Source organism: Clavelina lepadiformis, chromosome 4 (genome assembly GCF_947623445.1).
Source record: "Clavelina lepadiformis chromosome 4, kaClaLepa1.1, whole genome shotgun sequence".
Classification (NCBI taxonomy): domain Eukaryota; kingdom Metazoa; phylum Chordata; class Ascidiacea; order Aplousobranchia; family Clavelinidae; genus Clavelina; species Clavelina lepadiformis.
The window spans coordinates 5,533,816-5,642,030 of record NC_135243.1 but is presented as its reverse complement, the minus strand read 5'-3'; the positions used below and the strand labels follow the sequence as shown (position 1 = coordinate 5,642,030).

The 108,215-nt window shown below is 36.9% G+C and overlaps 9 protein-coding genes and 1 long non-coding RNA gene across 14 annotated transcripts; 3 read left to right on the top strand and 7 right to left on the bottom strand.

The window, feature by feature from the left end:
- Nucleotides 1–1,816: 1,816 nt before the first annotated feature.
- LOC143452129 (uncharacterized) lies at nucleotides 1,817–3,610 on the bottom strand. The gene is made up of 2 exons (XR_013114948.1): nucleotides 3,096–3,610; nucleotides 1,817–2,971 (listed from the first exon to the last, which is right to left on the bottom strand). It is a non-coding gene; the product is annotated as an uncharacterized LOC143452129 (long non-coding RNA).
- Nucleotides 3,611–10,707: 7,097 nt separating this feature from the next.
- LOC143452716 (gonadotropin-releasing hormone receptor-like) lies at nucleotides 10,708–28,199 on the top strand. Of its 2 annotated transcripts, XM_076953771.1 has the most exons (9): nucleotides 10,708–11,187; nucleotides 15,316–15,508; nucleotides 19,956–20,062; nucleotides 22,019–22,144; nucleotides 23,284–23,494; nucleotides 23,797–23,972; nucleotides 24,245–24,390; nucleotides 25,670–25,851; nucleotides 26,724–26,864. In XM_076953771.1, the coding sequence occupies exons 1-8, from the start codon at nucleotides 11,071–11,073 to the stop codon at nucleotides 25,815–25,817; spliced, it is 1,224 nt and encodes a 407-aa protein (XP_076809886.1). In that variant the 5' UTR covers nucleotides 10,708–11,070; the 3' UTR covers nucleotides 25,818–25,851; nucleotides 26,724–26,864. The 2 variants fall into 2 exon arrangements, with proteins under 2 accessions (XP_076809886.1, XP_076809884.1); XM_076953769.1 differs by lacking the exon at nucleotides 25,670–25,851 and having other exon boundaries at nucleotides 10,713–11,187; nucleotides 26,724–28,199.
- Nucleotides 28,200–28,900: 701 nt separating this feature from the next.
- On the bottom strand, nucleotides 28,901–37,126 carry LOC143452795 (allene oxide synthase-lipoxygenase protein-like). Of its 2 annotated transcripts, XM_076953896.1 has the most exons (15): nucleotides 37,002–37,126; nucleotides 36,529–36,718; nucleotides 36,197–36,328; nucleotides 35,806–36,057; nucleotides 35,298–35,388; nucleotides 34,900–35,056; nucleotides 34,306–34,563; nucleotides 33,915–34,107; nucleotides 33,530–33,610; nucleotides 33,281–33,399; nucleotides 32,965–33,084; nucleotides 32,584–32,718; nucleotides 32,347–32,448; nucleotides 32,213–32,262; nucleotides 28,901–29,045 (listed from the first exon to the last, which is right to left on the bottom strand). In XM_076953896.1, exons 1-15 carry the CDS (start codon nucleotides 37,035–37,037, stop codon nucleotides 28,916–28,918), a joined length of 2,046 nt encoding a protein of 681 aa, XP_076810011.1. In that variant the 5' UTR covers nucleotides 37,038–37,126; the 3' UTR covers nucleotides 28,901–28,915. The 2 variants fall into 2 exon arrangements, with proteins under 2 accessions (XP_076810011.1, XP_076810010.1); XM_076953895.1 differs by lacking the exon at nucleotides 28,901–29,045 and having other exon boundaries at nucleotides 31,473–32,262.
- Nucleotides 37,127–39,537: 2,411 nt separating this feature from the next.
- On the bottom strand, nucleotides 39,538–44,989 carry LOC143453200 (allene oxide synthase-lipoxygenase protein-like). Its single transcript, XM_076954387.1, has 14 exons — nucleotides 44,891–44,989; nucleotides 44,414–44,603; nucleotides 43,728–43,859; nucleotides 43,216–43,467; nucleotides 42,724–42,814; nucleotides 42,403–42,559; nucleotides 41,978–42,235; nucleotides 41,640–41,832; nucleotides 41,422–41,502; nucleotides 41,151–41,266; nucleotides 40,779–40,898; nucleotides 40,454–40,588; nucleotides 40,230–40,328; nucleotides 39,538–40,129 (listed from the first exon to the last, which is right to left on the bottom strand). Exons 1-14 carry the CDS (start codon nucleotides 44,924–44,926, stop codon nucleotides 39,950–39,952), a joined length of 2,040 nt encoding a protein of 679 aa, XP_076810502.1. The 5' UTR covers nucleotides 44,927–44,989; the 3' UTR covers nucleotides 39,538–39,949.
- Nucleotides 44,990–46,091: 1,102 nt separating this feature from the next.
- On the bottom strand, nucleotides 46,092–52,692 carry LOC143452781 (allene oxide synthase-lipoxygenase protein-like). 2 transcript variants are annotated; one of them, XM_076953877.1, is made up of 15 exons: nucleotides 52,543–52,692; nucleotides 52,392–52,470; nucleotides 51,999–52,188; nucleotides 51,418–51,549; nucleotides 51,013–51,264; nucleotides 49,857–49,947; nucleotides 49,555–49,711; nucleotides 49,004–49,261; nucleotides 48,725–48,917; nucleotides 48,524–48,604; nucleotides 48,252–48,370; nucleotides 48,055–48,174; nucleotides 47,799–47,933; nucleotides 47,080–47,178; nucleotides 46,092–46,775 (listed from the first exon to the last, which is right to left on the bottom strand). In XM_076953877.1, exons 2-15 carry the CDS (start codon nucleotides 52,422–52,424, stop codon nucleotides 46,596–46,598), a joined length of 2,040 nt encoding a protein of 679 aa, XP_076809992.1. In that variant the 5' UTR covers nucleotides 52,425–52,470; nucleotides 52,543–52,692; the 3' UTR covers nucleotides 46,092–46,595. The 2 variants fall into 2 exon arrangements, with proteins under 2 accessions (XP_076809992.1, XP_076809991.1); XM_076953876.1 differs by lacking the exon at nucleotides 52,543–52,692 and having other exon boundaries at nucleotides 46,093–46,775; nucleotides 52,392–52,528.
- A 1,894-nt stretch (nucleotides 52,693–54,586) lies between these two features.
- Nucleotides 54,587–60,472, top strand: LOC143452764 (allene oxide synthase-lipoxygenase protein-like). The gene is made up of 14 exons (XM_076953851.1): nucleotides 54,587–54,823; nucleotides 55,027–55,216; nucleotides 55,996–56,127; nucleotides 56,281–56,532; nucleotides 57,097–57,187; nucleotides 57,321–57,477; nucleotides 57,886–58,143; nucleotides 58,228–58,420; nucleotides 58,541–58,621; nucleotides 58,781–58,899; nucleotides 58,977–59,096; nucleotides 59,218–59,352; nucleotides 59,504–59,602; nucleotides 59,893–60,472. The coding sequence occupies exons 1-14, from the start codon at nucleotides 54,791–54,793 to the stop codon at nucleotides 60,070–60,072; spliced, it is 2,040 nt and encodes a 679-aa protein (XP_076809966.1). The 5' UTR covers nucleotides 54,587–54,790; the 3' UTR covers nucleotides 60,073–60,472.
- A 136-nt stretch (nucleotides 60,473–60,608) lies between these two features.
- Nucleotides 60,609–66,327, bottom strand: LOC143452765 (allene oxide synthase-lipoxygenase protein-like). The gene is made up of 14 exons (XM_076953852.1): nucleotides 66,167–66,327; nucleotides 65,749–65,938; nucleotides 65,386–65,517; nucleotides 64,971–65,222; nucleotides 64,765–64,855; nucleotides 64,431–64,587; nucleotides 63,963–64,220; nucleotides 63,669–63,861; nucleotides 63,358–63,438; nucleotides 63,071–63,189; nucleotides 62,672–62,791; nucleotides 62,374–62,508; nucleotides 62,066–62,164; nucleotides 60,609–61,762 (listed from the first exon to the last, which is right to left on the bottom strand). Exons 1-14 carry the CDS (start codon nucleotides 66,197–66,199, stop codon nucleotides 61,583–61,585), a joined length of 2,040 nt encoding a protein of 679 aa, XP_076809967.1. The 5' UTR covers nucleotides 66,200–66,327; the 3' UTR covers nucleotides 60,609–61,582.
- Nucleotides 66,328–69,361: 3,034 nt separating this feature from the next.
- LOC143452955 (allene oxide synthase-lipoxygenase protein-like) lies at nucleotides 69,362–75,618 on the bottom strand. The gene is made up of 14 exons (XM_076954111.1): nucleotides 75,506–75,618; nucleotides 75,067–75,256; nucleotides 74,704–74,835; nucleotides 74,288–74,539; nucleotides 74,108–74,198; nucleotides 73,762–73,918; nucleotides 72,891–73,148; nucleotides 72,608–72,800; nucleotides 72,094–72,174; nucleotides 71,782–71,900; nucleotides 71,137–71,256; nucleotides 70,847–70,981; nucleotides 70,626–70,724; nucleotides 69,362–70,259 (listed from the first exon to the last, which is right to left on the bottom strand). Exons 1-14 carry the CDS (start codon nucleotides 75,536–75,538, stop codon nucleotides 70,080–70,082), a joined length of 2,040 nt encoding a protein of 679 aa, XP_076810226.1. The 5' UTR covers nucleotides 75,539–75,618; the 3' UTR covers nucleotides 69,362–70,079.
- Nucleotides 75,619–85,153: 9,535 nt separating this feature from the next.
- LOC143452224 (gonadotropin-releasing hormone receptor-like) lies at nucleotides 85,154–96,177 on the top strand. 2 transcript variants are annotated; one of them, XM_076953113.1, is made up of 9 exons: nucleotides 85,154–86,731; nucleotides 88,295–88,487; nucleotides 88,970–89,076; nucleotides 89,638–89,763; nucleotides 93,447–93,669; nucleotides 93,971–94,146; nucleotides 94,341–94,480; nucleotides 94,687–94,792; nucleotides 95,096–95,316. In XM_076953113.1, the coding sequence occupies exons 1-9, from the start codon at nucleotides 86,594–86,596 to the stop codon at nucleotides 95,171–95,173; spliced, it is 1,287 nt and encodes a 428-aa protein (XP_076809228.1). In that variant the 5' UTR covers nucleotides 85,154–86,593; the 3' UTR covers nucleotides 95,174–95,316. The 2 variants fall into 2 exon arrangements, with proteins under 2 accessions (XP_076809228.1, XP_076809227.1); XM_076953112.1 differs by lacking the exon at nucleotides 94,687–94,792 and having other exon boundaries at nucleotides 85,912–86,731; nucleotides 95,096–96,177.
- A 31-nt stretch (nucleotides 96,178–96,208) lies between these two features.
- Nucleotides 96,209–104,261, bottom strand: LOC143452225 (gonadotropin-releasing hormone receptor-like). Its single transcript, XM_076953114.1, has 8 exons — nucleotides 104,130–104,261; nucleotides 103,355–103,541; nucleotides 103,167–103,273; nucleotides 102,907–103,029; nucleotides 98,783–98,990; nucleotides 98,121–98,296; nucleotides 97,843–97,976; nucleotides 96,209–97,146 (listed from the first exon to the last, which is right to left on the bottom strand). Exons 1-8 carry the CDS (start codon nucleotides 104,223–104,225, stop codon nucleotides 97,056–97,058), a joined length of 1,122 nt encoding a protein of 373 aa, XP_076809229.1. The 5' UTR covers nucleotides 104,226–104,261; the 3' UTR covers nucleotides 96,209–97,055.
- Between the last annotated feature and the right edge of the window lie 3,954 nt (nucleotides 104,262–108,215).

The window sequence follows — 108,215 nt, the reverse complement described above, 5'->3', positions numbered from 1 at the left end:
AATTTGTAAATCGATGACCTTATGCTATGGGAAATAATATCGGTTTATAAAACATTAAAATTCACATGTTTACGTCTTAATCCCGTAAGATCACCCTCGCATACCTCAAAACCCCACACGGGAATGAATTTTACTGATTCTTGGTTTAGTAAACCGTCGTGTTTACGCGATACGTTTGTGTTTCGTGACGTTTATATCGAGGTTATGGGATCGTCAAGCACCTCGTTAAAGGGTACTTTAGTGGTGTTTTTGAACCCCAAGTACATGCTTCTATCAGATTGTGTACATCCGATTTGAAACAACATCCTCTTAAATGGAAAAGGTCGTTCTTGTCCTACGGTCGGTTGTAAAATCGTCTCCCCTTGAACCTCGTAATCTTTCAAATAACAATATGCGCACTAAGATTACAAAACGGGGTATCTAACATCGTCGTTTTCATTGGCTTGTACTGCGGGCTTAATTACCTATAGTCAATACAATTTAACCATGATTACCAATTGACATTGTGTGTTGAAAAAATCACCTGTTACATGAAGTGGATATTTGATTTCAACGACAAAGAAGAACATAAGTTAAAGTTAACCGCATAGGCGAGTTGTAAAACCCGTGGTTTCAGGGTGGCCAGTGACAGAGTAGAAGGTAGCCTATATATCAAGGTCGCGTTTTAACCTAGAGCCACTAAGTTGTTCATTTTATTGTGAAGACTATAAGCAAGGGTACATGTAGTGTCGGTCTTATCATGTTTTATTTGTAGCGCTTTGTATAAGATGCCAGAGTCGTATCATTTGTGCAGGTTTGCAGTGGTTGAAAATTTGCTGACATTTAACTTATTGTTTACCAAGTCTACGGACAATGAAGTGACGAAAGCCTTTCCTTTTGTGCATCCTTAAAATACAGTACACATTAAGCAAGTTTTTCTATGGTATAAGCCTATTTGCTATTTCTCAAAACGAAAATAAAATGATAGTCTATATCTTGTTTGCAAAGTAATTATTTTTAATTTCTAAACATAACGTATCATTTTCTGCAAATTGATGTTGTGTGTCATTCGATATCTTGTATTTTTCTAGTCGAACCATTATATTAGTTCTACTTCAATGCGCTGTTCTGTAGTTATTGATTTTTTAATCTAACAATTTGTCACGGAACTAAAACAAAATCTCATGCAGTTAATTTAATCAAGTATGGCAAGTACGTCAGAGTTTTTGAAATCAATTCTTGTATTTGGCTCTTGCCGGTCGGTCGTCACTTTTGATTTCTCGACCAGGTTGCTTGTTGTGGCGTGGCTCCGATTATAAACTTACGAGAATTCGTTTGTTTTTGTTTTTTTAATCAACTTTTGCCATGTTTCTGTTAGTTTCTTAATGATAATTAATATTGTTGTAAGGCATGAGTAAATACAAATTTTATAACGTTTAACTTCAATTAACAGGAAGCTGATGAAAAATAGCATCGAACGTAGGATGTTTGCAGTGAAATAGTGATATTCGCTTACGAGGGTTTGATTTGTTTTATCTTAAAATTGATCTTTGTCTCTCTGCAATACTTAGTTTGTTAATAATTGATAAAGGTCATACAAGTCTATTGATGTGGTAAGACAATAACGTAGTTAAGCAAACGCTAATTTAAATCTGATTTAATTGGCTATTAAAACGTCCATGCGCTTTCTGGACCACGAATTACGAGACAATTCTTAAAAAACTACACAAAAGCCGTACATATTCGTGAAACAACCTTTCGTTTAGCATGGGCTTCACATATACTGCATGACTATGGTAAAGTCATGTAACACTAAGTCATGCTTAAACCGTTCAAGTCTTGCATATGCCATCATATGTAGTTGTATTGATTTAAAAAGTCAGTAATACCAACAGTATAAGCCATACGCAATAAAAACAAATTTCATATTAACAATGAAGATAATTGAAATATTAAAGCAGCGGTTTTACAATAGACACACGCTAATTAACTTTTAATTAAATTATTGCAGCTTATTAGCGGTGTAAAAACGAGTTCCTTGGATGTCAAATAGATGTAATCCATAATACGCAGGGGTGTCAATCTACGGTGATAAAATAAAAGCCTTATAATGCAGTAAACCTGTATCACTATGCTGTTGTATTCAATCATATCTAATAGGTCCCTATACGAATATACGTGTGAACGAACACCACGGGTTTAGGCTGCATTACACAACAACTGTCGCACAGAGAAGGTTCTGGGATCAGTTCAAATCTTCCCGTGGTTTTCAATTTGTATATAGTCGGAGACAACGTTTGCATTAATTACAGCTGCATGCCGCAGGACCAGCTGCCTCGGCATTATAAGTTACGCGCTTGCAGAAATTCCCATGAAGGTGCATGCATTGAAAAATGGTGAACTAACTTGAGCTAAGAAAGCAGCATGTTTTCAATCTTGTTTCTTTGGTTAATAGTGAGTACAGCCTTCCTTTGCATTCATTGACCTCGGTTATGGAGTGTCAACTTTCCTGCGTTTTAAATCAGTTCCACTTACAGTGTTGGCTTTGCACTTAGGACTACCTACAGACGGTTTCTGCTTGTAATAGCGATAGGTCTACATGCTGCTTTTAAGGACTAGTTTTATGTTCCGTCCAACCAAAAAGAGTTGCAAGTAAAGCAAGTTTTAAAACACAAGTAAGTTCTTAAAAGATTTAAACAGGCTTTCAAAATTAAGCGAGGTAAGGCTTGTACATGTTTTCAAAGCGAACTTTAACGATACGCCATGTATTATATTGTGTACAACGAAGTGTTTACCTTGTATTTATCCGTTTTCTGTATCTGCTTCCTCTTTGATTTGTCTAAGTTTATTTTAGGACTAGGTCATGTTCACTCTGGTTGACAAGGCCTAATAATTTATAGCGATAGTTTGAAGAGTTATGTAGATGTACTGTATGTCCGCGGGATGACAGTATGCATAAGGATCTGACATTCTTATCACAAAGCATCCCAATCTGTTAATACAACATACAACTTTGTCGTAAGTCCGTAATCGCATAAGAGGTAAGCTGTAGATAAAAAAAAATTGATTACAGCAAAAAGATAAATTTGCGATCTCTATATATCCGAATCACTGACTTGAGTCAAGAAGCGTTCAGATTTCTGCATTTAATGTTCCATACAAGCACATGTATACCTGCGTGAATCGCTGCTATCCAAAGTCTGCTACTGCACTGTAACAGATGCGCTATGCGTGTTCTTAGAAACCTTGACCACATCAAGTTATGTCGTCATAAAACCATACGTCAAATGTAGAGTACGTTACAGCGCACGTAAATGCCGTGATTCAACTAACTATTTCTGCAATCGCGCCAAAAATTTCAAACAACTCACAATAGCCTTCTTTGTCTGGCTGGCTACCTTAAAGATAATATTTGCTGAAAATGTCATCAGATTAAGGCTTACTACGCTACAATAAAAATCATCTACGTGCCTGTTTATTTACGGTCTTCAGGTACATTTTTCGGAGATTTTATGTAAGCTTTGCATGGTTCCAGTAAAATTGCGCGTGGATCGTTGTACTTCAGTGTTCTGACATGCTACATAGCGACTCATTGTCAGTTTGTTAGCTGGCCATTGTTATTGTACGAACAGCTTCACGAGCACTTCTGGAAACTAAACGACATATTTTTGCTAATCTATTAGAATCAATTGTCCAAGTACCCTAATCTAATCAATGTCTGAAGTTTCATATGAAGCGACTGAAGCAATTGGCCAAACTTAATGGGCGGGTCCCACTACACGCGCATTGCATTAGTCTAACAAAATAGGGTCTTGAATATGTGTGTAGTCTACAGTCAGCTATTTTTGATTTTTCTAACGGTTTTGTTTTGTCATCTGAGCGAAGTTCATCGAACCTGTTTGACCCGGTTGCTGAGTTGTCTCCCAATCAAGAACGTCAGATGCTTGGCAGTTATTTGCAGAGTGTAATTAGGCTACGAGACTGTGTGGTAATTTATACCATTAGACTGGAGCGAATGGAAACGAAGTTAGCTTTTCATGCATTAGATTTGTAATAACCGTCCTAGCTTCTACCGGCAGAATAACTGGAAATATGCTTTCAGGCGAGGTTTGATTGAGTTGAAGTAGTTATTGTAGCTGTCGCATTATTATTTGCGCGGTTTTACAGGAATTACCAACACTCACATTTTAACAGTGAATAGAAGCACTAAGCGTACGTGGTAAATGAGTCAGAGCCTAGGCAGCATGTAGTTTGAAACTTAGGCAAGTTCAACAGAGAAAAACGCTTTTCTGCGTCGCAAGTGTTGGTAATAAGGGTGTTGTTAAATTACATATAATCGTACAATAGAAGATTTCGAATGTAAATTTGCTTTAGCGGTTTGCTCTTAAGTTAAAAGCAGTGTCACAAAGCGAGATAGATAATAATCAGCAAAGCTCTAGATTAGAATCTAAACTATATGTTTAATTAATGTCATGCATATTTACATAAGTCATGTCGCGTTAAGCTTGTAAGTGGTGTTAGTCAGACGACGAAAAATCCCCAGGAATTGGACTCGTCAGAACACCGTAGTTTACGAACATTATTTACAAACAGTCGTTTTCGACGCAGCAAAATAAATGATGATTCGCTTTGTTTTTGGCGGATTTATACCCTTGTGGCTTTTTTCCCAGCTTGCACAGATATGATTAAGTTCATGAACGTTTCTTTGCTATAGATAGTTTACTTTTTGTAAAATGTGAATCGTATAGTATTTCGGTACAATAATCTATTGTGTAATGGAATTCGAAAGAAACAAAATTTCGAATGCCGATAAATGGTCTTAGGTCATTTAAAGAAGTCGGACCGTTGAGAAATTGTCGCCGAAGTTAAAAAGTTTTTGTACTCACATGAAACCTTTGGAAACACGGCATCCATCGCAGAACGACACTATATGGCATTTTAAATGTCGCATTAGCAGTCCGTACTTCGCTTAATGGCGAAACAAACGAAAAGGTTAATTTAGTCTGGAAATTTCCCGACTAATTACTATATGCAAGACGTAAGAAACTCTCCGTTTACTATTGAATTATTTATGAATCTGTAGAGCTTACCTGTCACAAGCTTTGTCGTAACCTAATGTGATCACCGACTGAGTTTTGGTTCAAATCTTAACTAATAATAAGCCTAAGTTTTCTGCATGATATCGCCTCTTAAACTATTTTACAAACTGTATATCTTCTTCATAATAATCATAATCTTCATAATATCTTCTGTAAATGGCGTGTAGAACCCGTTAGTAGAATCCTTGGTGCATATATATGTACAACACATGTCTGCACAATTTATGCTGTAGTTTCATACTTTCATACCGTCGGTTATGGGAAGTAAACCGTGAGATCCAAATCAAGCTCTGATTGTAGGCAGTTGGGGACCTTACGTGAAGTACATGCAACTTTTATTTAATGAACTACAAAGCATTGAAGGATTCCATCAAGGTCTTTGTGCTTTGTTGAGGATAGAATAGGAATAGTTCGTGTTTATTTACTGCAATTTCATGATTAACAGTCTATCGATTTAAAATTCACTCTGAACCGCATTTTTAATCAGAGAAAGTGCCCTCTCCACCGAGACCGTAACGTTTAAAAACGTAAGGTAATTGATTTGGCATGTTTCTTCCTGATTGTTGAGCTATTGACTGGCATTTTATAAAAGCTTCGGCAAACGCATTGACCTGTGCCTTTAGATGTTGAAAGCTTTAAAGAGCATAATTGTTTACATTTTTTTTATCAACGCTGGAACACCCAAGGTTGACGAGAGAAAAGGTTTTTAACGGCAGGTGATTGAATAAGTGCGACAGTGAATTAGGTTTTTGTTGCAAAGAATTTATGGTCAAAGTCACGTCACCGTTTCTTATAAAATAGAACTAAAATTTCCCAGCCGTAACCCTCGCGCAATATGCCAAGCAACAACTTAACCAAGGTTAGTGGAACGTAACCAGGCAATACGAAATTAGACAAATGCCAACACGTTTTAAATGAGAACACACTGTGGTAAGTGGTATAGGGAGCTGTTGGTATTGCTGTTATTATCGGTCTGTTTGCAGACGACAGGTGGGTTTTTATTCACTAACCTTTTTACCCTTTTAACCTTTAACCAAGCAAAAACCGCTTTTCCATTCTAAAAATTTTTTACGCATCCGTTTGGTTGTTATCGTTTTTTCATAAATACGTCAGTGACTTTGGCTCGTCTGTAGACCACAACAGGTACGTTAGGAATTCCTTCCAAACAAAACAGACTTACCAGCTGCCAGATTTCTAAAACTCATTTTCTTTGCCCATGTTACGTCTGCGTTAGCGTGAAGTTGGTAACCTATATCTGGGGTTATTCGCATTTGAATGTAATAATGTGCTACATATCTATATGCTACATATTCTATAAGCTACACATATATATGCTACATATGCTATATGCTACATATGCTATATGCTACATATTCTATAACGAAATAGCTGCAAATAGCTTCAGTTGGTGCCACTGTGAGTGCTGATGAACACATTAAGTATGCCAGCGTTTCACAAATGAAAAGTTAAACCGTGTTGTTACTAAACGCTCTTCATTTTCAAACCAACCCTGAACTTATTGTTTCTTACAAGCTGTGGGCGTAGTCAAATGGAAGTGAAATGTCAAGAAGTATCCTAATAGATGCAGGATAAACCGCACAGGACACTGTATGTTTTAATAGAGCTATAACATCGGCTGTGGAGCGCGTATGGGCACTAGTCACATGGTCTATTGACTTCACAAAGGCCAGTCTTGTATAACTAACCACAGCTTATGTAGTTGTCATGAGTGCAATGTAAGCTGACGGAAGGAGATATGGCACGCAACGTTTTGTAAGAAAGAACATGGCTTTTAAACTCCTGCGCCCGCAACCTAATCTCGGGTCACTGAGTAATTTTATAAGTCACGTTTCATGAATGAAATCATGTAGAAGAGGAATTGTTACGTATAGTCCGAAAGGCCAAGCGCAAAAAAGATATAAAAAGTGGTATTGTTATGCTGCGTGCATATGATGTAATAATGATTCGTTCCACACACTGCATATTTTCTGCTACGAAACTGCAACACCTTGTCAATGCTATTGGCTTCTCTATTGGGAAATAAATTAACAAAACATGTAATAGACGTAAGTACAGCGTATACCAAGTTATATTCGTCATTAACATGTTTCAGTGTGTAAATTTAGCGGTAATAATTGTTCCAACTAGCCAAACAAGTTGTTAACAACAGCTACACGGGATGGGGTTTTATCAGTAACAGAAATTTCGACCTCTGGAGTTAGTTTAACATGATCCGAATAATTTCATTCAAATAATAACTTCACGTATCTCTTCTATGGTTAACACAATAATGTGTTGTTTTAATTCCATTCTCAGAAAATTTTGTTTCAGTGTTTTCAGCTTTTATTCCGGCCACAGGTTTTGCAGTTAGAGGCTTCTAAATTTACAATACAAGCAAAACCAAAACACGGTGTTTCATAATTGATGTCCAGGTAATCTATCTCATGGTACATTTCACTTTAAAAAAATGCTTTGTACTTTTAAACGCTCTGCTTTTGCAATCGGGTTCGCCTGGTTCACTAGGTAATATCCAAAGAGATGCGGCTGACTCGCACCTCAGTAGTTGTTACCAATGGTCGAGTGTGTACACCAGGCATGCACAACTCAAAACAGTACACGGGCCGTTTTAGCGAAAGAATATTTTTCGCGGGCCGCGTGCTAACGTTGTTGTAACTAACGTGTAGCCTACTTTATATAATGTGACCGATTAACCGTTGAATAAGAGATATCGTTGAGAAGATGGTTACTGTCAACTTGTCAAGAGACGGTTGCCTCTCGCACTACAGTATCTAGTTGTTTTTAACGCTTAGCGGCGGTAAAGCATCGGATTTGTTGATTATGTAACTGTAACCGTGGAGAAAATTCCTGAATGAGCGAAATCACGGAATATCTCGCGGGCCGCACGAAAAGGTTTCGCGGGCCGCATGCGGCCCGCGGGCCGTATGTTGTGCATGCCTGGTGTACACTAACAAGCTGCTTAGACTTTGCGTTTGCGTATGTCTTCTGGAAGCAGTAAGCGAGACGCTATACTGCAGTAGACTTGAAACATGCAGAACTGAGTAAGTATAATGTGCTTATTGATTTTCGAACTTGTTTGAAAATTGGTGCAGTGCGATAGGCCGCCAATGGATTTCACCGTTAAAATGGAGGTTGTTGCTGAAAAGGGTCGAAAACCGCTTGAACTACTTAGACCAGCAAATATGACTCGGAGTCCCATGTGATACTTCATACTTCAAGTCGACTCATTAAAAATGGGCAATATATTTTTGCATGCTCTATTAACCTGAAAACTATACGTAGGAAGCTCCATATTTATAACATGTAACATTTTACAACATCCTATGGCTGCAATAACTCCAAGTCAACTCTATTCGAGAGGGCATTTGCAAACAAAGAAAAACATTCGCAACATGCATGTAGAATTGTAGATGCGTACCTGTGTTTTTCATAAGCATACAACCCAGAGACGTGGACTCAAACCGCAGAGAAAGAACGAGGTGCGTGTTCGTTCGATTACGTGAGTTCTTTATACGTGCTTCGTAGCAAATACAGCTGATAAACACGAACAGTATCTTGTTACCGCCAGCAAACTAACCGCAATCGTTTTCAATAACTTAAGAAATATAAGCGCTCGCTTGACCGCAAAGTAGATGAAAGCAGGAAAAGGATGAATTATTATTTTTTCTCAATCGAAAGCTATACTTAGAAATCATACTGAAAAGAAATTAACATAAAACGTAGGCTAACAAGATTGCATCGTCAGCCTACAGTTATACGTGCAAACAACAATGTATTCGATTTAGATACAGTAGAGTAGATGAATATTGCATGTTTTATACTTTTGTTTGAACATCCATGCAATCGAAGAATCGATTTAATAAACCTATGCAGTTGTGATAAGTCTAGCAAAACAGTTTTCAATCATCATAACCATGACAGCCAGAACTAATTTATAGGTTCTGCCACAGTAAGTGTTTTGCTAACACCATGCGCGCTGTAAAACTTCTGGGTCATACTGTGTACTCAAGTGGTGTCGTTTACGGCCCATACACTCAAACAAAGGGTGTTGATTAACTGTGCCAACAACTGTTATAAATAGAACGCAGGTAATGCTAGATTCGTTGTTTATTGACTCTCTCAAACAGTTTCAAATCATAGTGGGTTTTCCAAGGATTGAGTTTAGGATTTGGTCCCCAATATATCTCATAAATATTTGCTTTAAGCGAATTTGTTGTCCACTTTATAATACTATATACAGAGGCGGCCAAATCAAACAACAGTCGCTTTTGATACAGCTTGGATTACGATACAATAAGCATACAGGTAGAAGTAACCTCGTAACTGGATTGAGAAAACGGCAAACAAACGCAACCATTTACCAGTATGCGACCAACATTACTGTTAATTATTAATTATCGGTTACATATGACCCAAATTCTAAAAACCACGAGTTGAAAAGTCTAAAAATGACTCGATTATAGCATGTAGTGCCATTGGAGCATCAAGCGTTTGAAAGCTACAATCATTTTGAAGCAGACATCTGTGTTATATTGTTAGTCACTTCTTATAGTTCCATTTCCTATCTTGTGAGGTTCATTCCGCCCAAGACACCATGACAGAAATGTTACATTTTTCTGATCCCACAAATCTGTTGAGGTCACTAGCTTTGCGCGTTCTTCGCATTACTATGAGCTGTTGATAAAATGAATATTAAAATTTACTCTGTTTAATTGGTTCTGATATTAGCATATTCGGTTTGTGGGAACATAGTATTAGTGACCTACCAGTGGAATTCGTTATCTGCTGCATTAAACCAAATAACCTGTGAACGCGTTCAGCTGCTAGTGTGTAATTTTTCGCTTGGCCTGACGTACGGTATTAAAAATATGATAAACCTTCAAAACAATAGATAACGTGGCACAATGGGTTGAATTCGTTGGATGTTTTTAACATTCAAATGATAATGGTGGTATGGTAAAACGATGGTAAATGGTAAAACCATTCAAATGATTTGTGCTCCGTAGCTATACGGCTCAATTGCATTAAGAAAAAGAATCATAGCCCATCATTGGATTAAAATCCCGCAAAGCCTTAATAAAAACCGCGGCATAGCAAGCATTTTTCTTCACGAACGCGCACTCGGTACTGTATATACACCGCTCGACCTTAATAGATCTAATGCCGCTGCGTTAGTTTTACTTGAACCATACAGGGCCGGGCGAACTGACACGGGGTGGTTATGCAGAGTGTGACGGAAGCAATTGTTAGCCGAGTAGCACATAAAACGCGCGTCTTCGAGGCCTTAAGGGTTTGTTTATAGTGAAGCCATCACGCTTGAAAAGAAAGACGTCCAAGAAACGCTGACAGGCACCTCGAAGTGCAAATCGCGCGGGAATTAGTTTCGTACAGGTCGGCTAAGCGCAAGCTACCAGGCCGAGTATTGGCGAACTGGCATCTATTTGTTGAAGTATTTTTTTAGCGGAAAACTTGTTCCTGAATTACCTTGTGAGGTTAAAGTGTGAGGTTGAAAGGTTGCGTTGGTCAAATAACGGTTAGCTTAAATATGGTATTGATATTCTGCACTACTGTCGTTTAATATGGTTTAGTCATGAGACTCATGATGTAGTCTGAAGGCGTTTTAGACATTTGTAGTTAAAGAGAAATTTGTGGGTGGTGTTTTCCGGCCAGAGCCAAACAAAATTTAGCACCAGAGTGACACATGATGATACATAATGTGATAATATCCTTGTCGCAGGACATGCACAATCTACACTAGCGTAGTGCGTGTCATTTCTGGTGGAAATCTGCAAAGTAAAATTGCGCGCTCTAAACTACAGTCGGTCCTAACTTTGTATACGAACAGTAATTTCTTTTGCAGAAAGCAGGTGGAAAATGCTAAAATAATTGTTATAGCAAGCTACCTGATTACTTGACAGTATAGAGATCTGTGTCGATTCCGATTTGGATACGAAACACTAAAACAACGAGAGACATGGCGTCCAGTTTCTTGGATGAGGATTATACTGGTCGTGAGATCTACTCAACAACACCTATGCCTTCAATTAACACCACAGCGTTTGATTACAACGAATCATGCCAATATTATAAGGTCAGTTCTTATGGTTTTCTTCGAACTAATCCTATAAGTTATTTTAAATTTGTTAAAAGCTGTTGTCGCTGCTCAAGCCAGTTGTTTTCGTTAACTTAAAAGTCAAAACAGACTTTATAAATGTAGAAGTACTTTTCAATTGGCGTTCTTGGAAGGTCAGTGGTTTTACACAGACCTGGATATAGATGTTTTAATTTTGCTTTTATAGATGTGAAAGTATTATAATAGCTGAAATGGTAAGAAAAATAAACAAATAACGCAAACTTATATTCGTAAAAGTTTTAATTCAGTATGACGTCTTCGGACTTGAATAAAACTTTCAACTGCGTAAAACGTCTCCCCAAAACTGGTTGTTTACGTTTCTTAGTAGTGGTTGATAAATCATTAACTCACTGTAGCATGAGTCGTAATATGTTGTCATTTGTTGATCGTTCCTGTTCATTTCACCACATCCTGATGCATTATTGCAACTGTTTGTTTTCGACCAGGGCACGTGGCTTTGTTTAGCTGTTGGAATGGTTTGTTTGCTGATTAGTCAATAATTAACCATTTCACCGTCGTTGTTATGAACGGAGTGTATCATTTTATTTGAAATCAAAAAACCTTTAAAATGGACGAAACGAAACTTTCATTTTGAGAAAATGTGGAACTTAAAAGTGATGAAACCTTTGTTTTCCAATCTTAGTGTCATTTGAGACGCAGGTTACCGAATTGTCCATTTCGGAAGATATTTTAAAGTTATTGGGTTTTAAAGCGTTGTTGTTGTTGTTGTGTAACTTAAGCCAATCTCGTACGCAACTGAAATTCCTTCAGGGAATTTATAGATCGTGAGCTTTGTCAATTTCCAGATACCATGTTTATACGAATACTCACAGTCCAACTCGCCAGGTAACCTCAATGCGAGACGGAAACGTACCAACAATAGGAAGATACAAAAGGCCTAGAACGGTCACTTCAAAGAAAACCTTGTCGTAAGCAAAATACAGTGCTATCTTTTGACATTTCATGATCTCGTTGGTGTGGCAAGCGCTGCACCGCTGCCATGTTAAACGCAGCCTAATACTTGCTCGTTTCGGACTTGTGTTCTTGGTTGGCGTAAGAAGCGAGTGGGGGTCCCGCCGACCTGGCAGTCGTATTACGACCGCTAAAAGAATTTCCTCACACGACCTTACGCGTCATACTAGCCGTTTAGATGACCGGTATAACCACACTTGACATTACGATAATATAATGTCTCGAATGTTATCTTTTGAGCTATGTGTCATCACCTTTTTGGATGAGTTGTTTCATCACTCCGCTTTGGTGTCATCCATCGAGTCCGATTTGTTGCAATACGATTACTACAGTTATTTTTAACCTTTTCACTCCAAGTCTTTCGCGCTTTCGGCCGCTTTCTCTTTGTTGCTGAAAATTGTTTGGGGGTAAAAATGGAATGTTTTCTTAGAAGACCGTGGACGGGGGTAATTGAGTGAAGGCATGCAACAGATGACTAAACTTTTTCGCGTGTTAACCCTAACTGCTGAATCATTTGTATATATACAGTATGTATAAAAGAACTTTGGTCGTTTAGGGTGTTTTGCCGGTGCTTTTTCTGCTGAACTTGCATTGTATATAATACATGCGCACTTTTTGTATCTACGCCATAGCTTTCACTAAAATTCCTGAAGAAGTCTCCTTACTGGCCTATGGAGAAGCGTTACTCAGCGCAATTAAAGTGGTTCTCTCCCAACGCCACAGTTGTAATCACGCTATAAAAATAACCCTGCCAGCAATTTATTTCTTGTTATTGGATTTGAAGGTCCTTTCTGAGTCAAAAAGAAGACACCGTTTTATCTGGTTATTTGGGTTTTGTTATAGTGTGACGTCAGAAGGGTCACAGCCATGGCAATTTGGAGCCATTCTTAGCAAAATTGTCATGTTTTTTTAAGAATGCTCGATCGGTAATTTGACCATAATATTACGGTTCACCACCCGGTTAACTTTCATTGGCACTGGTCTTGTTCTTTAACGAATTTTACCCGACATTTTACCAGATTTCAGGCCCAATTAAAGTTTGCTTGTCACGCCATGGTGCTTGGACTAGAACTAGCCTTGAACTACTGTACATACAGAATTACCGTTTACGATTCTTTTAAGGCTGTCCTAGTACTGCAATAGTTGTTCTCCTGGGATTAAATTGCGATATGCAAGCTCGGTACGCCGTATGCTCAAGGGGTTTTAAAGTTTTGAGTGATGGAGTTACAAATCTGTTGTCAGTATAATTGAACTTTGAATTTAAACTGAAAGTCTCTGACGCGTATAAGATATGACATCAAATGTATTAAATCATAGGAGTTTAGATAGATGACCTAATTTCAATTTTCAATATCGAAAGTGCAAAGGTTATGGATAACCGCCAAAGATAGTCATTCTTGCATTAATTTTGACCGCTGACTGCGACCTTTATAAACCACATAACTCAAACGTTTGCCATGCTTCAAACGGTTACCTTGCTTTATAGATAACGTAAAATGCTTATACATAAAACTTTTCACGAGCGTGTTTTCGCCGATTCTTCAACGAATTCTTTTCCGCCCTTTAGCTTTTTTTGCTTGACATATTTCTTTTGTTTTGTTAAAATTTAGAGCTATATCCACCCATCTTCGTTGCAAATGATAAGACGTTTTAGTCAGATCAGCAATCTTGTGTTTGTTGTAAGTTAATTTCTCCCCACCCTTCAGTTATGTTGTTTTCCGCGCATTTTTTCAACCATGGCACTTTTTTTTAAGAAAACAAATTGAGAAAATGCAATCAGATTCTGTCCCGTCAAAACTTCCTTGAAAGTTTTCAGAAGGGAAATGTGACGTGTTCAGTTATTTTTGTCGCTTTTATGTTTCTATTATTAATTTAAAATTATTACTGTAAATTTTTCTTAGTATAGGCTCCGTTTTTTTTCTTTTTTCAACTTTCAGCAGGGTTTGTGTTAATTTGGTTGAACAACATTTTTCAGTCGCTTAGGTAACTAATTGACTCACAGCGAAGTGGTCACAATCAAACGTAAGATTCTCGGAAAAAATCCCCGTTTCACCAATGTCGTTACTGTGGGCAGTTCTTGGTAAAATCTTACCAAAATCTTCGACCACGAAAACACAGGGTTAAGCCGTGTTAGTTGGCTTAGTGGTCAGCAAATGCGGTCACTTACCATATATGGAGTTCCTAATGATCACTCAAGGCCGTGATAGGAATTTTATGAACACGATCTTTCAACGGCAACTATGCTGTCGCGTTTAGCGAGCCACTTTTTCTTTATTATGACCAAACAAGCTATTGACGTCAAAGTTTAATTCAATAACAACACAAGCGATTTGGTCCGAGCTTTAGACGGCAGTCTAGACTTAATTCGGAAACGAATGCTAAGCAAGTGATGCGTGATGCACGGGGAAAGCCAGAAATGAGTTGAAGGACATAACATAATCGCCCGCCAATATTTTGCTTGAATGTCACTTGATCTAGCGTAATCATAGAAAAACTGTAAAAATCACCTTAAGTTATCAACGATAACCGCAATTGACAAGTATGTGTACGAATGTGACGTCATAATCAATAAGATTTTGATCTCATAAGCGGGTGCGACTGCATCAGGTGTATAGCATTATGCCGTCATTGTTAAGCGCTGCGTCATGGACTCGATAACAATTTTGCAAAATTACATAACCTTCCATTTAAGGTGGAAGATTTCTCGTTAAGTCGCGTTTGGTTTATAGCAGTCAAGTCGAGTGTTACGAGGTTTTCTTCGTAAATCCCCGACTCGCATCAACCAATTACAAGTATAGATCAAAAATTGAAAAACTGACCACTAAATGGGAGAGAGAAGTGAATGAAACGGGAGCTTTGGACCGTGCGATCTTTGCGTAACTACGCCCAAAACAAAAGAAATGATAAAGCTTACACGGTTTTAAACTTTGTTGATCTCTGTTGTAATCGCTTAGTGTAGTATTTTGCCATTAAATTTACAGGTTTCATGAAGATTTTATCACAACTTAGCATAAAGGTTATTCCTTTACGTGATAGTTAATAGGTAATGTCATTTGGTTGATGAGAAAGTTTTTGGTCAAATTATACTCATAAAAATCTCCATTTCTTCTTCAGGAGAATTTAACCTTCACCCAGACCTACCTTGCCCGGGTGGTCGCGTCTTGCGTCCTCTTCCTGCTCAGCTCCTGCGGCAACATCTTCGTGCTCTGGTGCTTGCTCTCCAGAAGGAGACGATCTCACGTCCACGTCATCACTCTGCACTTGACCCTGGCTGACCTCGCATATACGTTCTTCTCTATCCCGACTGGTGAGTTAAAAATAGTGCATCCTTTCTCATACGGTTCGGTGCTTATAGGGTGAGGCCGGCGAACGACAGCAATAAAGGTGACATTCTTTTGTGACCAGTCAGCAGAATTTTAGGGATTAGGGTTAAATCATCGTCCGAAAAGAGAAAACAATTTTTTCTGCTCGTTATTGTTGTTTAGTTGTCCTGTACACATGTAAAATAAGCCTAACACATATAAGTTGCCAAATCCAACCACTTATATACGAGATTAATTGCATTAAATGACTGTCTAATAATCTAATCAATAGAATGCAAGTAACCTACAACCGACAAGTTGCGTGTTGCTCTGTTCTTTGTCTGCGTTTATTGGTTTTAGAACGTAAACAACGTGGTCTAACCATCTTGCGGAAAAATTGTGTTTAATTGACCATACGTCGCCATAATATTTTGAAATGTCGCGTGTGAAACAGCTGACGCTTTTATTCCGGTTTGCTAAAATAAGTTGGTTTTGTAGTGGACTCTCAGGCACAAAAGTGTTTTCAACTGAAAGTGTTTTGACAGGCGCCATTGCTAAGGGCGTTTCATCCCAACCGAAGCTTTTTTCACGTCAAGGATTTATCCAGGCTTTGCTCGGCTTCGGTTCACTGGATTACTATTCGGTGAACAACCTGTTTTCTTGTTTGCCAAATTGCGGGGTAGAGGATATTTTTAACACAACCTTTAATTCAGTTAACGCCTAAACCAATGCGCCGGAAACCCAAGCGTAAATCTTTCAGCCCAAACCATACAATTTAGCATCGGTGTCCATGTTTCCTAAGATGCCATATCGAGTATAGAGTTCATAAAGCGGTAGGTTTCAATCGAAGGATTTTCAGTGAGTTTGGTGCCGTTTATTTCATATTAGTTATTTATAAAGCATCCGGCTTCGTTTCGATTTTCGTTTCTGAGCTGTTGTAACGTGTGACGCGGCAGAAGGATTTATATTTTCGAATTTATTCCTGGACCTTTTACGTTGTTCTTTTAACAGCGCGGTACTTGCGGCATTTCGATGTTTCCAGGAATTTTTGAATGAAGCGATTGAAGCTCGATTTGTTACAATTTTACGAATACGTTAAAAAAAGAATCAATATCTTTTTATAAAAACACTACATAGTCATTGCCCTAGGCGTTTTTTAATAAAATGCGAGGTCTTGTTCACTGTGATCAAATTTAATCAAAATAATGTTGTAGTTTTCCCAAAATAGTAACTGCCACGGACAAGCGCGCAGAAATGTCCGTTTTAATTGATAACGTACAAGTTTTGCCTGTGTCCTGCAAGGCAATCCCAAAGCTACTTCGTTTATCAATTTGTCCGAAACGCACTTATGTAACGGGCCCAGTGGGTTATGCAACTCGGTTATGAAAGCAGGCATTAGGGCCAGGTTAAGTCAATGAGTCAATGCTAGGGAACTTGATAGTGATCTTTGTCGTATTTGTGTCTAGTGCGCCGGGCATTTGTCCTTTCCACGGTACAACTCTGCCCTTGGGCTGGTCGAAATTCATGTCACGATATGACTGCCTTCATTTACACAACTTGAAAGAGTAGTAACCTCGCTTGTTGAGCTTCGCGCTGGTAAACAAAGCTGCGTGACGTTGGTCTCGGCGTTAATGAACTAGGTGGACATTGTTTACAAAGTTTTCTGGAAATTATCGCTAAACATTTTAGTGGCGTTACAAAATCCGTTCTTTTTTGATATTTCGGATATATGTCTGCATAAAACCGGCAATAACTTTGAAATCATTCATAAAATCGGTTGTGAAAAAATTATTTAACCCATCGATTTAAAGTATAACTCAAAAATTTGCTTGGAAAGCCGTGTGTGTCAATTTGCATTTTCTCTCATTGCCATTTGGTACCTGGGAAATTATGCGAATTATTTGACATGTTTCTTCGTTTGTCACCGAACTTGGGGTAAACCCGCGCATACAGTCAAATGTTCACACTCCTATACGATTCGTGTCGTAAACGATTTGCTTTTATTAAATTGACATGCGTGAAAATTACGCTAAACCAAAAGCAACAAATCAATTATTCATTAAATAATAATTCTTTCCTCTTTTCAATATACAAATCGCAAAAACACAATGTTGAGCTTTGGCAAAACGATGTATAAACCACAACCAAGCAAACAGCGCGATGTCGTCAAACTATCAAATGCGCTTATACACGAGTTTGACATAGACACTTATTTTGTCAAAATTTTCAAGTTCTTTACCGTAACCTGTTGTTGCTTCAAAGCAGGTCCAACTCGTATGTACATGGACACTTTGCGACTGTTGGCTTTTCTTAGGTTTTTCAATTCTCTGAATACCTGTAGACATACTTTTTTGTTAACTTACTGTGCAATGACGTTTTGGTTATTAAAATAACACGCTTATGACCTAGCACTACGTTTCCGTTCTCAGCCAGTCGAGAAGTCTCAGGCAAATAAAAACACACCAATTTGCCGTTACAATATCATGTTTTTTTGTACTTTTTTGTGTTTTTCCAGTTGTTGGTGGGAGCAACCCGTTCAAAACAGCAACAATCTTTGTAAGTCAAGTTTATTTTGGTGATCGCTGTCATTAAGCGATTGTCGCTTAAACTATTGCGAGAAAAATAAACATTTTAACATTCTTAGTATACCCTGGTCTCGCGATGTTGGCGTGTAGCATTACTTCCGTTGAGACTGAAAAAGCTGGCCTTTTCAAAAGTCTGTTGACAATTTCAGCTTATCACAACAGAAACAAGCATTATTAATAGTTACGTCTTCACTTTAAGGTCTGTTATGATAACACTATGTCAATACGGCGATTCATGACGATACATAATACCAATAAAAGCGTATTATGACGTCACAATATGACCAACGCGTAATGTGTTTTGGTCATGCTTTATAAATCAGTCGTTGTAGGACAATGAGAACGGACAGATTTTTTTTATCAATAACTCAATGATATTAAAACCGCGATAAGTTTGAAAATGACCTCAATAATTCTATTATAATAGGGCCAGCCTACTTTATATCTTTTGTATTGTTAACTGAATACACCCTTGCTTTTGTACCGGTACAGCATTCACGTCGTGATGATGGGCGTATGACTTTGGAATTGGTAAGACGCCCAATCAGAAAAAGGTTGTGTTGGGTAAAGAACGTTTTCATATGTTTGCTACAGTGTTTTATTAGAGGTTGCTACTTGCTACGATGTTGATTAAATTCTGGTACTTAAGTGTTACCTATTCTTGCGTGACGTAACAGTTACGTAATAGTTTCGCTTAGGTCATCCGTGTATACGTATTGAAAAAACGATACATCGCTCAATTAGGTTTCCTAGCTTGCATAAATATTTGAAGTTGATTGCAACAAAATTAATGCCAACCCCGTTGCAAGGTCGATCAATATTTTGCAATTGACCTCTCGAATTCACGATTGACTTTGTATGTGAAGTGAACCATCGTTGACCTATAACCTATATGATAATCCCTTGAGAGTTCCGCTTGTTTTAAAAACAGCGCTTCCTTTCAACACACAAAAAACAACAAACAAACATAGCCAATGAACCGGAAGCAAAGATGAATTAGCAGTACCGGAAGGAAGTTAACAAACCGCATGAACATAGAAACCATGACACGATATAAGTGATCACATTCATTTCGTGGAAGACCTGTCGTTCGCATAAGTCACGATACTTTTTCGTTACGGCTGGGTGGTTCTTGACACCTTATTGGCTTATTAGCAAGACAATACTTCTTTCTTTGGGCTTCGATTGCATGATTGTCTGTTGAGTTTGACCTTTTCGAAACGTTCCTCGTTTTAAAACGACGACCGACAGTGGCATTCATTGTGTGGGAAAGTACTTCTTAAAAAAGCCTCAAGTGTAATTAATTTATTGGTACATATAAACAAACTTTGCTGCATGGTGTAGAAATATACATGACGCCTTATATGACCGTATGTTTGAAACTATTTTTGTATTTAACGGCGCTGAAGTGAAACTACATTTAACTTAAGGCAGTAATCGCTTTAGCGCTTGTAAATCTTTAAAATTTAACTCGAAGCGGATTTATTTATATCTTTCCCTTCCTATATGAGGAACACGTCTGCCTTATTGAAGTAAAATAAATTCCCGATTGAGAACAGCCAAAAACTGCTTCTTTCTTTCGGAATTTTTTGCAGGAAGTTCACAAAAGTCTAAGTAAAACTTTTTAAGGTCGAGTCCGCTTGTGCACGCCTACGTCAGAATCGAGTTTGGCCCCTACCCGCATTCAGGCCTTTATATGGGCATAAGTGAACTCGACTCGATATTTGACCTCGTTTCTGTGCCCGCATATCTTCATTGCAAGTTGAGCCACGTTAGGCCTCTATATGCCAAATGAAATTGTGTCAGAAATAATCTAACGGCCAATGTGCTTTATATTAGTTGAACATATTCTTGTGTTATTTTGCAGACACTATTTGGACAATAACTGTTGCATGGGTGGCCGGAGATGTCATGTGTAAGATCTGCCAAATACTGAAGCAGTTTGGAATGTATATCAGTTCTTTCATGGTCGTGGTAAGCACTTATTTGACGAATTTTACAAATATCTTATACAATGACTTCCGCCCTTTACTCCACAGAAATACATACTGCCAATACCTGAATTGTCACGTTTTTCGCCTAAAGTTGTTCTTAAGAAATTCACTTTTATCCTAACCGTCACAAAAAACGCAGTATTTTGCCAGCATATAGATAGCGTGTTTCTTATCAACATTCTATGCAGGGTATTTTTAAGAGTTTGCATTTGATCTTATCACGTTATGGGGTCTTCAACGAATTTGTCTCTTTGCGGTAGATAGTGAAAAACTTTGTGTAAGGTGCGTATATCATCGTTCGAGTTCGTGGAAAAGTTAAAAGATTTTAGCGTCGATTTATTGATATGAGTCCAGATAACATGCCATCGTTAATTCCTCAAACTCTGAACTTGTCGGATTTGCAGATTTTCGCTCCCATGAAACCGCAGTTAAACCTGTAAAATTGCATTAGAATTAGAAAGACGTTTTTGTTCGCAATTTATTTTCTTAAAATCACCAAATCACGCGTAAACTATAATTAGACTAAAAATCCAAGGTGATGTCGTGAAACATCGATTAATAGGCAATTCTCCATAGAAAAAATAAGCCTTCTCAAGTGCAAGTGTTGTTGTGATAACATACCCACGCACAAGCGTCGTTTAATCTCTTCAATTTCGACCCATTTCACTGAAGTCTCGGCTATGCTTTAAATGTACAAAGAAGCGTTTATTTTTGCAATTTTCAACGCAAGCCCACTTGCTGGTACTTTGTTGTGGGCGCCTGTTTTTGCCTTATAATAAGCTCATGAAACCTATTAGCTTCAGCTTTGTAGTTGGTGATTCTGAATTCATGGGCCATGTAGCGTCAAAATAGGTGAGAGTGGGTAACGAAATTGCCGCCGTCATGTAATTATACCTCGAAATAAGACCGTGTTTGTGGTTTCTTAGCACAAGAGCTAAGCTGTGGCCGTACTAAAGCCTATTTTGCTTGACACGACCACAAACACAACCAATTAAATTTTCCTCGTCATATATATAGCTACTGTACCAAACAATCCAAATACGTGTGATTAATGATTATCCGCCATGCAGCAACATTCATCAAATTGTTTTGATTTTGCAAGTTAGCATATAGTTGCAAGAATCGGTTTCTGATTTCACAATTGACAGCGGTTCCGATTAATTATCGATGAGGGGAAGAAGCGGCGGGCGATTTAACCTGTATTTTGTTGTTGATATGACGCTATAAGCTATATTCGCATGCATATTTCGTTTCGGCAGAATTGCACAAAAACAAATCGATAAAAGAACTTTGCATCGTCTGCGGCCGCACTTAAATGAAATTTGGACGTTGGACAGTGATCGCATTTTTTGCGTGATATAGCGCGCGTTTGACGTCAGAGAATTGCAAAGTTTTTAGCGGCAATGTCATGGCGTCTTGAAAACTGAGAATTTGCAACTATTTCTGCACTTTTTTCACGGTATAACCTTGTTATCTTGGCGTGATATTATTAGCACTTGACAAGTTGATGCTTTTCCAAGACAAGAAGGATTTTGCAAGCTCGTGTAATTCGATAAGTAAGACGCAGTCGGTTTTCCTACAGTATGGGCAAAAAAATTGCTTCCTTTTTTTGTTACGGTTAACTTCAGCCAACCCAACGTACCGTCATGTTTCAAAATATTACTGATTTTTAACCATTTTTGTTGGTCTTACCCATTTATTTCGTAGGAGTATTTTTGTATCCCTGTATATACTGTATAATAATAAATCCTTGACAAGACAAACAAGTCAAGATAAACTCACCTTTGCACCCCTCTCGGTTTGAAACCCATGATCTAATTTTAAAGAAATACATTTTTTTGCTTGGGTATTACATAGTTAAGGTAAAACCTTGCCACTTATGAAGCGCCTCATTTAAAATAAGTCTAAATTCATCTTTTGTTTGTATCTTGTGCAGGTGATAGCATTTGACCGTATGTTCAGCCTACTCTTTCCGATGGCCCCGCTCTCACAACAAAGGACCAGAACCAAAATTTTGCTCGGAGTAGCTTGGACCTTAAGCTTTTCATGCGCCGTACCCGCGGTTAGTAGCTGTATAGCAGATTTACTTGATTGTGCTTGACATAAGTTTATTTTCCCAATTAAATATACAAACGTTTTTCGACATTTTACCTTTGAAATCATAGCGGTGTGATGGTCTGGACTAAAGCATTTACGGGCCGGGTTGAACGCACAGGGTGAAATCAGTTTGTAAATTCGTCCAATCGATTTTGAAATTTTAATTACCAAAACCACTTGTATTTTTTGAGCTTTGTTTTGAATTCTTTTCTCAACCAATTTCTTAACGTGCCTTTTCTATCCGTTAAAATCGTTGCAAAAAATCAATCAGCGTCCACTTGGTGTCATCACAACAATTCGATTTTCTAGAAAGGTTCTAACCTGGGACCAGCGCAATTGAATGTACCCCATGCGCTTGTTTTAACGTAATTAAGATGCTTGCAGACGCCAGGTTCTTTTATGTTGGTGCGCCCCAAGGCTTGTGTCATGCGATAGCGTTAAGATATAGAGGTAGATAAAATGTTTCAGTTATCGCGCAATTTGCGCCTGTCACCGACAGAAATGCTTCTTCCCTAAATTTTGAGATTGATGACGTTTGATTAGTCATCCGTGACCTTTTATGATAGTCAATGAGGGAATAATTGTGTCTCTAAATTTCCGATAACCATAAACCAGTTGTGTCCATTAATTCAGGTTCAGCTTTTTTAAGCAATTTTATGCTTTGGCAGTCCATAGCTATTCCCGACAGGCCTTAAAACGTTAAATTAGCTGAAATGTCTTGCCCGGTCCGACCTAATGCAGCAAGCAGCAATAACTCGCTCTTCATATGTTACGTAATGAAAACCCGACTTGTAAACGTATCAAAAATTCTTAAGCGTGGTTATACTGCATTGGACAGTTGTGTCGTTTTGAACTCCACTATGCAAGAGGTTCATAATTTTGAGCATGTTGGATGATTATATACTGTAGATAAATGCCCAGATCATATCTGCAACACGTTATGCGAACACCACCGCTATTTTAATGCAAGTTTTAGTTTTAATGCAAGCGGTCTCGAAGGATTGAAGAATTGGCTGCTGTTGCTGAAGCTTAAGCTTATATTTTCGCTGCGTGTAAAACAAAATCTTTATCGATGCGCTCAACGAAATCTATTGTTACTCGTAGGGCGTGCTGTTCGCGGTTACGGAAAAAGTCTTTTGCCTGGACGAGCCGATCTTCAAGCAATGCATTGACTACGCCTACGTTCATCAGGATAAGCTGAAACCTTACTACTTCTTCACCATGTGCATTAGCTTTATTATCCCGATGATCTTTGCCTTTGTGTCCTATTCCCTTATTCTGTGTGAGATTTCCAACATGCAGAGGCGCGACCGACGTTAGTACCGGTTATATGAATTAGTGTTATCTATTTGTCTCGCATGGGTTATGTCACAATATGCGTTTTCGTTTGAAGTTTTCAGAAAACATTTTACTGCGATATTAATACATTACGTTTAATGAAATAAGTTAATACCACTTATACCACTCGAATTTAAAACTAATGGTGTATATGAACTCGAATATATGTATGTTCGTGTTTAAAATGACCATTTCTCTTATTTGCTTCGGTTGTAAGTGTTAGTTGTCACCAGTGTCCTTCCTTAAAGTAGGAAATAACGTCATGACGATTTTTGAAAGGCGTCATGGGTCGCAGTCAACCGCCAAAGAGCAACAACATTTCCCGCGCTCGAAAAAAGACGCTCATCTTGACATCCCTGGTCACTCTCACCTTCCTCATCTTTTGGGGAGGATACTACGGCGTCTCCATTTACCTCTGGTTCACTTCCGACCAAGGGGAAACAGTCCCGGCTGAGGTGATTCCCCGATTTCGATATAGCAATGTGTTGCCGTTTATAGTAATTGCAGGAAAATTAGGTTTATCTTTAAAAAAGTTCTTAGAAGCGATGTTGAGGTACAACTTCTTAAAACTTTAAATCATCTGACTGATTAACTAATCACTGATTAACTGATACATAATAACTGGTGCACATAATGGCTCCCAATGTTAATGTTTAAATTAAGCTGTATGGTCAATATTTTGGTTTTAAGAGCGTTTATCATAAGCGAATTATTTTGCCACCCATAGGTATCTTCCGGCTTATTCACCCTTATGTACGTCCATCCAGCAGTCCATCCGCTCATCTATGGGCTTTTCATGAAAGATGTGAGGAGGAATTTTGGACTGATGGTTGGCAAGTTGCTCTCTTGCGTCAGCTGTGGACGAATTTCCAGGTAAATAATTGTGTCTGACATAAGTTACGAAATTGGGAGGAAGTGTTTGATTTGAAAGAGTCGTTGGCGGCAAATTTTATTTTGTCTTATAACCGGACGGAGTTTGGTTGGAAACGTTTTATCGGTTTGTTTTGTCTATGTGCATTTTCGTGATAAAATAATTCGTGCTCAAAATACGTATATCAGAAATTTTTGATGAATTTTACTTGTACAGACCAGTCACTACGGTCAAGTCGCGCTGCTTTGTGACTACTTGCTAAACTGCGCCGTTTTCGTTCACAAAGCACGCCCAAGTCGTCAGTTGTCATAAGACGCGATGAATATGTTAAGCGGAAGCACATCAGCGCTAAAATCCTGTTTTTCTGCGTGGCTTTGTTACAAACATCCCCAGAATTTAAAGCGTCACCATACGTAGAATCTAGAGTATTACGTCATTGCCTGGCACTTGGTTCTATTTATGTTCTTGCAAGAATTTTAGACAAAACTTTACCGTGTTTCCTCGAATAGAACCCGCGACTTCCGTTGTTTTTTTTTAGAGCGTTTCTAATCAAAGGCGCCTTCCATTTTCTTCTCGCCGTAATTGACTTAGTTCACCAGCGCCGTACGCACTACAATTACTGTGCTGCTTGTCTGTGGATCATCAGTAGTTACAAACGTACTGTATTTACGCTCGCTTCTAAGAGCTTATTTTGTTGAAACGACAACGTTTTCATACCTCCAAGAGACGCTTTTACTACGTTTTGGCATCATTGCATGTGCCTTCTAATAACCTTTTAATTAAGTAAATACGGTATTGCTAATTTTGTTACAAGTTCATGAAACTTTTACAATTTCCTGCCTTTAACTTAATTTACCTCCGGATATTCGGGAATGGATTCGCGTTGCTATTTTCTTGACGAGTTGTGGGTTGTTTAAATGCCAGGTTGTCGTTGGGATGATATCTTTGTTGGTCTGCATTATTTCAGTCTGTTTTATTTACTTAGCTATACTTTTTCCAGGTTGATTTTTGGGATAAGGTGTATATGTCGTCTCGCTTTACACAAGAAGTGTGGTAGCGTTTTACTTTTGTTGTTGTTCACCAGAACGTACTCAAATCTGCAACTGTAGCATTTATGCCGCCGTGCTGGTAACGTGCTGATACTGAGATATTTTTGTACACTTCTATCAGAGTATCATCATCTTAATGCACAGCTGCCGTCCAATAGCATATTTGCACAAAGACAACTCAGCGAAACTCTCTGAATATAATCGCAATTAATCCGTACAGTTTTTATGGAAGGGTTGATAAGAACGTGTCCCCACGAAAAACCAATTCAGCAACCGGATCGGCCAACACAGCCTCCACTGGCGTGACGTTGCATAACACGTCACGCAATAATGACGTCATTAGCAACAGGGGAGAGAGAGGGATTTTGTTAAAATTGTGAATACGTCGATTTGGTGTTGGATTACATGTCATCGGTGAGCAGCCAGGCGTAACGGCGCGCATTTTAAATCAAACTGTTACTGTTTTTCCCTGCATGAGACTAATTGCATTGTAGTGTGACCGTCATTCATGAATGCGCACAGGCTGTGTATGAAATTCGTCTGTTGATGCATGTGTTGCTGTGTGCCGGTAAATGCCTCTCGCAACTAAAACCCAAATTGAAAAACAAAGCAAAACCACGTTGTGAATATCGGTATAAAATGACAAATAGTTGATACTGGTCAATTACTTAACAATTTACAGTAAAGGCCCAGTACTAACTGACCTACTATTACCAATCCTACAGAATGTAACGTTTGAAGCAAAAGTTGTTAGTTTGTAAACAAGTCTTGTTTTGCTAACCGTGGCAATAATGTTTTGCGCCAGGGGCTGCTGACATAAGTCGCTGTAATAACATCACGTCGTTAGTTGAAGCTAGCTAGTGTCTTTGAACTTTTCTTATCTGTATATTAACAGTGTTTCGGTACATTTTTGTAAACTCTTTTCTCTTTAGCTGCAATAAATGCAACTTAGGTCAGTTATCAATTATCCTCTTTGTGGTTAAAGGCAGTACTTTTGCATCCTTCTTTGGTGTAACAATGATGAAATTAAACAAAATGAATGCATTTTAGTTGTTCTATGATTTGCTGTCGTTATCTTATTGGCGTGTTGGGTTGCGAAGGCTTCACCGGCCTGGTTATGCTGTTGATATAATCACATCTATGCTGCTGAAAGCTTACTAGTTTTCAACATGATAAAACTTTATAAAGATAATTTCATAGCTAAAGTTCATAATTATAACCCCAGTAGTTTTCTTTTTCTGTTTTAAGAATTTCTTGTTTTCAAGTACATTTTTTCTTTTTTACAGTAGTCACACGGAATCTTCGACCAAAATGGGCAGGACTGATTTTTGTCCCTGCGTCAGGCAACAGTTCAACAATCGGTCAGACCCATCGACTTACGGAAGACACCTACGCGCCATGAGCAACCCCGTCTTATCCACGGGCAAAATCTCAAAACTCTCCGAATTTTCTGTCGTTCATTCCGAACCAATACCAAAAGACAATGCAAAAAATGTTTTCACTGAAAACTTATTGAATGTCTCGAAGGACGACGCCGAAATAAAACGTTCAAATGGTGACGTCATTAAAAACAGTGACGTCAAAACGTACAAAAACAGTTACGTAACATCTGCTTTTCCGATTAATGGTGGCTCGGAAACGAAATTGCTGAATAACAACGGAGTGTTATAATACTGTACTATAAAAAGTATTACTTCAATTTTTAATTTGGATTGATGCACGAAATCTCCTTTTAATCGATCGAGAGACGCTTCACGTAAAGTGCTCCGATGATTTCTCTTCAGTAAAGCTCCTTACGTTAAGTGTCACAGTCACCAAGAGTGGAAAGGTAACAAACGGTCCGCCGTAGAACATCGATTGTTTGCTGGGAAACTCGGCCAAAATCCTTCTGCCATATCAGTCGGTTCACAGTTAAGGGCAGACTGATTTTTTTTTCATTATACAGTGATATGGCCTTGTCTGGAAATCGTCGGCAGTACGTCTATTCTGCCGCTGTTACTAATCTTGTTGCGTTACATTGCATTTCATTCAGTTATTGACCGAGGCAAAAATGTCTTTTCTCGTAAACTCGTTTCCTTGTGGTTGCACAGGGTTGAATCTGATTTGTACTTCAGTTTGTAAATCGGGTTTTCGTGAAACATACACTCAACTTCACTCATGATTGCATAACGCGTGACCTTTTTCCTCAGTACGGTTATTACTTGTATCGACCATTGCATATACTGTACTTAAAGCTAACAATCTTTCAGATGAATTAAGATGAATATAGAAACCTTGAAAGTGCAGTTAAACTTACTGTTTGCAAACATATAGAGTAGTAGTTAATAGCATTTTGTAGTTTTTGTTTTTCAACTAAATGGATGTTGCCGATTGGCGCTAAGCAACGTCACGTGATCGATCGATCGATCTAACCGGAAGGTGTAGCTAAATTTCTTCTGCCCATTTGATTACACGTTTTACAATTCTTTTCAATCTACTTTGACTCGTCATCATCTACCGCGTTTTTGATCTAAATCAGCGCGTATGAACGTCGGTTATTTTCTCGGGCTATATTTTTAATGCTTGTTAGAACAAGCAACATAATTAATCTGAATTAACAATACTTTTTTTCATTATGAATAATGCGATATGTGACGAACCGTTTACTAACTTATTATCTCAATTGCTATGTTTTTAAAATCTTTATGTTTTGTTTTTGATGTGTGCGTTGTTGTAATTGCTGTTTTTACGAAATATGCCAAATAAAGTCATATGAAGTATTATTGCCCTGTGTGATTTTGACTTTAAACTGTTATTGGCTTCACCAAGCTTTAAAAATACTTTTGCGTGTTTATTGTAGCAAGTATTAGTAGTTTATGGAAATAAACAACAATTGGTAAGATTGAAGCAGACGAACCTTCTGTACAAGATGCCCTTTGACGCCCTAAATTGTTGTCGGTTAACTTGATTCTGTTGAGTTGTCTTTATTAGTGATTGTGTTTAGATCACTTGCGTCATCTACCGGAAGATTAAATTATTTTTTGTGTATTCGTGGTGAAGTCGTTGCTTTTTGGTTGTCAGTTACCTATTTCTTTCAGAAGAGGAAGAAAAAGTGACGCTGGTCGAGCAGCAATTCCTTCCTGCAATCATCCAAAACCAGCAGGCCATGCATTTCTTAGAGGACGTGGTAGAAAGTACAGTCGGGTAAAATGATGTCTACGGTGTGCTCCTATGTGTCACGCTTACAACACGCAGATTAATTATGCCACTGTTTATTTAACTTTATTTTAGAAACGTTACAAAAAGATCAAAAGTGGACCTCCTGCGCCTTCACGTGATATTTATAATCTGTAGAAGTCAATACACCCATATGTTTGAATAAAGTAAATCAGCACTCACGACATATGTATGCATTTACAAACTACATATAAGTATATGCCCATTACATTTTTCTTGATTGAATTAGGACTTAAATCACTTATTACAGATCCAGTTAGTTCTAAATAGATATGTAGTTGGGCACTCGATCAGGATAGAGCCAGGTGTAGGGATGTTCAAGACCCTCGTTGCGTTTCCTGATCTTCTCTCCTGCTTCTCTCAACTCGCTCCTGTACTCTTCACGGATTTTAGCGACCCTTCTCTCGGCAAAACAGCAGTCTGTGTATTCCCCAAGATAAACTTGATCGTGAAAAACGAACGGATGGTTAACAAATGTCAACTTGTGGATGTCCATTTGAAATTTCAATTACATCGTCATCTGTGTGTGAAGATAAAGTGTAAGATAGACCAACTGCGATCAAGGTAGTTTTTGCGTCTGGAAGAGATTGCATGGTTCTCTCCATCGTAGCCTGTTACGCAGATAAACAAGGAAAGTTGAGTTTCTGGCTACCAACAAGATTTCAGATGAATTGTTTCTTTCATGGGTATTTCAATAACAAATCCACAATGATAATGACTGTACATTGAGTGTTGATCTTATTTTATTTACCGACAGCAACAACCTCTTTAACGTTTACCTCGCCTTTCCTATGAGGTGGCAGTCTCATGGAAAGTGGACAGTTAGGGACTAATCTGTAAGTCTCGTACTGACCAAAGTTGACCGCTGCGTGTTGTGCCGAGCTAGAGAACATCACAGAGAGACAGATATCAATCTTGAACAAAATATATAAACTTATTTAAATTTTATTTGTGACGTATTTTATTATCTACGACCCAAAGCCTGGTGAGTAACTATAGAAAGCTGATTTGATAAAATAAAACCAGCTGCTTTACAGTTTTAATCTTCTTCGGCATTCCATGTCTGTTTCCATCCGTCCAGCCCAGACCATTATAAGCAACGTCAGCAACAGAATCTTGGAGCTCATGGTCGTTGCGAACATCCTGACCAAGGATTCCTGAGATGTGTAAAATAATTTTAGTTAGACCAATTGCAAATAAGACAAAGTTGCTTTAGTGTCAGAAATTTTATATAGCGTAAATTTAGTGCTCGTAATAATATTAACAACGTTTAACTTAAAGCAAGCCTATCAGGACCGCATACCCTGGTAGATTTGTAATAGAGTCGTATCATCTTTCTGACGTATGTTTTCATTATTCGCCAAAGCGCGGTTGCGTCATCACGGTAATAAAAGTTCAAAAGCAACTTTGGATAATCGAGCCCACAAAAAACAAACTATCTTTAATTTACGTTGAGATGAATTGGATGACATTTCCCAAACATTTTCTTATCTCCACAGTAATTTTGTAGACCACTTCAGTAGACATGGTTTTAGGATAGGATACTTTAGGATACTTTAGGATACTTTAGGATACTTTAGGCAGGCCGTTGCAGATTTCAGATTTGGTACGAGACAAATGCAGTGACTTATAGTCCTTCACAAATTGTAGAACTCACCTGTGCGGTCACTATACCTTTTGTTAATATTACAGTTAGCGCACTACATCTAACGTTTAATAAATTTAACTAGTCAGAACACGTTTGAAATAATGTGGTTGAAGGTACCTGTTAAGTAGCTTATTGGCATGTAACGTGCGAATTTTTCTTACCGTGATAGCTGTAATAACGCTTCCTGGTCGTAGCTGAAGAATGGTTCCATCATGGCCTATTACTGCTACTAATATTTCATAAGTATATCGTACGTTTGCTTCAGAAGTAAATAATATTTTCCTTATATTAACACGCCGTCCTGTTTACGAAAAGCAAGTTCATCAACGCCTTCCTCGGTACACTCAACGGGGTCATTTCCAGGTTCTGAAACTGGCTTCAGCACGATATGTCTGGTTATCTTAAGCAACACGCTATCAGCTAAAACAGCAGTAGCTTTGCACTTTAATGTCAGTAAAGTATGACTATGGGACAATGTTGTGGTTTAGGGTCCTTGATAATAATATTACGTGCATACACGCTTCCAAATCGGTTCGCCACGAAGCATGCCGAAATGATTTAGTGTATATGGAAAAGAGATAACTGAGCTGGAAAGTGCGGTCATTGTTGAAGTGGACTCTTTTGTAAACGTATTTGTTGTTTAATTGTTTTCATAGCGTTATTATTCGTATTATGTGACTAAAACGTTGTCTGTAAAATTAAGATTTCTGAACTTTTGTTCTTAAATAAAAAATAAATCAACAAAAGAGACTATGGTTATGGCAAAAACTAAGGCAACATTATCGCACAAAAACGATTAAACATACTATTATTTTACCAACCACCTTTCTAGAAAGATTTTAAACTCGAAATATTCGTCAATCACCATTGAATGCAATTCTTATGTTTATAACTTTAAGCCGGGCATGTCATAAAGCAATTAGTTGACCTAAAATCAACAAAGAGTGGCCAATAAGTATAATGGAGAAAGAAGTTTTTTACTTTATGCAGTGGTTAGGCAACGATAGCCCAAAATGTATCATAAGTTTCTTACGAATTATAATGGAAGTGGCTGCGATGATGACGTCATAATGTTATATCAACATGCTAAATGGCTTGTGTATGAATCAAGTATAATAGTAAAGGTAGGCTCGCTAGCACTAGCTGCATGTGACGTCAACATTACAGGCGGCTAGTTGTATGTGACGTTTATTTTCAGTAAAGAAACGTTACAAATGATTGTACACGTGTTAGTGTAACAGTCGTTAGAATTTTCTTGACTCTATATTTGCTGGTACCGGACTAGGCAACACCAACAGCCAAGACTGGGCTCGGTGAGCTGTTACTTAGCCTATACCGTCATCTCTATACAGTTGTACAGTAGTAGTAGTAGTAGTAGTAGTAGTAGTAGTAGTAGTAGTAGTAGTAGTAGTAGTAGTAGTAGTAGTAATAGTTGTAGTTGTAGTTGTAGTACAGTACAAAAAGTACAGTAGTACTTTACAACAATGCAATACAATACAGTACAAAAATACTACAACAATACTACAATACTAATACAACAACAATACTACAATACAGTAGTAATGCAGTATTGCAAAACGAGCGCAAAGCAATAAACAGCTCAATAGCAATATATGTGAATGTTTCTGATTAAGTAAATGAATGAATACGTGAATTGTTTCTGATTAAGTAATAAATAAATACAAACGTTTTCGTTGACATGCCAAGAATAATAATCTAGTTGGATTATATTCTTGCTAAATTATCGTTTACAAGACTCATAACAGTTACATATTGCAATTCTAAATGGCTATATAGTTAGGCACTCGGTCAGGATAGAGCCAGGTGTAGGGATGTTCAAGACCCTCGTTGCGTTTCCTCATCTTCTCTCCTGCTTCCCTCAACTCGCTTCTGTACTCCTCCCGGATTTTTAAAATTTCTGGCTCGTTGAAATGACGGTCCGGGTATTCCCCGAGATAAGCCTGAAATCAATCAATGAAGACCATGTTTGTAAAAAGGTCAAGAACATCAATTTGTTAGGGTGCATATGCTTTACGTTTAGTTACCTCTTCCCCTTCCAAAAATGCAGACAAAGTGTAAGCCAGACCAATCCCGATCAAGGCGATTGTCGCATCAGGAAGAGACTGCAAGATTCTCTGCATCGTAGCCTGTTTTATAATGAGAGAGATATTTCATGCCGAAAAGGACCTTTGGCTATGAATAATAATATCTTATGCGACAAGTCAAATGTTTTGTGATGCTATATTTTTTCTGCAAACGGCTCTGGTTATGCTACGCCTTACCTCGCCTTTCCTATGAGGTGGCAGTCTCATGGAAAGTGGACAGTTAGGGACGAATCTGTAAGTTTCATACTGACCAAAGTTGACCGCTGCGTGTTGTGCCGAGCTAGTGAACATCAAACTGTGACAGATTTCGATCTAAAAATGTAATAAAGAACTAACAGAAGCTTTAACCTGAACTGTATCGTGGACATGCGACATGTCTCATCAAAATCAAATATCCATCAGCATTTTCGAATGCTATAAAATATTAAGTAAATGTAAGTTAACAATTTTATTTTCACTTAACTCATATAAGTTATACTTTAGTTAACAAAATAAATTATAGTTAACAGTCAATGTAAGAAAAGAGTAGCTGTCACAGCCTGAAAAATAGCAAAGTACCAGTTTCTCGACTGTTGTAATTTCGTCAGGCATCCCATGACTGTTGCCATCCTGCCAGCCAAGTCCATTGTGTACAACGTCTTTGGCGAAATCCTGAAGTTCATTGTCGTTGCAAACGTCCTGTGTACAAAAATAAATTTATTGTCTTGACATAGAATAATGAAAACAAAGTGAATAATGACAGAATATCTCTCCTCAGAATATTATAGGATACGAGCGTTGCTAATTGTTACGCTAAGATCTGCTTGTATCAGATAAGCATACGATGCCGGAAACTATATAGCCTGCAATGCAAGTGCAGTAAAACTGAAAATACCTCATCTGTTTTGTAATAATGACATATCATGTTCCTGACGTATGTTTCCATTATTCGCCAAAGCGCGATTGCATCATCGCGATAATGAAAGTTTGGAAGCAACTTTGGGTCATCGATTCCTAATAAAACAAAATACTATTTATGATTATGCATCTTTCAGAAGTTTTATTGGACGGTAATAATGACATAATGACAGGCAGTAAAATGAACGTCATGAGTATCAAGCTGAAAAGTGATTAAAATCTTCACCTTGCTTTTTAAGTCTCTTTTCAATGTCTAAGTCGTCCATTGTGATATTTTTGAAAAGATATCTCTGGGAGGGTGCTGAAGCTAGAATTTAAGTTGAGGTTAAAAATGATCAACGTTTATTAATGTCATGCTTTTAGTTGCGTTGTATTATCAACGAGGGGAATGGCCACGTTAAATTGTTGGTAGTTGGAAGCAGTGGCGATATTCAATGGTTTTAGCAACAGGTTCTTTCAAACTTTTATAGCAGCAACTATGGCCATCGAGCAAATAAAACTTTTTTACGAGCAACATTTCAACAACTTATTCCGTTAAACCAGTGCAAAACCAGTTGAATCCCACCCCTGGGTGAAAGCTATAGGTTAGATTGATAAACTAAACAATTTACCGATAGCCACTGTTCCGTTTGTTGCACTGCCTGGAGCGATTAATCCCACTCGGCCATCAGTGTTAATCGCCACCACAGTTTGAAGATGAGGTCTCAACATTTTGTAAAGTGGGTGACATCGGGGGAAACACCGAAATAGGGCGATGGAAAACGGCTCCATGATGACGTGTGTGCTAAAGAGATGGGAATCCCACTGAAAGTATAAATTCGAAATTGATTAAATTAATAATTTGAAACTTATCACAGCGTAACTGAATAATCACTATGAGCATAAAAGGATTTTAACCTTTCGATCTATTATTCTAACTTTCATCAGATCTGCAACATGAGCGACACAAAAAGTGTACAGACATTACGAATTTGTTTACACAGCACAGCCTATGCTACTAACCTCGTGTAAGCTGCTTTCGGCGGTTCTAAAATACATTTTTGCCAGGAGCCAATCGTCTTTTGAGTCGGCAGGAGTGAAAAGATAATCCCGATCTCCTGGTACGAGCTGAATTGCAATGGGAAGGAAATCTCCTTTCGCGTTGACGTGAAACAAGCCAACAGCGTTGGGGCAATGGAGCGGCTCTTTGGTGGCCAAGTGAACATTTCTCGGAAGCGTTTTAAACTTTTCATTAAAGTCAACGATGTAGCATTTCCCAGCCTGGAAAATGTAACAGGTAAAATAGACTAAAGATTTCATGACGATAATCTTTAAGGTAGTATGATATAGCACAATATTAAATATCCCAGTTATATGTTTATATCTACGATTGGAACTCGTGTATATAGTAGGTGGAGCTCTTAAGAATTTAAAAAATATTTCACGCATTTATGTTTGAATAAAGAAGTAAGAAACGGAAACGCATCCATATAAGTTTAACATGGGACCAATATTTACGTTTCCGGTTCCGGCCAGATGATCAAAGCTAAATTTGTCCATGGAAATAAGACACTGAATGACAAAGTGAGCAAACCAAAAAGAAATTTTATTGCATACCTTCATCTGCTCTTCTAGGGTTGTGTTTTCGCCCAGCAAAGCAATGACATCTGAATTTTTGACATTAAAATAATCAGGAAGCTCACGGCACTGAGAAACCTGAAGCGGGCTTATACCGGTTAGAACTTGTTGGCCCATTCTTTTGTCCGTGTCCCAACTAAACAAAGATAATTACCATTGTCATTGATTTTGAGAAACATTTTCAGATGACACTTTCACTATAGCGCACACAATAATCTGCAACCGTTTTGATAACATACAAACATGAATAGACTACAATTGCATCGCACTATCAATAACCGAATCTAACCAAACCAGATAGATGAGTAGTCCTTATTTTTACAAAGTTTATCTGTAGCTGTAATTGTACATTGTAAATTACTGTGACTTGATTTTACTTGTCTATATAGTTGGTCGCTTGACGGTCTGTGAACTGTCTTCTGTACAAGTTGTGATAATCACTCAACTCATCTATGGGATCAGTGCTCACTAAAAACAAATTTGTTAATAAACATTTTGTAATTGAACTCACAGTGAAAGATTTAATGCTTGTTTTATACCAGTAATAATCAAACTATCCTTCACGTAATTGATATATTGCGCCATATGAAAACAAATCAAAGAAGGTAGTAACTTGTTCTAACTTACTGCAAATCGTCAAACATTAGGGTTAATTCTGACTTTGTTGCGATTGGTATGGATACTAATGAAAAGTGAGAAGTAATTTATTAGAACTGCGAGGACAAAATTTGAGGGCTTTTTCGGGTCCGGTAAAAAAACATATAAATTTCAACAAAGAAAACATTTGCAGTATATAGCCTAACCTATACAACTTAACACAAGAGAATTATTTGTCTCAAATGCAGTCGTTTTAGGCATATACGTTGAGCTGATGCAATGACATACCGTTCTGTAGAACACCCAGAGTATCCAGTTGGATATCCATGTCGTTTTTATCTCTATCCACTTCACGAGCCTCTATTCGTTTGAAAAAGAGCGGTAAGTTAACGTATCTTGCCGCGTTGAGGTAGCGCGGCAAACCCCAAGCAAGGTCGTTCTGGGTGGGCGTCGGTAACCACGCGTAGTCGTGTTTATTCCTTTCCACTTCTGCTCGCCGCATGTGCCGGATGTAATTTGAAGAATTTTGCGGAAGGATTGCTGAAATGTTTTTCGTGTGAGATATTATGATGAATCTTATCCGAAAAATGCACCATTCCGCCTAATTTGGTGTTAGGTACAAACACAAATTTAACTCAAATTTACCAAAGCATTTAACACGTGTCTCTTGCTGTTTTACCTTCTGCCTTGGTAACGTGCAGTTCGTCTTCAATCCAGTCATAGACAGGATAAAAGGCTTTTTTGCCATCAAAATCAATTTCAACATAATCGCAATACCAAGTATCCTTTCTAACCCATTGGTGGACAATTTCTACATCGAAAACAAAAGCCAGATCAAAGGAACCTTACAGGTGAGCTTCGTCTGTGTTCGCGTCATTGCAGAGGAAACGTTACAAAGTATAGATATGTATTCAATTGTAAAAACTGTTTCCTTTGAAGAGACTACCCTAACTATGATTGCCGCATACCGGCGTGAAGACACATCTGATAACTCGATAAATTTCGACTTACTTATACCAACAACCAATGGCAGGCCAACATTCTTTGTTTTCAGCTGGAACTTGTCAATCTCTCCTCTTTCAAAGTCGTTTTTCCAGAAATTGTCAATCTCGAGATAACCAGTAGAGTCAGCGCCATCATTACTTACCAGGTTTAAAAAGACACTAGCATTCGTTTCTGCATCCTTGTATGCGGCTGAGGTCTGCAAATGTTGGGTTAATTAGACCCTTAATAACCCTTAATTAACTCTTGGGTCTGTAACTGTTTAAAATTAACTCTTTTTTGTTATAATAATTGTACATAATTAATTTACAGTGAAAATCTCGCATTATTAATAAGCTACCAGTAAAAATTGAAAGTTAAGTAAATTAATAGTATATACTGTAATTAGTTATCTATGACACAGTCTGCCATTTTTTATGTTTGCAAAATAAGTTAAAAAGTTTTTTTGCATTTATTTTGAAATTTTTTCCGAATTTTCTTACCTTTATTGCAATGTTATAGCTCACTTCAACAGACATCTTTGATCGCTGCCGGTTTTTTTCAAACGTTCTACAGAAAATTTTACTGAGTTTATACAAAGCCAAGAAATCTGAAAAATCATTAAACAATATCGTTCATCCAAAAGTATATCTCAAAGTATGACTTAAATTTTTGAGTCTAGCGTAATGTGATAAGGTTTCCGGTGACAAAAACCCAAGAACTAGATGTTTTAAAAAGAATGTTTGTCAAACCATAAAACGGGCAGGCAAAACCACATAATCGATAAACTCGGTAGTAACATTTGTCTAACAAATTCAGAGCCACTTTTGCAGGTCTATAAACCTATTCTATTGACTTGCTGGTCTATTGACCGAAAGGTGGTAACAAACAATGCTTTCATCATAAAGCATGCGTTTGCATATGCATCCATGTCCTGTGCGTGATGCCTGGCGTTAACTGACTGCATTGAGCTAAAAACACGTTTGGTCTGAGCCTATCACACGTTTTTGAAACGTGTGACACGTAACGCATAGACATGCTAAGATCCGTGAGCTAAACACAGGAAGACATCGATTAACATATACCAGTATAGACCGTTATACACTGGTATGCACCGGTATAACTCATAATATCAACACACAAGAGATTGTATTTTCTAAAAATTGAAACTGTCAATAATTCCAAAGTGTCGGATAATGCTGAAAGCATGGGTTCGTTTGATAAAAAATAGTATTGAATAAAATTGAACAAATCGCCAAATTAGGATTCTCTTTAATGAATTACGACTATTCAGGCTTTACGATTACGATCTGCAACGCCCAGGGGTCTGATTCAGTTCTGACAACCGTTGTCTTATTGCTGCTATAAACAAGAGAGCTATTTGTGTCTAGCTAGAGAGAAGTTTACGACAGCTTTTTAAAAGGCATTGTTAAACTTTGAATTTACTCAGACCATCTTCATTATTTCCCACTAGGCTGACTGTTTGATGTTGTTCCATTTAATTATGTTGCCAAAATCTGACATACTGTATATTGTAAACAAAATCATGTATACGCCCAATGCGTACAGTTTTTTCTAACCAACCTTTCGGATGTCCGGATGAAATCAGTCATTTCCTTGTTTCCCAACGCGGTGTGACGGAAAATAGTTATTTTTATTTGTTTTTTTTTGTGTTTTCTATTTTGAATTGCTTTTGCAGTTTTTTAATCTATGACGGGTTTTAAAATTATTTTTGATGAATAATATCTCGCTCGTTATCTCGCAGGGCAGCCTTTTCCTCAATGTGTAATTACTCACACAGGACTGCTTTTGCATCCTTCCTGTTACCTCTCTTATACTGTTTTTCTGGTCCCGATCTGGTCTTTGAAGGCTTCTTTCAATGCACGGTGTAATTGCCACATTTGAAGCACAGCAGTTTTTTTATACCAAGAACGTATAAGAGACCTCAAGCGACCGAAACATATCGGATTTTTGTTTTGGCTCTTTTGTACGTTCGACATGTGGATCTGACGTTAAATAATGTCCTACTATGCTAGTAGTAGTATAATGCTTATAGTATAGTATATATGTTTATTATAATAATGCTTCTTGCAAACTCTTCCACTTTTATGCATTTTTTTATCTCAGCTGTATACCCGCTTATTGCTTTCATAAAAGTGTTTAATTTGACATTTGTTTTATAAATTAACTAGTGACTGCGGGTATTTGTACCGAACGTGGGCAAAAACATTGTATTACCCAGATATAGGCTTAACTTTTTTATAAATTCTTAAATTTACTTTAATGATTAATAAATGTTATAACAGCTATCTTGAGCTGTTTTTTCGATTTTTATTTGAAAGCTATCAAATAGTGAAATATAGAAATAGTGAAAAATGCTGAAATAAAGAAAATGGCCATATCTCGATAACTAAAACTAATTCAGCAAAACCAATGCCAAATTCGGAATGAGGCGCCTCAAATTAATCTAAATCCGTTAAAACATCGCTGGCATCTCAACAAAATGTTTTTTTCAACAAATGGCAGTATAAGTTAGTTAATGAGGGAAATAACGACGGGCGGAAAAAATTCTTACACAACCCTGCAGTTCTATTCATGTTTATGCATAACATTTATTAATTCGATCTGACTTTAAAGGAACGAACCTAATAATATGCGTAATGATATTATACTAGGCCTATTGCAATAAAATAATACAATATGAAAAATATGATATTAGTTGCAACATGAAAATTGTTATTAATAAAACCTAGCGGTACTTTGGTTACTTTATCACTTTGCAAACTTTGCGGAAATTAATGGAAAGCAGACAGCTAATAAAAATCCACTTCTCTCATGGTTTGGATTGGATTTGGAGTACATATTGGAGTAACTAAATCACGTGCCATTGACAATAAATATTCCGATCATATTTATATATTTTAACTTGGTAAAATAAGAAATACTTTTTTTGAAAAGTAACTTATGAAAGAGATATATAACGCTAATGTAAACGTTTTGTTACCAATTATTACAATAGAGTATCACCAGACCACTCTAGGAATTTTGTACTTATTTATATTTTTCACACCATACTTCCAAAGTTTTAATCAAAAACTAATTTCTTTAACCGACATTTACCAAGCTAACTGCATTGGTTGTATATATATACATACATATACAGATATATTTACAGGGGTGTAAAGAAAATTCCCTGAGAATATGAATTACCAGTAAAAAAATGGCCAGTACTTTTCAAGCTATTACACATAAAACTGTGGAAGGTAACATATACGTCATTCATTCATATACGTCCTTTAATTACGTCGATCCCTTATATAGTGATGCTGTGACATGAAGGAAAATTCTTAAAATATGATGATCTCAAAAGTCTTTATCAACTCCAAGTTAAGCCTTTGCAACTTTCAAATATTTTCTTTGGAACATTTTATGAAAAAAGGTTTTCTTATTTCTATATCGAAATGCTGTTCGGTACGCGATTAGGATAGAGCCAGGTGTAGGGATGTTCAAGACCCTCGTTGCGTTTCCTCATCATCTCTCCTGCTTCTCTCAACTCGCTCCTGTACTCTTCACGGATCCTATGGATTTCCAGCTCAGTCATGAGATGTTCACGGTATTCACCAAGGTAGGACTGAGAATAATTAGATAAACTTGCAGACATATTTCGTTTATAGTAATCTTGGGACATTTTTCAGTTGGTTTAAGAACATATTCGGAAAATGCCAACTTACCTCGCCCTCCGGAAACGAAGACAGTGTATAGGAAAGTGCTATTGTTCCTAGTGCTACTTTTGCATCGGGCAAAGATTGCATGATTCTTTCCATAGTCGCCTGTATGACAAGAATACGTTTTCATTTTGCTATTTAGCGGCAGCGCTGGTGGATCTCGGAACAGCTGCAGTGCTAATTTTCGAAGAATATTGTCCAAAAAACGTTTGCATTTTTGTTTTAAATACCTCTCCCTTCTTATGAGGTGGCAGTCTCATTGCTGATGGGCAGTTTGGGGCGAATCTGTAAGTCTCGTACTGACCGAAGTTGACTGCGGCGTGTTGTACGGAGCTTGTATATATAACCACTTGGCATATATCAACCTGTAAAAACGAAGAAAAGACAACCGATGTCTTGTATATCTGTTGTTCTGAATAGATTATGTTGCCATTTGACCATGATATAAATTATACCAGCTTGTAACTTTACTTTACCCAAACAATTTTGAATTTTCAAAAGTTAATAAATCTGTATTCTAAGTACCAATACAGCCTAAACATATTGAAGACAGACCAATTGTTCAATTGTTGTAATCTTATTAGGAATTCCACGAGTGTTGCCATCCTGCCAGCCAAGTCCATTAGTTGCAAGGTCATTGGCATAATCCTGAAGCTCATAGTCGTTGCAAACGTCCTGAGAATAAAACAAATATTTTTAGGTAGATAAACTTAACCATAGTTGGGTTTAATTCAACTTTTAAATAAAAAAAAAAAGAGGAAAAAAGGAACAAAAGTAAAAATAATATGACGTAATAATGCAACGGTGTTGTACATACCGCGAGTATTTATAAATCTTTAGCTGATTAGGTCACGATATTATAGCTAAGAGATGTTTTCCAAAGTAGAAAATAACCTAGTGCTAAACAAATGTCTTACTGCAGTTTACCTGATCTGATTTGTAGAAATGACGTATCATTTTGCTGACGTATCGTTTGATTATATCCCAGAGCAAGATCGCATCGTCACGGTAATAAAAGTTTGAGATTGAGGGGTTAAGAAGCCCTGAAATTTAGGCAGAAAATTCTACGTATTTTAAAGCATGGGCCAGTATTGCTAAAACAATCTTGTGCATCTATTCTGTAGAAATAAATACTATATATATACACAGTCAATAAATGTGACCATAAGAACAAATTTCTTCTGAATCGTTTCTAAACCTTGTGTTTTGAGGCGTTTCATGACGTCCAAGTCGTCAAAAGTATGTCGTTTGAATAGGACCCTCAGTGCATCAGCAGATACTAAAATCACAGAAAAGAATCGATTACATAATGACAAACAGCACTCTTACGTCTGGACTATATTTGCCCAAACACGTTTAAATGCTATTTAGAAAATATAACGCTGAAAGGAAACTCAGAAATCTTTGATCTAATACCGGTCCCAATCGCTCTGTTTGCTGGACTGCCTGGGGCTATTAGAGTTGTCCTTCCTTCCGGGTTCACCGCAACGACAGTTTGAAGATGAGGCTTCAGCAACTTATAAATAGGGTGACAGCGGGGAAGACACCGGAACAGAGCAATGCAGTAGGGCTCCATGATGATATGGGTGCTGAACAAATGGCCATCCCACTAAAGTATTTAGCAATAAATGCAATACCAAGAGAGAACCTTACAGTCCTTACATATAATTAATGCTATGAAATAAACTATGATGTAGCGGCTTTGCACGGTAAAACAACAAGCATTTTGTACAATTGAAAACTCTTTTGATAACCTCATGCAAGTTGCACTCTGCGCTCCTAAAATACATTTTAGCCAGAAGCCAATCGTCTTTCGTGTCCGCAGGTGTGAACAGATAATCCCGATCTCCTGGAACTAACTGAATGGCAATTGGAAGGAAACTTCCCTTCGAATTAATGTGAAACAAGCCAAGAGCATTAGGAACGTGCAGCAGTATATCGGTGTCCCAGTAAAAGTTTCTTTTGTATTCCTCAATTTTTTCCTTAAAATCGATAATGTAGCAATTTCCCGCCTACAATATAAACGATAAATGAAGTTAAATATAGACTTCATTTCATCCACAGTACGATGCATGCTGTCACCATGAATGGGTACAACTAGACAGTACAGAAACAAGATACTGATTTTTTTTTATTTGGGTACAGTCTATCCATATTTTATAATTTAACATAGAAAAACCTCCAGTTCTTTCTCCAAAGTTGTGTTTGGTCCCAGCGATTGGCGAACGTCAGCATTGATCACATTGAAATAAGACGGAAGCTTATAACATTGTGAAACAGCAAGCGGGTTTATACCGGTTAGAACCTGTCGGCCCATCCCTTCGTCAGTGTCCCAACTATAAAAAAACTGGTTGTAAAGTAAAACACCAACCAACACAACAAAACATGTTTAACTTTTGGTATCGGCAAAACTCAAGTAAAATGTCGGAGTTTAAATTGTTCTTCAACATCGTGCGGTATCAATCAATCTAATTCTCCGTATTTTGTTCGGGGAACTTACTCAACTGTGTAGTTTGTTGCTTGTCGATCAGAAAATTCCCTTCGATTCAAGCCATGGTAGTCTTCCAATTTGGAAATAGGGTAAACTATTGCTAAAAACAGGCAATCTCAGTGTTAAATTTTAAGTTTTAATTATAGAGCTGGAGCACAATAAAAGCATTTGTCTTGAGTGAAGGTAAAAATGTTGTAACAAGGTTAATATTGTCAAAATGTTATGCGGGAGTTATAGAACTTGTCAAAGTATAGTTACAGCTAGGTTTCAATGAAACTGAGGTTGTTTAAATTCTTTTAGCAAATTTTCAAATTCTGATATAAATGTATTCGATATATTCCATTTGTGACATAATGTTAATGTAGAGTCTTTGCCCAAGCCAAGTCCCAAGTCCAGCTTTTTGTAACAATCTCATTATTATAAACATTCATTAAAGATAAATGAACGTAAAGTGATATTATCTCCTGAACCATCTGACGTCATCAAATGACACCATCTTACATTTTATGATGTTCAAGATAATGTCCGTGCCCCTCTCAATCTTCTTCTGATCGAGATGCTCCTGGAGTAGCTCCTCCCGTTTAAAGATCGCCGGCAAGTCATCGTAAGTAGCTATGTTCAGGGATCGAGGCATTCCCCATCCGAGATCATCTTTAGTGATGTTGGGCATCCATTCGTAATCCCGTTTATGTCTGTCCACCTCTGTCTGCCGCATCTGACGCAGAAAGCTCGATGAATGCTGTGGAAGGGTCGCTGGAAAGGAAAAACAAAAGCGCAGAAAGTTAACGGACATTTTCTGCGAGTTTCTTTATAGATGACTGAATTAAACCGATGTTTTAAAATTGGCAATTCCAAATCCTTTGCTTTCAGAATTGTATCAGTAAAAAAATTAAAACAGTTCTGTTAAGACTTCAGCTATTTAAAGGTAGTAATAGTAGTACTTTTCCAATAAAATCATCCGTGCTTTTTTTATAAATACTTCTTGCTATTTTATCGTTTAGTACTTTAACCACCTTTTCCTCTTGTCACACTGAGTTCATCTTCGATCCAATCGTAGACGGGGTAAAGAGCCTTGTGTCCATCAACTTCGATTTTGATGTAATCGCAAAACCAAGCATCTTTGCCCGAATAACCGTGAGTGAGCTCTGAAAGCACAAACCGAATCTGATTTGGAAAAATGCCTGTTCTCATCAGCTGTTTCAAAGATCACAATGATAAGTAAAGATATTAAACAAATACAGACATTGGACAATGTCCAAAAACGGTTAACTGATTTGTGTGACAGGTAATGTTACAGGATCTGAAGGCACGTTGATCACGTGAAACATTGTCGTGGCGAAGAACAGCAATTATGTTGCCAATCCTAATTAGCCTGTTTGTAGACGCTAAACCGGCTGGACCGGTCGTTAAAATGGCTCTATCATGCATGTAGAGTTTTGAGCGTTAATATGGTAACGTAATAAAGATTAAAAGTAAGTAATGTTGAAGAAAGAACATCTTGGCAAAAACATGCCTAATGCCCTTAAAACGATTTACAAGTAATATTATAATAAAACTAACAAACAAAAATTTCATGTTCTGTTTCAATTACATGATCAAAGCACATATATTCTAGGAAGGATTAAAACAGAAACTTTGAAAGTAAAACTTATCAAGCAAATCAACAACTCGTCTCCTGAAAGTTAAAAGTTGTACTTACTGATACCAACGACCACGGGCAATCCAACGTTCTTAGCGGTTATCTCAAATTCATCGACTTGTCCACGTTCAAAATCGTTCGCCCAAAAGTTATCCACCATAAAGAAACCGGTGGATTTCTCGCCATTTTCACCAATCAGGTTGAACGAAACCGTCGCGTTGGTTTCCGCACCGGTCCAGGTAGAAGAAGTCTGATGTGAAAAAAAACAAATTTTCAAATAGTCAAAAAAACAAATAGTCTCGGAAATCAATTTTTGGCAGTGAAGTTCTTTATAATTTAGCAAAGTACTATACCTCAGTTTTCAAATTAATATTCGTTGTTATTTTCAAAAAGTTTAAATAGATTTCAAGGCTACAAGTAGTTCATAACAAAATCCTACAGATTACTTTTAATTGAATAATACGAGCTTTACCACTTTCTCATAATGTATTCACTTAATCCATTACAAACGTTTTAAAGAAATGTTTGGCAACTAACCTTTACGACAATTTTGTAAACAACGTTGTCCGCCATTTTTACCCTCGCATTTGCTAAGTCCAGTAATCTCAGCAGAAATCAAACTTACTACAAAAATTTTCAGAATTTCATTAAAGCGGACTGAAAAGTAATTACATGCACGATGGAAAAAAACGCGGACAAAGCACGTTTTTGTAAATATTTGCAATATGCACATTGCATTGTTTTGATTAAGATGGTTTGCGGCTGTTGTGTGTTTGATTTAAAACCATCAATTCAGTTCTTCAGCCAAATCATGTCTGAAATCTCGCTTTACGATTGATGATAAACATTTCAGCTTGTATCATGATTTCTTGTTGCATGTCTGCAGTTTGTTACTAAAGAAAACAAATCCTTCTTTGTACTAATGTGTCTAGAACAAACAGGCTGCTTGTACAGTAATCATAAATAATATCAGAGTTTCAGCATCAAAGATGTTTTGGAACGAACATATTCAAGCAAAAAAAAATGCACGTAATGCATATGTTAACCTTATGAGCACAATGACAAATTTTACAATAAGCAAAAAATGTTTAAACAAAGAACAAGTAACAACCGATTCTTAAGCTGGAATGATCCTGACTGGGTGCAGAGATGATTTTTTTCACCAAAACGTCTGCAATTTCGAATATCTCTTACCAAACCACGTATGTGACGTCAGAAGGCAATGGCGAAGGCTTTCATTTTTTCACGGCCACACCAGATTTAGCCAACTCAGCCCCAGAAACTGAAAAATTTTTCGTTTTCGTAGTTTACAGATATTTCGGGAACAAAATGTTTCGTAACTAATTTTTATAGAAATGCACTATTTCTGAGAATAAATTCTATTTGAAACGGCTTTTAAAACTAAACATCAAGCTAGTCATGACAGCTGGGCTCTATGGACTGGATCTATTAACTGGAATCATAAAAGTGAGTTAGCTATTGCGAGCAAAGTTCAACTGCAAAACGTAATTTTTGACGCCACGTTTCAAGTGGTTTACAACATATTGGATGGCATTAGCATGCTTACTAGCTCAATTTTGCTTGATATCTAGCTTAGCTATACACAATATGATCATTACGCTTACAGTTTACCAAATAGCTGGTCACATACGTCTTTTTGACATGCTACAGGTAATCCAACTTACTACACCCCAAAACTATTTCTTAAATTAAATTCAGTAAGGGTGTAAAACGCACACCAAATAAAAATTTCGATGCAATTGTTTATTGCAACTTATTTATTATAGTCTCAATATAATACAAAGGTACACATACGATATAAAGTTACAAAAACTGATTACAAATGTTGTAGTTATCCAGTGCATGTAAACGTGTATCACATACACTATTTCATACTTTTTCACAGGTTAATGCACTGAGCAGTTAATAATGTTATTACTTTTTATGTTGCCTGCATCATGCCCAATGCGTATATATATTATATAAGTTATGCTAGTAAGCAGAGCAATATCGCGAACTTTTGTTAGATATACGATCTTAACTTCACTGGTGAAGATCAATGCAAAAGTTGTAATTTTGTAAGCAGCTATAAGAAAAAGAGGTATATATATATGGTATATAGTATAAGGTATAAGATAGATATACTGAAAAAAGCGTCGAAATTTAAAAAAGCAAAAAAAAAAATTTACAAATTTTATAAATGTTTTGAACATGTTGTTTCCATGAATGCCTCGGCACAGTCTTAAATTGCGATGGAGTTGGGGACACGATTTGGAAGAAGCCAAGTGTAGGGATGCTCCAGTCCCTCGTTTCGTTTCTTCATCTTCGCTTCTGCCTCTCTGAGTTCGCTCCTGTACTCTTCACGCATCCTAGTGACCTCAAGATCAGTGAAATAATGCTCCGGATAATCTCCAAGGTATCTCTAAAAACACCATTATAAATGTACACAAAGAGCGCTGTGAACGCTTGAGAAAAAAACGTTTCAGTCTGCTAGCGTAAGAAATCTTGACGAAGCTTCTTCTTATTTTTAAAATCAATGAAGGTTGAAAATGCAGTAAAATTCTATCGACCTGATTTAGCTTCTATTTATTTTTCTTATTAAATTTAAATGTTTGTTTACTAATTTTTTTATTTAAACTTAATAACTTTTACTTAATTATGATTTTGATTAATAAAACTGCATCAAACTGGATCAGTGTAAATTTCTGTTAATTCATCTTACTTACCTCATCTGGTGCAAAGGAGGACAGGGTAAAGGAAAGGGCAATGGCAGCAATACCTAACTTAGCATCAGGAAGAGAATCCAAGATCCTTTGCATGGTAGCCTGAAAGAGTCTTTTTAAACTTCTACGGAGACACTAGTTTTAACCTTTTTTGACATTTTGGGCATTTTTAATATTTTTTTGTCGTTTTTTTAACATTTATTTTTTTAAATTTTCTAATTTTTAATCTTGACAAATCGTGCAAGAAAGAAAATCTTATTTTTGGCTAAAGCAATTTAACTTCCAACTGAGGTGTTCTGTCACGTAAGAGTAAAGTGTGAAGGGTTACAACTAATACGGATAAAACGAAAAAAAATTCAAAACAGAAAAAAAAACTTGTTGATCATAAAATTTTCAGTCAAAAATGGTTGTAGTATTGATTAAAACGTTTGAAAAATAAAATCTTTCCTACTGTTTTGACTGTTTCGCCCAAAACGTTTGGAAATTAAAATTTATGCTAATGTTTTGTCTAGTTCTTTCGTTTAACGTATATTACCACTTTAAGAATTTAATCCGGTTTTCAACACAAAGTTGGTAAATTTTTATTGGTTTTCGCGTCACAACCATTCGAATGAATAAAAATGAAATCTTGATGCTGTTAACTAAACCACTAACGCTCTTTATACCAACAAATCCTGGACTATAAGTTATCAGTATTAACACAAGCAATTCATCGATCTTACCTCTCCTTTCTTATGAGGTGGCAATCTCATTGACGCTGGACAATTCGGAACAAATCTGTAAGTCTCGTACTGACCGAAGTTGACTGCTGCGTGTTGTACCGAGCAAGTGAAGATCAACATTTGGCATAAATCGACCTGTGGAGGAAAGGAGATTACAGCATATAAAGTACATCTCAAACAGAACGTTAGGAATGCAATTTACATTCAGCGAATTAAGCCAAGAAATGGTACACGTTTAAAATGAGAAGGCACACACCAGTTGTTCAATTGTTGTAATCTTATCAGGCATTCCATGAGTGTTGCCATCCTGCCAGCCAAGTCCATTATGTGCAACGTCATTGGCGTAATCCTGGAGCTCATAATCGTTGCAAACATCCTAAAAGGGATATTGAGCAAAGGGTGGATAAAAAGTTTATCACTGAAAGTTATACTCGCTTGAAATAACCTTCTCACCTCGTCAGATTTATAAAAATAACGTATCATCTTACTGATGTGTCTTTCCATTATTTGCCAAAGAGCTGTGGCGTCATCACGGTAATGAAAGTTCGGGAGTGTGTTTGGATCATCCAGAGCTGTATAATAAATAAATAAGTTCAATTTGCATCACGAAAGTTCAAAAAGTTTAAAAAATCCATTCAACTTTAAACAAACGATTTCCCAAACTATCGTTTATTTTATATCTTTGTATACCAAAATGGAACATTCAGCCATCTAAAACTTTCTACCTTGTTTTTTCAATCTCTTCATGATGTTCAAGTCGTCTAACGTGCTTTCTTTAAAGAGAATTCGTAACGCCCCAGCAGACACTAAATGGCATAAGAAAGAATATATTTAAGAGACCAGACACACCAAGGTTATATTGAACAAACTCCTCAATGTCAATATCTTGAATAAATTTGTTCGATTAAACGCGTAAAGAATTTCACCTGTAGCAATTGCTTTGTTGGCTGGGCTGCCAGGAGCTATTAGAGTTGGTCTTCCCTCTGTATTTATAGCCACAACAGTTTGAAGATGAGGTCTCAGTAGCTTATAAAGAGGATGACACCGGGCGAAACACCGAAATAGAGAAATGGCAAACGGCTCAATGAAAATATGAGTGCTGAAAAGGTGTGCATCCCACTAAACAACAAAGCAAAAAAGGTTGAACTCCTTTAAAAAGCAACCAAAGCACTTTTTATTTGGTAATCTAAACAAGTGGCATTGACCTCATGTAAAGTGCATTCTGCGGTTCTAAAGTAGAGTTTTGCCAAGAGCCAGTCGTCCTTTGAGTCGGCAGGAGTGAAGAGATAATCCCGATCCCCTGGTACGAGCTGAATTGCAATTGGAACAAAATTTCCTTTCGAATTTACATGAAACAAACCAACAGCATTGGCGCAATGAAGTGGTTGATCGGTATCGAAATAAAGATTTCTTTCAAGTTTCTCCAAGAATTTCTTCTCGTCTAGGATGTAAATTTTTCCAGCCTACAAATTTAATAAAATATTATGGTATTGGCACGAGTAATGAAACATTAAACAATAATTTTATTAGTTTCATTGTAAGTGAGAATATACAGCACAACAAACAATGCATAGCACCAACACACTCCTTCTGACGTAGGGAAACATTACACCGGATATACAAAACACAATTGCATCCTCTACAAAGTGTAAACAGAGAAAGTACGAAACATGGTTTAATGCAGCACGACCTCTCATAGTCTTGGTCCTTTGGCTTACAAACCAAGTTTAACAAATAACTTAGTCCTTAAGAATACCTTCATTTCCATCTCCAAGCTGGTGTTTGGACCCAATGTTGCTGCAACGTCAGCATTTGTGACGTTGAAGTACGTCGGAAGTTCATGGCATTGAGAGAAAGCAAGAGGGTTTATACCTGTTAGAACCTGTCGGCCCATACTTTCGTCTGTGTCCCAACTGAAAATAAATGTGAAATTTAGGTGAACAGACCTGACTGCAAATTACCTTAAAAAGACAAAATTTATCAGATCGTTGTGTCGCCACTAATAACAATGGGTTTAAAGTAATAAACTTGGCCAAAGCAAGTATCGAAATCTCTCACTCGTCTGCGTAGTTTGTTCTTTGCCGGTCACTGAATTCCCGTCTGTTCAAGTCATGGTAGTCTTCCAGTTTCGTAATTGGAAAAAACGTTGCTGTAAAACATAAAATTTTTGTTGATGTGTTTAATACACACTAGATGTTATTAATATACATGTCTTGACATACTACGTTTCCAGTTAATAGACTATAGAACCAGCGTTAGAAGTTGTCTGCAGACAGCAGCTTCACTTCAAATTTATTGTGAAACGTTGCAATAAAGACTGTCAAATAACGGTTTAGACACCTGTATTAATTTTAAAACTAGGACAAGTCATTTAAATTAGACTCTTGGGCTGGATGAAATCACCCGTAAATATAGCTTTAAAAAAATAAAGTATGTTGAAGGGTTAATTAGTGTAACATGCTTGATGATATTTTGAAGCGAATAAAAGTCTTGTGATAGTGATAAGGATAGCGTTGTTGTTGACAGGGATAGTCTTGTTGTTACTGCATAAGTAGACAGTACCGTGGTACTTTGGAAAAAGAAAACCGAATCTCTGTACCGAATTACTTTTTTCAATAAATTTAAGTCGGTCCCGGTATTTGGTTGTTTTCACGTAATAATTTCAAAATTTTAACAAGTGTGTTTTCAAAAATACAAGTTAATTAATCCTTAATACTAATTTTAGCATCTGTTCATCGTTTTTAATATAGAACTATCAAGGAAAATTGCAAGCGATTAACGTCACTAATGTTTTGACTTGGATTAATTATTTCCGAAGGCAAATAGCTGCAATCACTGCATTTGCAATAGAATCTTTTACACATTGAGTACCGGTACTCAGTACCGACAAAGTACCGAACTACTTTTTTAAAATAGAACCGATTGCCGGAACCGTCGGTACATTTTTTCTAAGTATCGGTACCGTGACTGACGGTAGTTTGAAAGTACCGACTGTCCTCCTCTGGTGTTCTGTATAAGCAATTACAAAAAAGAGAAAAGCAGGACTGAAAAAGCAGCTTACAAAGTAAGTTAATTTGAAGTTTCGACTTTATCGAAACTGATAAGGAACAGATAATGAAACTTGGCTGGTTCTGGAAAAATTAATTAGTAAAGATCATGAAAAAGCTGTAACTATAAAAACCTATCCATTTAAGTAATAAAATAATGCTCTTACTTTTTATAAGAGACAGAATTCCGTCAAACTTCCGTTCAAACTTCTTTTGCTCCAGATGTTGGTCTCGGAATCCGGGACGCTTGAAAATGGGCGGCAAATCGTCATGGTTGAGCTGAGTAAGGGAACGGGGAAGCCCCCAGCCAAGATCCTTTGTCGTCAGATTCGGAATCCATTCGTATTTCTGTTTGTTGTTTTCCACCTCGTTGTGTCTCATCTGACGGAGGAAGCTTGATGAGTCCTGAGGAAGAGTCGCTGCAAAAGTCGAACACAAGACGTCATCTTTTTAGATTAAAGCAAAATTTTTACGTATCTGGATATATTTTGACATGTCCCAAGAAACCATTAACTGATCTAATTTCTTTGTTTTAATTTTTACAGAAATGTGTTTTTGTAAATCGTACTTACCTTCGCTGCGTGTAACACTCAATTCATCCTCAATCCAATCATAGATGGGGTAAAGGGACTTTTGTCCGTTTGTTTCGATTTGAAAGTAATCGCAAAACCACGCATCTTTGCCTGACCAACCATGGATCAGTTCTACACATTATAACAGAGTTTCAGTTAGATGAGTGTATACCAGTTAATAACACTGAGGCCGAACTCAAAACGTACACGAAACTCTGTATGACTTCTTGTGATGTCTACATCTAGTATAACTATACCATAAAAAGTAACGACAAGCGTACAAAGTGCAAAAGACCTAAGATAGACTCAGCCTTAACTGCGCAAATTACTTTTCGACAAAACAAAAATTTACTTCGCTATAGAAACTGTACGTTGTAGCGTCTGTGTTGTACTTGTCATATTAACGCAAAACAGCAACAACAATGCTAACACCGTATAACCTCATATAATTAAGAATTCAAGTTGTAATGATCGCCCTAGATGAACAGCGGGAAAAAATATGCCAAAATGATAGTCTATATGTAACCATTTATGAATAAACATTTTTTACTTAAAGGAATAAATACTAACTATATACTTACTGATATGGACAACCGAAGGCAGACCGACGTTTTTAGCCTTAATTTCAAATTCGTCAACTTCACCCTTTTCAAAGTCGTTCGCCCAAAAGTTATCAAGAGCTATAAATCCAGTAGAGTCGTTGCCGTTCTCGCCAAACAAGTTAAAAGAGACAGTGGCGTCGGTCGCTGCACCAGCGTAGGCCGAAGAAGTCTACAAAGAAATTAGCAGTAGAAGCGACAGTTGTTTTTATGAAGGAAAAACATCAATTAAGCGCTTAAACTCTGTTTCCATGTAGAAGCAAATGGACTCACAAATTTGGGAAAGCGGATTTGCATTTGTTGCAATTACTCAACTTAAAAACTATTTAAGCTACTGTATATGCAGTAATTTATGCCTAAAATCGCAATGGTTACCTTCACAATGACTTTGTATGTAGTTTCTGTCATCTTAATCTTCAAACTCAAAAACAACCTTGGAAAAGAATCTGCTAACCTGATAATAAGATGGTTTGTTTACAAATTAGATGCTAACTGATTATGCTAAGTTTGTACAACTGGTATTTACCAAACTGCTATAATTTCAAACGTTTTGAGGAAAACGTTTTCCGACCACGATCACCGGATATTGTTAAATTCGACACTCCGTAATAAATTAGCCTAGATTTTCCACATGCACGCAGTTTTCACATTCATCACTTTATTTAAAACAACTGCGACAAACTGACGACGTTCAATGAAGCTGCTTTTTCATAAGCCGCACCAATCGGAGCATGATGGAACAGATTTTTATGTCATGTTCGTGATCAATAATCATGACTTGCATAGCCTTAACTATGGTACAGCCGTCCGTGGACAGCTTGCGTTTTGCAAAGAAACATATTTTCCACTTACAGCTTTGCCCATGAATGTTTTCCGATTTTCTCGCAAACACTTATCATCCTTTTGCCCATTTGAGGTTAGTTTTACGCTTTTTCAGATTTACGATGTAAAATTGAAACATGACGCAGGATTCCTGCAATTAATTGTGCTGCGACAGCAATGCGCCTGACCAAATTATATCATCACGTTTTAATGTGTCTTAGCCACCAAAAGGCAGTGAAAGAGGAAACTCGAACCAAGAAAGGTGATTACCCGCACCGTCATTTCACCAAGCCAGAGATCTTCAAAATCCGGGAGGACTACAAGGAAGTGAGTTAAAAGATGCAGGAAAGAAGATGAGGAAACGCAACGAGGGTCTTCAACATCCCTACACCTGGCTCTATCTTGATCGAGTGCCGAACAGCATTGCTATTTGAGAAAATGTTAAGTAAATATGTTCAAAAACAAGTTTCAAAATAAACACCTACTCCATGTCCAGCATTATCAATTGTGTTAATGCAGAGTGAACCGCGATTAATCATGTCAAATTGCACAATGCGCACATATACATATCTTACATTTGCATAGATGTAGCTTCTTAGGCATACTTCAATTGTAGGATTTGTATAAGTTTATGGACTGAAAATAATGGATTTATTTCAAAAGTTTTGTAGCAAGTTCAAACAACATAAATCATGCAGCAGAAAAAATTCAGATCAATTGTGTAAATAAATTACTAGTAAATCATGAGTTATTTTGCATAGGTAGGTTTTTATCACCGCTGTGTAGTTATCTTTTCCAGTTCGTGCTATTTCTTTGACCAAGTAAACCGCTTGGCATTAACTCAGATACGATGTAAAATCCCCTAGAACGTGCTTTTCTTCTTGAACATTATTTACAAAATGTTTTGAATTCAAGACAGTTTCCGCTGTGTTTTTGAAGCCCATAGGCTTGGTCAAGTGCTTTTTTAATGCGCGTTAATCGTTTGAGTTCCAAAATTATTGAAATTTGAAAGTAATTCCGATAAAGGCTTTCCGAAAGTTAACCTGCAGATAGAGTATTTATCTTCACAATGGATGCTACAATAAAAGCTCTCAGAGAACAGAAAACATATTACACGGAATTATCAAAAGGGAATTATTAATGAAATAATAGTCCCCGCAAGGTGGCGGATGTAGAACAAACTTGGCCAAATGAAAATAAAACAGTCAGAAATGTGAAAAAGTCAATCTTGATGAATTTAACTCGTTTTAATTGTTGTCTTTCTTTCACAAAACCAATCGACGCCACGTATAAGATTTTACAAACAGTATAATAGTACAATGAAAGCGGACGCAATTACATGTAGTAGAACCAGTTGAAATGTTAATAAATTATGTACTCTGCATAGTATCGCTATGACAATGTGAAAGAATAAATAACTTGCAACTTGCAACTTGCAATAATAATCTATTTTAAATCACCTTAAATAAAGCAGACGAATGCTTTAGCAATCGTTTTAACTGATTGTATAAATCTAAGTGATATAATAGTTTTTCCTCCAATAACTTAAACACATTAATTGTACAAACGTTGAATCGAGTTCTACAAAATGACGTATACAAACACAAGCTAACGGTTGTCATTTTACCATCGGCGCGCATTTTTCGTTATAATGCATTAATGTGTGAAGTATTTCCTGCTGTAATATGATAATTATATCATAAAGTCCGGTCAATCAATCAGCTAAGGTAGTACAGCGTAGACAGAATCGAACACGTACCTTTAGTGTTTAAAGTAAAAAAATACGAATAAAAATAACGAAATACGTTTTTCTCAAGCACTTTGAAATTACAGCAGTTTGATAAATATCATTTGTGAACACTTTGCATAAGCAAATTAATTTGTCAGCAAATTGTCGTATTATCAGGTAAGCGGAGTCTTTTCCAAGGTTATTTTTCATTTTGAAGATTAAGATGAGAGAAACTACATACAAAGTCATTGTGAAGGTAACCATTGCGATTTTAGGCATAAATTACTGCATATACAGTAGCTTAAATAGTTTTTAAGTTGAGTAATTACAACAAATGCAAATCCGCTTTCCCAAATTTGTGAGTCCATTTGCTGCTACATGGAAGCAGAGTTTAAGCGCTCAATTGATGTTTTTCCTTCATAAAAACAACTGTCGCTTCTACTGGTAATTTCTTTGTAGACTTCTTCGGCTTACGCTGGTGCAGCGACCAACGCCACTGTCTCTTTTAACTTGTTTGGCGAGAACGGCAACGACTCTACTGGATTTATAGCTCTTGATAACTTTTGGGCGAACGACTTTGAAAAGGGTGAAGTTGACGAATTTGAAATTAAGGCTAAAAACGTCGGTCTGCCTTCGGTTGTCCATATCAGTAAGTATACTTAGTATCCAGTCCTTCACAAGTGAAAAATTGTTGAGTTAAGCCTATTATAACTTATATAATTCTTTCATAAAGAAAATGTTTTAATTTTCAACTTTTTTGTTTTTGATTTATTTAGTTTAATTGAAACAATATGTGTCACATTGCTCTATATTTTTTAAACAGTCGAAACACAATGGAACGGTTGTAACCATATCTTCACAGTGCTTTACTTTTCCGAGAAATTCAAACCGGTAATTTAGGTCCGTGACGACCTGCAGTGTAAAAATTGCATCTGCAAGCACCTATAAATTTTGGACACGACCATGCTGATTTTGTCGTTTGTAAATGATTACATGTAGACTGTGATGTGGGTATATTTTCCCGCTTTTGATCAAGAATTACCGATTTGCATTTTAATTCTCTGAGTTTGCGACGCTATAGTTTGGATATATATGGAAATATGATTATACGTTCGTGAAGAAATGTGAAGTAAAGAATTTTTAATTACTTCATCCATATGATAGGTTTTTGTCTTCAGTAGGCTACCACCGTTACACTACTACATACAGTCTCTATACTAGCGAAGAAAAACCTTTGCTTTATCGAAAAGTAACTTGTCCACGTAAGGCTTGGTCTCTGCATCTACAGTTTAAACACTTGTCGCTGTACTTTTGCTAGATGTTTACATCACAAGAACTTGAAAAGTTTCCTTTAACTCTTAATTCCGGTCTTGTGGTGGTATTAATGGATATATACCCATCTAACTGAAACCCTGTTATAATGTGTAGAACTGATCCATGGTTGGTTAGGCAAAGATGCGTGGTTTTGTGATTACTTTCAAATCGAAACAAACGGACAAAAGTCCCTTTACCCCATCTATGATTGGATTGAGGATGAATTGAGTGTTACACGCAGCGAAGGTAAGTACGATTTACAAAAACACATTTCTGTAAAAATTAAAACAAAGAAATTAGATCAGTTAATGGTTTCTTGGGACATGTCAAAATATATCCAGATACGTAAAAATTTTGCTTTAATCTAAAAAGATGACGTCTTGTGTTCGACTTTTTCAGCGACTCTTCCTCAGGACTCATCAAGCTTCCTCCGTCAGATGAGACACAACGAGGTGGAAAACAACAAACAGAAATACGAATGGATTCCGAATCTGACGAAAAAGGATCTCGGCTGGGGGCTTCCCCGTTCCCTTACTCAGCTCAACCACGACGATTTGCCGCCCATTTTCAAGCGCCCCGAACTCCGAGACCAGAATTTCGAACAGAAGAAGTTTGAACCGAAGTTTGACAGAATTCTGTCTCTCATAAAAAGTAAGAGCAATATTTTATTATTTTAATAGATCTTTACAGTTTTATATGATCCTTCCTTTTTTCTTGAAGTAATCGTTCCAGAACCAGGCCAGTTTCATAATCTGCTAATTCTGCATTTCGATGAAGTCGAAACTTCAAATTACCTCATTTTGTAAGCTGCTTGCGCAATCCAGCTTTTCTCTTTTTTATAATTGCTTATACAGCATACGGTCACATACAGCAGCTACAGCTACAGCTACAGCCACAGCTACAGCCATACAGCTACAGTACATACATACAGTATACAGCCCATCTAACAAGACTTATATTTGCTTCAAGATACTATCAAGCACGTTATACTTATTCACCTTTCAATTCATTTTCAGCATTAATACTGATGTTTAAACCGTTATTTGACCGACTTTTTTAAACGTTTCACGACAACTTTGAAGTGGATTTACTGTCCGCAGTCAATTTCTAACGCTGGTTCTATAGTATATCTATTGGAAACGTATTATGTCAAGACAAATATATTAGTAAAATTTGGTGTAAATTAAGTATATTAACAAAATATTTTTTTTAAAGCAACACTTTGTCCAATTACGAAACTGGAAGACTACCATGACTTGAACAGACGGGAATTCAGTGACCGGCAAAGAACAAACTACGCAGACGAGTGAGAGATTTCGATACTTGTTTTGGCCAATTTTATTATTTTAAACCCATTGTTATTAGTGGCGACAAATTTTATCTTTTCAAGGTAATTTGCAGTCAATTCTACACATATCAATTTTCATTTTTATTTTCAGTTGGGACACAGACGAAGGAATGGGCCGACAGGTTCTAACAGGTATAAACCCGCTTGCTTTCTCTCAATGCCATGAACTCCCGACATACTTCAACGTCACAAATGCTGACGTTGCAGCAACATTGGGTCCAAACACCAGCTTGGAGATGGAAATGAAGGTATTCTTAAGGGCTAAGTTATTTGTTAAACTTGGTTTCTAAGCCAAGGTACCAACATTATGAGAGGACGTTTTACATTAAACCACGTTTTGGATTTTTTCTGTTTACAATTTGTAGAGGATGCAAATGCGTTTTGTATATCCGGCATAATGTTTTCCTACGTCAGAAGGAGTGTGTTTGTGCTATGCGCTGTTTGTTGTGCTGTATATTAATATTTTGGTATATGCTTTAAGTAGAACAAATATTCTCACTTACAATGAAACCAATAAAATTATTGTTTAATGTTTCATTACTCGTGCCAATACCATAATATTTTTATTAAATAACGTTTAATGTTTAATGTTTAATGTTTAAGTTTAATGTTTCATTAATACTGCCAATCACATGACACTTTTATTAAATTTGTAGGCTGGAAAAATTTATATTCTTGACGAGAAGAAATTCTTGGAGAAACTTGAAAGAAATCTTTATTTCGATACCGATCAACCACTTCATTGCGCCAATGCTGTTGGTTTGTTTCACGTAAATTCGAAAGGAAATTTTGTTCCAATTGCAATTCAGCTCGTACCAGGGGATCGGGATTATCTCTTCACTCCTGCCGACTCAAAGGATGACTGGCTTTTGGCAAAACTCTATTTTAGAACCGCAGAATGCACTTTACATGAGGTCAATCCCACTTGTTTAGATTACGATAAAAAGTGATCAGATTGCTTTTTAAAAGAGTTCAACCATTTTTGCTTTGTTGTTTAGTGGGATGCACATCTTTTCAGCACTCATATTTTCGTTGAGCCGTTTGCCATTTCTCTATTTCGATGTTTCTCCCGGTGTCATCCTCTTTATAAGCTACTGAGACCTCATCTTCAAACTGTTGTGGCTATAAATACAGAAGGAAGACCAACTCTAATAGCTCCTGGCAGCCCAGCCAACAAAGCAATTGCTACAGGTAAAATTCTTTATCCGTTTAATCGAACAAATCTATTCAAGATATTGACATTGAGGAGTTTGTTCAATATAACCTTGGTGTGTCTGGTCTCTTAAATATATTCTTTCTTATACCATTTAGTGTCTGCTGGGGCGTTAAGAATTCTATTTAAAGAAAGCATGTTAGACGACTTGAACATCATGAAGAGATTGAAAAAACAAGGTAGAAAGTTTTAGATGGCTGAATGTTCCATTTTGGTATGCAAAGATATAAACGAAAGTTTGGAAATCGTTTGTTTAAAGTTGAAAGGATATTTCAAACTTCGTGAACTTTCGTGACGTAAATTGAACATACAGTACGTCACATATCGTGTCTATATAGCTCTGGATGACCCAAACACACTCCCAAACTTTCATTACCGTGATGACGCCACAGCTCTCTGGCAAATATTGGAAAGACACATCAGTAAGATGATTCGCCATTTCTATAAATCTGACGAGGTGAGCAGGTTATTACAAGCGAGTATAACTTTCAGTGATAAACTTTTTATCCACCCTTTGCTCAATATCACTTTCAGGATGTTTGCAACGATTATGAGCTCCAGGATTACGCCAATGACGTTGCACATAATGGACTTGGCTGGCAGGATGGCAACACTCATGGAATGTCTGATGAGATTACAACAATTGAACAACTGGTGTGTGCCTTCTCATTTTAAACGTGTACCATTTCTTGGCTTAATTCGCTGAATGTAAATTGCATTCCTAACGTTCTGTTTGAGATGTACTTTATATGCTGTAATCTCCTTTCCTCCACAGGTCGATTTATGCCAAATGTTGATCTTCACTTGCTCGGTACAACACGCAGCAGTTAACTTTGGTCAGTACGAGACTTACAGATTTGTTCCGAATTGTCCATGGGCGATGAGATTGCCACCTCATAAGAAAGGAGAGGTAAGATCGATGAATTGCTTGTGTTAATACTGATAACTCATAATCCAGGATTTGTTGGTATAAAGAGCGTTAGTAGTTTAGTTAACAACATCAAGATTTCATTTTTATTCATACGAATGGTTGTGACACGAAAATAAAAATACTGTTACAGGCTACCATGCAAAGGATCATGGACTCTCTTCCGGATGTTAAACTGGGTCTTGCTGCAATTGGGTTTTCTTATATCCTGTCCTCCTTTTCACCAGATGAGGTAAGTTAGAAATATGAACAGAATTTTAAACTGATTTTGTTTGATACAATTTTATTAAACAAAACTATAATTAAGTAAAAGTTATTAAGTTTAAATAAAAACATTGGTAAACAAAGACTTTCAAAATTGCATAAATGACAAGGACCAAATCAGGTCGATAGAGTTTTTTTACTGCATTTTCAACTTTCATTGATTTTAAAAATAAGAAAACATTGTCTTCATTAGGATTTCTTATAATAGCAGACCAAAGCGTTTGTTTTCAACTTGTACATTTATAATCTTGTTTTTAGAGATACCTTGGAGATTATCCGGAGCACCATTTCACTGATCTTGAGGTCACTAGGATGCGTGAAGAGTACAGGAGCGAACTCAGAGAGGCAGAAGCGAAGATGAAGAAACGAAACGAGGGACTGGAGCATCCCTACACTTGGCTTCTTCCAGATCGTGTCCCTAATTGCATCGCAATTTAAGTCTGTGCTGAGGCATTCGTGGAATCATGTTAAAATTTGAAAACTTTGGTTTTCTTTTTTCTTTTGTTTTATCTGTCATAACTACTTTCAACATTTTTGAAACAACTTTCGACTTGATTACTACCAACGAAGTTAAGACCGTATTTCTAACCAAAGTTCGCTATATTGCTCTGCTTTCTAGTATGATTTATATAATATAATATACGCTTTGTGCATGATGTAGACAACATAAAAAGTAATAACAGTATTAACTGCTCAGTTCATTAACCTTCAAAAGAGCATTGTATATCATAAACGTTTACATGCACTGGCTTTATCTACATTACTTGTAATCAGTTTGTAACTTTGTATTGTACGATACTGAAAGAGTGAGACTATAGTAAACAAGGCGCAACAAAAATTGTATTGAAATTTGTATGTGGTGTGAATTTTACACTCATTATATCATTTTCATTTACACACATTTTACACTTAACACTTTATTTATACTCTTACTGACATCAACTTAAGAAATAGTTTTAGGGTGTGATAAGTTAAATCACACCTATCACAGAACAAAATATTCTGTGACCGGCTATTTGTTAAACTGTAAGCACAATCATCATATATAGCTAAGCTACATATCAAGCAAATTGAGCCAGTAAGCATGCCAATGCCATTCAACATGTCTTTGAAGTATTTTCATGTAGCGCATTTTATGAATTACGTGTTTACGTTAATGATAATAAGATTTTGAGAAATGGGTTTATTAAGTCAAGTAGTGAGATATCGTTCTATCAATTGCAAACTCTTGTAAATGAATTTGTTTTTGGTAAGTATTGATCCTATAGACTATAGAGTATAGATGGACTTGACGATCATTACAGCTTGTACAGAAGACAGTTCACAGATCGTCAAGCGACCAACCATGTAGACAAGTAAATTCATGTCATAGTAATTTACAATTACATATAACATTAAATCGGCCAAAGCAGGAGATTATTTTTGTCAATGGTTCACTTATTAACGGTGCGATGTAATTGCAGGCTATATAAGTTATGTGATTCAAACGGTTGCAGATCATTATAAGCGCTATAGTGAACGTTTCATTAGAAAATGTTTCTCAAAATCAGTGACAATGGTAAATATCTTTGTTTAGTTGGGACACGGACAAAGGAATGTGCCAACAAGTTTTAAACGGTATAAGCCCACTTCAATTTTCTCAATGCCGTAAGCTCCCTGATTATTTTAATGTTAAAAACTCCAACGTTGCTGCTTTGCTGGGAGCAAACACAACCCTAGAAGAGCAGATGAAGGTATGCAATAGAATGTCCTTTTTGGTTAGCTCACTTTGTCATTCAGTGTCTTATTTCCATGGACTAGCTTGGCTCTGGGCATATTGTACAAATTGCATTAGCAGTGAACATAACTGTCCATAAATCGCTATATAATAAGAATATTGACAATGCTGTAATAGAATCTTTGCGTATTCCCGATCATTAGTTTTCCATCAAGATTTCTTTAAATTTGCTCAAATAGAAATGCTGTTCGGCACTCGGTCAGGATAGAGCCAGGTGTAGGGATGTTCAAGACCCTCGTTGCGTTTCCTCATCTTCTCTCCTGCTTCTTTCAACTCACTTCTGTACTCCTCCCGGATTTTGAAGATCTCTGGCTCGGTGAAATGACGCTCCGGGTAATCACCGAGGTAAGACTGCGAAAAATCAAGTTCAAGGTAAATCGATGAATATGAACGATGGAGTTCGAAAAACTTGTGAACATGACAATGTGTTTAGAATGCGCCTTTTTTAGTTCGAGTTTCCTCTTTCACCGCCTTTTGGTTGCTAAGACACATTAAAACTTGGTGATATAATTTGGTCAGATACAGTGAATTCGCAACATAATTAACGGTAGAAATCTTGCGTTATGTTTCTAATTTACACAATAAATATGCAATAGAACACCAATTGCTTGTTTTAACATTAAACACGTTTTATTTAGAAAACGTAAAACTGACCTCAAATGGACAGAAAGATGATAAGGTATATGCCAGAGCAATCGCAACCAATGCAACTTTTTCGTCTGGGAGCGAATTCATGATTCTTTTCATAGTTGCCTAAGACATTGACACAATAATACTCTTTTATATAGAGCTAATTTTGATCATGTCTTATCAAAAACCAAATCTCCTTTTCACCAACAATTTTCACTAACACCATCAAGCATTGATGCATAATGTTATATTACAGTACATTACAGTAGTTATACATATTCAACAGGGTATATATTGATATACAGTATATTCATCGACATTTATACATGTACCTCTCCCTTCTTATGAGGTGGCAGTCTCATTGCTGATGGGCAATTTGGAATGAATCTGTAAGTCTCGTACTGACCGAAGTTGACAATGGCGTGTTGTACCGAGCTCGTGAACATCAAAGTATGACAAAGGTTGATCTGCATTGGACAAATAACGTCCATATTATTTATTTTCGGTAAATATTTGCTTGTTATATACTTCCGTTGTGTAGCAGAACGTACTAATGACATGAAAATGATAGTATTGGGATGCAGAAAAACAACTCCATTTTTAAAATCAGCGTAAGTCGTTGAATCTCACCAATTGTTCAATTGTTGTAATCTTATCAGGCATTCCATGAGTGTTGCCGTCCTGCCAACCAAGTCCATTATTTGCAACGTCATTGGCGTAATCCTGGAGCTCATAATCGTCGCAAACGTCCTTGTAGTAGTTAGATAAAAGGTAGTTAAACTTTGGTATAAATTATTCCTTATGACATTAGCTTAGCTATTTTTTTGCTGCTTGTGAATAGAAAAAGCATTACATTGGCCAATGCAGCATAGAACACTACAAAACGTCTCAAAATATGTTTCTACAGTAAGCGTTTACGATTTATATGCTTTCGGATGCTAGTTATTAAGTTGTTTGTTGTTCTTTTTTGTCGTAAACCCGCAAATTACTGTATTATTTGTGAACAACAACTATATTGACGTCACGTACCACATCTGATTTGTAGTAATGACGTATCACTTTGCTCACGTAGTTCTTCATGATATCCCAAAGCAAGGTGGCGTCGTCACGATAATGAAAGTTTGGAAGCAACTTTGGGTTGTCCAGGCCTGAAAATTAGAAAGATATATTCAGCAGTTTCGACAAAATTCCAAGGCATTATAAACTTGTAATTAAGTTCTGTAGAAACATCTTCATTTTGCTAAAGTCGTTTCTAACAATTTTTGCAATGTTTTGGTAGTATAAACACAGCTTTCCATCAAAGCGATCCAGCTTGCCTTGTGTTTTGAGACGTTTCACGATGTTCAAATCCTCAAATTTCATGTCCTTGAAGTAATGTCTCAGTGCACTTGCAGACACTAAATTCATATAATACCCAGATTGATCTATTCAAAACTAGTCATAAACGGTTAGCCGATGTTTTGTCAAGAATATGTGCATTCAAATTTCTTATTTCATAAAAATAAGCAATTGACAGCGGATAGTGGTAATTATCTCAATGAAACAAACATAAAGCATTAGTGAAAAATGATCGGAATACTGGAAACGACTACGAACTTCTTACACATTCGCAAAATCTGTGACTTACTTGTGGCGATTGCCTTGTTAGCTGGACTACCTGGCGCTATCAGGGTTGTCCTGCCTTCTGCATTGATGGCCATGAGAGTTTGAATGTGAGGTCTCAGTAGTTTATAAACTGGATGACATCGGGGGAAACACCGGAATGCAGCAATAGAAAACGGCTCCATGATGACGTGAGTGCAGAAGAGATGAGCATCCCACTGAAATGCAATAATAAAATCTAATAAAAACTTTTTTGTGTTCTAAGCTGATAAAATGACTAAACATGACCAGCTTCTAGCAAGAATGGCAACGTAATTACCTCGTGCAAGCTGCATTCAGCTGTCCTGAAGTACAATTTAGCCAGGAGCCAGTCATCCTTTGTGTCCGATGGTGTGAAAAGATAATCACGATTGCCCGGGACTAGTTGGAGTGCTATTGGTAGAAAATTTCCCTTCGAATTCACGTGGAACAAGCCAATGGCGTTGGGACAGTAAAGTGGCTTATCCGTGTCAAAGTAAAAATTCCTTTCCACGGGTTCCAACTTTTCCGTGGTGTCTAAAATGTAACACTTTCCAGCCTGAAATCAATGAGAAAACTGCTGTAGTTTTTTATGAAATAAAGCATGCTTATTAAGCATGGCCGGTGTTAGTCTCTTTTACATTTTTACTTCACAGCCGTTTAAAACTGATGTTTTACGAATTCTTGCTTCTTCCCCAATGGGCTGCTGTATCATGCAGAGTTAAAACTGCGCAGGCCAATTCTCATCAAACGACTTGTTTAGAAAAACCTTTATTTCCTTTTCCAAGCTGGTGTTTGGACCCAATATAGCTGCAACGTCTTCGTTGGTGACATTAAAATATTGCGGGAGTTCTTGACATCGAGAGAAAGCAAGCGGGTTTATACCGTTTAGAACCTGTCGGCCCATTCCTTCGTCAGTGTCCCAGCTACAAAATTAGTACAAAGTTGAGCAAATTTGAATGTTTATTAGCAGGTTTTAAATTTTGTTTATTTTACTTTTTTATGAGTGACTTTTAAATATTGTGTGATACAAAATGTTTGGTCGAATTAAAATCATTACTCGTGCTTTTTAACTAGGTCAAAAAGACCAAAAACTAACTCACCCTTCAGTGTAATTTGTTGACTGACGATCGGAAAACTCTCTTCGATTCAACTTTTGAAAATCGTCAAAAGTCTTGACTGGGAAAATTTTACCTGAATTGTGTTTGTACAATGAAGTAAGGAATTAAACTTAAGAGTATTTAAGAGGCGAACGCAAATTGTGTCACACACAAGCATCGCTTATAACAAGCACAGTCACGTTTCTTACATTTAATGAGCGAGATGATGGCGTCCATTTTCCGTTCGCTTTTCTTTTGGTTCAGATGCTCTTCGCGGTAGTCAGGACGTTTGAAAATCGGAGGTAAGTCGTCGTAGGTTGCGGCGTTGAGAGATCGCGGCAGATTCCAACCGAGATCGTCGGGTGTTGGCTTCGGTATCCAGTCGTAATCATGTTTATGCTTTTCAACCTCTGCCTGGCGCATCTGGCGCACATAATCGGAAGACTTTTGCGGGATTGACGCTAGAAAAATGCGTGCGCACAAAAAATTAGCGTGCATTTTTGGTAAGCATTTATCTTTTACAAAAACTTTAGTCATGTCATGATAAAGTGGCTGAGTTGTTTATTGTTTATAATGATAATGTTTAATGAGTTGTTTATTGTTTATTTCAAATTCTATTTTTACCGGAACTGTGAGTAACTTGTATTTCGTCTTCAATCCAGTCATATACTGGATAGAAAGCGCTCGATTCCCCAAGTTTGATTTCAATGTAATCGCAGAACCAAGCGTCTTTCCCTATGATGCCTTCGGTAAGTTCTAAACAGAAAAGAAATCTCAGGAATTTATCTAATCGACCATACCCATAATCTTTTTTTTCGCAAGTTTTTCGCAGATACTGAGATATTCTACGAAGCCATCTTGACCGTGGTATTTGAGGGATATAGGGTTCCAAGCAATCAGGAGTTACGCTGAGTTTTGATATCAAATATAAAATGATGGATTATGTCAGCTTTTTTTGTCACCGCAAGGGAGCGCTAGGGCACTTACTAATTTCGATGACCTCTGGCAATCCGACGTCTTTTGTTTTTTTCTTGAACTTGTCGACGTTGCCTTTTTCGAAGTCGTTTCTCCAAAAATGATCGAGTTTAAAATATCCAGTAGAGGCGTTGCCATCTTTGCTGATCAGGTTTATGTTGACTGTTGCGTCGGTTGACCCACCAGTGTATACGGATGACGTCTTTGAAGAATAGAACCAACGTTTAATTATTATTAATATCATAATAAAACGATTTAACGAAGAAATTGTCACTGTAAAACATTTTACACAAAGTTTTTATACCAAATAAATTTAACATTTTTAGGGCTTTCGTTTTCTGTACTCCATACCAGGCAGTGGCTTTGGAAATGTTAAGTTATTCAAAAATCAAAGTTTGTTTACATATGATGCAGGCATTTGTAAATTTACCTTTACAAAGATTTTGTATTCCACCTTGGCCATTTTCTCAGATTGTAGAGAATTTTGCTAATTAGGTTCTTGTTTCGTAATTACTTGAATAAGTTTAACACTTGTAGCCTATACCTGTGCAGAATTGAAAACTGAAAATACCTATAAAAGATATTGCAACGTAATGGTTGCTTTATTCTTGAACAAAATTCTCTGCGTCTTCGCATTGGCATATCAGTAATGCAAAATGCTTGCAATGCCATTTCAGGGCATTCATCAGATGTTTAACCGCAACTGCATTTGCAAGCAATACAATTGCAAATGGCTGAAAACTAACTAATCACAACTGTCGAAGCTACATGGCTGTATTAAATCCTATTTTCTTTATTTGCAGTAGTCTGTTATCTTTGCATTTTTATGTAACTACACAATAATTTTGTTGTATTAATACAATACTAACATTGAAAAGAGTGATTTCTATAGCACGTGCATCGTATACTTGTACCACGTAAGCATTTGTGACTTATGCAGACGCATTAACTTATGAGTTAGCGGTAGGAGGCCGAGTCAGTATCAGTATAGGCTTAACTACACAACACTGTTTGCTGGGAAAATTCACATATGCGTATTGTAGAAGGACTCTCAACAGCTTTTGTTTTGCAGGAAAGCACATAGAAGCTAAACAACTTTGACTAGTTTCTGAGATGTGCAACAAGGTGTGAAGGTAATCAGGAACATAACCTATGGCTTCGAGCACGTGATGACTCATCTATTATGTCTATGATAAGCAATCTATCGGTAAGCTCTATTTATTATATTTTACATTAATATAATATAAACTATTCTGCTTACCAAGTCAAATGCTTCATTTCAGATCAATTCTTCAATGTGATTTTAAGCACATTTCTTCGATAAGTGACACGTTGCTGATCTACTGCTAATGTGTATGTTTTTGATAAAGGTCTTCCACAACCACGAACGCGATGTATTAATGAGACGTATGGGTTTCAAAAAAGGGTCAATTTCTTTGTTCATTACTTTATGTGGTACAATTATTGAAAATGCAATTACTTGAAAATCGCTCCATGGGGGTGCCTGAAGTTTTACATGTGAACTAGGCTTGGCTGATACTATCTCATACTGGGATATGGCAAAAGTTACATATCTCTATATCTCGTTACATAGGCCCAATGATTTTTGGGCCTAATAACAGACATTTTTTACTTTTTCATGCCAATTTCTATCGAAGTTTTCCGCGCAATCTGGAATTTTGAAACACGCCAACTGCTAGGGGAATTCCCAGGCTAAAAAGCCACACCAACCAGGATGTCCACTGATTGGTCTAAACAGAATAAAAAACCTTACGTATAAGTCTAACGGAATCCGAGAAAACAAATATTTTCAGGCATACGCTTCCTTAAGTTGTAATTCAGACTGTACCATCTTTTGAGGACATTTAACGAAATAAATCTCGCAGTCACCAGCAACCAGTTAAAGGAAACTTGATGCAAACCGCAACCTAGCAACTGATAATATCTGCCAACAAACAGCACTTGCTGTTTTTCACCTGTTTTCCACATGACAACGCAGGAGATAATCATGGTTCAGTTGTCAAGGTTTTTGAAAGCTGCTAAACTAAGCAGTTCTTAGAAATGTCATGGTTGGTTAATGGAGTTCTTGCGCCTTGAAGCAACACGCAACTGCTTTTTTCGAAACAGAAAGTGTTGAGTTGCTAAAAATATAATTCCGAAACTATCTACAGAAATTCTTGCTTTTACGCTTCTCCGAATTTCTGGTGGTTTTTGAGAAATTCTGAGGTTTAAAACAAGATTTTAAAAGAGGTTTTATAATGTGTGGTGCAAGAAGTATTTTACATCATGCTTCTGTTAATATGCTATCAATTACATTGCTACTGTTACGCCAAACAAATAGAATTTCTTGCAAGTTTTAATCCCTTTATATCATCTTTCAGCAAAGTAATCAAAACAAACCTTTTCTTACTAATTCAAATTTGAGGAATTTCCCAAACTGTATACGATTTGTTTGTTATACATCGAGGAACTCTAAAGGTGATGATTCAAAAAATGCAAAAAATTTGGCTCTAGACCTGTTACAGCTCCAGTTAGCAGCAAATATTTTGCTATTTACGTGCAGATGGCGTCTCTATAAAGAGTCACAGAATTATGCACATTTGCAGACCCTGTCGTCTAAAAGTGCGTTTTTGCTGACGCTAAGTCGTTACTAGGCTGGAGTAACAATTTTTCAATAAAATGAGTTGTTGCGCAATAATAACTGAACAATATCTCGCAGAAATTAAAGGATATTTGGGGTTAATAACGATAAATTTGGTGGAAATAGTAAAGTTACATTGTGAAAACAATGTCCATGACCCTTGTTTTTGAATCAAGCATAGGCTATATGCCAATGTATTTAGGCAATTCCGCATTAAGTAAGGGATCAAGTATAATTACTTCCGTTAAGCAAACGTTTTGTTTGAAGTTGTTTAAGAAAGACACAAAGCTGTCTGAATTACCTTAAAATATGCACGTACCTTTTGGCGCATATAAAGAAACTAAAAATAGTTTAGATTACCCCAAACAAATTTTATGTAAAAGAAGGGGAAAAGGAAAAAGTTTCCTGTCAGGGTTCCTGCAAACCTGAGCGTCTGGTTTCCACGAGGTTTTTATGGCTAATTTCTTTCAAGACTTCACTCTACAAAGATTCTTTAAAACCGATTCGTTACGTCATTACGCCTTTCGACCTGAAAATTCTTAGAAAAGGCTCAGTCTGAAAATACCGCAGATTCCAAGCAAAAGCAACAAAACTATTCAGTGCTTTCTGCTGACTGTGAGCCGTTTCCTATACCAGGGATGTCCAACCTGCGGCCCGCCTGAGATTTTTGTGCGGCCCGCTAGTCATTTTCACTCCAAAGGTAGTATTTTGAACTTTGAATCTTAGCCTAATTAAAATGTACCAGTCAGCTTTTAGGGCGCAGTAATAGTATAGTATGGGAACAACAGGATTATATATAACTGTAAGACTCGAAGAATTAAAGCACGCGTTTCTTTATGTACCCATTTTTCTTGAAATTTAATAGGTTCTGCGGCCCATTCAATTATTTCAAGTGACAATGCTGCCCACTATAATAAAAAGTTGGACATCCCTGTCCTATACGTTCAGGTTACACCATAGCCCTAGCATTGTACGCATTTCAACTCGCTATACAGCAGCAGCTTTGTTGAATTAGAATCATTTGTATATCCTATGAAACTTGTGAATAGGGTAATAAGGAAAACACACTTTAAAAAAATCAAAAATCAAATGTGTACCAAGCGGTTTACTCTGTGAAAAGAAAAAGAAATACAGTAGCGGAAGTTAATTGTCAGTAGCTTATTATAGTTTACACAATTTATGAAAAATTGTGAATATAATGAACAAGTAACTTACAGTATGATTTACGCTTTGCAGCGTTCATAAAAATTTACAGCATACGTAGACATTAAATAATAATTTACAGCCAATGTGGCATAATATCGAATACATCTGATTGAGTTCTGACGGCTACAAATTGACGGACTTAAGTTGTTCGAAACAGTTTTGAAGGTTTTAAAATAAATTAATTAACTATTTTCAGCCAATTCAAAACTTTCCAAACCATCCCACGATACTATGCTGAAGAATTGATATCCATCACAAAGTAAGGTACACTTGCATAATTTGTTAACAATATGTATGTGCATGAAATATTGTATGTGAATATCGTACAATTTACATAAATGTATAATGGACATCACTAACCACGGATTGCTATACATTACGTCAATAGCGCCAGGCATAAAATATGTACGTATTTTGTAAAATTATGGTATAAATTTTGTGTATATTCTCCATCTTTAGTTTTTCATCCTTTAAAACTTGTTTTCCTTGAGTTTTCTCAAATAGCAATGCTGTTCGGCACTCGATCAGGATAGAGCCAAGTGTAGGGATGTTCAAGACCCTCGTTGCGTTTCCTCATCTTCTCTCCTGCTTCTCTCAACTCGCTCCTGTACTCTTCACGGAATCTCAGCACCGCCTGGTCGGTGAAGTAACGCTCCGGGTAATCACCGAGGTAAGACTGCAAAAAAAGCAAATTCAAGGTAAAACAATGAACTTGAACTACGACGTTGGATCACTCTTGAATATGAAATTGCGTTATTAAATTGAGCCCTTGATCGGTTCAACTTTGCCAACATCTTGTATTTTAGTTGGTTAAATAGTTTAAAACATGACATGTAAGTTGTTGTGCACGACAAAGTAATCAGAGATGCAGGAAATAAGAAAATAAATAAACAAAATAAATAAATAAATAAATAAATAAGGAAATAAGTTGCTTCAGCAACACAATTATAATTGGGCAGAAATCTTGCATCAGGGTTGAAACTTAAACACAAAAAACTCTACAAAAAATCTTTTTATTTACAGTAGGAAACGAAAAACTAACCTCATCTGGGGAGAAAGATGATAAGGTATAAGCCAGAGCAATCGCAGCCAATGCAACTTTCTCGTCTGGAAGCGAATTCATGATCCTTTCCATAGTTGCCTATAATATTTTTGATAGATATAAGGTTAATGGTGATTACGTGTTTCAGCGATGTAAAACGTTTTATTACATTTCTTGTTGTAACTGATTAAAGATATTACATTGAAGACCCGTGCTATTACCTCTCCCTTCTTATGAGGTGGCAGTCTCATTGCTGATGGGCAATTTGGAATGAATCTATATGTCTCGTATTGACCGAAGTTGACTGCGGCGTGTTGTACCGAGCTTGTGAACATCAAAGTATGACAGAGGTCGACCTAAGTTCGACAAACAATGTCAAATGATAATCTATTTCTGTGAAAACTTCCATTTTATATGCTGCTTTGTAGCAAAACGAATGTAGAATAATGATAGGGTTATGCAGAAAACAATTGTATAGTTATAAACTTTGACATGATTTTTTAAATCTCACCAGTTGTTCAGTTGTTGTAATCTTATCAGGCATTCCGTGAGTGTTGCCATCCTGCCAGCCAAGTCCATTATTTGCAACGTCTTTGACATAATCTTGGAGCTCATAATCGTTGCGAACGTCCTGAGAACGTTTACATACAAGATGGTATAAATTATACAAGATTTTTGATATAAATTATTCCTTAAAGCAACACGGCCTGAATATCTTTCTATATATTGTGTCTGACATGACCTATAATGATGTAACATTACAAATACAGAAGCTGCAACACCAGATTTAACTATTCAGGATGGAGCTGTAGGCAATGCTATGCTACTGTTGTATAAATGAAATCCTTTAAAAAACTATCAAACATAGTTAGAGCAACACAAATCAGAAAATTGTGAAAAATAAGCAAGACAAGTTGCTTTTATTTCATATTTTCAAAGGACAAAGCTTTCTTTGCTCTTGTTGTCCATAAAACAAACATTATATTGGTCACTAGAATAATTGGTCATTTACTAGGATAAAATGCCCAAAAAACTTTTTATAAATAAGCTATTTCCTTACGCTTTCGGATACTGGTCATTAAGTTATTTTCATGTCCTGAATCTGCACATTACTTTAAAATTTTTTGTAAGCAACAACTATATTGACGTCACATACCACATCTGATTTGTAGTAATGACGTATCACTTTGCTCACGTAGTTCTTCATAATGTCCCAAAGCAAGGTGGCGTCGTCACGATAATGAAAGTTTGGAAGCAACTTTGGGTTGTCCAGGCCTGAAAATTAGAAAGTTGAACACAACAAGAAGTTACTTTAAGACTATCAGTTCAAAAATGTTGTCAGTTTGCATTGATGAAGTACTAGAAACCAGTGTAGAAACATTTTCATTTTACCAAGACGGCTCTTGACAATTTTCAGCAAAATTTTAACAGTTTAAAGAGAGCTTTTAATCAAAGAGATCCAGCTTACCTTGGGCTTTAAGACGCTTCACTATGTTCAACTCATCAAATGTCATATCCTTGAAGAAACACCTCAGCGCACTTGCAGACACTGAATAGGTACAAAGCTGAGATTAATAAAGTATTTATTATAAGCCTAACCAACTGTAAAAGGTTGGTTCATATACGGAAACGTCGGGGATGAGAAGTTAAAGTTTGCACTGTGCCAGGCTGGATATGACAATTTCGAGGCGACCATATTAACCACTCGGCCATGGTGGGTCTTTTTAATCAAGTCTTGCGAAATTAAAATAGGAACTGTTGTACGAAAGCTATGGCCATGTGCAAATATAGTTGATGTTTTATCACTTATATGCAGTTCAAATTCTCATTTTGTTATTCTAAGTTAAACAAAGTACAGCTGGATAGGGTGTTTATCTCGACGAAAGTAAAATGAAATATTTTGAGTACAAAAGTGATCACAACACTTGAAACAAGAAAACCCTATTGTTGACTTGCTAACCTTTACAACACTTGCGACTTACTTGTGGCGATTGCCTTGTTGGCTGGACTACCTGGCGCTATCAGGGTCGGCCTGCCTTCTGTGTTGATAGCCATAACAGTTTGAAGATGTGGCCTTAATAGTTTATAAACTGGGTGACATCGGGGGAAGCACCGAAATGTAGCGATAGAAAATGGCTCCATGAAGACGTGAGTGCTGAAGAGATGAGCATCCCACTGAAATGCAACAGCAAAAGTCTGGTAAAAATCCTTTTCTATGTAAGCTAAGTATAATGTGACTAAACATGTAGGCAACAACGTAATTACCTCGTGCAAGCTGCATTCAGCTGTCCTGAAGTACAATTTAGCCAGGAGCCAGTCATCCTTTGTGTCCGATGGTGTGAAAAGATAATCACGATTGCCCGGGACCAATTGGAGTGCTATTGGTAGAAAATTTCCCTTCGAATTCACGTGGAACAAGCCAATGGCGTTGGGACAGTAAAGTGGCTTATCAGTGTCAAAGTAAAAATTCCTTTCCACGGGCGCCAACTTTTTCCTGGCGTCAAAAACGTAACACTTTCCAGCCTGAAATCAACGTGAAAGCTTCTTTGTTATTCAAGTAAAGCAGTGGTTTTCAAACGGTGATAGGCGAAGGCTTTCTGGCGGGTAGTATACGGTAGTATCTTCCGGGTCAAATGAGAATTCTTGTGTCAGATAAATGGTTTCAGTCTAATTGTAACCAAAATTCACAAGTTTCTTTGCATCCCATAATTATGTGTTACACACGGTTATACAACTGTTGTTTTGAACGAAATCACGGTTGTTGTAAATGAGTTTGTGATATAAAATTGTATATTAATTTATTTGTTTCAGCAATCACAATCACATTTTAGCAATCAAGTGTTTTTGAAAGCAAGTAGTACAGGCACACAACAAGAGCATAAAAATTTCATAGGTGGTACGGGATTAGAAAAGAGTTTGAAGCCAATGCTGTATAAAGTATGCTTATTCCTGCCCTGTGCTTTGCCTTATGTTTCTATACCAATTCACAGCCGTTTAAAAGTGATGCTTTACTTGTACGTAATAGGCTGTAACATACTGTCGTGCACATACTATACAGTACGTTTCAACAAGCTGCGATAACGTAAACCTAAAATAAAACAAACCAATCATCATCAAAGGAATATTTTAGGAATACCTTCATCTCTTTTTCCAAGCTAGTGCTTGTACCCAATGTAGCTGCAACGTCAGCATTGGTAACATTAAACTTTTTTGGAAGTTCATGACATTGATAAAAACCAAGCGGGTTTATACCGGTTAGAACCTGTCGGCCCATTCCTTCGTCCGTGTCCCATCTACAAAGTTAGTTTAAAGTTGAGCAAAGTTAGATCTTTGTACGCAAGTTTTAAGTATTTTGCATTTTGTTTTTACTTCTTTATAAAGATTTTTTACCTGTACTGTATAAAACAAAATGCTCATTCTTGAATAAATCATTATTTTTTGCTTTTTAAGTTGATCAAAATTTTTAAAAATTAGCTCAGTACCCGTCAGTATAATTTGTTGATTGACGATCAGAAAATTCTCTTCGGTTCAATTTCTGAAAATCGTCAAGTGTCTTGACTGGAAAAACTTTGGCTGAAACGCATCAGCCATAAATGATGAACTTATGGGAAGTTAGTAAATGTAAGAAACCTTACGTAAGACTTTACCGTCAAATTCCTTACATTTAACAAATGAGACCAGGGCGTCCAGCTTCCGTTCGCTTTTCTTTTGGTTCAGATGATCTTCGCGATAGTCAGGACGTTTGAAAATCGGAGGCAATTCGTCGTAGGTTGCGGCGTTGAGAGATCGCGGCAGATTCCAACCGAGATCGTCGGGTGTTGGCTTCGGTATCCAGTCGTAATCATGTTTATGCTTTTCAACCTCTGCCTGGCGCATCTGGCGCACATAATCGGAAGACTTTTGCGGGATTGACGCTAAAGAAACCAACGACGCACAAAACATTAAGGGTCAAATTCAATTATCGTTTATTTTCAATGTTAGTTTACTCATGTTGAAATTGCCGAGTTATTTAAATAAAACGACCAAGCTGGTAACACGTTGCACGCGTTCCAAAATATTTCAATTTATCTTCGTTTACCGGAACTGTGAGTAACTTGAAGCTCGTCTTCAATCCAGTCATATACCGGATAGAAAGCGTTCGATCCGCCAACGTCTATTTCAATGTAATCGCAGAACCAAGCGTCTTTCCCTGACATACCACCAGTTAATTCTAAACAGAGAAAAAAGTCTTTGAAATTCCTTCAACTATATGCGAACAAGTTAACATATTCTTAAGAAATTATTTGCTGGGTAATGAGATATTCCACACTGTCGTCTTGGCCATTTCTTTGGGAGTTGAAGTCAACAAACTGGAGTTTCATTGAGGTTTGGTATCGGATATGTTGAGGCTCAAGTATTTCAATGGTTTTTTGTCAACGCAAGGTAGCGTTAGAGCACTTACTTATCCCGATGACCTCTGGCAATCCGACGTCTTTTGTTTTTTTCTTGAACTTGTCGACTTTGCCTTTTTCAAAATCATTTTTCCAGAAATTATCGAGTTTAAAATATCCAGTAGAGGCGTTGCCATCCTTGCTGATCAGGTTTATGTTGACTGTCGCGTTGGTTGAAGCACCGGTGTAGATGGATGACGTCTTTGAAGAATTGAAACAACATTTAATTTAAAATCATGATATAAAGCTTTAATGAAGAAATTATCACTGTATAATATGCAGTAAAAGTTTCTTATACAAAGCGCTTTAACGTATTTCTTAACTCTCATATTACATAACTTCAATTTCCAAATATATTTCTGAAACGAAAGAAAAAGTTCTTCCGGCTTTTGCATCATTCTACGTGATACAAAAATAAACCTCGTCGACACAAAACACAAAAATTTGTACCTTTATGGAAATTTTGTATTCCACCTTGCTCATTTTCGCAGTCTAATGGAGAGTCTTTGCTGATTATGATCTTGAGTGGTAATTACCTGAGTAAATGCTACACTTCTAAGCCTGTACAATAAAAGGAAATTAAATATCCCAGAAAATTTCATCCGAATCGATGTATTGACTTTACCAAAAGTCTTTGCGTCATAGCATTAGCAATTCAATTAGCATTAGCATTAGCATTAGCATTAGCATTAGCATTAGCATTAGCATTAGCATTAGCATTAGCATTAGCATTAGCATTAACATTAGCATTAGCATTAGCATATCAGTAATTCGAAATGCTGCGGATTGCTGTGGGGTCTCAAACTATTCATCAGGCATAAAACTGTATTTGCAGCTACAAATAATACAATTGTGAATGACTGAAAACTGATCACAACTGTCCAAGCTATATATAAACGTAAAAACCTTATCTGTTTTATTTGATGGATAATGTTTTCGATATTTTGTACCAGCAGTACTTCTGTTCTTATGTAGTCGGAATATGCATAAGTATTACTTGTCATTAACAATGATAGGTACAGCAAAGGCATAATTACAGTACATTGCATTTTATAGGTGAGTAAATGTACTGGTATATTTTAGAATGCCACTCAACAGCTATCTCGTGGCACGATGGGCAACGCGCGCCGCTTATATGACGAAGTTAAAACGTTGATTTACGTTGTTTCGAGCTGTACCTAATACTTTACAACCAGGTAATCAGGTTCAAAGCTTGTCGCTTCGGGCTTGTAACAACGAACTTATGATGTCTAATGTTTATGATACTAAAATGTTTTTCTTACGCAATTTGTGACTTACGCAATAGGTATACTTATACAATAGGTACAATAGATATCGCAATAGGTTACTTTATACACTCTAACATATAACATGTAACTCTAACACATAACTTTATATAACATGTAATGTATATAAAAACATGTACATAATGTACATATAAACAATGTAATCAATGTATTTCTGCTCGAACGTGGTGTATTGCTAACCTGCTTTTAAAGTTGTTTTTTTCTAAGCGCAAACAGCTGTATTTTAAATTAACAAGTTGTAGTCTAGACTAGAACATCTTAGACTTAGATGATTTTGATAGGATACCTAAAGCAAAACTAGCGCGACCGCAACCTATCAACTGATAATGCCTGTAAACAGATAAGACCTGCTGTCTTTATCGGCCTATTTTTTTCGCAAAACAACACAGATCGACATGGTCCAGCTGGCAAAGTTTTTAAAAGCTACTGAACTGCGTGAAGTTCTTGGAAATTTCACGGCTCGTTGAAGAGTTCTTGTGCCTGCTGAAAATACCATGCGATTGCCCTTGTTTAAACAAAAGCAAACCTGTTGATAAAATGCAGAAAACTATATTTAAACACTGGCTTCAGAAATTCTTGCCCTTGCGGTGCGAATTTCTGAAGTTTTCTTAGATATTCTGAGCTATACCGCAAGATTTTACAGGGGTGGTAGCATGTGAAAAATCTTGAAGATATTAAGATGTCCGAAAAATAAGACGAGCCTTATCGCGCATATAAACCAAACCTGCTTTGGAGCAACAAACATTTTACATCAAGTCGTGTCAATATTTGCTAAAAAGTACAATGTTATTAGGCAAACAGCAATAATTTCTCACGAGCAGTGAGAATAGAATACAATCATTACATTAACAAAACATGATTTCTACAATCATTACACTACAATGATTTCTAATTGATTGAGAATTTAGTGGGAAATTGCATTGACTGTGGCCTACGTTATGTAAACTTGTCGTTAATGTTACATATAAAAGTACCGAAATTGTGTGAAATGCAGCGAAGCAATAACCTTGTCGGTGCATAGAGAAAATGTATATCGTTTTAAAAAAAATGGTTTTGATTGCACAAGAAAAGCTTTTGTGAATAAGTAATAAAAAGAAAAAGTGTCACTTTCCGGTCAATGCAAACCTAACAGTCTGGTCTAAAACAATTTTTACGGTTAATTTGTTTCAATAGCCCGCTGCACAGCAATCATTTAACAGCACTCGGTTACGTCATGCGATGTGCTTTTAAACCAGAAAATTCTAGGAAACGGCTCTGTGTGAAAATACCACAGTTTCCAAGCAAAAGCAACAAAACTATTCAGTGCTTTCTGCTGTCTGTAAACCTTATTCTGTAAAACTAGAAATAGATCAAGGAAATGCCACCACACATTCTAAAATGACTTGAGGTGAGCTATAGCTTATGCCCAGCATAATGATTACAACATTGTTGCTTCTGCCCAATTCACCGAAGAAACGTTTTCAAAAATTACTTACAGCACCTTTTGCTGAATGTAATGCCACTGCATTGTTAAAGCCTACTCTAGCTTTATACGAAACACTAAAACTTCATTACCATTTAAACAGCCCCGTATATGCCGCATATTATATGCAGTGGTATGGCACTTATCGTTTAGAATTGGACCATTAGCCAGACTACAGTGGAAGAAAAGGAACCTGTTGAAGTTCAGACAACACACATACCGACGGCAGCGGTGAAGTAGACTGTCGCTTGTTTGTATTTGAGATAACCGCAAACCCAAGCTCTTTGTGTACCAGCAATATACTTTTCGGTTCTAGCGTCTGTTGTTGAGCCTCAGGGCTACGTATTTAAGACAAACGCTTGGAAACCTACTCAAAACATTGCGAGAAAACAGGAACGTATATGCGTACTATAAAGTACTACGTGTCATCACACGCATGTATGTGCCGACATGAGAGCAAATTGCATCGATAATTAGAATTAATTAGACGGCATCGATAACCCACAACGAAGTTACACCCGACTGGCAATGCAACTGCCGCAAACATTAAGAAATGTCAACATTAAAATATGAATAAACGCAAAACGAATTTACAAACCACGGACACAAAAATCAAGCGATAAACAAAGAATTTCAAGGTATGACGCTGGCATTGGTGACAGAAAAATAAAGCACCTAAAAAAACTTTCAACAACGACAACCAAAACATGTTTGTCATACTTGTGATATCTTATATTTAATCTTGTGCTGCATCTGTATACCGGTACAAGATGCAACACAAATCGTTTGGGAATTTGAAGCAGTTCACCACTTTTATTCACATTGCGTATACCCCTCGTTTGTTGCTGAAATATTTGCAACTGTAAATGGTAAGTGCGCGGCTTGCACGCACGGTTGCACACACGCTTTACACAACATTTAAGAAGGCTCAAAAAAACGTTGTCATATTGAGATTTGCCGATGACGGCAAAAGTGTCAGAGGTAAATCGTGTTTTGGAACTCACTATGTACCTCTAGCGCATAAAAGCACTGTTATTTTAAACCGCTAGACGTCAGCAACGATCCGTTATTAACCTGCCGCGTGGTTAAACCTTTGATTTTCTATTCCTGTTTTGCGTGTTGCTTCTTTTACGTTATGAGAATGATACACAAAACAACTGGTAGTGATTTAATCGCCGTCGTCTAAACTGATGTTATTAGAATAGCTGAATTAAATTTCAGGGCAAGAGTCAGGCAACCACTGGGTCGTGTTGTCGTCCATGAAGAAAGGTAAATGACTAAATGGGGCAGTCAAATATGACATGGCCAGCGGTTTGCTTCTCCGCGCCACACTCACAGGCTGTAGAGTTGAGCGGAATTGTCAAAACGCAAGCGGGTAAGCCAGGCTCAATTCCATTCTAAGCAGCTATAATCTGGTGGGGTAGGAGTCAGCATAAGGAATGAAACTAGAAACTTTAACAGGGCTTCCCTGTCAGTGTTATATCAAATGGAGGCATCGGTTTTAGCCGTCCCTCTTGCTCATCTGCTGAGGCAAAAAGCTTGAAGTAAAGTACTTTCAAGTATAATCATCTATAGCTGAGATCGTTCTGTTGCCTGACGAGTGGCCCAACCAAGGCCGAACCCTACTTCGACTAAATTAATATTAAATAAAACTCTTGCGTTAGGGTAATACCTAAAGCTTTGCAACATCATTCGTGTGAATGACTGGAATCGTTCAGCATTTAAGACACGTTTATACGTTCGAATGACATTTATGATAATATACAGGTAATATAGGCTTTTATTCAGTTTTTACTTCTTGTAGCCAACGGGAAAACAAAATGTTAGGTTTTTTTAAACATTTTGTCGTTGTTTACCTTAGAATGTTATTGCACTTAACATAGCACTAAACAACATGCTTAGACTAGAGGAATAACGTTACATGCGGCCATACACGTTTTGTGTGAGTGAGATATAGTCGTAATGTTTATACAATGAGATTAGCAGGTTTCGATCGATAAAAACACATAGTCTAGATTTTTAATTACTGTTTCTCTCTTTTACATGTTTCTTTACAAGCCGTTAAAATTGTTAATAGTCGATTTTATTTCCTTATATGTCGTACCGGTACTGGGTTTACAGCCTTACAGATAACAGCAGGTTTAAGAAATATTGCCTTTACAAAACTTTTAGGTATATAGAGCCAAATACACAACCGAAATTAATAACAAATGCGACCAACGACAGTATCATTTGTGTCTGCTCAGTTTTTTTTTACGAAGGTGTCGTAATACTTCATTACTTACGCAAATAATTTTCTATCGGTGATGTCACTTAATTAAGTAATTAACAAGTGACTGCACCTTGTGACGTCATAAAATTTCACATACCTTCACAGTAATGTCTTCATTGTAGATTTTAAATTAAAACTTTATTGAAATAATATAATTAACAGATCATGATTGTTGTTATTGCTCGTAAGTATCTTGCATTCCCAAACAACCTTCCTAAAGCTTTGGACCCGCAATGCCACGTTTTGCATGTGCTTATGAGCATAAAGTATCAAACTGTTTGATGATCGACTTTTGAAAAACGCGCTTCTGTGTTGGTCAAGCACGTGCTGTGACGTTTGTGATCACTGAAGGGTAACGAAATTCCATTGTGATATCACTATAGTTTTGCCAGGTCGTTGATGAATTGACGAGCTACAGCATTAACCAGCTAGTACGCTAACTATGCGCTGAGTTAGACTTGCACCGAGCTTTTTTCGCTATTCAGAAAGTTTCGGTTCAACTTATATTTTTTTTTAAGTTAAAAGAAATATGAAAGTTAAGTTGGTTTCAGTATGTCGTGTAACAGTTTTAAGTTTTGGTCAAAAACAATTGCCGCAATGCCGGATTTTACGCATTGATAGAGTTTAGCTTGACTTCTTTTAGCAAAAAACAGCTTCCTGTAGGTCTATTGTAGGTTTGGTTTGATACAGTGTTCAATTGCTAGGCTCTAATCTAATGCAAAGATCGTACAGAGTGAATTTCCTTTTGTTTTCACCTTACTAGCATGGTTTTCTTATTGCAGCAGATGTTTTGAAGAAGCTGCGATTCATGTTCATCGAGCAATAGGGCAATGACAGTAAAAACATTGGTTAGGAACCTCTGTCAAAGCGGTTAATCTCTTTCATTTGATCTTTCAATTACGTTTCATGATGCATTTGTGACGGCATAATCACCTGTTGTATGCTGCAAAGACGAGAGCTGCAGTCATCTTTACGTTTATATTATTAAGAAATTGGAAGGGAGTTTTCCACTGTTTGTAATTAGTTTTGTAATAGCTAACCAACAGCTACTTACTCACTCCACAACAAAAGTGTGTGTTGTAGCCATTGCCTGAAGGCGTTGATCCTCCTTTTACATTATCCGTGAATGTGCTACTTTGCCACAACACACCTGTGTAGGAACAGGGACGTAGTAGCAATGACTGCTTTCGAAATGTGATCATTCTAATATCTACAGTATAAATAAGCAAACTTCGTGTAATATCGCCTACTTGAAGCAGATATTGTAAACAAACACAACATTTTAGTCTGTTTTTCCTGCGCAGTTTAGATCGGAGGTCTAAGTCGGGCTCAGCTTTTTTGGCCGAGGTCGGAGTGGGGGCAAAACTTGTGAAATTTTCAGGCCTGCATGGAAATATTTTTCTATATTAAGATTGAGATTTTTTTTGTTTCAGCTCAATGACATTTCTCAGTTCTCTAGTTGTGTGATTTTGTTTCGTCTATATAACTCCAAATCTTTGACCCTTGTTGCCCTGTGGTAGATTTAACTTTCCAGCTTAAATCTGTCTTCAAAAATAAGAGTTGAATCTTAAACAGTTGTCTTGTTTTCATCTCTGGTTCAGGTGTTACCGGAAAAAGTGCTTCGTGATTCTCATTCCTAAGTCTAAACTGTTTCTAAGTCCTTGGCTGATTGGTTGCCTTATTTGTTCGTTGAAAGATCTGAACCATACAGCGAGTATGATAAGCCTGGGTGGAGTTTGTTTTCCTATTATCAGATTAATTTAATTATCAGATAGATTCAGAAACACCCGTCTGCTTTGAACGCTGGTAACACTGCATTGCGCTTGACGCTGTTCTACGGCGTAAGTACAAGTTTGGAGAGAACAATTTAAACGCCCAGAACGATCAGCTACCGCAATCGCCAAGACTTCATCAACATGGGATATATACTATAAGTGAAATTAATCCATGGTCACTTACATGAACCCAGTCTTTGTCAGTTTGAATGCATGCAAGGGTTTAACTATTTATTTGCCGGTTAAAGTAAATTCTTTTAGCACTTGGCGTTTTTGTGTTGTCTTTGTTTCCGCTTTGATTTTCCAGCATCTATTAGAAGCTAAATTATGTGCAGTAAAGTTTGCATGCATGTCGAATAGGTATATTAGGGACGTGTTTTATATCAAGAACAGAATATTATTATTACTACCTGAATAAATTCAAAACGGCTCGATTGTTTCTATAAAAACGCCCGTATATGTGGATGAATCGTTTATACTTTTTAACAATGCAAAATGCGTCTTCCATAGCGGAGCCGCATATTCGTGTTTAGATTTCTTCATAGACGACGAATTTGCATTGTTACGTATTTTCCCAAAGGGCCGGGGAATCTATTCATTGCACGCGGTGATTTATTCATTGCATCCGAGGTGGGAAAGCACTATATGGCCCGAGGTCTACCGCATGAGATACTAAAATCGATGAATTCTAAATTATAAAATCGAAACGTCTATGTATTTTTGCAGACTTACGACCGGTAACGTTTAAGTCGCTGGTGAACTGATCGTAGCAATTGTACGGGGAAAGGCATCTTGTACGCGTGGATTATTTTGTTTGCTGCGTATCGGTCAAACCTTCCCAAAGTTTGTTTCTTTTGTTTATAGCCTACATTCTTTCAAAGCTTTTCTTTGGCACTTGATTAATTAAACCCCTTCAGGTCTAATCGTTCCGGCTATTTTGTTAGCTTTGAGTAACGGGCTTCTTTGTATTGGCGGGGGATTAAATTAATCAACTTTGGTTAATTTCCTGTCAGTATCTTAGTGCTATGCCAGCGCGTAATGAATGCATAATATATTCCCCTGGAATTGATACCTGTATTTGTTATTCTAATCAACATGATGACGACCTTACGTGCCAACCATGCCTAACGACAATGCATTATGTGGGTGTTTTCAGATCGTATATAGACCGGATGCAACCACGTATCGTTTGATATGCACAAGGAATTGCGTAAATTTGTTGTATATTTTCGCTCCTGAAAAGGTTTAGTATAAGTGGCTTTGTCATGGTTTTGTTGAGAATAAATTTGCAAACCTGGAAGTATAAAGTGCTGAGTCATCAGAAATGGAAGCTTCAAAATTATTTGCTGACGCTTGATAAACTATATGCTCTTGATATCTTAAAATGTGCAATATTAAGCTGAAAACTTTGATCGATTCCATTTTCTTAATTGTATTTTGCTATACCTATAATAAGACTGGGGACTTACATGTTAGGCTTAAATACAATAGAATCATTGAACCAAACCAATTACTTATATAGACTGACATTTTGCGGTTACGGGGAGAAATGTTTAGCAGTAATTTCTCTATGGTGTGAAGGAATGTATATTTCATAATGTCAAGTCCATTACGAATATTGAATTGTTTAGAATAAATTTTTTAGTTTTAAAGCAAATCGTATAAGTTAGTAAGTTGGAAGGCTGTATGATCTTTTTCTGCGAAACTGACAGTAACCACTAACAAGTAGCCTGTAAGAAAACATGTCATTTGTTTGTGATCTTTGCCGACTTTTCACTTCTTCTACTTGGCTCTTTGGTTGATTAGTAGCTACAGTATATGTTGACTTATTTGCAAGTCATAGTTATACTGTCGTAGATTAACAAACTGCTGGTAGTTTGCTGGCTCCTCAGCGGCTTTCAACCAAGATAAACACCGTGGCAGTAATGGTATAGCAAATTTAGGCGTAGTTAAGCATACATGCGTGTAGTAGATTGTGAGCAAAAGTTGTTGTTTGATATCGGGTGCTGAAGGCATAAACTGTGGTTGGTAACAAATCGCGAGTGTCCAATTGCAGTTTTAACTTTTGTACTACCCCAATCGTAGCAAATTGGGAAAAATTAGTTATTGTGTGTTCAAATAGTAAATTGAATCAAGCCAATGATGTTGATAAAAACAGTTTATCTTTTACATAAACGAAGTGTTTTAGGTTTTTGTTACGAGCATTTCTATTTACTTGTTACAAGGAAGTTTCTGATATAATCTGCCTATGTCTAATCAAATCAGGATTTATCATGTGATCAGTGATAGCTCACGAAAGTGTGAAGTTAGGCAAATCACGTTGGGTCAACTCTGGGTTCTTTAGCCTAGTGGTTACATATCTGACAAGTACTATAGGCCTGCTGGACCAGTTGCAATGATTCGAGATAACTTCTACCGGTACAGTACAGACACAAAAAGTGGCCATGGCACGATAGGCTAGACCTGCCTGTAGTTCCGGCTCAACTCAGCAACCGCAGCACATTGTAATAACCCGAAGAGGTTTATGCTTATTTTACGGCATATTTATACGTAGCATGAAAACCTATGTGACTTGCTGTTTTATTTCCAATTCTGTGCTAAGTGGAGTTGAATCAGATGTCAACGCCGCTATAGGGAGTAACTTCAGAACAGACGGCATGGCATTTTACTTGAAATGTATAAGAACAAACAAACTAAACGTGGCAGTTACGCGTTCCTAGCCACCTCTACTGAGCATTAACGTTGCCCTTTCGACTTCGTCCTTTTTAAAATTTAACAGCTACGGTATTTTCTTGAATAGAAATCGCCTTCGAATAGAAGCCGCAGAAGACAATGATGAAATCGCTTCTTTACTGATAAAAGGAAACAAAGCAAACATATCTAACGACACGCAATAAAAACAACTTAAGCATTGTACATATGTTTTATTCCAGCTACCTTATTGTATCAATGGTCATTTTCATCATCATCAATAATACTGATATCGTTCAAGTCATTATTATCACTGGAACTTCCATTTCCTTTTGGTTTTGTTTGCTTTAAACAAATGCGACAATATTAGCAGCTGTCGGATTAGCGGTTTTACAAAAAGAGACAATAAAATTGCAGCTGACTTACTGTTTCCGTTTTCTCGTTACCGGTACTTGTGGTAGATAAACTCGAATGCCCACTGAGCACCAATTAGAAGACAAAAATGTCCATGTAATAATATAATAGAAGCCGCACAAAACGTTAAAAAATAAAAAATAAACACGGTTTCTATTCAAGAAAATACGGTAATTTTACTTTATCCTTACTCCGAAGCATAAGCCCGTCGGGCTGCGTAGCACTTGGTGTTTGAAGTAAAATACCCGAGGAAGTAGGAAAAAGGGAATAAAGAACGGAAACAACGTTCAGGTCGGTTAACTTAAGTGTGAGACAATACAGCTGGTGGGCATTTCTAGGCAGGGTATAGCTGAGCGCAGTTCGTTGCAGGGCGTTAAAATACACGCAGCTTATTTCTTCCGAGTCTCGTAACACGGTAGCAGTTACGAACGAAATTCCTACAAACTTTGATATTAGGATGCATTTAATAAAAAAAGCATTGAAGTAGCAACACTCAAGATTATATCTCTCTCTTTAAAGGTCATAAACACTGACGTACCAATATAAATGGGTATTAGAGCGTTAAGATCTTTAAATGCGATAAAACAACTTCAGTTAAGTTTTAATGGGCAATAGAACCCGCCGTTGTGCGTGACCTGAAGACAATTTAATTAGAATTTGCTGAAAACCAGCTGCAGTGAATACTTCATGGTTAAAATTCGTTGCTGAATTCCTATAGCTGAAACCAGTGTGGACAAACCTACGTATCCGTTATTTAACCGGGAATTTAACAGCCTTTTTTGATACACACACTCTTGTGTAAACAAGGACAGGTGCTCGTGTAACAACAGCGATGTCACGGGATAAACGTGTGTAGGTCAAGTTCAATGCTATCGGCTCGTTGTTTTTTTTAATATCACATCTTCGCGAATGATACGTTTAAACCTTTGGGAAATCGTGTTGCGGTTTGCGTGATGTGCTTTTTGTGACACCGAGAACTTTGGAACTGTAAAATTGCACACACTGCATGATACGTGTCAGCTATAGACAAAGAAGCCTACAAGATTTCGGTGTCAGCATCAGAAGTTTGCCGTCATTATTATTTTTCGAGCATTTTCTCGTACGCCATAACTTTCTAGGTCATAAATATATAACATTTTTTAAACGAAGGTATCTTGCGTGTTCGATGTCAATCATACTTTTTGGGGGGCAATGGTCGCCGTCGCAGTATCACAAAGGGGCCACTGAGGAAAAAAAGTTTGAGAAACCTTGCTTCAAAAAGAGCTTTCTGACGTAGCACAGGCTGGAAAATGTGCGAGTGCCGTTGGCCTTAAATCTCCCAACAATTTCTTCCGATTGTCGGTTCCCACCGATGTCAGCGTAAATGCATTTTGGCAACTTGATAGCCCAATTGACTTTTTACCGGCACTTTGCAGCTATTTGATCCTAAATATAACACAGAGGCCTTTCTGTAGCATCGGTATAACAGTTTTGCGCTGTGTGTGTCGGGGTGTATGCTTGATAAAGAACTAATTCACGTCTGTTAAGTTACAGAAATGATCTTTAGTTACGGTAAATGTGAAGTCTCGTATTGTATTGCGTCTACCTTAGCCATTTCAGTAGAAATTTTTTTAAAACATGTCGATGGTTTATACAACTACGGTTTCTGTTTCGTCTCCGCCAGTTGAAAGCACGAATCTGTTTTCAACTGTTTCAGCGGCACATAACCACACCAACCATTCGAGTCACATGCACGATAATTGCCTGTTTTACAAGGTAGGTTGTTGGCATATTTACTTGTAACACTATAACGGATCTACTGTTTGCGCAAGTTTATCAGGTTGCGCAACAACTTGTTTTATATATTAAGGGAGGTACGTATAAGCTTGGCATAGCATTTGTGTGTGAACTACAAAGAGCCTACTGTTCTTATACAAATATAGTTGATTTAAATCTCTCTTGGTGTAGGTGCAAACATTTTGTGTTGTAATATATTAATAATGATAATAATAGTTTTATGTAATAATAAACAAAAAAGAACGACCATACCAGTTCTGGAATGAACATTTTCACAGGGTATTAGCCTATAAATGTATCCAAGCACATATGACCTATACTGTAGTAAATGAAAGTTGTTTTTAGTGTACTTCAGTTTCAATGTGACAAAGCGCGTAGACATATTTTCTCATATCCCTCATAAAATATTAATAGTGTTTAGCTGGAGATTTTCAAACCGCTTGGACTTACCACGGTATTGGTTTCATTTACGACCACGTTGAAAAGGGGGATAGAAACCACCCGTTTTTCATGGAAATAGTCCTAGATCAGACATTTTCTTTCTTCAGTTCGATTTCACCCGAGATCATCTTTATATTTCTTTTTGCGCTTGGAAGTCATGTTTAAGGCATGAATGGAGGCCTAGGTTTTGTTTGCTTGAAACAAACCAGTAACGCACCGATAATATAAACGCACGAAAGCTTATATTGCATCGAAGGTCGAACACATGTATCATATTATTGTTAACGTATTACTCGATATACTTTGATTGGGAACTCCGGCATTTCCGAGCATTTTAGTATTTCGAATTATTTAGGATAACTACTGTAATTTCAAATTCAGAATGTCAAATCAGTATTTCAAACATACTAAACCATCAATCAAACAATCAAATCTAAGCCAAACAATCCCGTATAAGACAAGTAAACAGTGTAATAGCTGAATGGCTGGTATTGATAGTTTTCAGCCTGATAATCTATTTATTTCAAGAGAGTGTCTATTTCGCCGTATATAGGTTGTATCCTGTTGTTAAAGATAGCAGGTTAGGTTAACAGAAACGCCATGCAAAAGGCTTTTTTGGCTATTTAAAGTTTTATTGGAGTTAGATTTAGATTAGAAGGTAGATTTAGGTTAAGTTTAAGTTACGATGTTATGATATTTAACTTGGGTTAACAAGAAACTGTGGAAAATGTCTTAAAACGTACGATTTTTTCTGGTGATATAGTGGCAACCTTATTTCAAACAAAATTGTTGGTGGCTGGTACGATAAGTTATCATATCATGCAACGCATGAAGTAACTTCTAACTACATGTTATTAAGAGCATTTTGGGGTTTGCACGTGGTGAATTTATTTCTCTTTTTTAGCGCACTATTTTGGACTTTTGTTGTATTTCAGGCTTTCGGTATGTGCTGGATCTTATATGCCTTCTAAATTACTAACAAATTAACGATATACCGGCAACGTAAATCAGAGATAACATATTGTCGGCTTTTTGAGTCGTATTAGGTACGTTATGAAATATTAATGACGCCCGGTCTTTATATAATGTTCGGTATTCCAGGAGAACTTGACTTTCAACGGTGTTCAATTGGCTCGAGTGCTGATATCATGGTTATTCTTCCTCATCAGTTCCTTTGGGAATCTCTTCGTCCTGTGGTGTCTCCGCGGCATCCGGAGGAAGACACACGTCCACGTGATCACACTACACTTAACTCTGGCGGACCTTGTCTACACTTTCCTCGTCATTCCCTTGGGTGAGACTTGGGTGTGTGACTAGTAACGACGTCACTCGGACCGCCAACACTTTAATGCGAATGAGTTTTTGTTGAAAACCGTTTTGATTGACGTCCAGGGCCCTGTCACCGTTATTGAAATAGAATTAGCTCGCTCAAGGATGTTTGGAAAGTAAAAACAACTTTTTGTTGGTCTCTTGGACGTTGTTCAACTTTTGCCACGTGAATAATTCAAAATAGGGGCGGTTATGTGTCAAGTTATATCCAAAATTCCAACACAATGACATAGGTATGCGGTTGTCAGCACCAACAATGCTATGTGGGTTGCCAAATGTTTTCATTCTTCTGACAAGAACGACCGAGGTCTGCATCGACTGGACAACTAAATAGGCAGACAGTGCTTGAATGTTTTATTTAACACTAACATTTTGGCGAAAGCTTCTTGGTTTTGGAATTGCCCATATTGTCAAAATTTTGTCAAAACTTAAATTATATCTTTGCAGACGCCACATGGAACGTGACAATGGGTTGGTACGGCGGCATAATATTGTGCAAAATATGCCAAATGGGAAAGCAATTCGGCATGTACATCAGTTCATTAATGGTCATGGTAAGCAAACTGTGTACAATTTTGGTAAGGTTTAAATAAAAAGGATGACTGTAATTGAATCAAAAATACAGGGCTATAGCCTGTATAAGTAGGTACAGCTTTTTAAGTAAAATCACGTTTGTTTTGAAAACAGTCTGTGCTTCCGTTGCAAAAAAGGATACCTGAATTGAATATTCACAAAATTAATAACAAGCGTGATATTACTGTGTATATCTTAACGTTTGTTCTGCAATAGCTTTATAAAATCGTTTTCAATCTAGAAATTGTCGTATTTAAGATTAACACCGTGACCTTCAGTGGTTGAAAACCTAATGGCTGCATCCTTTAATCATAACTTTCGTATTGAAATCCACTCTGTGTTGTGCTATTAGTGCATGATAACCTTTTAACGCTGCCATTACGTAAGATTTATTGACGTCACAGCAAAAGGATCAGTTTGCGAAAAGGGGGATTAATTTGAGATAAGGGTTAATGACACAGCATTGGAATTAAAGTATCCCAGGTCCACGGCGCTTTTGATTAAAGTTACAAGATTGGTTAGCTTTATTTCAACTCCCACAGGTGATAGCCTTGGATCGAGTATTCAGTATCCTCATGCCCATGATGTCATCCACTTCTCAACGCAGAGTGACCAACATACTCCTGGTATCGGCTTGGCTGTTAAGTGCGCTCTGTGCGATGCCGCCGGTGAGTTGTATTTTGTTTGAATCTACTTGCGTCGGTTTGGTGTCTTGTCACAACCTGCTGTATCTGTGTGTTTTACTTGAATTATATGTTGTATGGTCGGGATGTGTTGAATATTACGATTACGCTTTTTATTACGAATATATCGATCATGAATTTTATTCTCGTGAACTCGAATCCTGCAAGTAGATTCGGGTTGGACCTTTTATCTTGCGTGAAGTAAAAAGTCTACAGTTAAATGGTCAAGTTTTTGTATCAATGACTGTAAAGACAGTCAAATGGTTGCCAAAATTTTTGAGATATTTCATGAAAGCGGAAAATAGATTTTCTTTAAGTTCATCACCAAAAGGACGAGGACGAGATTATTTTGCTTGACGGTCAGCTCGATGAAGCGAAATCACCAAAGTTAGCTGATTCGGTTCGATTTACTTGCGCACGAATATCAAAATCTATTATGGTATATATTTGTGTTTTAATAAACCCGAATCTGTTTCCATTTGGCACATCCCTATACTGTATCATATAGTTGCAGCGATGATATGCGATCAAACTTCTGTTTGCTGCGATATGTATGAGAATGCTGGATAATGCCGGTATGCTGGAATGCTGCTTCCATAACCGCACACTGTAAATTTTACTTGATTTAATGAAACGATTTATTGCATTTTGGAAGAGAAAAAAGACGACAGGTTCTCAATTTGCGGTTTCGACCGGTGTCACGTCAATGGCAGCGAGGTTTTCATCGAATCTTAGTATTTGGTACACCGTAGTCTGTTTTGTATTTGTATATGATTACTGCGTTTGCGTTGCTCGATTGACTCCATTTGCATTCAAGCGTAACTGCAAAGTATACCATTTAAATTTGAAATAATTTGTATCAGTCTTAATTAATCATTTACTTCATTAACCAAGCTGTTAAAAGTGAATGCAGAATTGTCGGCGAATTTAAATTTTACATCTCGTTAGTTTTCTCTCCTATTTCCCATCTCATTTCTGGCGTTGAAGCAATTTTACTCGTCATGTTAATTTTAAGGCGTAGCATACTGTAGGTATGACGTCATCAGTGCAATTGCCATTGCCTTTCCGGCATTTACAAGATGAACCGTGTTTTTGCAAACTTCCATTCATAATTATTTATAGAACCACACACTCATGATGCAACTACAGTCACGACCTAATTCCGAACGAGTCAGTTCGTTCTTATAGCCTACTTTATCGCGGTACTGTGGATCGTTTCGATTCTAAAAAGTAAAGTTAAATGTTGAAAGCATTCTTCCATAAGAAGCACTGCAAATCGTGTTAATCCTTTTCACGGTCTTTTATCGATTCATGTCAACCCAAACAGCTAAAGTTTATAAAAGGCGAGACGAACTCGAGAAAACGCCCTTTAGTTTGCATTCCTACATCGTAAGGACGTAAGCAATTGTATCGTGATGCGTTGTTAGCAAAACCAGAAATGCGTGGAAAAATAATACGGAAGCCATACTTGCAGCTCTTGCTTCCAGAGAACCACACAAGGCCGCAAGGAGCTTTCGAGTTCTGAAATATATTAACTACGTTAATGGCGTTGCTCGTTACAAAACCTTGCATTTTTCCTTTACCGTAATTCCTAAACAATTGAAAGAAAACGAATTGAAATGAAATTCGTATGAGCAACGTCATTTGCGGTTCACCAATGATTTTATCAACTAATGGCATAAGGCATCTCCATTAGTGATTGGTTTTTCTAAAATAAACTGTCATCGTCTTACGCTACGAAGATACTACTGGCTATATTACTATATGCGTATGTGTGTAATTATAGCAGAAGTAGTTCGCATGCAGATCTGCCAACTCATTTATTTTCGATCTAGGTTGTTATCACACTTATGCTATCCTATATATCGGATCGTCAAAAAATAGAGAAACTCCTTATTTAGGCGATTTTCATTATTTTATACAATAATTTGCAATGTATATCTATGTAAGGAGTAGGAAATGCCAGTATTATGTCGAACCTTGGCATTTTGTCATTGAAAGAAAAACGATGAATGCGACTTCCAGTGAACTTGACTTCAATGAAGCATTCATTAAATCCAGTACTCTAAATTGAATTAAACTGCGTGACAATTTCTTCTTCACAACAAACACAACCATTTACGCGTTTGATTTTAGGAACAACCAAAGTCATTAAATTAACGATTTGGTCCCTAGGGAAATTAGAAATTTTCGTGTTTCATCGCTTGCAGCGTTTTAATTTTATTTTATTGATATGTTCCTTAAAATTGTTAAGCCGTTGTAAAGCTTATGAACGTGGCGTACCGAATGATAACGTTGTTGATAAAGGCTTGAAAACATTTCCAACAACGACTGTAACAAGCCACAAGGTTTTCAAGTTAAGCGCGATCGATACAAACAAGTACAGCCGGTACCGGTATTTGCGTTTTGGAGGAGCCGAGAACCGATTTGATGACTTTATCGAAATTTGTGGGTGCGTTTTTGTGACGTCACTATATATATATACAGTAGTTACATAAATTATCCGCTTTTCATGATCAATGCTTTTTGGACAGAAATTTTGTAACGATTTACGTAATGCTGTATTTTTGGTACCGATTAATTACGTCATGGTTTGAGAATATTTTATTTCTATGAAATGCGAATAGCCTTGCGAATAACAACAGACGGCGGTATATAGTAGCACTTCTCTTGTGTTGTTTTTTGTGCTCGAGACTTTAATCTCAATGTTCTGTGCATTGTATAAGTTGTATTTAGTATAAGTGTGACGTGTAGCTTTTGTCAACCTAGACTTCCAAGAACACTCTTGAGTAATGGCCTGACCGCTAGGCCGAAATTGTTTGGTTGAATTGCGGCGACCAACCGTCATAAAATAACAAAAACAGAGAATTAAATGGAATTGTACGAGTGGCGCTGTTTAGGCCAACACGAAAACACAAACGTACCGAAACAAAAACACGTCGGTTCGGTTGCTCACCCAAACGTAGAATGACTCCAAAATACTTTTCACACCAGACACGACAGGGACAATTAACATGTACAGAACGACGCAATTTCCTGAGGAAGATGACTCATTTGAGAAACTACGAACACAAACAAAGTGAAGTATCAACAGCCACAAGGAAAAACACGCAACACATAACTGGCGAGCAGTATTTGCAGGTTGCTCGCAAAAAACACACCAAGAATGCAAGCATAAGAAAACATCTAAAATGCATAAAGCGTGGTTATGCGCTAATAATATCTAACATCAACAATGCGCTAATATAACATCTATAAATTAGTGGTGGCAATAAATCAAAATACGCGATATACAAACACAATATTTATAAAGTAAAATCGATGTAATAACTGGAACAAAATACTAAAATGATATGCAGTAATGTTACACTTTTGTGATATTGACAGTGTGTCCTTTTTTTCGTCATATAAGCAGCGTGTATGTACCTTTATTGTGTACCGTAATGCTGTTCCTGTTTAATTTACATATTCAATGTTTCAGTAATATCGCTTATACTTTGTGTCATGACTCACTACCCCTGTAAAAAATTAATATCATTCGCAAATCGTAGATCAAAATAACGAAACAGTAGTTATTTGGATAAATTGATATATGACATGCAAAATCTATTCTTAAATACACGCGCATGCATATTTAAAGGTTATTTTATCACCAATTATTTTTCCAGGGTTTTCTTTTCACCGTCATCAAAGTCCCTTATTGTGTCGGCGAACCCCCTTTTCCCCAATGCGTGGATAACCCCCGTTTGCTGGAGAACGGATTGGAGAAACTCCACATGATCTATTACGTGTTCACGATGTGCATGAGTTTCATTGTACCTTTTGCATTCGTTGTCATCTCATACTCACTGGTGCTTTGTGAGATCACCAACATGGTGAAACGGCACCAAGGTAAGTTGCACTCATGAGTTTGCGCTCTCGAGTGCTTTGCTTAACTAAAGAACTACTTAAGGATACTGTGCTCTTAACCCTTAGACGTGTGTATTTGGTCTGTGCATATTTCGACCTCTTCTCAGTACAAAGCAACGACTTAAATGTACACCTTATGTAACCTGAAATTTGCCATCAACGTTATTTGCATTTTTATTATAGTAGTTAAGTGAACTGATGATCCTTTTTGTAAATGTTAATTGACGTTGGTGTGAAATTACGAACGATAAAAATACTGCAACCTGTAAAAACACTTTTGTAGTGATGATGGGCAGACGGGAGGGCTCTTCTTTCTCAGACATACAAAAAGCGCGAAGGAAGACTTTGATTCTCACTTCCGCCGTGACGCTGACCTTCTTATTATTTTGGGGTCCGTATTATTCCATGGCAATATACGACTGGATCGACCCAACCAAGGCTCGGCATTTACCCCATACTGTAAGTAGGCTTAATAGCGTCATCTCGCGGCGGTAGAATTTTGGGTTAGTTAGTTAGTTAGCAGGAGAGAATTATTTCCTATATTTGGAATTATTTTGGTACTATTGCACGTGTTACGATATTATTATTATTTGTTGTTTGTTGTGTTTAAGTGTTTTATAATATATAAACGTGTCTGAATTATTTCTGTATAGGTCACCATTTGTTTGTTTGTGTTGATGTACGTTCATCCCGCTGTTCATCCATTCATCTATGGGTTATTCATGAAAGCCGTGAGAAAGCAGTTCCGTAAAGTAGCACTGAGTGCTAAAAACTGCCTGTTGTGCCGAAAGAAGTGAGTGCTTGAAGTTTATTTTCTTTTGCTGACATCCTATGAACGTTTTTTGCGGAAGTTCCGTTTGAATTCCTCACGAAAGAGAAAAGTTTAAAACATGCGAAAGTTCTGGAGCAGAAAGAGCAATTTTTAGACAGAGTCAGTTTTTTTATGGCGCTTAAACGTCTTTGCACTTTGCATAACTGTACCACCGTTCCATGCAACAGACGAAACGGTGACCGTTGGTCTAATATGTCTGACGGTGCTTTTCTTCACACTGAAATAACCTTGCTTGGACGGTCACGTGATCTTGAATCTGACAACAAAATTCAGGTGTGCAAAGTTTTATGTACAAATGAGTAACTGAAAGGAAGGAATGTTCATGGGCTTCTCACAGCTTGTCATTTCTAAACCAATCGATGGCACCGAAACTCCTATGTATGAGCCTAACGTTAGGCTTGCGCAATGTGCATGGCAACGCTTTCGGCTTTTAATCACTTTGCTCAGTTTTCATTGGATACCTTGCTGTCGTAACTTCTCACGGCGTCTGATAAGGAATGGAGCCAGTCTAAACTAACCTGTCAAGTGTTTGGTAAAACCGGTAACATTCAACCATTTTATAATTTTCTCTTTCAGCTCAAAAACTTCCATCTTAAAGGGCCAAAGGTCAAAAAGCGCGCCGATCGTTTTGTATCCGCGCAAGAAACGAACTGACGAACGAAGTCTGCGCTTACTGCAATCAGAACCCGTACCAGCGAGGACCTCGGAAGAAAAAGAGTTTTCGCCTGGACATAGTACTATCACCAATTTGTCTCACCCGGACGATACTAAACAAAAACTTATAGATGACACTGCGATCTGAATGCAGAATTTTCACACTTAACTAATTTCAAGCGAATTTGCCAAACACGCTTGTTCTGGAAACTCACTGTTATATTGCGCTACCTTTGTTTGAGCTGCCCTACCCTAGCTACTGGTTTTTAAATGCCATAACGAACCATTTGTTGATTTTTAAATATACAGTATTGTATATTATATATACAGAACTCAGTTGCAGTAACGTAACGTAAAAGTAACGGCAAGCATGTATGCCTTAATTATACCTTTTCGTTTGGGAGCTCAAATTTAAGTTTTAAAATAAATTTTTGCTTCCAATGCTTTACATTCTAAATACGTGTAGCCACTGAAATTTGACATTTATGCTACAATAAGAAAACATTCTACTCTATAATATCATAGGTTGTAGCATACATAATGCTATGTTAAAAACGGTAGTGGAGATTTGGGTTAGTTTTCAAATATCAGTTACCGTTTAAGAAAACTGGGTAAATGTTTTCTTCAATGTTCTATTTTATATGTAGCTTTATCAGAGGTTGTATAAGATAGTGTAATAGCAAAGTTATTCAAAAATTTCAGCGTTACCAGTATTTCAAAATTTTAAAAGTTTACTTTTTCTAACATTGTATAGGAGCTTTTTCTTCCGCGGGATTTGGCTACTGCCCGTAAGTCAGTTGTGCAATCCGCTTTTCAAAAACTTCAACACCGAAACACTTTTATTTGAACATGTTGATGCGGGGGTTACAATTGTCCTGAGTGTCATCGTCGTCATGCCTAACTTGTGCAAAGAACTCAAACTAATTTATAACTGCAGAATCCAATTTTGACCAACGTTGTGTTGCGTCCTTGTAAGAAAACCGATGTTATGCAAAGTCTAGTGAGCGAAAAACGTGGCAAGAACAGCATTAGAAGCACCATAGATATGTTTCTCATTAACTGCAAAGATTAACGTGATGCCAACGAAAATTAAAGGTTAAGAAAATTGCTCAGAGATTTTGTCTCTGTTAAACCCAGTATAAAGAAACAAATATGGCTCGCAAAAAGCAGCAATGTTCATTGATAACAAGCAAAAAGGTTAATAATTTAAAGAATTAGTGGTAGTTTATGTATAACCATGAAAGCTTACCAGCCTTGTTTTTTTACAACGATAGAAACATCAAAACATCAGCTACGCTTACGGAAGAATGATGCTTTAAGGAGGCGTGAAACCCCTAAAACTAAGATCTTTATGAATTTGTTGTACTCCTACGTAGGGCTTTGAAAAACCTATTTAGACCAATCAGAAGGCAGCACTGTTGGTGTTGTTTTCTAGCCTGGGAATTACCCTAGCAGTTGGCACGGTTCAATGTGCCAGGTCGCATGCAGAATTAGGTTAAAAAATAGCATGAAAGTAACTAAAATTGGGTTTTTTAGACTAAAAATTCTAGTGTTTATTTTGCGCCTCTGTAAAAAAAGTTTGAATCATGGTTTTTTGATGGCATTTTATGGAATGGTAGTTCAAAGCATACTAAATTGACATGCAAATTTTCAGAGAGCCCCATGGAGGATTTTTCGAGTAATCAGTATTTTAGTAAATTCACTCTATAATAAAACAAAGATTTTATGGCATTTTTTGGGGTTTGACGCCTCCTTAAGAAGTTCAGGTAACTGCAACAGAATCTGTTAGAAAATGCCAAGCTTTTAAAACTACGATTCTGTACGAAACCTAACCCACGACACTTTGATCGATTCATACATGCAGGTGGACACAAAATCTGGGTTACACATTGCGATCGGATGGCGTCCTGGTCACTGGTGGTAGAAGTAACATGTTGCTCTTTAGGGAAATCCTTTTTTTATTGACGTGAAATCTGTCACAAAATAAGAGACGATTTTAAGCCGTCTTGATTTGAAATGTAGGCTTTAATAAATATAAACTCAACCACCAGCCTAAGTTATGTAGCTTAGGCTGTACATTATCTACATCAAAGATGGAAGTCGAGTCGGGTTTGGACTGGTGTTTCAACATTCTGCGTAAGTCTGGCTGCTGAAATTACTGCCGGGTTCGGGCTTAAACATTAGGCCCATTTTCATCTCTATAAATTTATTAGCAGTGCTGGCGGATCACGCACTAGTAACTAGTTAATAACTAGTTAGTAACTAGTTAATAACTAGTTAGTTCCAATGGTTGTGTTTTCAATTCGCGAGACCAAATGAAGGTCAGCATGTGAGTGCCACTGCATTAAATTACATTCGTGTCTGGTCCTTTCTAATTATGGCAAAATAATCGATAAATGGTAGAGTTAGCGACAATCCAACATGCATCCATCAATCACAACCAACCGCAACAATCTCGGCTGGCAAGTAATTTATATACAATTACGAAAAAAACTACAGAATTTTAAATATGAAAACTAATAGTAAGTTCTTCCATAGATTCTCCCATAGCTTCATGAGCAACGTTTTAAGAAATAGACTAAAGGGCAAAAACGTTTCCAGAAAGAGCGCGGACACCATTGATGTCTATGCCCGACGACTCCCTCTAAATTTGAATTAGTGAAGTTTACCTTCCGATTTGTCTGGGTTCGCTGCAGCCGAAAGTTTTAAAGAGCTTGCTTTTGATTTCTTTCATGAAAATACCAAAGACAATTGGATGGAGAACCGGGTTCAGGTAGATCGCGATGTACATAACGGTCGAGAGCTAAAATTTTTAAAAAGTCATTAAAACATGTGGAAATTTAACAACAAAACTCAACCAAACTTCTCCCTAAGCAACAAATTATTTTGAATTGTGAGCAAGTAAAACAGTTTTGGTAAAATACGAGAAATTATCTAGAAAACTAACTTCCGCTGGTGAGCGCTGGGTTTCATCGGCCTGGAACCAATCATAGATTCCTCTTCCGTAATAAGGTCCCCAGCAAACCAGGAAAGCGAGTGTTATGAGCGAGCTCGTTATGAGCGTTCTCCTCTTGGCTTTTTCCATCAACATTGAAGAGACACTATTCTTACGGCCCATCATTGCTAACAAATGTAGGATCATAGAAGTAACAAACTTTTATTGATAATTTAATTTGTACGGGCCCCAAATATTCGTTGATGTAACCTAAACGAGTGTGTGTGTGTGATATGTGTAGACTGTAGAATAACCAGAAACACATTACATTTTCTAAGAACCTATTGACGTCAATTTAATACCAAGAAACCGGAAATATATTGTTATGCTGCTGTTATCGGTTATTACAGTAGCAAATGCGTCGCCAAGTGAGCCGTGATCAAACACATCTATTCTCATGAATAACTTAGGGATTGTTAAGTATGTTAGCAAATGTAGGAAAACGTTGTCAAACGCGTATTGGCTATCACAATTATTTTCCAAGATTAAAGATGACAACCTAGATTAGGCTACCATACACTAAATTATTAAATGAATCTGGTTTAGTATTACTGTTAATCTTTGACCCACAGGAATTGCAAACATCAACAGAGAAAAAAACAGCTTAAAATTACCGCAGTCTCTTTTCTTCATATTGCTGATCTCACACGCGATGAGCGAGTAAGCGAGAAGAGTCACGACTTGGGGCAGTAGAAAGCTCATGAGCATGGTGAAGAAGTAATATGGACGAAGATAAACTCGTGGCACGACGAGAAAGTCGACGCATTGGTTGATCTCTACGCCCTCGCAAGTTGGAACAGAAATGACGGAGAAGATTACACCCTGATTGACAAAGATAATTTTCAAGGTGTTAATGGAGTTTATTTGCCCTGAATAAATTTGTTTTTTTGTCATTTTCTTTCCTTCCATATCCTGCAGTGTTAATTGATTCAAATGAAAACATAAATTGAGTGTAAATGTTGCGGCTTCAAACTGAATTTGGAATCCTTTTATATACACGCTTTTACGTTCTTGTTGTCATTAAACAAGCGTTGGCTGGCATTCAACGCGTGACGGTTAATTACGCGGAACGTTATAATTCCTGAAAGCTTTGATCTTAATGAAGATGGGCGCTTTTAAGTGAAATGACGTCCGTGTAAAGGAAACATTGTTAGACGGGTGCACAAAACGCTACGTTGTTTGGCGCAAAACGCTGCATGTTCGTTTGGTATAAATTACCTATATATGGGCCCATGTTAGATTTGCCCAACTTTTCCGCCAGGCTGTAACTGTTACCGAGAAAGTTGATAAGGGGGATTTCACCGTTTTGTCACGTGTAAATGCTGAACATACACAAACAACAAACAAAAGATCGATACAATACATATTATTTCTTGGTGAAAGCTTTCAATACTTTCACGTAACTTTTAATTTTCAAGTTGTAGCAAAAAATGTTTGCCAGAAAGTTTTCGCCGGTTTGGCGTAGCTGCATAAATCAACCGGCCTCATTAAAAATAATTGGCTAACCAAATGCTCATAAACGATATAATTTAACTAATAAAAATAAAATCAGACATTCCAAAATCATTTTCATAGGAAACTACACATAGTCCTTAGCCTGCTGTACTTGTATATTGACGTGTGTTCTTACTTAGTTAACTGTGCGATTTGAAGTTCCCTTTATTGCTAAATGCGAAAAAATCAAAAGTCACAAATTTGCTAAAACGGGCAACTTAGGTGAACCAAATAGTAATAGGTGAAATAAAAGCCTACTTAAGTGGGTAACAAGAGGATTTTTCGTTTAAATAAGCATGAAATGGCTTACCTTAAGGGGAATTTGTACTGGTTAAAGTAGATCCTATTTGCTAACGTACAGCACAGAAAACAGATTTTCCTGCCACTGATCACCAGCCTATCAGACGTATTCCACTGGAAACGCGTTGGCTAACCTACCACTACTACCATATCTACATACTATCATATTTGTAATACATACCCGAGTCATTAAGCATATCCTTTTTACATGATGACGTCATAATGACTACGATTTTCGTCATAATAGCCTGCCAAATTTGCAATACAATTTTGACAACTACTGCTTAACCACTACATATTATTATTATTACATATAATATTATTTGACTTTTTCTTAGTAAAAGCACCTTGCAAACACCAAAGGTAAAACGCCTCTGGGCTAGGGTATTGGTCAACCTTAAACTGCACTGACCAAGTATGGCGAGACACGATTTAACGTTAATGACACGGCCGTTCTTGGCATCTCCAACTTGGAAACGAATTTTATTTGAAGCGCAAATAAAATTTTAAACATGAAAAAGAACAGCTCATGCGACATAGGCCTACATGTTTTTTGTAAACATTTGAAGAGGCTTAGCACTCTGCAATTTTGAGGCCAAAGGTATGCTTAATGCACGTCTAACCAATCATGCTGGAAAAATCAAATTTTTAAAGAAAGTAAAGAAGTATAAAAAGAATTGACGCAATGTAACAATATTAATGTCACAACAGAGATAAAAGGGTGTGCAAATAATTGGCATAGCATATTCCAGTGGTGGGCAAACTGCGGCTCACCAGCATGTTTTTTGTGGCTCTTCTAGTCGAATCGTAAAATTCCAAAAAAATTGTAAAGGCTACCAAGAGTACCGTTTATGAACGTTTCTCTCTTTTTCTTTTCTTTAGGTCAACATTTCGTTTATGACGTAACACTAGACATAGAATCAAACAAAAGACTGATATTGATAAATATTGTGCGTTTTATTTTGTTATTACCGTTATTATTATTGTGTTGATTATTACCGTTTTGTTATATTACAATTCTGTTATTATTGCTGAACTTGCATTATTTACTGTTTTTGTATTAAAATAATTTTGAGGCTCTCTGGTACTTGTATTTTCGGCAAATGGCTCTTCCATTGAATACATTTGCCCAACTCTGGCATATGCAATACACATAGGCGAATGTGCGTTTTCCCATATACAGGTAGGCTTACCTCTACGGCTTCTACGCTATTGTGCACGTATGGGAATAAACATGACTCGCTATTACGTTTGGCATATCCATATATATATTCACGAAAAAATTAGGCTGAGTATGCTTGTACACGTTAAGCAAATAAATATAAAAACTGGTAATTCAGTACAAGGACCTGTCAGATGTCAAATGGCTGGTTTCAGAACAGGATTACTTGGCGGTTACTATGTTTAGTCAGTTTTATACGGTATTTCGAAGAACAATCGCTCCTAGCTAAGACTATAACATCTGAAATGTTGTCAAAGTAACATAGAATGTTCCAGAAATGAACAGCGCAAGGCGCCAATAATCCATCTGCATTCCATCCTAATCCTTTCTATACCGGCAAAGCAAAAACCGGATTACCGGTAGGATATAAAACTATGCCGCCATTGTCACTTACATGGCATGAAAACTCGCCTTATTCGTCTTCCACATGTGTCTGGAGCTGTACTTGATTGATTGAATTAGGATTAGGCTAAACAGAATAACAATGACGTTATTTGCAAACTCAAAATTACAAGACCACAAGCTGCCTGCTGATGTATAGAGCCATTTCTGATTTGTTATTGGTTGTTATACTGGAGCCCTTAATAAGGATTGGACACAGGTAATGCACGGAATTTTAACAACAACAAGTATAACAACAGGTCCCAGGTCGATTCAACTTAAGACGATTAAACCCAAAGCGACCCAATCAACATCTGTGAATTGAATAGCCCTCGTGTTTAATCGTACGTTAGTTAAATTTTCCTGGGTTGTATGACCACCACCTGGGACCGACCCCATCATAATAACTGTCTTGTGTCCTGCAGTGATTTGTGAAATCTACATTATTTCATCACACTGGCTGACATATTTCGAAAATGTAACCACTTTTGCAAATCCTGTGGTTTACGATACAAGTCTATTGGAGTAAGGCATACCACAAGATAGCTGGTAAAGATAACAGCAATCTCACCACTTGGCATGTTTTCAATTTAAACACAATGCACCGATCGATAGGTGCGCATTCTACGTTGCATTATTATATTTAAAGAAACAACAGTCCATTTCTGCTTAAAATGTACAAAGTGTAATTTATAACGAGTCAATTAAACCAATTTATATTGTCAGTTTATATCTAGTTGTGGTTGCAAGCACAAACTTACCTTGTCTTACTTAAAACTGACTTCTTCGCTTGCACAAGTGACGAACAATGCTTTATTATTAGGCCTACTTGTTGCCTACTTGCTTTCATCATGCCATCGACTACTAGATATGTTATCAAGTAACCCGTCGGTACGAATAACAACTAGGTTGTTCCATAGTTAACACTCAGCCGACGTTACCAAATATTTTTCATGCAAGACTTTAGGTAACTACGTATCCGTTTAAATTTCGGGCAATCTGAGCCAGGGACAAACTTTGAAAATTTTCCATTTGGGTTAGAAAAAAGTGAAAACTTACTATCCCTATACGATCATATTAAAATGGTTTGTTCTGTTAATCAGTTGCTTATTACTACCATAGCGCTATAATTCAAAAGGAAAATGAAAAATGAAACTACTTTAGTTACCTCAAGGAAACGATAACATTTACATTTTCATACTATACAGGCATACACCATACCGATAAGAATTAGTCGTTACTGCGCTTGTTCTAAGTTGGGTTTTAGTGGTACGCTAATAACCAACTACTCATAACCTATGGTATTTTGCTCAGTATGTAATAAAACAATAACAACCGTACCGCTGGTAAGCTGCATAAAAGGCTCGCTGTCCAAGCGCAGGCTACCAGTATCACTCCTTTTTTCTTCTGGTTGCTGCATTGATTTGAAGCGATAACACCGGTGACTCGGTCCAGAGCTATAACCTTAAAAAACGCAATCATTTTGTAACTTAATGACTTCAAGAACCATTTAGCAAGTTTTACAAATTATTCTTATACATCGTTTAAAATTGTATCTGGAGAGTGGCACTGTGCGGTGCTGACCAAACCAGAAAACTTACCATGACCATGAACGAACTGGAATACATTCCAAACTGCTTGACCATCTGACATACCCTACACATGACGTCACCGGCCATCCACTCCATAAAGGTGTTCCAAAATGCGTCTACAAATGATATCTTGTTACTTGCAATATATCAACAATTTTGTGACACGTTTTTGCAAGAAAATGCAGAAAAGCATTTACCTATTGGCATGACGAATGCAGTGTAAAAGAGATCACTTAAGGTCAAGTTGAGCATCACAAAATTCTGACTTCGTTTCCCTTTGAGAGATAGAAGGATAAAAACATTTCCTGCCAAGCTGACAGCAAAAAGTATCCACGTGACCACAACGCGAACCAAGTGAAGCGTGTCGAATGTAAGACCATTTTCCTTCAAATATGGAATGAATTTTATACTGTAAATATAGGAAAATTAGTCAGTCACCAGCAGCAATAACAGCTTTGTTTGCAAAAGAGGAGAGCCTATAATTATAGATATGTCTCGAATCGAAGATATTATAATGATCTAGAATTTGTCTTTGGTAAGTTTAATCTTTCTTATGAATTTCAGTTACATAAGCTATCTCGTAATTATATGGTAATAAGTCTACAACCGAGAGTAACACTTGAAATCTTTTTATAAACTTCATAAAGAACAAGATGTAATAGGTTGCTGTACTAAGAAAAATAACTTTTACAAAAAGGAATCATACACTATCGAAGACGTATACTTGTTTACGAAGGTATATTTCCATAATCATTTCATTTTGTTGTTTATTGTACTTTTTTGGAACCAAAATATAAGTTTATATCAATTTTGGGTTTTGAAAACTTTTATTCACAAAATTAATTATTGATATCCCGGAAATTGGCAAAAAGTTAGTGGAAATATTTTCCAAGAGACACGTAAGAAAATTTAAAAGTTACTCTTATATAGTTGATACACGTAACAGTTTGTGCATATATACATTGCATATACCTTTATCACATTTTGATGGTGCTGACATTGATTGGAGAGGCTTGTGGTCAAATTTTGCGAAGTCATCATCTCGGTGATATTTGCGGCGGTTGTCATGTTTTAAGATCAAAAGAAAATATATGAACACCCCTGAGAGTTGTGTAAGCTGTGTAAAATGTTTCTTTGGATTTTTTATAGAAAAATTAAAGAGCCAGCACTAATTGATAATTTTATATAAATACATAAAGCTTTGTAAAGTATTTCGGTAAATATTCATGTTTAGTTTTTACTCAAAAGTGTAATCGACAAGGGGTGTATCGGTCATCTCCTTCACCTAAATCACCTTTCCTCGCTAACCACTTTCGGTTTAATTACTTCTCTTAGAAATTTTCCAAATTATCATATTTAGTTTTCGTATTATAACGAGTGTTTACTTCACGGTTAAATACAGCAGAGTTGCCTATAAAGTGCGCCCACAAGCCAACGAAAGTTTGTGGCTCGCAACTAATCTCGCAATTAAAATTGATGTAGGCTAAATTTGTCTAATTGTGTGAAAACGGTTGGCGGTTAGTTCAGTCAGGTTTACCAGTTTAAGTTGTCAAAAAGCGAGGAAATAAAAAGTGTAGCAGAGTCGATAAACCAATGGTCGAAATGCCAAAGCTGTAAACAGAAATTTTCAGATAAACAATTTGAGAATATTTGTTTGCGGCCCACTAAGGCACAAGAATTGTGTAACGTGGCCCATAGCTTATACCAGGGTCCGCAAATACTTTTTGGTGCTACCCTTAAAAAATAATTGTAACTTCTCGCGACCCAAGCATTTTGTGAGCATACAATTTTGTGAAAAATACTATTTAATTAAATATCGATGTTAAGACTACTATTGACAGTAGCTATTTTCTTACAGAAAATTGTGTGAAAATTAGCACATAAAACAGTAAGTAAATGAATGCATTTATTCTGCCTAATCAGAAATATGGGCTTTGTGTTGAAAACAAAAAATGTTAAATAAAATATTAAATAATTATTAGTAAAAATATTTCGCGACCCAAACTGGAAGATCTCGCGACCCACTATTTGCGGAGCCCTGGCTTATACACTTAAAACTTTTTGTGTCCTTAAACAGGTTTCAACATTTAAAATAGTTTTGACTAAAATGATTTTTAACACTGGCTTATGATATATCCTATTCATACTCAAAACTAAAATATATTTCCAATATTCATCTTCCACAACATCTACCCAGGCTTATCGCTATACAGTATTACATATTTATTATATTTATCATTATTATTCTTTACATCTAAACCGGGTTTCGTAACAACGATAAGTATTTTGATAAAGAAAACGCAAAAAAGGGAGGCGAATAGTTTACCACGACCTTAACGCATCATCACTGCTTCATGCATACTTTAACCTAACCTTGCCGAACCCAAGGCTAGATAAGACTTAAATAAAAGCCTCCCAGATTGATTTAATTCTGTGTGAAAGGATATTTCTGACTCAACGAGTCCTTACAATTTGTGTTCATGTTTTTACTTGGGCAGAAGTCGCAGCGAAAGTTACCGTGGATAATAAATGGGCAAAACGTGATTAACAAACCGGTTCATTTAAAACAGCGAAGCTGCAAGAAATTTGCAAACTACAAACCTCGAAACGTATACGGAAATAAAATTTTCTGGTAAACTACAAAACATCTCTTACTCTCAAGTGCACTCTTCTTAAGTCTATTATCTGGTCTCTGAGGCTTGCGTGGGTTCTTTGTAAATCAACCACATTTTGCAGGTGGCCTGTGCATTGCAAAATCCTTCATACAATTGACGGACTAGACCAGAATGCACGGAAGAAAAAATTATAAAGGGTTCTCTGAACGCTTGTTTGGACGTTGGCGTCACGTGGTGTTGTGATTGCTGTAAATAAAACATCACTTAGTGGCGCTCCATACACAGCAACACATCCATAAATGCACTTGATTATTTCACAATTTCATTCAGACAATTACTAGGAGCAATTACAAGGCCATGGTTTGTGGTATGAGTTCCGGTTACAGAAACTTAGCTAAAAGAGATGTCGTTGCTTTTATATTTGCAGCTTTGCATGTCCTTACACATTAACGGACCATTAGCCTTGCCTGATTTACCCGTTTCAGGTTTCTACCCACATAGCCCAGAGTCCGATCAACAATGAAATTCCAATTGCTTATACAACGAAATCTATGCCTGTCGTACAAAAATCAGATTTTTATAATTTAGAAACATAATCATTGGTTTTAAACTATATATATCTACGTAAACGACATGCGTTTTGCACTGAAACTGAAATAAACGTTTTAAAATTTTAGTTATCTTAATTAGCCCATTTTCCACTTCACAATGCTTTGAATTGCCGCATCTAGTTGTGAGCTAATGATCCCAATCAATCATTTGCGGGTTGCGTTCATCCTGAGAAGTGCGAGTCAAGCGGTTTCGCTGAAGATAGACCTGACATTATTTTAGGGTCCGACGATGTCGCGAAACGAGTATTGAGTTGAAAACAAATTGGTTAAAAACTAAGGTTCGAAAGTTGTAAGAATGTGTGTTACTTCGCAAATCATATGAAATGTGAGCAACGCAAAGCCAAAGTTCACTTCCAGGAAAAAATTATTGTGAGACTTTGATGTTGTTGAAAGCACAAATGCTTTTTATTTTTAACTAGTATAATAATGGGCTATTTTAGTGAACACCTTTAAACCAAAAGTAAAATGATTTATACCGTACTCGCACTTCGTATGTTATCACTTCGTATGTTACAAATATAGCAGTGATACCACCTATATCCGCGACCTATGGTGCACCTTATGCACTATATGCGTAGATGAAATGGGATGTGAGGCATCTACAGGGATGTGCGGTGAGAAAGATTATTCTGCTTCGTGCAAACCCGAAGGTCACGTCACGTTTCGTCACGTAGGTCGACACGAACGAATTCCGAATCTATTCGTATTAGAACCAAACAGAAAAATTTCATCCAAAAGTTGTCAAATCTTGCTTTTAGCATGACGTTATTGCTATAAAAATCGCTTTCTTTCATAAAATAGTGTTGTAAAAACGATCGAATAAGCAAAATCGTTAGGAAAATGACCTTCATTGTAAGTATTGCTGACTCTATTTAAGCTTCGTCGGGAAATTAGATCATCATTTTTCACCAAAGTCAGTAAATTTATAAGTAATATTGTATTCGGGTTTGCCATTGTTAGTATTCGTGTTCGCCCGAATCTTCTACAAAAAAGATATTTGGCAAATCAATACGGGTTTGGGTTCTTATCGGCCCATCTCTAATATGTACTAATTTTTTGAACTTAATTACGGGCACAGTAAGATTAAAATGCTCCCGACAGCAAACTTTCAAATAATTACTAATTTTAAATTATTTGTTAAAAAAGAAAAAGTTCAGGTAAAACCAAAAATAAAACTTGGGTTCATAAGAACACTTAAAAGCGGTGACGTTCAAACCGAATGTTCGGGCCCGGGTTCAGTACATCTCTATAGGAATTATGGTTGGTCGCCTTTCAAAATTCAGCCTGATGCAGATTTTAAAGCATGTTTGAAGGCGAATTTTCCTCCAAAGCATCCAAGTTGGCTTTGAGTTTTTTTTTTTGCTTAGGGATTAAGCCAAAGTCGGAACAAAAGTTACGATCGAAAACTAATTGACGAAACGTGACAAAAATGGCTTCATTTACGTTCAAGCAGCAGCTGCAGAAAATTTACAAAGTTACAAATTCCAGTTAGTTTCAACTTTTGACAAGGTCAAACAAGCGTTCACATTTGTTTTGAAACACCTTTCGTCACTTCTTTTTATGAAAACAGTCCTTGAGAAAGCTTTTACATTCTTTCTCATTTAAGCTGCATGAGTGAATTAAAGATAAAATTAAAAAAAGTTTTCTTTGAAAAATCTCCATTTTTTTCTCGCCCTCTCCACCTGAATTATTAACTTATGCGCCACTTTCCTACAAACAGTTCCTATTCACAGGTTTCATTCGAAATTGATGAAATACTTACGTAGATGATCGAGTAGGTCTATATTTTTTTTTATTTTTAGCGCTCAATTTACGTTGCTTTCTGCTCTCAC

Coding starts and splice junctions, on each gene's coding strand:
- LOC143452716 (XM_076953769.1), top strand. CDS start 11,071: ATGGCGTCCAGTTTCTTGGATGAGGATTATACTGGTCGTGAGATCTAC. Junction 20,063..22,018: donor TCAGTTCTTTCATGGTCGTG/GTAAGCACTTAT, acceptor TATCTTGTGCAG/GTGATAGCATTTGACCGTAT. Junction 22,145..23,283: donor TTTCATGCGCCGTACCCGCG/GTTAGTAGCTGT, acceptor TGTTACTCGTAG/GGCGTGCTGTTCGCGGTTAC.
- LOC143452795 (XM_076953896.1), bottom strand. CDS start 37,037: ATGTCTGTTGAAGTGAGCTATAACATTGCAATAAAG. Junction 36,058..36,196: donor GCACGTTACCAAGGCAGAAG/GTAAAACAGCAA, acceptor AAAACATTTCAG/CAATCCTTCCGCAAAATTCT. Junction 32,719..32,964: donor TTACAACAGTCGAGAAACTG/GTACTTTGCTAT, acceptor TTACATTTTTAG/ATCGAAATCTGTCACAGTTT.
- LOC143453200 (XM_076954387.1), bottom strand. CDS start 44,926: ATGGCGGACAACGTTGTTTACAAAATTGTCGTAAAG. Junction 44,604..44,890: donor TTTACAAAATTGTCGTAAAG/GTTAGTTGCCAA, acceptor TTTTCACATCAG/ACTTCTTCTACCTGGACCGG. Junction 43,468..43,727: donor CAGTGTGACAAGAGGAAAAG/GTGGTTAAAGTA, acceptor TTTCCTTTCCAG/CGACCCTTCCACAGCATTCA.
- LOC143452781 (XM_076953877.1), bottom strand. CDS start 52,424: ATGACAGAAACTACATACAAAGTCATTGTGAAG. Junction 51,265..51,417: donor GAGTGTTACACGCAGCGAAG/GTAAGTACGATT, acceptor CGACTTTTGCAG/CGACTCTTCCTCAGGACTCA. Junction 49,948..51,012: donor AATTCTGTCTCTTATAAAAA/GTAAGAGCATTA, acceptor TATGTTTTACAG/CAACGTTTTTTCCAATTACG.
- LOC143452764 (XM_076953851.1), top strand. CDS start 54,791: ATGAGAGAAACTACATACAAAGTCATTGTGAAG. Junction 59,097..59,217: donor TTACAACAATTGAACAACTG/GTGTGTGCCTTC, acceptor TTTCCTCCACAG/GTCGATTTATGCCAAATGTT. Junction 59,603..59,892: donor CCTCCTTTTCACCAGATGAG/GTAAGTTAGAAA, acceptor TCTTGTTTTTAG/AGATACCTTGGAGATTATCC.
- LOC143452765 (XM_076953852.1), bottom strand. CDS start 66,199: ATGGCCAAGGTGGAATACAAAATCTTTGTAAAG. Junction 65,939..66,166: donor AATACAAAATCTTTGTAAAG/GTAAATTTACAA, acceptor TATTCTTCAAAG/ACGTCATCCGTATACACTGG. Junction 61,763..62,065: donor CATCTTTCTGTCCATTTGAG/GTCAGTTTTACG, acceptor GATTTTTCGCAG/TCTTACCTCGGTGATTACCC.
- LOC143452955 (XM_076954111.1), bottom strand. CDS start 75,538: ATGAGCAAGGTGGAATACAAAATTTCCATAAAG. Junction 74,199..74,287: donor CCTGGTCTCATTTGTTAAAT/GTAAGGAATTTG, acceptor GATGCGTTTCAG/CCAAAGTTTTTCCAGTCAAG. Junction 73,149..73,761: donor GCTTGGAAAAAGAGATGAAG/GTATTCCTAAAA, acceptor CGTTGATTTCAG/GCTGGAAAGTGTTACGTTTT.
- LOC143452224 (XM_076953112.1), top strand. CDS start 86,594: ATGTCGATGGTTTATACAACTACGGTTTCTGTTTCGTCTCCGCCAGTT. Junction 88,488..88,969: donor TTTCCTCGTCATTCCCTTGG/GTGAGACTTGGG, acceptor ATATCTTTGCAG/ACGCCACATGGAACGTGACA. Junction 94,147..94,340: donor CTCGGCATTTACCCCATACT/GTAAGTAGGCTT, acceptor ATTTCTGTATAG/GTCACCATTTGTTTGTTTGT.
- LOC143452225 (XM_076953114.1), bottom strand. CDS start 104,225: ATGACAACCGCCGCAAATATCACCGAGATGATGACTTCGCAAAATTTG. Junction 103,274..103,354: donor TGCATTCGTCATGCCAATAG/GTAAATGCTTTT, acceptor TATCATTTGTAG/ACGCATTTTGGAACACCTTT. Junction 98,991..102,906: donor TTTTATGCAGCTTACCAGCG/GTACGGTTGTTA, acceptor TTTGTCAATCAG/GGTGTAATCTTCTCCGTCAT.